The sequence below is a fragment of the Pezoporus flaviventris genome, unplaced genomic scaffold, assembly GCF_033815535.1.
Source record: "Pezoporus flaviventris isolate CSIRO_AGI_PZ_B2104156 unplaced genomic scaffold, CSIRO_AGI_Pfla_v1 ptg000025l, whole genome shotgun sequence".
Classification (NCBI taxonomy): domain Eukaryota; kingdom Metazoa; phylum Chordata; class Aves; order Psittaciformes; family Psittacidae; genus Pezoporus; species Pezoporus flaviventris.
In genome coordinates, this window is record NW_026892573.1 from 8,582,170 (window position 1) to 8,726,348 (window position 144,179).

The following is a 144,179-nucleotide window of genomic DNA, read 5'->3' on the forward strand; positions in this document are numbered from 1 at the left end:
CACTGTGTTGCCAGATCATGTAATGATCATCATTTTGCAGAGAAGTTACAATTACGCCAAAACAGAACATATTTCTGCGCTTCCTGGCCAAAGCATTTCTCCTCCTCTTGTAACAGAAGTAACTTTGCAGACAGGAATACGTAAACACAGGGCTGATAGCATAGCTCGTTATCATTCAGCTCCCTCCTCTCTGGGCCAACCTTTTCACCTGCAGGTCGGGGTTCTCTCCTGCTTGTCTCAATTGCCGCACAAGACGTGATTACCTACATTTTAGTTTGCAAAACTCAGAAGAATCTTACCCTGACATGCCTAAATAAATAAATAAGCAAATAAATAAAATCCGCAAACCAATCAACGAACAAAACAGAAGATGGAGCCAGAGAGTAGCTTTTAAAGCAAATTGCCGGAGAAGATGGGGAATTCAGTTTGCTCCAAATCTTACAGCTTCAAACAAGACTGCAAATAAGGAATTGGAGAAAGCCTTCCAAGACTCTGGGGTGCAGTACGAGGATATCGAAAGTGGCTCCATTGTGTGAATGCATCAGTTTAAACTGCTTCTTCCCAGAGGTCTGTTGTCATCCTGTATGTGAACCCATGAGCCACTGTTACGGCTCATATGCAGGCAGCCTGATTCAGCTGTATCCAAATCGAAGGAGTAAAAGTCAACCCACATCAAGAAAATAAAGGACAAAACTAACATAGGGAAGGATGTTTCATTTACCATGGCAATACGCCAAAAAGCAAAGTAAGAGAAATGACACTAAGAAACAAGATAAGGTAATATTGATATAAAGTAAGCTGAATTTTTCAGCTTGTTTTTCACTCTGCTATGGGTATACTCTTCCAAGAAAGCTCAAATAAACCAAGCATAACATCCTAGTGACCACACACACCAGTTTGGAATTTATATTAACAAGAAAAAGAACCTTTAAATGCTGTCATTTTTGTTATATCCTTCAAAAAGCACATACCAGAGGTACATAATTTAATTCTTAACCCTACAGGTATTTTAAATGCAGAAAAAGAACTGGATAGGCTTGCTTTTCTTGGCTTCAAATTCAGTTACTAAGTCATCTTACTTTCAGTCCTAACAATAGTTTTAATCCATGTGATTTGATCTGAAAGTGGCGACAGAAAAAAAAAACAACAAACAAACAAAAACCTGCTAGGAAGTATTTGTAAGATTTATTTTCTTGACTTTTCTTTTTTTCTTTTTTTTTGGTTATAAGGGAAAGCACTTTTCTAAACTAACCCTAATTTTGCATCAGAATATGTTCGTAAAACTTGATGTCTACAGCAATTCTAACTTTAAATCCTTTTGTCCATCAGTTTTGTCAATATGGGAAAACTGTTGTTTAAAAGTTTTTTGTTTAAATGTGTGTGACAATGATAGATCTTGGTGGTAATTTCAATGCCTTTTCCACCATTATGACATTATTCTTTTAGCCTGTTGGGTGGAATGCATGAGGAAGCTTCAGGTTTCTGTCTCACTTTGAAACCTGTTTCTTCTCTGCTTCCCTTCCTCCTCTCCCCAGGTTTCTGTGCAGTATTTTTTCTTCCCTCAGCCATAGCAAAACTGTTTTGGTGTGCAATAATTTCCCAATCATATTTCCCCCTCTTATAAGGGAAGACCTCAGGTTTGCACACCTGGTAAAGTGATGTACTAAACCTCAGGACACCTATCTGTTATTCAAGTGCCTTCCTGGTCATGCAGAGGAAGTCAGCAGTACAGATAAGCTCTAAAACACGCCCTTATGATTCTTATCTTGACTGGCCACTGCTGGAGTCTTGTATTGTGTTGTCTTCCACCTCCTCCCCTCAAAGGGTAACTTATTTACAAAGATCAAACCTTTATATAAAGCATATATTTCCTTTCAGCATATTGTTATTTGGCTTTGGTCCAGAATACATGCCTACCTTCCAGTGTTTTCCCTCAATGTCTTAAACCTTGAAGGATTAGTCTTGGACCTGAACCTGTTTAAAGATACAGGAAAGACAAGGTTAATGGGGAAATGTAATATGTCTGAACAGGCAACTGAAGAAAATCCAGATAATTTGGGGAATATGCAGGACCTATTTCCAGTCCTGTGAACCACACTTTTGCCTATCAAAGCCACTCATTTTCTCCATTATTTGCTTCCTTAAAGGCACATTTAGCAAAAAGTCTTCTGGGTCTCCCAAGAGCCTGCAGTCACTTGTGTCCAACATACTCTCAGTTTATCTGTCAGCAATGCACAGTGCCTAATCTTGAACAAAAACAACAAGGCCAGCAGACCTTGACAGACTTCAGTTTTATCGTTCTGAAAGCTATAAAGTATATTGATGTCTTCGGAGACTACCTCCCGTATCTCATCTCATCAAGCAGCAAGGCAAACATTTCTATCTGTAGGTCTAACCTAGGACCACAGGATCATCCATAGCAGTAAGAGGATTGGTCTCTGCCTCTTTAGCAACAATTTCCTTCTAAGAATTATAAGAAAGAGATGTTATCTTGTACAATCACACTTCCTGTGGGAAATTGTTTGAGAATGCAGATTCATTTCCTATATGCTATTATACAGCCATTATGTTGTTGACTGGACATTTCCCTCCACAGTAGACTTCTGTACCTCTAATAGTTAAGTTGAGTAAATGTCTTGCTGTGGTCCTGCAGATAATGCTTGTTTGTTTAGCATAACAGAGATTACTATACATTGTGAAAATATAGTTTCTGCCACAAAAAAAAAGAAAAAAAAAAATACTGTATCTTTTCTCTATTGCCTGTATCTACTACGTAAACAACATAAGTGCCAAGTGGGCAGCCAGGATTTGTTCTGTTGCTGACGCTGCTGTGTCACTCCCAGAGAAAAAGTAAACCCCTGATCTTTGAGGGTTTTATACCTTTTTTTTTTTCCCTGCAGAGAAATGTTGCTCATTATCTTATTGTGGGCACATGTAACATTACAACTCACATAATGCTTTCCAATCTGCTTATTACTTCTGCAACGCAAGACAACAGTTCAGACACTGAGCATGATTTTCCAGACTGAGACAGATTATGAAAGTTTGGTGTATACCTCAGGAGGAGTGCTTTTTCACTAGCTTTAGCACAGATTTGGGTATGTTATCTGACCTTCTCGGACCTCAATGAATCCATCAGGAAAAGTGAGCGTAAAGTAACACCTTCTGGAAAATGAGCTGCTGGAAATCTGTTGCATTTCCCTTAGGAATGAGCTGTTGGACAATAAATGACTACTGCCGTCACTCAAGCAGCCCTGCCGCACTACAAACCTCCTACCAACAGCCCCTGCCGGCCACAAGGCTTGCACTGACCGCCACCTCTGTCCAAACTGGCCCTGTGTCTTATGCGCCCATTTTCAACACTGAATACTGAAGTTTACATAGAAATTGTGCAACTGTGTAAACGTTGTTTGATGCAGAAAACGCTACACAAAGTTTAGTACAGCGAGATCCTATGGTCTAATGCAGCACCAGAAATCCCACCTCTACCTCACATGCCGACCTTCAGACCCCAAGATAAGCTCAGGCTGGAAAAAGCAGTGTAAACACCCCTTTCTTTCGCAAAAGGGTGCGCAGCGACTTGACTACGGGACGGACACCACACAGCCTCACCGTGCCAATCGAGGAGCATTAGGCAGTCGCCATAAGCGGGACACGTTTACCTGGCTGCCCCCTGAGGCGTGCCCGCGCCCAGCCCGGACAGCCGCTGGGAGGGCGGTCATTGAAGGAGGTGTGTGTTTAAGCCCCGTTCTGATCGGAGGGTTTCCTCAGCTAGGACACCACAACCCAACACAACGAGATGGCGGCGGGCTGCCGCCATTTTCCCCCCCCTCCGGCCACCGCGCCCCGCCCCGCCCCGCCCGCCCCAGCCCAGACCGGCTCGGGGGCGGTGCCGCCGCCGCTGCTTTGGTTCCTGCTTCCGAGGGAGCCCGCGGCGGCGCCCGGCTCAGCCAGGTCTCCTCTCCTCTTCTCTCCGGCTCGGCTAGTGCGGGCCGCCTTCCCCGGCAGCAGCCTCCTCCGGCCGTTCAGCGGCGTCTGCCCGCTGGCCCCACGAGGCCCATGGCGGCGGAGCCTCAGCCCAAGGCGCTGACTCGCAAGCCCCTCCTGCTCCATAAAGTGGAGGGCTCGCAGGAGGTGGTGAACATGGCAGCGATAGTGCCCAAGGAGGATGGGGTCATCAGCGTCTCCGAGGACAGGTACCGGGGATCGGGGGTCTGCAGGTCCTGTGGGGCTGTGGTGGTGGCTGTCGTCTCCCACCATCACTTGTCTGTGATGGTGGTGGTGATGGGCCACCACCAACACCGAGGAGTGATGGTGGGATGTGGCAGGTCCTGCGGTGATGGTCAATGACCAGTGATGATGGTGGTGACAGACCACCACTGTTGCTGATGTGGCTTTAACTCCATCAACAGACTGCAGGCAAGAGCCAGGGTCATGGTGGTCCAGCATAGGGACATGGCTTAAGACAGCCACATCGAGTCCTGCAGGAGAAGGAGCTCGGGGGTCTCACCTTGGTGTCTGTCTTCTCCTCCACTGCAGCATGGGTCAGGGCAGTGAGTGGGCTGGAGCGCTGCTGAAACTTGCAGGACTCGAGTGACTTTTCTTAACCAGGTTAAAATGGGATTTGAGATCACCTGCATTACAAAGATTTCTGGGGAGGCTGTGGAGGTCTTTGACCTTGCCTAAAGATTGTGGTGGCTTCAGCTAGAACAGTAGTTTTGGTTCCTGATTCCCCTCTCCAGACATTTCTTGGTAATTGTTTAAAAATACCATGTATCAGTGATAAGATCTTGGAGTTAAATCTCTTGTTGTAAAGCTGCCAAAGAGGAGAATGTCTTCAGGCCGTTTAACTGGGCTGTGCGAGGTCTGAGGCTGCCCAGCCGCGGCCCTGTCTCTTCTGAAAGAGCTCAAACTCAATGTAGCCCTGCAGCTGGAGCTTCAAAACTCTGTCCTGAAGGTGTTTTCCTTTAAAGTAGGAGCGTTTTTTTTTTCTTTCCAGGGACCATAAATAGTTATTCTAAGCAGTTTCTTTGCAACTCAGGTGTAACCTGTGTCCCAGCTTGAAAGACAAAGGTTGTCCACTGTGTGAATATGCTTTGATTCTTAAGGCTGGGGTTTTATTCTGGTCTGTTTCTTTTGGATGCCTGCATCCTGCAGCTGCTTTTATGTCTCCACTGGTTTTCTGGAAAACTGTCAGTATTTCTTTCATCTTGTCTTTGTCCTCACTGTGAGTTAGTTTTCAGCTAGTTGTCAAAAATGTGCAAGTTTAAGATCATTTCAGTTCATCTAAGCTGTGGACTCCAAGTGAACTTTCATGCCTTATAGAAAGAGGAACTGAGCTGCTTCAAACAAGTACACTGTCAAAAAGCAGTTTTGCATTAGTATGTGCTCATGATTTTATTGTCTTTACGTTTTTTATGTGTTTGTTGTGAAAGCTAAATAAAACTTGAGTTTGTTTTGGCTCACTGTAGCTGTTACGCTTATTCAGTCAATTCTGTTTATCTGTAAGAAAGTATTCCTGAAATTAATTTGCTCTCATATAGATTCTCTCAGTCTGTCTCTCCCCCACCATAGACAAAATACATAGCTTCTGCTGTTTTAGAACGTATGAGTTGCTGAAAACAGGTTGATGCTCCAAGTTTATAATTATACATACAGAAAGGGATTGATCAGAGGTCTTTGTTTCACTAGTAACTGTCATGTCAGGTTCAAGTAACAAGTGGTAAAGCAGAAAACGGTGTTTTAACACTTAGTGTGAAAACTGGTGATGCTCACCAGTTCATGAGCATCACCCTTTCCTTTCCTGTCCCAGAGTAAACCCTGGGTGCATGTCAGTTAGGTCCTGCTTGCTGATGAAGCTGGGTAAATAAATCTGTTTCTAGATGTGCTGCTAGATATCTAAAGTTTTGATGATGATGCAGAATAGCTCTGCAGATGTTAAAATACTGTAGTAAATCTGGAGGTTCCCAGGCTGTTTTCTGTTTGAAGGTGCTAACCAGGTAATTTGCCTGCTTGTGGGGCTGGTTTGCAGTGTTTTCATGATGCTACAAGCTATAGTCATGCCTTTTATTTCTTTAGGTATGAAGATGTTAATTGATAGCTTTTTTTTTTTTTTTTTCATTTTCTACCTACATTAGCATTTTAATTGTAATTAAAAGGTTGAGAGTATGTATCTTATTTGGAAAGAATAGCAGGTTGGAAGTCAAACTTGGAGGTTTCAGGATACCCGTGGTGGAAGCATAATTTACCAGACTTTCAATATTTGTGGCTTATGATTAGGTTTGTGCAGATCCTTGTGGTGCCTTTTCCTGCTTGGACCTGCCTTCTAATGTTAGTGTTGATGTAGTTGTTTAATAGCCTTGGAATGTGGAGGGCTTTTAGAGATTCCCGAAAACTGTAAAAGACAGTTACGGAGATGCTGTCTGCCTCTTTACTTGTTAATCGAGTGAGTTTTGGTCCTGCTTCCCAGCCTGTGACATGTACTGTTCATATGAGAGAAATGTTCTGAAATTTCTGCAGAGAACTTCAACAGGAAAAACTTGCCATCTCCAGTGCTTGCTCTTCAGGCTGGGGAAGATGGGTCTTCAGGAGATGAAGAGGAACGAGTTCTCCATTGGTTTGCTGGCTAATGGCTGAACATATATCATTGTCAAAGTTGCTAGTAGTCTTAATAGTCACAACAACTGTACCACTGTAGAGATTTTCTTTAGTGCACAATGTGGCTGTATACCTATAAGCCCTCCAAAGCAGAGGCTGTCTCTGTTCTCTATTTTGTGTGGTACAAGTGGTTTTAAAAGACACAGAAGTGGTTTCAGCTATAGCTTGCAGAGATAGTCATGCATTATATAGCCCTGAATTATTGTATTTGTAGCACATACATGCACATATTTTGAGAAAGAAAATGAGTAATAGTAGAGTGTGTGGCCATTCCTCTAATGGCTGGGGGGGGGGGGCGGGGAATGAATCTCGGAGTGGGATTTACATATTTAGCTAGTTTTTTCTAACCTTTACATAACCTGCAGGGTTGGAGTTTCTTTTCAGTGTGCATCACCCATATGTTTTACATACTTATTCTTCTAAGAAAAAGGGGTGCACCTGTCTAGGCAGGTGAGAGTTAAGTTATCCAGTAATGTATAAATCTGATGCAGGAGGGGTGTAAGAAAGAAATTACTAGCTTTCATCCATGGTCTTTCACCTGCCAGCAAACATCGGAATTAACAGGCACATATATCCAAATATGTAGCGTCTTGAGTGATCCATAGCATTTCATGGCCTGGGTGCTATATGTGAAGCTCAAGTGCGATTTTCCTTACATGTGCAGGTGGCCCTAAGCTGTCATCAGCTTCCTGTGCATTAAAAAGCATTTCAAAGTCACTGAGCATCCTTGTCTTGTGTTGCCTTCAGAGGGAGATGTGGGTGTTGGGCATATCTGAAAACTAGGTCACTGGCATGTCAAGTTCAGACATGCCTAACTCCATGCTCCAGAGAAAATTTAGTGTCACTAATCTCACCTGAACATGGGGATGCAGTGGAAGAAGAGCACTGACTCACCCAGCTTTCAGTGCAAGCAGTTCTGCGTGGTGTTGCCACACTTCTATATTTCTCAAGAGCCTGCCAGTGATGTGAGGGCTAATTCAGCTGGGTGTCTTGATGTGCTGATCATGTGTCACTGTGCAAGACTGGCAGGAGGGAGGTAGGTGTCATGTGTATTTTGACACTAGCCATCTTTTTTTCCACTAACTATGTTGTAGGTGAGGAAAACTTAGACATATGCTTGTGTAGGCAACTTTCCTGGTAGCTATGAACTCTGGTCTGTGCCACAACAGTGGCAAATGTGTATTTTGACACTAGCCATCTTTTTTTCCACTAACTATGTTGTAGGTGAGGAAAACTTAGACATACGCTTGTGTAGGCAACTTTCCTGGTAGTTATGAACTCTGGTGTATGCACTCTTATGGATGGGTTCTGTGCTCACTTAAATGCTGCAGACCTTGGAAATATAGGTGTTGAAGTCAAGAACTGTTCTTAAAGTATCCACAGAAGGTAAAAGCTTTTGTAAGCAACTGGAAATTGTCCAAGTCCTTTCTTTTTTAAAAACCAAGCATTCTTCTCTCCTGAAAGGTGACAAAATGCAGGAGAAAATATTTATGCCATAGAAATTATTTTATATATATATATTAATAATGGAAGAGAGACCTTTGTCTTCTCCATTACCTTGTACCACATATTAAGTTCCTTTTGAACTGAGATGTCTCTGCTTCTTTGTATCGATAGCTGTATAAACAGTAAGCCCAGACTGTTTGTCATTTACATTCATATTAGTGTCTTCATCTAACATAAAGAAAACTGTGCAGAGCTTGTTGCTAGGTTTGGTTTACAGTTTGAGGGCTTCAAATGCAGATGTGGTTTTTAAATGTTGATTAAGCTGTTGTCCAGGGATTGTCTGTGGGGCATGCTAACTAGCAGGATTTTTAGGGGGTGCAAAAACCGAATGACCATCTTGTGTAGGTGAAATCTCAACTTTTCTAAACTAATGGTGAACTAGGAATGGGAACGTGCATATGTGACGAGAAACGTAAGGGCTGTCTTTGGTGTCCTGCTGGCATACCTTCTAGTGTGGACAAGTGTGATCTTTCCACCCTTAAACATATCAAAAGCAATCTTTTGCTCTTTGTCGTTTTCTTGTCCACATCCAGTATGTAAAGTGTATAGGAACATAATTCATGCCTGTGAAATATCTCTAATGGAAAGATGGAATTCTTCACTCAGTGCTGCATCCAGGTAGGATGCAAGGAACGGCAGACCCTTGGGAATTTCTGGGTTTTCTTTCTCCTGTGGTGGAGTGGTAGAAAGTGACTCCTTTGCCCAGCAGTATGGTTGCAGTATAGGTCTGTAATTCTCATCTGAGCACAGGGTTATGTTACCGATGGCCACTCTGCTTTGTGTGTGGCTGCAGAACTGATTTTGTTGCTGTCTGTGCATGTTTACCAGTCTAAGCCTGCAGGTTTCACACCCAGGTTATTGGCACCATGAAGGTGTGCATGCTCTTCACAGGTGTGAAAAGACTTGTCACTGCCTGGAGGTTCTTTAAATTTTGATAAAAACATCAGTCACCAACAAGATTGTTGAAAGGAAATGAAGGAACTCTACATTAACAGCGCAAAGGCTTGTAAGAGACTTATTGCTGTAAATGCAACTTGTTTGCTCTGGATTTTTTAAAATTAATTGTGTGTGTTGCAACTTGATGACTGTGTTAGAAATAAAGCTCAGGGTGGAGGTTAGTGTTGGCTGCTTGAGTGAGAGAAGTGGATGCTGGCCAGAGGTTTGAGAGAAAACAAGAGGTCCAAAAGCTGTTGGAATCAGAAATTGTTGCAGATGTTAAAACGTAACTGTTCCTGGTTTGACTAACATGTATCCTGTTGAGATGCCAAAATCCTGGGACTAGCACATAAAATGTTTTGCTGAGTACTTGTTGAGGATCATAAGCTCTACTTAGTCACTTGTGGGAGACTTGTCATGTATTTTTTTAACCCTCTGTGGCACTTTGACCCACCAGGAGATACCAGAGCTTGTGTAACCTTTGCATTGTGATGCTCTCCCCTGAGTGCTTAGTATCATTTAAAGATTTAAAGCACAACCCTTAGTCTTGTCTTCCTGATTTGAGCCATCCATGATCTATGCTAGATCATGCAGGTCAGTGCACAAATTGGTGTAACTCCTGTAGTTGTATTAAGTTCACGTCTTAACTGCGAAAATGTGGTAGAACATGGCTTGGACCACAGCTTGTACAGATTCACTTTCAGCTGCACAGTTAGGCATCAAAGTAAAGTTGAACATAAGGTGCTTGAGTATTTAGAGTCGGAGATGCAGTGGTTTTTACTTACTTCTCTGGTTTAGGGATTATTCATTTCTATAAAGGTCTAGATGCATGTATCTTATCTTACAAGCTTTATTTGGAGTAAGAAAACCTACTTAATATGCCTTCTGTTTGCCTTATGGTAGCTTCTTTTTCTGCCAGTTGCTGAACAATGCTTGAATTGCAGTAAGTTTTGAGATGCTGAATCCATCTCCCACATTACCTAGTTCTCGTTTTATTTCTTGTTTTCCCTGACTCCATTTTAAATGCATTGGCATCTGCTTGCACAGAAACTGCATCTCTCATCAGCATGTCTCATGTCTGTCAGGCTTGGTGACCTTCCCCTGCAGTCTCTCCAGTTCTACAGCTGAACAATGCTCCTTGCCAAGAGGAGACTGCACAATGCCACCACTGTGTGTGCTCTGCAGCCCCTGGAAGAAAAACTAATGGCAGTTATGGACTACGTGCAGTGTACAGAGCTGGCATGTAACTAAAAACAAAGGTGTTGCAGGAAACTAGTAATTTTTTCTCCTCAAGCTAAAGATGGAGGATGCTGCAGCACTAAACAACTGCAATACCTTAAAATAAAAGAATTGCAACTGTTTTGAAGCTATCAAACTAGTTCAGTAAGTCTGGCCTTTCATTGTGGGTCACTTAAGCAGACTGAAGGTCTCAAATAGCATGTGACGTTGTAGCACAATAGAAATATGTCAGTAGCTTGTTTGACCTACCTTGTAGGATTTTGGTTACTGAGGCAGACTCTGTTTTTCTTCCCTCCAGCTGCACTTGTTCCTGCATGGTATCTGCTAACAGTGATCTGTGCATGGGTTTCCCAGCAACAACTTTCAGCTATGTGATAATACATGCAAGACAGCTGCTCAAAAGTGGCACACATTTTGTGAAATACTGTTTGTAACAGTCTTAAGAGAAGTTAGAAAATACTTAGTGGATCAGAGAACAAATGGGAAGGAGAGGATGGGAAGGTGTAATGAAGACATGAATGTGCTTCTGTGTTAAAGAGCTCTAAAAGCTTTGTAAATGATGCATAATGCCCTAAGGAGAGCAACTGGCATTTGCACAGGTGTCTTCTGTGCGTCATTGTTTTTTGTGCCCTGTAACCTCTCATGCATTGGAAGGCTATTCACATAAAAGCAACCCCAGAAGCCATGTTTTATTGCCTTGCCCAAGGTGCTTCTGTCAAATGCCTGTGAAATACAAGTGGGTTTATATAAAACTCTGCCAGTATTTGCATGTATTTGCCCAGGGATTTGATGAATATTGCAGTACTCCCTAGTGTGCTCTGTTGCAAAGACAGCAGCAAGGAAAACTACAGTGGTTTCCCTTCTGCATATGATGTGAGGGAGTGACGGATGCAGGCGTGGCACTGCAGGATGCAGCAGGCTGGAAGGGGCACCATGGAAGGGGACAGAAGTGGTGGAGTGCTGAGAATAGCTACATGCAGCAGGATGCAAAACTTCATTTTTTGTACTTTGTGAGGTGAAGTATGAAATGCAGTAAATGGGAAAACTATAAAACAAGCATCCACACAGAAATGGCAAGTACCCTAGTAAGCAAGTTGGCTGAGTGGCTGGAGCAAGCCTGGAGAAGGAAAAAGACAGTTTCATGAAAGGAGAAGCAAGACAAGTTTGCCAGGCAGCCCTTTAAGGAGGAAGCTTTACATAATCATGAAACCATATGTATCTCTCAGTGTTCTTCATGTGTCACAGACTCCATGCCTGATGGCTTGAAACTGCAAAAATAATGGTCAGAATGGATATTTGGCTTTCAGAAAGCAGGTAATAAATTTTGCAAGTTAGGCTGTGCTGAAATTTTAGATGGATGAAATACAGCTGTCATCCTAATGGGAGGAGAGGGAGAGCAGTTGTAGAGGCTGGGTTAAAAAAAAAAGTGGTGTTTTAATTTTTCTCTTAGTCAGGCCGCAGGAAATAGCGTTGTGTAACTAACCTTGGCCAGACATTGAACATATGGGCTTTGCTTGTCATACCATGTGTATTCACCACTAAACTGAGTTTTTCAGGGAACTCTTAAGATTTTGAGCACTGAATCGAAGGCACTGCCAAAGCACAGTTCTGGGTAGAAGAGCACTGCTGTTGTGCTGCCAAGTTTACAGAGATGTTTGATCTAACATTGTCTTTTCTTCTCCACGACCTATACTATTCCCTCTTACTTTAAAAGAGAGTAAAAGGTCAATTTTTTTTTTTATCAGGTTTTTGAAATAACTGTAGTGATCGATCAGACCCAGAAGGCAATGCTTTTGACCTTTACAAATCTGTAATCTTGTGTCGTGGTTTAAACCCAGTCAGGTAATTCGTTCACTCACCCACCCCCCCTTCTTTCCCTCCCCCTACTCCCGGAGGGACAGAGAGGAGAATCGAAAAGAATGCAGCTCCCACGGGTTGAGATAAGAACAGTTTAGTAACTAAGGTATAACACAAATCACTACTGCTACCACCAATGATAATAATGATAAAGGAAATAACAAGGGAACAGAATACAACACCTCAGCACCAGCTGACCGATAACTCGCCTCCCAAGCCCGACCAAGCTCCGACCGATACCTCCTCCAACCCTGCCGTCTCCCAGCCCTTCCGGCTAACTCCCAGTTACATCCTGGGCATGACGTGCTGTGGTATGGAATAGCTCTTTGGTCAGTTTGGGTCAGGTGTCCTGTCTCTGCTTCCTCCCGGCTTCCCCTCCTCCCTGGCAGAGCATGAGGCTCACAAAGTCCTTGGCCAAACCAAAACATCTTTATCAGCTCTGTTCTCGAGCCGAAAGTCAAAACACTGCACTGCACCAGCTACCAAGGAGGAGAAACATGACTGCTACTGCTGAACCCAGGACATCTTGGTTTCCTTAGGAGTTAAGTCCCGTGGAGAGAAACCTGAGAAACGGCTGTCCTAATGTGAATTGGCCTATTTTGCCACCAGGTTGAATTATCTGGATTAGAATTATCTGGATTCAAATGATGGAACAAATATAGTGCCCTTTTCTGAAAGGATATAGAGAGAAGATCCTTGCCTGTGTTCAGAATACCTTTGGCTTCGAATTCACTTACAATAGCAAATAAAGGCTGCATTGTATTTTTTAAGTAGGTGGTGAATATGCCTTGTGGAGTACTTTAGGGTCTTAAAGTAAATAGATCTTTTAATTTTTTTATTTAAAAAAAAAAAGCTCTACTGAGATATACTCGTAAGTTGATGCTAAAGCTTTCACTTCAGCTTAAAAGGTAATAAGGTATAGCAAAAGTGTAATTACATTCATGCCAGCTAACGCATGCTAGAAGATGGGAAATGAGAGAGTTTTGCTATTAGTTCAGAGTAGTGGTATATATTCTCCTGGTATAGTGGTTTCAAAATTTAGATATATAGGTAGTCTCTGACTGCCATGCTAGTTAGCTTATCTGTGGCTTGGAACAAAAAACATGTAGGCATATAGAACAGGAAATCCAGTAGGTTTACTGTGTTCCAAGAAAGATGAAACAGGAGAGCACTGAAAATTATCTGTTCTGATGTTTTCTTTCTTGTTGCTGTTTAGCCTTTCTGAAGTAGTACAGCAAAGTTTATCTCATAGATGCTTCATGATTTGGATGCTTCTCCGAGAAGGGGAATCCAGAAGGGATTGCCTTTTAATTTAATACAATTGCCCTTTATCTTGGAAAACCATGTGATGTAATCCCTTTTAAGAGACAGGTCCTCATTAAGTATTTTGCTCCCTTTATGTATGTTGGAAACTTTAGGAATCTGTGCTGTGAAACTGGAAATGAGGGCTTAAATTTCATTTGTAACTAGTTTGCACTCATGTTGCTTATGTGCTGAATTATCCTTACTTTACATACTTTATTCTTGATCCTTAGTGTTACTAAGCTGTATCTTCTCATTCCCCTACTCCATCTCTGATTTCCTGTTTGATACAGAGAAATTCTGTTCCTCCTTTCGGCTCTGTGTTTTGCTTGAGCAAATGTGGGCTATGGAGTCATCCAATGAGTGGTCCAAGTTGAGGTTGCAAAGGCCTCATGTTCTGCAGCACCATGTGCATGGGTTAGAATGAAAGAAAAATTTTTGAGGGGATGTTTCGCACTTTGATGATGCGGACATAGACTGTGGTCCAGCCTGGCTTCTGCTGGGTTGACTAAAGACAATTGCAACATTCTGGTGGCCCAGGAGATCCTCTACATGGTGTCTTGACTGGACTTAACCAATCATGCCTTTGCTTCACTGGTTGTTTCAGCAGCTCTGCTAGAAATAACCTGTTAAAGGCTGACTGCACTTCTGCAATTATTTCAAGTCCAGTAAGAAAGCTCATGCCCACTTATGCCTGTGCTTTCCTCCAACATCAGGCATACAGCCCTTGTACCTGCTCTTGTCCTGTTTGTCCCATTGCTTTAAAGTTCTGTGGCACAGGAGGCTTTGGTCGGCAGCAGCCTGAATGTAGCCTGTTTTCTGATGTCCAGGAGTTTGAGGGGAGGTGAAAAGGCCTTTTCTGAAAAGCCTTGCATTTGGCTTCTGGAGTTTAATGATCTCTAATGTTTTTGATATGCCATGCCATGGTAACAGTTTACTTTAGCACAGGCAGCAGCAGATACTGGTAAAAACTAGAGTGTGAAGTATGGGAATGCAGTAGTACTAACATGGGGAAGGGAGGACTACAGCTGGCTCAAAATCAACTGTTCTCTGTCAAGTCAAAATCTATACCTTTGGCTTTATTGTACCATAGGCCTGGAATAAAGTTATTTAAAGACTAGAATTAAGAGGTTGATACTTTTTTTGCTGCAGTGAAATGATGCATTTTATTCTGTACCACTGAACCCTATTATATGTCCCATTCAGTCAGAATAATTCTAATTAAGCTCCAAAAGTGTGTGTCAGATCTACCAGAGTATTGCATGGGCTGCTCTGTGTGCTGTCTTATCAGCTGAGGCTTTTAGTGCTGTCTGAAGAGCAAAAGCCTGTCTGATATTACCTCATGTTTTCTAGGTTGCGTTGCATCTGAAATCAGGAGTAATGGGAGTTTTCTGCCATTGCTAGCTAAGAGTGGACATATGCTAGATTTCTTCAGGCAGGAGAAAACAGGTAAAGCAGCTAGCATCAGAGGATCAGCTGCAATGGGTGTGCTTTGCACGGTGTGTTATGGAGCAGGGGTTTGTTACACAATGTATAGGTGCTAATCCATTTCCGAAGAAGAGCACAGTCTCTTCCCTTCAGGCAATGAATCAGACTTTGTGAACAAATCTCTTCTTGCTAACTTCTGCACTGCCAGTAAACGAGTGGGAACAGATGAATCCGTCATCATGTCTTCAAAATATGAACTGGTAAATGATCCTGCTGGACTTCCAGTAGGGACATCAGCTCAGACCTATACAAACACTGAACTTTCAGGTTCATATGCTGATGCTAGGTTTATTTGTTAGCCAAAAAGTAAAAGAACGTAAAATTCTGGAGAGCTTGATGCTGTACTTGGAGTCCCATGACAGCCAGAGCTGCACCAGCAGATGAGGAGCCCTCCTGAGTGTGATGGGCTGTTGCAGAGACATGCTCTCAGCCCTGCTTCAGGCAGGGTTTCTGGAGGCTGCACAGCTGTGGATGTGGCTGTGGGGGACATTTGGGATCTCTTGTTCAGCATCTCTTCTTCTCCTTTGTGCAAACTCTTCATGGTTGCTAGAATGGATGGGGAAAACATGACCAGCAGGAAGATAGGAAATCCTACTGTAGCTTGTACTGCTAATTCAATTCCAAAGTGTTGGGTTTGGAGTTGAAGATTAAAAGCAAAGGCAGGGGTTTTTGTTAAACAAGAAATGTTTTAAATGCTGGTGGTCATGGTCCTTAGGTTTCCAGCAGTTAATTTTTCCTCAAATACCATGGCTAGTGTGTTAGATACCAGAGAAAACAGTAGGGAAAGGGAGTCATGAACATACTGATTGTTTAAGAGAAATCTACATGGTGTAGTGCTTGGAAATGCATGAACTTTATCTGAATTCTGAAAGCTCCTTTGTGATTTAGGATGCTTTTACTCCTCCTTTCCCTCCTCCCCCATAAGCTCTTTTGTAGATGAGAGGTAAGCTTGGTGAGATTTTCCTTACATTTTCATTAACAAGAAGCCAGGCCAAGAAGTCACCATTCCCAGCTAGTTTCATCCACGGGATCCTTTTGGTCACAGCTTGTATTCATCCTTGAACGTTGTTGTCTGCTTTTTATGAGGTGTGAACACATCTAAATGAATGGCCCAAGGTCTGCAAATGTTGAGGTCACCAGGAGGAAGCTTGGATAAACCTAATAAATGGCCTGGTCTGCCTAATAAATGCCACTGGTCTCCAGTGTTGTTAGCTCTAAAACAGCTTGTTTTCATGTGGACTTTTTGACATGAACATTTTTACATGGTTTAAAGAGACAGTTTATTTTAGAAACAAGTGTAATTGTTATTCAGCTCCTAATTACAAAACCTGGACTATTACCTGTGTAGGCATGTTTCATATGCAAAGTGATAAATAACCATTTTGAAAAATATTCTGGATGTGGGAAAAGCAAATTATATGGGTGATTGCTTAGTGACCTGTTTTGAAGTGTTCTGCATGTAGATTAAAAAGTGCAAACGGTTTTAAAAAGCAGTGTGTGTGCATGTATTGACACCCCAGACTCAATGGCATTTTTCCAGAAATAAATGGTATTGCCTGTGCTTGCAAGCAGGCTCCAAATTTGCAAGCCAGCCATTGTGATACTCTGAAGCATTATCCTGGTAATGGTCGTCTTTTTGTTTTGAGTTTGATTTTCCCTTTATTGCTGTGTATGATGACCCTAAGACAGAAACTGCTGTTTATTCAGTTGCTGGACAATGCTCTTACACTGACCTCATGCTAATAAAAACAAAGGAAGGAAAGTGGAAAAAGATGGAACACCTTGAGATGTTATTGTAGTGTACAGGGTGACAAGAAAGCAGGGCACTGGTTTCATGTCTCTGCTCACCCCTTGTTCCGACTTCCCAATTCTTCTAAACAAGCCCAGAATTGCACATGGTGGTGTATGTAGGGTAGACTTCACCAGAATCAATATTGTTTCCTCTTTTCAATGACTGCATGAACCAGCTGGGAGAAACAGGCAGCTGAACCCAGAGCTGGTTGCTATGACTATTTAATAAATTAAATAGCATGAGGATATGTTTTCAAGCACAAGGATTTGGATGGCTGTACCTTATAGTTGATACCAAGCGCTGTTCTTGCAATAAGCCAGTTCACACAGCATCAGCCCTCAGTCAGGCTTTGGGAATCAGCCTGGACCAGGGATGGTTCCCAGTACACAGCTTGGATGCAGCTGCTGGTTTCTATGCCAGGTGGCCTCGCTGCCAGAGACGGATTGCAGGCTTGGGTCATTTATTAATCTAGGTGTGTTTGACATCTCTGGGGCACATAGATCATGTGCCTGTCCCTGCTGGTGTAGTGTCAGATTGCCTATGGGAAATTTGTTTCATGATTTAAAACAAAACAAGCCAGTCCCTGGTTTGAACAAGACACAGCCCTTAACAAGACACATTCTGTAAACATTTCTGCTGGTTTGAGATATGTAACAATAAGTTTTAAAAGCCTGAATTTGAGACCAAAAATATTTTGAGATTCATAAGACTAACTTCAGCCAGATGTCTGGGGGAGGGCAGGTCTCCTGAGGCTGCAACACTGAGCGCCAAGTGCACATGCTGCCAAATTCCTGTGTACAACATCAGCCAGTGACCCATGGGGCTGCAGCCAGGGCTGGAACCCAGATGGAACACTGAGTCAGTCAGACCCCTGTATTCACTTGCTGCACCACCAGAGGCCCAAGCTTTGGGCATGTAACCTGTGTGAGCATATCTTGTGTTCCTCAACAGCCACAAGATAATTTGTCTCCATGAGCCTTTGCTTCTGACATCCAGAGACGTATCTTTGGTTTGAGAAGAGCATTGCTTCATCATGTCCTATAGGACTGGGAGACGGGACATGAATTCTTCTTTACATGCCAACTCATTCCCTGCTTACACTGCCTGGCGGTGGCATCCTTGCAGTAGGTGTGGTGTCATTGCAGCTGCACTGGGGCTGCTTCACGGGCTGTTAGTAGAAGAGCCCAGGCTTCAGTTCTGAGAAGTGTGACAGCCCTTCCACTGTTTCAAGACAAGTGAAACCTCTAGTCTTGTATTTTTGAAGTCATAGAACAGTGCTAAGCTGTTTGAAATACAAGCCACTAATCATCTCCCTCTTTCAAACACAAGTACAGTTGGGTCTTACTTGCTTCATCGGGGTGATCCAAATGTAGAGCACAGCTTGGAGAAGATTAAGCAAGTCCAGAGGATTTACCTCAGCTTTACCTCAGCTTTTAATCTTTGAAAAGACCTTCAGTCATAAAAATGACATTTCTGTTCCTTTCAATCACTAAAATACTTGAAATAATTCAGGCATACTGTCACCACAGGCCTTACTCCAAGCATTGTTTTCCACCCATACATCTTTTCATGCAACCAAGGCTTCAATAGGATCTTCAGTGTTGCTGCCAAATGACTGTAGAAAACTGTAATAGGATGTGCAGCTTATTAAAACTTCAAGGTGGACAGAAGATAAGAAACTTTCATTTCCTAGTAAAACTGGTGATGCCACAAAGGAGCCCAGAAGAGGAAGTGTGCTACTTCAATAGCTTGTGATCTTTTCTGCCATAGGAAACTTAAGGTACAATAATTAATTTAATCTTCAAAGGACATTTGCAATAGAAAACACTGTACAGCTTGATATGCTTGTTCTGTAACTATTGTGTAGGTCTTTCTGCCTTGTCCAGTTTACCTGTCACTGATAAATGTAACAGAAGTTACCCGTCACTGGGGCAAAGGCTTGGAGAGAAGAGAAGGTCTCCCTTCTGTAGTCATACATAACTTACTTTGTACAGACTGTTTCCATTTGGGTATCTGATTGAGGATTCGCATGATATTTATCTCAGACTATTTTATAATTTACTCACTGATGTGGGGACACTGATGTGTCTCCCGCTAGGAAGAAGTGGTCTTTGCTTTTGCTTCAATACAGAAACACTAAAATTATAATGATTGGTTTCATCCTCCTCCAGTGTCATCTGAGAGTCTTGCAGCTGACTTCATTGTGAGCAGGATCAGATGAGCAGCTGATAACTTGCATTTACTGCAAGAGATGCTGGGGTGGGCAGAAGGATGATAGGCTTCCCTTAGCTGTCACTGCCATGGTAATTGGGGTAGGGAAATGGTGGAGTCAAAATACATGGGCATGTATTTTCTTTGGCATGTTGCTGCCCCATGACAGTTGCGTTCTCCTGCTCCTGAGCTTGGACCAAGTTGCTAAGCTGGGTTTTGTGTCTTGGAGCCAGGTTTTCCAGTGGCGAAGGGTGTCAGGATTCCCTCACCCCTCATGGTACTTTTTTGTTCCCTTCTGGATTGTGAGGGAATTTATATATTCTAGTTTGTGTTTCTGTCTGCTCATTTTCTATGAAAAGTTTCTTGTTTAGTTTTTAATATCTTTTCAACTGTTCTCAGAATGCTTCTTCTGAAATGATCATCTGGTACAGGTCCTCTAATACTGAGAAAATTGTGTCACATTTCTTTAGCCCAGCCCTATGATGTTATGTTATTATGACTGCCTTTTTAAGGTCCAAGATCAGAGGATAAAGAAAGCAAAAAAAATTGCCTTAGAACCATATATCTTGAATACCCAGGACATAAGGGTTTTACAGCATTCTTTGTTGTAAAGCATTCTTTGTTCTACAGGACAGTATTTTTCTACAAAGTCTGCTGCTTTTGCTATACCATAAAATTGCACTTTCTTACTGTGGACACAAATAGAAATTCTGCTTGGCCTCCATTGTATAATTTTGTAAGACCTTGTGGAAACAGCAATTTTAACCCAGATACTAAGAGAGAGGAGCAGATTTGGAGTCAAATAAACTTAAATTCTGAATAGCTATCAATTATGCAGAAATAACATAAAAATAAACTGAACAAGATGTTTAACTTGTTTCTATGCCAGGTGGCATAGAAACAAGTTGTTTAACTTGGCTCCCCTTCCTCCTATGTAACTACATTGATATTGTTTCCTGAAACCACAGATCAGAGTGACACTGGTGTTGCCATTTGGCAGTATGCTGTGGTTATGTATTATCTGGAAAAAAAATAAATAGGGAATTGGGGAAAAATCAGTTGCTGAAGATACAAGTTGAAACAGAAAGTTTCTTTGTAGGGGGAGAGTATGAAGAGAATGTATGATTATCCATCCTTCCTAGCAGAGGAGTTTAATTCTTGTTCAATTGGTACATATCCGGTCTTGATGCTATGTAAAAACGTAACTGCTTCATTTTTAATAAGTTTGTACAGTGATGAGTTGCGGTTGTAAGAACTTAGTAAGTGCAGCTGACTTCTGAGTCTCCTGGGGAGCAAATGGCCAGGTTAATGTTCATCCTGCCAGGGGATATAGCATCAACTGTTTATTTAATAATTTATTTTCCCCAAGAGTCATATTCAAGATGAGGTTCTGGGGATGGTGATGTCAGTCAGTCCCTGCTTCCTCAGGACATCTTATGGTCTGCCTTGTCTTCCTGGCTGAATCTTTTTACTGCTAAAAATGGGTGTCATAAGGCAAGAGTTTGGGATCCAGGTGCTTACGCAGTACAAGATAGAAGTCCAGGGCTGAGGAGGATGTGGGATTTCACACATCTTATTGGCATTTTGTGGTGGTTGTCTTGAACTGCCATGCTTAATGAGAGGCCCATTTTTCAGTACCTACCTCTTTAGTGAGAGCAGGACTCCCAGACGTGTGCACTTACCATAGACCTGCTGGTGTTTGATTTCACTGGCCTCATGTTTTCCTCTGGAGCTGGGTCATGGTGCTGCTGTCTTTAACTGTCCAGGATCAATTTAGAAACATGTCAAGCGCATGGTTTTAATTTTTTACTAATATTCATATTTTGTAAATATTTCCCAAACAGGACCAAGTTTAATTCCATGTATGTGTTTAGTCAAAAGCTAAACTGCTTTGAACAGAAAAATATTTTATTCCCAAGACCCAGTAGTAACTTGATTCAAGTTGGGGAAGAAACAAGAGGAGGAACTTGTGAAGAGCCGGTTCTAAGACTTGAAACTTACCATGGTCACTGCAGAGGAAGCCAACTGAAGTGGAGCTTTTCTCTCCCTGAAAAAATGTACAGTGAAAACGTTTTCTTTCAAGTACAAATTTTGCATTAAGAGGTGGGAAAAGATCTCTTGAAATTTAATCCGGATAGTCTGTTTTTGTCATGACTTCCTTTTTCAAACTATTGTTTGTTTTCCTCTATGCTTATTTTGCAGTGAGAGATAATAAACCTTTGTTTGTCTTAAGTGCAAAAACCTCCACAAACAACCAAAATGAAACAAACAAAGCTAAGCAAAAAGAATCCTGTCTGTTAAGACAAAACTGACACAGCTTAATGGATTTAGTCACCCAAGTAGCAGAGCGAGAACTTCATATCTGTGATGTACTGAGGTAAGTGCAAGTGCACTATCTAGAGAAGCCTTAATGTAGGACATACTTTCCATGTTACATATTTGGAGGTTACATGCAAGGAAGTGCTCAGTTGTTGAGTGTAGCTGGCAGGGTTTTCATTACCATGTCTGTCACCAGCAGGCTGCTTCGTAAATGCAAAGTTTGGAGCTGGACTTCTTCCTTCTGGTGACCTCATGCCCAAAGCCGCCTTAATACCACAGTAATAGGAGTGCAGAGAGCGTCTTGGGGTCTGAAGGGTTTGTCTTGAGCATGTTGCCTCCATTTGGATAGATCTGTTATTACCAAAACACTGTGCTTTTTCAATTTTCTTGTCTGGGGTTGCTGAACCAGATGCTTGATGCCAATCCTTACTGTAGGCTTTTTATTTTTTGTACTTTGTTACAGCTCATTCCTCCCATTCATGTTTTATCTTTTAGTACAGCTCCCCTCAGCTCACTCTCCTTTCCTCACCTTCCTGTTTATTAATTCTTTCAGTGACCCTATCTTATCAGTTTAGAATTCAAAAAAGGCAGGCTATCTCCTTCCTGTATTAACTCAGAGCAGCAGCTCATCCTTGCTAATGCTGAATGCTGTTAAATACCAATATCCAGAAGTCATCTGATATGAAAGTGAAATGGGGCAGCTTGGATCAGGAAAAACACTTGTGCCAAGAATCTGGTAAAAATCACCTGTGTGTTGGTGATGTGGAAGGCCTTTGGTGTGTTTAGTTTGTTTTGCCAACTGAAAAGCTGAAGTACCCACTGTATCCTTCTATGCTCTTGCAATAGTCCATAGTAATTCCCAATTTATTATTGGATATTTTTAAACTTGTTTAAATATTATTAAAATGCATTCAATTGTTATGAATAATTGAGGGATAGTGAATACATGATGCCTTTAAGGAAATGGGGAGTGGGCTGGGATGCCACAAGCAGTAGAGAAATGGAAATCAAATGGGAAGAGATTCTTTCCTTTGCATTGAGGTGGAGGGAATGGCAATATTTGCCTCAGCACTTTAAAGCCATGATGGACTTGGTGTGGAAGGGGACAGCAGCTACTTGAGCAGGTGTTTAGGGTATCTCTGCAGTTGCTTGAAAGTGTGCAAATGCTGACCTTTGTATTCTGGTACCCTGCTAGTTAAGAGTTGTTTCTGAAAACAGGAAGACTGCGATATGTAGGGAATATTTTCACCTTTCACGCACACACATACACATCTGAAACGTATGTTCTTGCCAATAGCATGAGTGTTTTTGAAAAGCCAAGTCTAGCAGCACTTGTAAATCGCTGTCAGCTTTTGCTGAACCAAGGTGATGGAGCCAAAACTCTGGGGAGAGGAGTAGCATGGTTGAAATGTGTATAAAAAAGAAGGGTGCCAGAGGAGCAGACAGTGTGGGATGACTTGGAGAACTGATGGGAGTACAGAAAAATGTCTGAGCTTCTAAGTTCATGATTTGGAAGTAGGCTACTGGACTGTCTTCTTTGGTTCCTGTGTCTTGAGCAGGGGTTACTGGTTGACCACAGGGAAAGCTAGTTCGTAGACCCTCAGCATTCAGTGGCTTCTAATTAGCATGTAGCTGCCGTACCATGAGCTTCTGTTTCCCTCTGCAGAAATATGTTCCTTTCAGAAATTGATGAAACAAAACCATTTCATGCTTTGGCCAAGAAAAAAATCCCACAAGTGAGTGGGAAAAACAAAGACAACCCTTGATCTTTCAGACTTACATGAGTGAAGCAAGTATTTTAAAGGTGCAGTGCCAGGAGGGTAAAGATGCGTTTGTGAAATTATTAGGTTGTTGCATTTCTAAGAGCCTTTGTTAGCTTGCATTTATTTTTGTTGTGCAGTACAGATGATGAAAATCTGTGTCTATTCCCAGAACAGCCCGTTTGGTCAGTGCAGTGTTCAAGGTCATAACTGTTCTTGGGTATTGTGAACTTGCTGTTGTATACTGGTATCACTTAGAGCAAGCTGTCCAGCTGATCTGTTTTAGGGGCCAGATCCTGTCCACAGCACTGCTCTAATCTCCCTGCTACCCTCCAACTGGAATGAAAATTATATAAATTGTTCCTTGCCATTAGCCTCTGGGTAAATTATTAAAATACTGCCCTCCATGTGGATGGCTTTCCTCTGGACGCTCAATAGCTGGGACATCTCTGAATCAAGTAAACTGCTTAATCTGCTGCAGCTTGTTAGTGACTTACATTTCTTGGTAACTGCTCACAAATTGGGTAGAACCCTCCAAAGCTCACTGCATGTGTTTGAGAAGACACAATTCACTTGTATTAGATATGACATGTGAAAGAGACTGACTGGACTCTGAGGTCATTCCACCTGGGTGTTTTCAGCATGCCTCTGATACCAGAACAGGAGAGTAGGAGGAGGAACTGCTTGACACAGCAGAACACACATGGGTTTTGAAATCGAAAGAGTAGGGTTTAGTTTGTGGGAAGCGTTTCTCCTGGCTTGAGGTAACTGGATGTAGCACCTCAGCCTTTTTGCATAGTAACTGTCTGTAAAGAAAGCTGTTCTTCACCTCCCTGCCCTCTGTGTAAGAAGCAATCCTGTCTGACCTGTGAATAGCTGAGCCGCAATTGCAAACCTGTTTTAATTTTTCAGGCAATGCTGACCCTGCATGGCAGCAGGATCAACAAGGACCCTTACCTTATTTACTGCTTTTACTCCATCTCAGCTGATAGTTTTCCTTGGCAGGTGTGGTGAGCTGATTTTATGCTTTAACTAGTAGCACAAGGATTTACTTGCCCAGTGGGTGATCTCTAGCTGTCTTCTACCTTGTGTTACCGTTTAAAATCTGGTGTCCTCTGCCAAGGTCAGTGACAGATCTAGTCTGCTTCAATCTGCTGCCACCTTTTTCTGCCAACAGCCCCCAAATAGCCCACAGTCATTACTTCAGACACCTTTCTTCACACTGTCCATGCCTATGGTAACTAATGGCCTTCTGCTGGAAGGCAACATCTTTGAATGAAGTGGTGTAAAACAAGCTGTGTTCATGTGTGTGCAGCTCCTCTAAAGGTAACTCAGGCCACTGTGAAAATATTACTTAAGTCAAGGATCTGTAATGCATAATTGTCTTGATTTACACCAAGTTACCCTTTCCTAAAAAGAAACATAAAAGTAATAGAGTCATAGAATAGTTAGTGTTGGAAAGGACCTTAAGATCATCTAGTTCCAACCCCCATCATCTAGTTCTAGTCATCCACTTCTTACTAGCTTAGTCTGTCTACATCTTTACTGTCCAAATCCTTACTACTCTTCAAAGAGGATTGCTTGATTTATTAACAGTAGTAATAGTCATGGCACAATCCTGACCATGATAGGGATGGGTGGTACAGCACTTAGAGCATGCACCGTCTCTGATGATGTAGCACAGTGGATGATTTTTAACCTGCACTGTGCTGTTGTTGTAGGCCAGTTCTGTGGTAAATATTAAAAGATATTTTGCATCTGTTGTAATCTCTGTACCTGTCAGTTGTTCGTATTCTTTTACATGAGTTCAGGAATCCTTAACTATCTGAATTTGGACAGGCTGGTGCAGGAGCTTACTGAAAAGAAGCTCCTAGTAAGAAACCTCATCTTTATTCAGGATAGGGAAAGCTAATCAGCTTTTCCCAGTGATTGTGTACAGTTGCTCAGTAGTTAAATCAGCAATGACATTGAAAATCCTTTCTTTGAAAGTACTCTGTTTGGAATCCCTGTTTCCTGTGATTATGTAAACACTGACACCTTTATGTGATCACCACATTCAATAGCATAACCTAGTAAGAACATACTAATTTGGAACTTCAGGGTGTTGCTTTTGTATTAGCTTGGAATAAAATCTAAATGTGAGATACTGCAAAACAGAAGCAGATCTTTAGAGCTGATTTTATTTCACAACCTCAAATCCGTTTCTTCCAAGGTAATACTGATACTTCCCCTATGATTGGCAGCAGTAAAGATCTGGAGAATGCAGGCTGAGAGAGCATCTGCACAGGAATTGCACACTCTTGTAAATTCTTGTAACTCTCTACAGAAAAATAAGTCAGTAAAGTAAGCTGGTAACAGGGTGCCAGCAGGGAGGTTTTAATAAGTTTGATGCTTTTGCCTTGAAGTAGAACCTATCCCTTACAGCAAAGTAGAAGTTGCCTGTGAGACAACAACTAGATAAATGAAGTGAAGCTGCTACAGGCTTTATTGGTTTGGTGGATGGGTAGCAGTCACCTAAGCAGTGGCCTCCTGTCAGTACCCATTTCTACCAGATGTCTTTACCAACTGCACTGTAACATATTGCAGCATTTTGTATATTTAAATAATGTATCTTTCCATACCTGTAGAGGGAGTTGGTCCTGTGTCCTGCGTATGCTTATGTAGAGACATTGCTTTCCTGTCCTATTTTCAAAAGGAAAAAGTGTGATGTATACTGTCAAGGTTTTTCCTGGCATGTGATTGCCTCCACCCATTGATCTCCTTCATAATTTTCTTTCCACCTCTCTTGCCAGTAACCTGTGGTTCTGTGGTTGCCCAAGGAGCTGTAGCTGATGAGTCCTTTGTTCCCTCCCCTACCAGTGCAGTCTCAGCCAGTCGTCTACCCCAAATTAGCAGATAACCTGATTGGGTCTGCAGAGATGTGAAGAGCTGCAGGAGAACTCAGCAAGTGGATAGCTATATGACAGAGAGAATCTAATATTGATAAATGTACATTTTTCCCTCATCCATAGTTTGTAGGTTTCTAAATCATGATAGTGGGAATAAAAACCGCATGCAGCTGCTGCCAAACAAGCAAAAGCTGCTAGGGTATGTATGGGGAGAAGATAGATAAAGAAAAGAATGATAATGCTCTTAAAATTTAGCAGGTGTCTGGATTGCTGTGTTTAGTACAGAAGCAGCCAGTTCAGACAGAATATTGGCTCATTAGAGGGACTGGAAGACAGGTAAGGAAAACAGGACACGGGAACAACTTTCCAAAGAGACTGGAAATATCAATTACCTTGAAAATGAAACATAAGGCATTTTAGGAGTATGCACAGCAACTAACCAGTAGAGAAAGTAGAGACAACAGAACTTCTTGTAACACAAGAGTGAGAGAGCGTTCATTGAAATTCACAGTTAAGTATATGAAAGATGATATAATAAAATTAGCATTGTATCAAGTTGAATGCTGAAGAATGGGAAAGCTGCAGTGGGGCTATATGAAAGAAGCAGCTGAATGTGAAGAGGCATTGCATGTTTGAGATGGTGGGGTGTTTAATAATAAACCCTACAGTTTCAAATGTGATGTTCAGTCTTGCAATACAGGTTTGAAGACAGCTACTATTTACTTGTGTTGATTTCCATCTCCCTGCACAGCCCCCATGAGAATGCAGAGGTGACAAACTGACTACCTTCTAAGCCTTTGAAATGCCAGATCACATTTAAAATACAGTCAGAGATTTGGGCTTTGCTGGCACCTCACAAGGCACTCCATGGTATGTGTGATAAGAAGAAATCTGAGAACCCCTGTCCGTGAACTTCAGGGCTGCAATTCCTTTGCCTCTGAAGAACAAACCTTTCAGGACAAGGTTGTGTTTGCGCTGCTTTGCCCTGCTTTCTCTGTCCCTTTTTGCTGGCACTAAAGCTGCAGAGCTTGCTGTTTTCCAGAGTACTGTGACTCCCCCAAGTTGTCCTGCTAGGTCAGAGCAACACAATGGCTTCATGCCTCCTCTAGAGGAACAAAGCAGGTAGGAGTTGGGTTTGTGTGAGGACAGTGAAGATATCTCTGAGTCAGGTGGCCCTGAGAGGAAAATAGCAATGAGCAGAAAAGCTGAGGGAACATTTTTTCAGCCATGAATCATTGTTCAAGTTCAGTGGTAGACTGGAGGAACTGGAAATGGGATTCCTCTACAGAAAGTCCTTGATGTCTCAAGGAGAGCACTTCCAGAGGCATCTTGTGGCACAGAGCATGCAAAAACATTCCAAGTAGATGTGTTTGCTGAAAAAACAGTGCTAGAATTGTTTATTAATATTTGATAAACAAAAGCCTATCTGTTCTTAGAGAGGACGTTTGAAAATGCCTTCAGCATCTGCAGCAGCATATGACCAGCTGATTGCCCTGTTTGCTGGCTAAGAAACTTACCTGTACCATACGTGTACAAGGGTTGGGGTTTGGGTTGGTTTTTTGTTGTTGTTTAGCCCCAGCTGATGCCTAAGCACCACACAGTCATTCGCTCATTCCCCCCACAGTGGAATAGGGGAGCGAATCGGAAGAATAGGAGTGAGAAAACTCATGGGTTGAGATAAAAACAGTTTAACAGGTAAAACAAAACCATGTGCACAGGCAAAGCAAAAGAAGAAATTCATTCACTACTTCCCATAGGGAGGCAGGTGTTCAGCCATCTCCAGGAAAGCAGGGCTTCATCACACATAGCAGTGACTTGGGAAAGCAAGTGTGATAACTCCGGATGTCTCCCCTTTCTTCTTCCTCCTGCTTTGTATGCCGAGCATTACATCATATGACCTGGGATATCCCTCTGGTCAGTTGGGGTCAGCTGTCCTGTCTGTCCCCCCTCCAAACTTCTTGTGCACCCTCAGCCCACTCACTGGGGGGTGAGGTGAGAGTCAGGAAAGGCCTTGACTCTGTGTAAGCACTGCTTAGCACCGACTAAAATATCCTGGAATTATCAACACTGTTTTCAGCGCACATCCAAAACGTTGCCCCATACCAGCTACTACGAAGAACATTAACTCTATCCCAGTCAAAACCAGCACAGTTCTTTTGGGGATTTTTAGAACAAACACAGAAAAACAATTAATTAAGGTTCATATAGTGACAGAAATAGATATGCAGTTTGAGAAGTAATGATTTTATGGGAACTGCGTGGATGTTAGGACTTAACAGCTGCTTACTTGGAAAGGAGTTCCTTTGCATAGGAATATAGTTGATGATCATCTCAAAATTCAAAAAACACAGGTTTTGCCCTACAACTTTGTGTTGTATGAATTAAGTGTTGGGTGCTTTCTGTCTGAATGTGATAAGTTTACTGTCAGGGGAAAATAAGATTTTTACAGGTTATGTGTGCTGTTGTCTTTTTGCAGCTAGAACCTCATTTTCCTTAAGCTAGGATTCTGAAATATCAGCACTTAGTAGTTATATGCCATTTAATACATCAAACATCCATCAAGAAGCAGTGAAGTTGTTAATGATTTAATTTAGTCTTTTGCAGTGGATGATGCAGATGACTTGCATCCAGAAATTCAAATGCTGAGAGAGGACGTCATCCTATGGATGTAGAAATGTGGATTCCTTCCCCTGCAGTAAAAGCATAATTTACTAGACACTGCACTGTATATTTAAACAAGGAAAACATTTCTACAAAAGCAAATTGAGGCCTAAGGATATGGCTATTTAGGCCTGGATCTCTCCTCTTCCTCCATATCCCTTTCTTACTTGCAAATTTTTCCTTCTTCATTCTTCTCTCGTCCCAGATGCTGTGCTGTTATCTTACTGATGCCATAGCATCATTTCAGAACAGAATGGGAAAGAAGAATAAAACTGAGGAATTTTTTTTTTCTACTCCGCATACTAGCATTTATGCTCAGTGTAAATTCTGGCTAGGGACTTAATTTAGTGTCTGGGATAAAACGTCAGTCTTTTCCCCTAAATTAGCCTATATATGAATATAATTTCTTAGAAATGCTATGCTGATGGTATGTATATTGAAAATGGATATTTCCAGGTTTCACTTCATAGATTCAAAAGCATAAGCTTTTTTATCTGTTGAGTAATTAATTCATTTTTAGGCAGAGTGAAGCATGCATAACGTAAAATTATCACTAACTTAGCTGATAGCCCATAGCAGCTTTGGAAAGAAAAAGAAAAGCATTGTGTTTTGCTGCCAGATGTTCCTACCAGGCAGCTGGAAGCAGGCTGATTACCTGGTAGGTTCTCGTTCTTCACTTTTGCTGTTGTGGACAAACTTAGAGGGGAGCTGAAGGGTTGCTTTCTTGCAAATCGTGTACCTAATAGGTATTTTTAGCATGGTTCCACTGAGTCACTTACTGCATAGCAGGCCTTTATTTTAATCAAATCAGGATCTTTCTAATAACTTCCATTACTGAAACATTTGAATGTGGGAAGGAGGTGAAAGTAATTGGATTGCAATAATTAAATCATCCAATGCGATTACCTTCAAAAGGTTGTGTGTTTATGCTTCCCTGAATGCAAACGGGAATTGCTCAGTACAAGAAGCATCTGTTCCGGGAGTGAAATCATTTGGTGGGGTGCAGATGGAGGAGGTCTGTGGGTAAGAGGGAGGGATGAAGATCATTTTGTTACCCCAAAGCTCTGTAAGGAAGACTGATGCGTAAGTCTTAGTGAAGGAGTTAATTTTGAAAATTTGCTTGGAAAAAAAATCCTGGTGTGATACAACACTCATTTAGTAATTGCCAAATCTGTAGCTCGCTGACAACTCCAGCCCTGCATTTACCTGCACTTGCAGATAAAATTAACTTCCCTACAGCATTTATGTTGGAATGTGGTATAGTCACTGCACTGCTTCACATGATGCATGATTGAGCAGTGGTTTTGTAGAGCTGTTGAAGACCTGAGGTAACTCAGCTCTCTGAACCTTGTGCTAGTAGCCTCAAGGTAACACAATATTTTTCAGTGGTTGTAACTTCTGGTTCATTTTGGGGGTCTCTCTTTACTTGCCTGATGCTTCTGCAATAGAAATTGGTCAGAATCTGATTTTGGTCCGGTACCTGAACAGCAGAGCATGCACTGCTCCCAGGCATACTTGCTTGTGTAACTGAAAACATCGCTCAACTGCATTGCTCATTGTCCAGAAAACTGAAAAAGGGGTGGAAACTGTTTCACAGCTGAATAGTAAAACTGTCATGTTGCTATCTTTATCTTTTTTTTTTTTTTTTTTTAGTCATGAAAATCCATTTCTCCTGAGATTGTTTCCCAAGAATCTTTGTTTTCTAGTCACTTCCCACAAAATACCAAGAAAGCCTTCTATGTAAACCAAAACTGTGTTAAATAAAGTGATGTTTCTTTCTCTTGGGTCGAAGTACCGCTCATGATTGTAACAGTTTTTTCCTGGCAAACCCATGCAATTGAATAGCTGCATATAACTTAGCAAAACTTTGACATTTTCCTTATTATGTACTATGCATTTGCATTTCATTTATACAGCATGAATTAAATGGGGAAATATCTTATAAAAGGTAGTTTGAGTTACGATGCTGTGTAAGCTTTGTGTAAAAATTCCTGTCTTTCAGTCAGTCTGTCTGCCTGCTTGCTTGATGTACTGTTTTATGCAGTATTTTTTTCTGAAGATAGGTGGTAAATGAGCAATACTTAGTTTGCAGTTTCTTCCCTGGTGTACCTTTGCACTGAGCTTCATTCCATGACTTTCCCACCATATTCCTCCTAAGCAGAAAGGAACTAGTAAGGTGTTCTATGAGATCATTAACCTCTGAGCTTAGTTTGCGCAACACTTGAGTAGCTGTGTCTCTTCTGAAGATGTTGGCTCAAAATCAGATTCTTCATGAATCTGTGGAAGACAATTTCCTTCTATTCTATGAGTCTGTGATCAGAAGTTTTATATAACATAAATATACTTTGATTTTTCTTGGGTCCAGGGTCTTAATTTGGTTCATGGCAACAAACTATACTAACGACTGAAAACGGATGAGGTGAGAGACATTCGCAGGGGCCAATTATGAAAGAACAAATAATACTATTTAGATTTATTAAGTAGAATCATTAAAGGTAGCCTCCAGCTGATGGTTAAAAAGTCCATGAGTGAACCCCCTTGTGCATTTCTCCCCTACCCTCTTTCCACCAGATTGTTGAGTTGCTCCTGAGTTCTCTGTTGAGCATGGGTGCTCTGTTGAGCACCCATGCTCAATTCAGGTGGGTGCCTGAATTGTAAATTCTGCATCTGGTGTCATTATGTGGCAGAAGGAGAAATTAAAAGTCTGGACTTTTACTGACCCACATCTGACAAGTGATGTGTAGATCATAATCATGGGATTGCTGTAGTGATGAACCTCACCTAAAATGTTCCCTGCTAGCCTGGTCATGTATAAAATCAAAGCGGTGGCATTTTATATCACTGGATGGGACTGACAGTGCACTTGAATGTTCAACTCATCAGATTCCTTTCCCCTACAGAGTTGGTGCCTGAGCTACTGCTGCCAGATCCAGCTGCTTGCACGTGGTTTTCAGCGTGCTTCCTGTGCAATTGACATCTAGGACTGTGTGCAGCCATTATTTGGTTCATCTCCCTTGCAGCAGTCATGTTCCTATGGTGCTTCTGAGCTTTGTGCAGGAGGTTTGCTGGTCTGGCAGCAATGGCAGCAGAGTTTTGGATACAAAAGCAGGATGTCAAAGGTGTTGGGAGGTGGCCCAGCTTCCTCTTGAAACCAAACTTACCACTCCTGTGGCTTTGTTACAAGGCTTGAGGCGTACAGAGTAAAGAATGCAATTATTGTTCAAAAGGCTTTCATTTTATAGGAGAGCTTCCTATATCATGGAGGGCTTCTTTATCACAGGTGGAGGTTACAATGAAGATACTGTGTTTTCTAGAAATGCCTTTATGTAATCACTTCAAAGAGAGAACTTCTCTAAAACAGCTCTGTTTGGGGCTGGATTTTTGGGGTAGTGGTGTGAAAGTGGGTTTTGGGTTGGTTTGGTTTTAGTTTTGTTTTTCTTTTTTCAGGAGGACATAGGTTTAGGACTTGTTATCTAAAGTCCTCTTGGTACCTGAGGTTTGGGCCGTCTGCTGTTAAATTTCTTTTTGTTTTCCCTGAAATACAGGGTGGCTCTGAAATGAGTTCTGATTTTGACTTTTGATTTCATATATTTGCAAATCAAAACTCATAGTTGCTGGTTCCAATAGAGTGGCAGTGGTTTGTGAGCTGCCAGTAAATATGGAAGATCTTTTATTCTTTCAGCAAATCTCAGTAGCAGCTGTCATTAATTGGTGGGAGCCAGACTCTCTTCACATCTCTTGCTCACAGAAGTCCCTGGAAAAGTTGGGAGGTTTATAGTACAGTAGCACCCTTAATGCAGTTGTTAAATAGTTTTCCTTATCCCACTTCTAATTAGAATCTCTCTCTGTTGAAGGCAGTAAAACTGTCAGTGCTATACTTGGACTTCAAATACTACTAGTGTCGTGTTATTTAATGACAGCAGATAAAGCTTTTGCTGTTTCTACTGTAGATATTTACATTCCAGAGAGACATGGCATTTGAATACTTCTGAATTGTCTATTACTGAATATTTAGGAACATTTTAAAAGTCTTTGTTTCAACACTAAAGAAGACTTCAGTATAGTGGGTTACATGTGTTAGTTCTCTGTCATATATGCCTGAAGCCTCACAGATTCTACTAACCATAATCTCTTTTCCTTTCTTCTGTCCATTGAATCATAGTATCGTAGAATAGTTAGGGTTGGAAAGGACTTTAAGATCATCTAGTTCCAATACCCCTGCCGTGGGCAGGGACACCTCACACTAAACCATCTCATCTCACCCAAGGCCTCGTCCACCCTGGTCTTGAACACTGCCAGGGATGGAGCATTCACAACCTCCCTGGGCAACCCATTCCAGTGCCTCACCACCCTAACAGGAAAGAATTTCCTCCTTATATCCAGTCTGAGCTTCCCCTGTTTAAGTTTGAACCCGTTACCCCTTGTCCTATCACAACAGTCCCTAAGGAAGAGTCCCTCCCCAGCATCCCTATAGGCCCCCTTCAGATACTGGAAGGCTGCTATGAGGTCTCCACGCAGCCTTCTCTTCTCCAAGCTGAACAGCCCCAACTTTCTCAGCCTGCCTTCATATGGGAGGTGCTCCAGTCTCTCTTCAGATGGTCTCGAACCAGATCTTCTCCTACAGTGGGCCCAAGGTCTTCATTCTCACAGTCCCTGTGTCTGCCTTCCAAGACTTAGGTGGTGTGGTCAGAGCCTTTGCCAGTGAAGACCGAGGCAAAGAAGTCATTCAGAACCTCAGCCTTCTCCAAATCCTATGTAACCTGTTCTCCCAAGAGCTTCCTGAGGGGGCCTACGTTCTCTCTAGTCTCTTTCTTTATTTGCTATGTAACTGTAGAATCCCTTCCAGTTATCCTTAATACGCCTAGCCAAGTTTAATTTTAACTGGGCCTTAGCCTTCCTAACCTGGTCCCTAGCTTCCTGGACAACATCCGTGTACTCTTCCCAGGCCACCTGTCCTTGCTTCCACCTTTTATAAGCCACTTTTTTCCTTTGAATTTTCCTCAGGAGCTCCTTATCCATCCAAGGAGGTCTCCTTGCCCTCCTGCTGCACTTCCTTCTAGTTGGGATGCAGCACTCCTGAGCTTGTAGCAGGTGATCCTTGAATATCAACCAAGAGTCTTGGGCCCCCCTGCCCTCTAGGGCTATATCCCATGGAACCTTACTAAGCAGGTTCCTGAAGAGGCCAAAATCTGCTCTTTTGAAGTCCAGGGCAGTGAGCTTGCTGCACGCTCTTCTCACTGTCCTGAGGATCTCAAGTTCGAGCATCTCATGATCGCTGCATCCAAGGCTGCCCTGGAGCATCACATTTCCAACCAGCCCTTCCCTGTTGGTGAGCACGAGGTCAAGCATGGCACCTCTCCTTGACAGCTCCTCTATTACTTGCAGAAGGAAGTTGTCTTCCACACAATCGAGGAACCTCCTGGGTTGCTTGTGCAGGGCCGTACCATCCTTCCAACAGATGTCATGGTGGTTGAAGTCACCCATGAGAACAAGGGCCTGCGAGCGTGAGGCTTTTCCTATCTGTCTATGGAGTGCTTCATCCGCAGGCTCTCCTTGATCAGGCGGTCTGTAACAGATCCCCACAGTAATGTCTCCCATAGCTATATTCCCTTTAACCCTGACCCACAAACTCTCTGTGGACTGCTCACCTGTCCCCAGAGTTCCATACTCTCCAGCCTATCCCTAACATAAAGGGCAACTCCCCCTCCCCGCCTGCCAGGCCTGTCTTTTCTAAAGAGCCTGTAACCTTCCATTCCAACACTCCAGTCATAGGAGCCATCCCACCATGTTTCTGCAATGCCTATTATATCATACCCCCGTAGACGTGCACACATCTCTAATTCCTCTTGTTTGTTCCCCATGCTACAGGCATTTGTATGGCGGCATCCAAGCCGAGCTCCAAATGAAGCCGGCTCATTGGCCACATAGCTAGATGAACATTTTGAAGAATTTTCCAGGATAGTTTAGTGTTTTTCTTTTCCTGTTTGGAAGCTGTTCTTTAACTGTGTTAAATCAGTTCTGTGGTTAGAACAGCTGACAGCAGGGGATGTCTTTCTTTTTAACCACGTAATGTCATTTGCAGTGGTGACCTACCTCCCTTTCCCAAGGAGCAAGTAATACACACAGGATAGGGGCTGATCTCTGGATGAATGTGATATGACTTTAGGACGTGACAAATGAAAATTCTTGTGCCAGGTGCTCACTACATATAGGAATAAAACTCATCTCACACCTTGTACTGGGTTTGATGTTTACCTCTTTTGGTCCCTCGGCAAGATAGAGATCAAGAAGACCCACAATAAGTCCAAGGTATAAACAGTAATAACAGGACAGGAGTATGTTAAAATGCCATTTAAACCAGTTTCCTGAAGCCCAAGAATACCTACAAAATGCTGTATTAAACTGTATGTGTTGAGGAATCACCTGTGCTCTGTGATACAGCTGGCGTATGCCAGGGTCATGAAGGTGATACGTTACACAGCTGCATCTCAGCAAACAGAAGTGTTTAAAAAGGCAGGAGTGAGGAAGGAAACATTCACAAACGGGAGAGAAGGGATCTGATGTGGGAAACTAATATATTGGACTTCTTCACTCACAGTGTGCAACTGGAACTGGTGAGTTTATGTCTATTCTAGAGGAGTGGGATGGAGTAACTTGTTTCTCAAGGCAGTGGTTGTGTTGGATCTCCCTACAACAGAGTTCACACCATTGCAACATGCAAACATCTTGGGGCAGTGCTTAGACATGTCTGTATGTTTGTGTATACCACCATTATTTCTCTTCTGTCTTAATTTCTATGCAAGACACCAACGAGGAAAGACAAGAACCCTGTCTATGGTTCAGTCACAGAGACTCAGCTTTCTACGTGACACTGTATTTTCCAGCAGTGAGAAGACTGCTTAGGCCAGGGATCAAGTAGAGAATCTTGCATCCAGCCCAGCAGCATTCTGCAGAATTTAATGGAGCACACTGCAAGACAGGTTGGGTAGGGCTTTGAGCAACCTGGTCTAGTGGAAGGCGTCCCTGCCTAGGGCAGGGGGTTGGAACTAGAGGGTCCTTAAGATCCTTCATAACCGTAGAATCATGAAATCAGTGGATAGTTAGGGTTGGAAAGGACCTTAAGACCATCTAGTTCCAATACCCCTGCCGTGGGCAGAGACACCTCACACTAAACCATCTCACCTCACCCAAGGCCTCGTCCAACCTGGCCTTGAACACCACCGGGGATGGAGCATTCACAACTTCCCTGGGCAACCCATTCCACATCCTCACCACCCTTACAGTAAAGAACTTCCTTATATCCAATCTAAACTTCCCCTGTTTAAGTTTTAACCCATTACCCCTTGTCCTATCACTACAGTCCCTAATGAAAAGTCCCTCCCCAGCATCCCTATAGGCCCCCTTCAGATACTGCAAGGCTGCTATGAGGTCTCCACGCAGCCTTCTCTTCTCCAGGCTGAACAGCCCCAACTTCCTCAGCCCGTCTTCATACGGGAGGTGCTCCAGTCCCCTGATCATCCTCGTGGCCCTTCTCTGGACTTGTTCCAACAGTTCCATGTCCTTTTTTTGTTGAGGACACCAGAACTGCACACAATACTCCAGGTGAGGTCTCACAAGAGCAGAGTAGAGGGGCAGGATCACCTCCTTTGGCCTGCTGGTCACGCTCCTTTTGACGCAGCCCGGGATACGGTTGGCTTTCTGGGCTGTGAGCGCACACTGAAGCCAGCTCACGTTCATTTTCTCATCAACCAGCACCCCCAAGTCTTTCTCCACAGGGCTGCTCTGAATCTCTGCTCTGCCCAACCTGTAGCTGTGCCTGGGATTGCTCCGACCCAGGTGTAGGACCTTGCACTTGGTATGGTTAAACCTCATGGGGTTGGCATCAGCCCACCTCAGAAGCGTGTCAAGGTCCCTCTGGATGGCATTCCTTCCCTCCAGCGTATCAACCGAACCACACAGCTTGGTGTCATCGGCAAACTTGCTGAGGGCGCACTCAATCCCACTGTCCTTGTCAGCGACGAAGATGTTAAACAAGACCGGTCCCAACACCGATCCCTGAGGGACACCACTCGTTACTGGTCTCCAGCTGGACATTGAGCCATTGAACACAAATCTTTGCATGCAGCCATCCAGCCAGTTCTTTATCCACCGAGTGGTCCATCCATCAAATTGATGTCTCTTCAATTTATAGACAAGGATGTCATGCAGAACAGTGTCGAACGCTTTGCACAAGTCCAGGTAGATGACATCAACTGCTCTAGCCCTGTCCATCAGTTCTGTAGCCACATCATAGAAGACCACCACATTGGTCAGGCAGTATTTCCCCTTAGTGAAGCCATGCTGGCTGTCACCAAGCACCTTGTTGTTTTTCATGTGCCTTAGCACGCCTTCCAGGAGAATCTGCTCCAAGATTTTGCCAGGCACAGAGGTGAGGCTGCCTGGTCTGTAATTCCCCGGGTCATCCATTTTCTCCTTCTTGAAAATGGGGCTTATATTTCCCTTTTTCCAGTCATCAGGAACTTCACCTGACTGCCATGATTTCTCAAATATGATGGCTAGTGGCTTAGCAACTTCATTTGCCAGCTCCTTCGGGACCCGTGGATGGATTTCATCAGGACCCATGGACCTCTGCACATTCAGGTTCCTAAGATGGTCTCGAGCCAGAACCTCTCCTACAGTGGGCCCAAGGTCTTCATTCTCACAGTCCCTATGTCTGCCTTCCAAGACTTGGGTGATGTGGTCAGAGCCTTTGCCAGTGAAGACCGAGGCAAAGAAGTCATTAAGAACCCAAACCATTCTATGATTCTCAGTGCACAAACTGGGATTTGTATGAGCAGAACATCTTTATCAGAAGATACCATGGCATATACCACTAAATGAATAAATTTCTGTAAATGGTGGAGCATAGAGCTGCCGTGCTGAGGTGACCATGCTGCTGTTGACATGGGCACCTGTGTGAGGGGTGGAGATGAATCCTACCTCCTGCACAGAGACAGAGCCTAACAGTGTGCTTCAGACCTGCTGATACCACCACAACCACCCGTACCTGAGGCACGTGCTTTTAACAGAGAGAAGCAGTTTTCTTTTAAAATACACACTTTTGCATCTTCTTTATATATGAAGATGTAGCCTGTCTTTCGCATGGCAGAATTATTTTTGTATAGCCTGTCTGATTTTTAAATAAATCATCTCCGTTATGAAAAGACTATAAGAGTATCCATTGAACTGACAGATTCTAAAAATCTTTCCAAGCCAATTCACTGGCAAGAAAATGAAGGGACAACTCATTTCCATGGTGATACTAACTGAATCACTCTGGAGCAGTTGAAGAATGGATCCTAACATGGGTGGGTGCTGTGTTTAAGTCCAGTAACCATGCAACCAGCAAGTACTCCTCGTGCTATATAACCATTAAAAATCTCATTGTCATTCATGCTTGTTGTTCTGATGTTTTTCTTCTTTGCATTCTTTAGAAGCTTCAAAAGCTCTGGGTTTCACAACTAGTGGGTAGTACTGTGTTGAGAGGTATACAAAACTGTGCAGAACTGCAGCTGAAAAAAAGATGCTCCCTTCCAAGAACATTTAGCTTCTCCAAAGTTCAGTTACTGGCACAATCTGTTTTTTAGCCTGAATCTACTTTGAGAAAAATGTTACACAGAAGAGTCTGATGAATTGAGATCCGTTTTTCTTCTTTCAAAAAAAAAATGCGTGATCTAATCCAGTGATGTTAAGTGAAGAAAATAATGAGTCATTGTTTTCTGACATAAGGAAGAATTTTTCTGCTTTTACATCAGCACATATCCAATTCTATCCAATAGATATTGGAAATACCATTATAATGCTTAACTTTTAAATGCTTGTTTTAAAGATATGCATAGTAATTGTCCTTAATTTTAAAATGAATTGTTTACAAGATCTTCTGTTTTCCTTCCTTCAGAATGATTTACTGGGGAGATAAGTATTTCTGTAATGAGTTACATGAACTGACTTGCTGGTTATGTTCCCTTTCACACACCTTTGAGGTAGATAACATCTTTTCGTAGCCCTTTTATTCTTAGAATGCTTTGTTTCTCATTTTGCATGGATTAGTCATTGAATTGAAATGTATTTGACTATGTAAAGAAATTAACACACTGTGTACTTAACAGAAGAGGCCTACACTAGTGAGGGCCTCACTCTTAACTAAACCTCCACCAGAGATTTTTGTCGTTTTGTTTGGGAGTTTTTTGGTTTATTTCTAAGCTTAAGCAGAAAATTTTTTCTTGGTTCAGTATCATTCAACTGCCTTTAGGTTCGACATAAATATCATATTAAGTAGTAAATCTGCAGTGGGTACAATTTAAAAAACAACAACAGAAACAACCCAAAGCATCCAAATTAATGCCATTTTTTGCAAATAAAATTGACTTTCATTTACTCCAGCTTTTGAAAGATCTCTTGTACATAGTCCTTTTTCAACAAGCTGAATTATCTGTAAGATATTGTACTGGATTTCTTATTTACCAGAGCCTTGAAGTGGAGAGGAGAGGCACCTTGTTGAAGCCTGGGAGTTTTGAACCCAGTGTCACTGAATATATAGATTGGGATGATCAGCAAGGACGAGTCTCTCACAGGATGTTGGCACACCTCCTCAGGGCTGTTTTGTATTGAGTTACTTCATTTCCCTGTGATTCATATCATTATTTTTTTTCTGCACTGTCATTCATTCCCATGATAACTTCACCTGTAGAAGATAAACATGTTAGTAAGAGCTCATCTGCTTGAGAAACAGAGCAGCTGATCTGCCTCCAGAATTACAGTGACCACCTTCTTACCAAAGGTGGACTCCTTTGGGTAAACCTAAAGGTTCTGGACCGTGCCCCAAACCTGGTGTACAGCCCCACAGCTGTAGACATCTTCCCGGACCTGTATGCTGAGGTCTGGAGGCAGAGCGCCACTCTAACAGCTGTGTCCCTAAGGTTCCTTCCAACCAAATCATTCTATGATTCTATGGTTTAGGAGGTAATTTTACTGGATTTTGTATGTTTTGAGTAATTTGTGAGAACTTTGTAACCATGGGACTTGTTAACCCAGTAAAATTTATTTCTTAGAGCAACATACTGTGTCATAATACCAGGAATGCAGCGTAAGTGTATGCATGTGTATACAGCTTTTATAGTTGCCCAGATATGCAGGTGTCTGAATTATTTGCTGAAAAATTAGTTTGGGTGTAGGGCAGGGTGAGCAGAAACCTGATTTTAGGTATATGCAATCCCAGAACACAGTGGTTAAGCAGGCCTTAGCTTGAAGTTTGTAAGACAGATAACTAGATCTTGAATTGCTTTATAATGTTGCATAGCATCTCTGTTCAGACTCAGTTTGTGTATCTTGGTGTGATGTAGTATCTTAGATCAGTATATATTAATGTATTGCTCTAAACTTTTACTGGCTAAGGAGGGTTCAAATCTGCTTTACTAAATTCTGTGTAGAAATGGCCATGTGGTTTTCTCCATAAGCTATACTTCCACAGGTTTCATGAATTGGAAGGGGCCATTCTTGCTTGTTTTTTTTTCCTTGATACTATCAAATGCAAGTTGTAGAAACAATAGCTTTTTAGATCCCTCTTGTATGTACTATTGCATACTAACTTTGGTGGGAAAGATTAAATAGAAGTGAGTGATGGGTTGCAACCTATTGTGCTACACTAACACAGTGCTTGCTGTCTTGATAAGTAATTTTTTGAGAAGGTTAATACATTTTGTGTAAATCGGTAAAGTGTGGAATACGGTATCATATGGCGAGCTGACTAGTTAAGATTGGAGATTATAAGGATCTGAGGAACAGAAAGGCAGGTAATAGTTGGCTTTAATTAAGATGACAGAGGGCTGTGCAGGAATAAGTGGTAGAGATTACTGGTTGCCTGCTGCTTTAACTGTTGACACAGGTACAAGGCATGTTTTGATGAAGTTAGCTGATAAAGTTAGGAGAGAGCTTCAATTTGAAAAAGGCCTCAGAGTTTGGACCAAAACGAGTAAATGACAATGAGGACTGAAATAAGAAACGTTTAATGACCCAGGTGGTACATCAGTCCAGATTCTCTGCTCATGAAACAAGCAACGAGTCTCAAGTGTGTGAAGGACATGGATTGAGTGACAAAGAGCTACCAGTATGATATCATTATGAAAAAGCAAAAGTAATCCTGAGGTACATCTTCTAGCAGAGAGGAAACCACTGATGGTGTTTGTGGGGAGTTGTGGAGCACTGCATGATCCTAGGTGCCTCTATTGAAGGATGGCAACTCCAAACCGATGAGGCAGAGGAGGACTGCTAGGCTGCCTGTCATCTTAATCATCCTTTTCAGAGAAGGGTAAGAGTTTGGATTCTTGAGCCTGATGCAAAATGGGCATTTGGCAGCAGTCTGAGTACACTGAGAAGAGGGGGAAGGTCCTGAATCTAAAAAGCTAATTTCATGCACAAATGAACATAATCTTAGTAAATGGAAGCTGAAAATCTCAGAACCATATTCATTTGCTTAGAGGTGTTCCTAAAGCAGAACAGTGAAACAACAGGCAGCAGATGAACCAAGGGCTACCCAGAGGGTAGGGAGACAGCTTCTGCGGGGGACTGGATGGGCTGATCACCTCATCACCTTACAGAGATTAATCTGAGACTGGTGTAGAAGTTTGCTGTAGGAATTTACATGTTTATTTTCCCTCTCAGCAACGTAATTTAATTTTGAAGAAGGTCTTGTGCATTCATCATCCCATGTTTTCATTTATGGTTACTTTTTTATTCTTCTTTATGCGTGTGTTATGTTTTTTCTTTTGTAGAACAGTTCGTGTCTGGCTGAAGAGAGACAGTGGGCAGTACTGGCCCAGCATATACCATGCAATGCCATGTAAGTATAAGGTGATGTTTGCTATTTACTCTGTATTTGCCAAATGGCTTTTCTGGTTTTGATGAAGTTTCATGTTTATGACCATTTGCAAATTTACTAGTCCATATTAAATTTATTCAGGAACAATCCTCTTGGTTTCTGTGAAGCTTTACGAAGTTGCATGGTAATGCTTCTGAGAGGCATCAGGGATTACAGCAGCAAAAGGATACAGATATGCGAGCAAGGGATCAGCATTTAATGCAAACATGGAATAAAAAATATGGGAGCTCAAAATGTAGGCTTGCATTCTGCCACTAATGGAGTCCATAAAGCTTTGTAAGTCTGCACTATAAATCAGCCTGCCCTTCCTACTGCACGTGCTTAGTCCATTAGAGTGCAATGGTAAATGGTTTTATTTGGTAAGAACTTCATATCCTGTGGCAGCTAATATGATAGAGAGGATACTAGATAGGGAAGGTAGCTCTTCCAGTGAAGAAGAATCATTTTATCCCTGCAATTAAATGATAGAATCATAGAATCACAGAATTGTTTGGGTTGAAAAGGACCTTAAGATCATCTGGTTCCAACCCCACTGCCATGGGCAGGGACACCTCAAACTAGGCCGTACCATCCAAGGCCCTGTCCAGCCTGGCCTTGAACATTGCCAGGGATGGAGCATTTACCACTTCTTTGGGCAACCTGTTCCAGTGCTTCACCTCCCTCACAGCAGAGAACTTCCTTATATCTAACCTGAACTTCCCCTGTTTTAACTTTTAACCCATTACCCAAATGTGGAAAACCAAATCTCCTTGATGGATCCCTCCCGTATGATCTGCTGTATGTCTTCCTACCAGAGAGTCTTCATTCTTCAAAGCAAATGGCAGATTGATGTCCAGTTTTCCAAGAGGCAGTTGGGGAAATCACAACCCTAGCTGTGTTGAGTGCAGGAGTATAATTCTGCGGGTCACCAGAAGCAGGGTTATGCTGATGCTCCTCAATCAGCTTTAGATGTGCTTGTTTAACCTGTCTTTGGAAAGCTTATGAAGCTGACTTTAAATCCACAGACTGGGTAGCATTTATCAAGTCCCACTGAAGTATTCTTACTGTCTGGAGAAAGAATTATTTTAAGCTAAGATAGCTAGATTTGGAAGAGACCTCTATCTTCACAATGCATAAAATATTTGAAGAGTTTTAGTAGCACAACAACATCAGCTTGGGACCCTAGAATGGCCACAGTGTTTGCCTGCTCTAAAAAAGCATTCCTTAGTAGAGAGGAGAAACTCTCTTCTTCCTGTGGTGATGAACTGGCTCATAAGAATATATCAAGCCTCAAAGGTACTTTGTGCTTAGGACTGTGCACAGAAAGGTATTGGAAACCGGCTAGTGATGTGGCAGTCTGTGGAGCTCAGTCACAATCACTAGCAATGGCCTGAGTTCTCTTGACCTGTCTTAAGAGGTTTGCTTCCAGTTAAACTGTTATGAAGTCAATATTCTAGCAGTTTGGCATGGATACTTCTCTTTTTCCATGTGGTGCTTTTGCATGCATTTTCATTTTAAAATCTTAGGTTCTTCTCTGGTCTTAGCAAGGCTGCCCTATTGCCAGTAACAACAGCTTCACTTGAAATGGTGGAATAGATCCAGATCCACTCAAAGGGAACTATTTTAAAGCTCCTTCATAAATTTGAACACCTGACACTGCTCCTTCATTTGAAAGTCTGATAAGCTTTTAAGCCATGAGATAATAAAATTATGTTGTGTTATTCACCAGTTTCAAGAATGCTCAGGTATAATTAATGACTGGAGCAATGCCAGTTAAGTTGTTATCAGCCATGGCTTTCAGCTGTTGGAAATTATAGGAAGGGATCTGAGTCAGCCTCTGCACAAGTCTGCACTTGACTGGAAATGATCGTTTTGTCTGTTTCTGTGTGGATCACATTTTTGATTGTCCTCTGCTTTAGGTTCATACTGGTTTTATTGTTTAGAGAATGACAACGGCACAGAGGTTCTCTGTGTAAAAATGTAGTAGGCATGATGGTGCCTTTGTGCTGCTTAGCAAGCTGTGAGTGGCAGTCCCACCTATAGATACCCTGTTAGCGTGACTCGTCGTGGTCATGCTAGTCCATGACCATGACTAGACCATGACTTGTGGTGGTCATGCTAGTCCATGACCATGACTAGATCATGACTTGTGGTGGTCATGCTAGTCCATGACTGGTCAGTGGTTACTGGTGGTACATAGCCTACACTGTTTTATGGTTTAATATCAGGTAGCCTTAATAACTGAGTTTGCACCCTGGCTATTTTGGGAGGTGATGAGGATGAGGAGTTGGGCTGGGACAGCCATGTGCTTTGGTCAAGCTCTGCACTCAGATGAGGCCATCAGTGCATTCTGAATGTGAAACCCATTAAATAGAAAAAATATCAGGATTGTAGATCACTTTTGAGGAGGGACACTGCTGTTTAGAGCTGGGATTTTCCCAATTGCGAAGTTTTATGCCTTACCTATGGGTGTTTCTGTGGTTGGAAAATTTTGGACAGGATGGCTACATTTTTTATTATCTCTAGCATAAGAAAGAAAACTGGGGGTGCTGTATGCAATGTTACATTGTCAGTAAGGCAAACTAGGTAAACTGGTAACCTGGCTAACACATTGTCTTTGTGCCAGCATTATCTTAACAGTGTTTTAACAACAGATCTCTGATGAGCATGTAAACCCTCCTCATGGTTAGGTGTGGACCCTTGGTTACGCATGCGTAACAGGTAATAGATGGGTAACCATGGTTGGATATGTGACAGGAGACACAGAAAGGAATTGTAGTCAAAAGAAGTAAGCAAAAAAAAAACAAACCAAAACAAACCAAAAAGACCCAGTCACCCAAAACCTCTCACAGATGTGAACAGAGTAAAGGATTTATTGTAGGGAGGAACAGTACTGGAGTATCCAGTCTTTAAGGCAGATAATACACAGTCTTATAATGGCTTTCATAGCTAATACTTTGTTTTGAGAAGGGGGATAAAAAACGTGCAGCACAAAGCATGCTTCTTTGGTCTTAACCTATGCCACTTAGGCACTTCAGTGTGGCAGGGGGAGGCTGAAACTGTCGGTACAAAGTTTGTATTTCTCTTCTACTTCTGTCAGCCTCTAATAGAGGTGAAACACTGCTGAGAACATGAAGTTCTTTGAAATGAAGTACTTTTCCTCAGTAATTCATTGTCCAAAGGCTAAAATCAGTGTTTGTTTGTTTGCTCTATATTTAAGACAAAGACTGCAGCCAGACTTCTGCATCAGGAATATCCTGCCTGTCCTCTGCAGTAGTTCAGATTAATCTTGTTCCAGTCTGAAATCCAAATTATAGCTAGGTGCTGAAGTAGAGGGCTGTTATTTTTCCTGGCTGTTATTTTAAAAGAATCTTAAACATCTCAGAAGCTCAGAGTTGGGGTTCTTGGGGTTATTTCAGGGGTACTTTTTCCTTTTTTCCCCCTTCTTCTTAATGAGCCTAAGTGCTTAAGTATCTGATTTTCACTGAAGTGTAAGCTGCTGCAGTCTTGTTACAACTGGCATTGGTTTAATCACATTAGTGTAGCTAGTCTGGATGTAATTTTAGTGCTGACATAATGATTCTTCTAAGAGCATGTGTTACTGAAGAATTCCCTTAGGAAGATGACTATAGCAAAATAAATATCTTTACACTGCTATGACTGTGTACACACAGGTCTGGAATTTAAAAGTGACTGTTTTTTGGTAATCAGACTGTGTCAAGGCAGCTGCTTGTACCTTTTGTGTCTGAAGTGTTTCAATCTATTTTGGAAAAGCATACTTCAGATAGCCAATTCACCTGAGAACTTCTCTGTGAGCTGTTTATTGCCTGCAGAGTTTCTAGTAACTCTTTCAGTGTATGCACAGTGTCTAGAATTTGAGAGCTGATGTGTGGAATATGGCTGTTCTGTCATTAAGTGCCTTTAAAAGGATTTGATTTTTACTCTGCTTAGATTTTTTTTTTTTTTATCTGTCTGTTTTTCCTACAACTGTCTCATTCAGCTGCAGTGAAGAAGTCTCAATATAATAGTAATGCACTATGATATGAAGGGAGAATTTGAGTTTGCCTTTTCTGAGGGAGAGTTACGGGAAGGAGCAATTTTGGTAGCCCTAACTTAGGTGTTTCCTTTCGGGCAGTTTCCTTGAACTGAAGCCTTTTCTTTGATTTAATTCTGTCAGCCCTTGCAGGAAAGAAATAAATTGAGATGCTTGCCTGTGTGTGGATCTGGTAGGCTTTGTGCTTGCAGTTGGTTGTAATTCGGGAAATATTTTAAGGGAGAGATAATACTGAAGGTAGAAAAAGTTTTGTTAACCAGTCAACATAGACTTTCTTCTTCATATAGCTTTGTTGCCAACTAAACCATTGAGGAAGATTTGCTGAGCTGTGGACTGTTTAATCCTAGGTGAGACATTACACAAATTGTGAATATACCAGATACAAAGTATTGCAAAAAAGAGGACTCCAGGCTTGTTAGTAACAAAACCACTGTGTAATCGCAGTGGAGAGTAGAAACCAAGGCGGATGGCGGGGGAAAGCAGAACTAAAAGCACATGTGACTATACTCTCTATTTATCACAAGAATATGATTTTAAAAGGTCTCTTGTCACTAACAAAGGAGCAAGAATGCCTGCCCCTGGCTGCAGTTGGCAACTGCTGCTGAAAAATAATTCCTGAAGGTTTCTGTTGGGACAGGAGGACTTGCACCCGCATGCTGCTGTGTTGGGTAGTAAAAACAATCCCTGCCTTCAGAATGCAACTTCACAATTTCTCAGTGAAACCAAGCATAGCTCTTGAATTCTTGCAAGAAAATTCTGGTTCTATCCTTGATGCGAACCCTGCCAGATCCTCTAGGGAGCTTAGTACAACTGATCTGTGTGCGATTGAAGAGCGTAGCATGGTGTTTATTACAGTAATAGTGATATAATAAAACAGTGGCTAGTTTTTGTCACAATCTTTTACTTTGGCCAGAATATGTGATACCATCATAGCATTGTCTGTGGTGAAATGGAGTAGGGGACAGTTGGTCTCAGAGTCCTTAATATTGGCTGATATGTTGATTCCTACAGGTTAACTTTCTTACTGCAGGTATAGGCTGCAATAATACAGTGACATAATACAGTGTTTTGTTGTCAATGAGCTTCAGGCAAATGTAAAAAACTAAATTATTCAGCTAAGTAATCTCTCAGATTTATACTGAAATGTCAGGTGCTTCTTATATCAAAACACCACCACTGCTCTTGTATGACATGCCTGTTCTCAGATAACTAGTAAGAAAAAAATGAAGGAGCTGGAAGCAAGAAATAGCTGTTGTTCCATGTCCTAACAAGATACGGTTAAATGAATTGCAAGAACACTTTGCTTGTCTATCAGAAGCAGAATGCTGAACAGCATCATAAAGCATGTTTGCTAGTTTTAGGCTTTCCAGAGCTTCAAGAAACTGAGAATCAGTTTTGTTAACTTCATCAACATGTTCATTTTTTTCAGCTCCATGTTCATGCATGTCTTTTAACCCGGAAACCAGAAGGCTGTCCATAGGTCTAGACAATGGTACAATCTCAGTAAGTACATCCAAAGATTTCTGGTTGAAATGCTTCCCTTTTGAGAAGTATTTGTGTGATGTTGTGGTGAGGATATTTTTGCTAGTGTTTGGGAGAGAAACTTAACTGCTAGTGGAACTGAACCTGTAGTGTAGAAAATGGCAGATTATTACAAATGTAATTCCAACTTCCACAAAGAGACTGAGTGGGGTTTACAATACTTATTAGGCAACTCAACAGACTGTCTTAATTTGCATATTCCTTTTAAAATTAACAATGCAGAAAAGCAGCTGTTGCTTTATTAAATTTGAGTGCCTTGTTAATTATTCTGTACCAGTGTTCTGAAAGCAGCAATTATGAGGGGAAAAAATCATCTTCTGAAAGGCAGAAAGTGGATTTCTGCTCCATATCTAGCTGCTTTTTCAAATTTCAGAGTTCAGACTTTGTTTTCCTCTCACTTCCTTCAGAGGAGTTGCTCCTAATGCAGTGCTGCTTCTGAGAGATTTGGTTTGTTAACATCTGAGATGTGTGTGTGGAAAGGAAATGGGATTAAAGCAAGAGTGGTTTGTAGATCTGGGGCAGAGGGTAGCAGCTGACCTTATTCATTGTATTTTTCTTGTGGGGTGATGAGTAAAGAGCTATATCACTTTGTAGAAGGGTCATGAATCAGAGAGGTATTTTTTGCCTGTGCCTTATCAATAGACTTCTCTTACTGTTTAAGATCATTTTACCATCATTTCAGATTTTTACTGCTGTTCTCTCTGCCTTACGTACTTTATAACTGAATGAGCATTGCAGGTTGATGTAAGGGCAGCTGTCTACACTAAAGACAAAGATGGTGTTTGGGAAAGGGTGTGTGACCCTATTAGCTGTTGCCTGTAAGCCGTATCAAAGATATGAAGGTTTTGACCTATAAAGCTATTAATGGCTTGTAGCAGAGATTTGTCTTTTTTTTTTTTTTTTTGTGCCTGTAGAAGATTTCTTCTTTTGTACCTAGGAAATGGGACAGCTGCAAGAGAATTCCCTGCACCTCTGAAATTCCTTCCTTCCCACTTTTTCAAATAGCTGTAATTTGCCAGTCCTACTAGGCACTTTCGTTTTCATTAGGCCTTTGAGGAATGTGAAGGCACTGTAAATTAGGTATTTAAATTCTTTGGCATGATGGAAGAGATGTGTCCTTTGTCTGGGAGCATTTTGCATTGAAGAGTCAGAGGGTGCTTGACTCTGAATGGAGTCAAATATTTTCCTATTCTGAAGCTAAAGAAGGTAAAGAGGGGGGAAGGGATTGTCTGTGTTGCTTGATTTAGTCCCTTGTAGCTGCAGGCAGTTGTGTGGTAAAGGATTGTGCAGAAGATGCACTCCACAAACTTTCACAAATGATGAAATGTTACCATCCATAGCAAACCTAAGGCTTGTAAGAGAAGCCTCAACTGTCATGTGCTACAAGAAGTAGTGGAAGTAGGAATGGAAGAATGGCACAGGTAACCCCCTATTCAAGTCCCAGCAGTATTGGGGTGTTAGAAAAAAATCCCCAGGTACTTGAAGTGGGTTACAACTACCCTCTGAAGGAAGAATTTTCCTCCTGGGCACAGCGATGATGATTAGTTTAGCACAGGAGTATACAAGCAGGGCACAGTGACCACACAATAAGAGAATTTACTTCAACAAGGTGACCTCAGGGTACTTATTGTTGATTGTGTGGCCCTTGAAGGGAAAGTACATGGAATTTACTTGAGTAACTTGAAATATTTGGGAATTAGTCAGCTATTCCATGTTAGTACTTCTGCAAATGCGCAACATCTTTTGGTATGCTGAGTGCAGGGCCCAAAAAAATTGCTGAAAATCATTCTACATCTTCACTTTGACTGTGTAGAAGGAAAGGACTGCTGGCAAGGGCTGTAAGCTGGTACAATACTCTTGAGTGGGCCACATAATCTCAAACTAACCTTTTGGTAGTGCCCAGAAGTACTGCTTTTACTTTCAGGTGTAAATGGAGATAAGGAAGCGGAGCTGCCTTTTTTGTTTTGCATGAAATTTTTGTAAACTGTGTGGAATTTAGTTACAACATCAGGAATGTGTATGGTGCATTTTAAGAAGGATGGGCAGCAATGCTATAGTCACAGACAGATAGATCTTCCAGCAAAGCCACCATGAGGTGAGCTTGTATGGCAATCTTTCCTTGTGAAACAGGTTGACAATTTTTGTTTCTACAGAGATGAAAAGATTGTTTTCGACCCTTTGCAACTTCTCAATATGAAGGCTGCACACGTTTCACCATTCTCTTAGTGAAGGGTTGTCTAACATCTTGCTTGAAAAGCAGTGGTACTTAAAGTGGAAAAAAAAAAGTGGGTTTTTTTGTTGTTGTTGTTTTGTTTATTTTGTTTTGGGGGTTTGTTTTTTTTTTTTTTGAGAAGGAATGTCATTTCTGTTGCTTTGTGTATTAGCGAGTGCCTGAAGTGCCTTTTGGAAGCCAAAAGACTTTGTCATGGTCATAAATTCCTTGCTCAGATGTGGAGAAAAACATGTTTTAAAGGTGCAAATCTCTCAAGAATACCACAACAAGAGGCAACAGAGGAAAAGTCTGTTACTTGCAATAGACAGGAAACTCCCACAGCCAAGATGAGGTTCCTCACCTAATTTTATTCATCTGAAAGTTAGCTTCCTAGATAAAGTTAATCATTAGGGTCTGCAGCCAGTAAAGAAGAGGTGAATTAGCTTTGGAGACAACCATGTTACTTATCCTAGAAACTGTTTTAAAATAGCATAAATCTCCCCATTTCTGGTTAGATTTAAATGAGGGTTATGGTTTTCAGGTAGCTGATTAAATTGATCCTTTTAGCTGACCATGCTCGTGTCTAGATGAAGGTGTTAGACACTTTGAGCAGGGTCACAAGGACCAAAGGGCACCAGAATAACCCCTTCAAAATTCTTCCTTAGGGATGGTACTTATTCGGGTAAGTCATCTTCCACATAATCTGATCTTGCAGATATCTACAGGGTTGGCCATAAACAGCATTTTGAATATCTGAGACTGAGTCAGGACCTACCTGTCAATGTGCACCCTTACCCTCCACCACTGTGGGAAGTTTTCCTTCAGGAAAACTACATGATAGTTTTTGTCCTCTCCCAGTTTTTGTACTTTCAAAAGTGGAAAAAAAAAGTAATAATTTTACAGAGCTTTCTTTGCAGTAGGTACAGTGTCTTGACAGTAGATTTAAGAGTCTTCATTCTCTTCCATTTCTGAAGCAAGCTTCTTGTTCTCTGGGAGACATGGCAGTGCTATCAGTCACTTGTGTTAATGGGATGAGGTCAAGCCTTTAAGGAGATCCATAGTGTGCTGTCAAAATGGCATCACCTATCAAGAGTTTAAATTCCCTGGGTTGGGAACTAGGCTGTGAATGTGTAACACAACTAATTTATTAAGATTATTAACTTTCAGAAATGTGTTCAGTGGTCTAAGCAGAGGTCTCTAGTGTTATTTGGGGATACATCAGTTGTCATCCACCTGCAGCTCTGGGAAGGTGTGGCTCTTCCTTAGACCCTGTGCCATGTCTAGCAGCCCCATGACCCTGAAATGGCACAGACTTGAGCATGGGTTTTGTTTGCCTTAACAAGAGTAATTTGAAATAGGATACTGATATTTCCAGGATGAGGATTTACAGAGGTCTTAGGCTCAAGAGAAGTTTGTGGTGGATGTATATGTTTCAGTGTGAGGAGGGTGTGCTCCATGAAGGTATAGTTGAGACTACACAACAGTGGGCACTACATTGGACAGTCTTTGCAGATGCTTAAGACTTCCTTCTGCTTTGTGAAGGCTTTCATGGTACCAAGTCTTATTATTGCAATAATAAGCTTACCTGAAACAGCCAAAACTGATCATTAACGGTTTCAGTACAGTAAAAAAAGATAGTAAAGTAGCTCCAAAAAAAAACTGTGAAGAGCAAAGAGTGATCTTCCCAGAAAAAAAAAAAATGTTTTTAAGCCCTACAAGGAGGGGTTTTGGTTTTACCATCCTGTGCACTCTGATAGATCTCAACCCCTCCTGCGCAAAAGGACTCACACATGACTATGACTAGGAAATCTTTCTTCCTTCTGTTAACAAGCACTGACTAAGCTGTGTGGGTCACCCCAGCCTTTCTAGCTGATTAAGAAGAGCCAAAAAGCTGCCTAATGAGAATTGAGTGTCAGCAGCTCTGAGAGGAGCAGAACATCTATGTACGGAAGGATTGAAAACCAGTTTCTGCTGCTAAAATGTTAAAGAGATGTAGTTGGTGTTTTTGTAGTGCATATGACACAATGTATGTGCAATAGGGCATGAATTTCTTGAGCAAGGTGCCCTGTGGTAAAATACCTGTCTATTGATGCAATTAATATGGTCGGCCTTGAAGGGGAGAGGGAAATGAGTGCAATCGAAGAACATATGATAATAGTGTAATGGGGAGCAGGGAGTAAAAGACCTGGAGAAAGATTAGAAAATGCAAAATAAGAAAATGCATTGCAAATTATGATATGCTTTCAAAGAAGAAAATGAGAAGCAAGAAGTCTGGGGGGGGGGGGGGGGGGGGAGAAGGAAAAAATTCTATCCAGTGTTCAGGTTAATTGGAACTGTATTTGGTTTGTACTGTATTAATTTATCACTTTGGATGGAGCTGTGTATTAATAGCGCGTAGCTGTGGTTTGTATTAAAGCATACAGAGCTAATCAATACTTGGGTAAACCTTACAAACTGCAGTTGTGTTTGATTCACTGTATTATAATGGAGACTCAAAAGCCTTTTCAGTATTCCGATTGAATTATGGGACTGCTCCGATCATGGAATAAACAGTCCACATCAGATTTATCAAGGGGAAAAATGCAAAGAAAAATGAGAATGCAGACCACGTTCTTCATCCCACCAGCATCTGTGTGCCACCACAGTCAAAGCTGAGGACAGCCAAGTTGGTAGGAAAGGTAGACATATTATCCCACCATGTGTTACAGTAGTTGAAGCCATTTCTTTTTAAGTAACAATAGTAGAAAATCGACATTGATAGCAAATGTCCTTGCTTGAAGTAGGCTTTGTAGTAAAGCATTTCATATGGTGGTTTAGTGTTCTTTAGGGAGTGGTTAGTGAAAGGCACTTCTCCTGTAAGTAGCTAAGGAGGTATAGCAGATTTTTAACATTTGGTGGTTTATAGAGTTAAGGTGACCCTGGTATAGAAATTCAGCTGACTTAATTGATTTGTTACTGCTGTTTAAATAACACTCCCTATTGTAGTCCTCAGCTGCCAGGGGGAAAGCTAATGGGAGGCAGAACAGATTAAGGAAAAGAAGATGAAGTAGAGCAAGAGAACACAGTTATAACTACTTTATAAACAGAAACCTGGAAACGGCAGAATGCATAGCTGCCTCAAATCACTCACAGTTGTTCTCCTGGAAGCTGGGACCTGTAGATGTTCTGCAGATTAGTACTGTGGCCTCTGCACCTTGGTGCCAAGCAGTAGCTGTGATGTGTTAGGGTAGTCCTAGTGCTTGAAAGCCATGCAGATTACCTACAGTGACCCCACAGAAAATGCTGAGTGACTTTTTTTTAAGTCCTGTTTGGAAACTGTGGGTAAATGCTGGCCTTTTGGAGATTGGAATGTCTTCTCATGATCTTTTGCCTTAAATGTTTGGTTTGCCATAGAGTCTGTAGGCTCGTGAAATCCAGTCTTCTCTACTGTTGCACAGTGGTTTTGGCAGTGCTTACAGCCAACATTTCACAACTGTATGCCTTAAAAATTAGCTTATTTTGTGTTTATAATGTTTCTGTCTTTTTTTACCCTGTTTCAGATTGAATTAGGTTTCACTTCTTCAGTCCCCTTGGTAAATTAGCTCAGGGAGCTTTTGTGTAGGTAGCTATAAATTATTAACGCGATGTGTTTTTACATACCTTGTTTTTTCTTGGTATTTCCCTGAGTATGTTGTGTACACATTGTAGATACCTGACAGCAGTTTGAAAGCTAATTCATGTGGTGGTGCCACAGAGCCTACCGTTTGCTTGTGTGTTTCCTCCAGAGAGATGTTGCAGGAGTTTTGTTGTGGCCACTTTTTTTCCCCAGCTTTGAGCAACTCTCCTCTTCAAAACAAGTGTCAGGGACACCCAGGTGCTCAGTCAGTTTAACCACATGGGGTTTTTCTCAGAACCAAGGCTGCCATGCAGACTCTCAGCTGCTGTTTTCATCATCTCCTTGTGCAAAGCCATACTGGTGGTTAAACAGCAGCACAAAGGCAGCAGGCTCAGAGCTAGTCCCCATAGATGTGTTCTTTCCTGGCCACAGGAATGAGCCCAGCTAGGTCACACCACCCATCTCTCCCTGGGTAGCTACATCGTGTGGAAAGCCACCCTTCATCCCATGCACATCTGTTTGTTAGCCACAGTGAACCAGTAGCAAAGTAAGAGAGTTTGGTTCTAAGGCACCAGTATAAATGCTAACCAATAGTTGAATAAAACCAAAGGGGAGAGAAAGTCTGAGTTTCTATTTATCTGAAGCACTGAGAGACTTTTGAGCAGAAACCTAAAATGTTTTCCCAGTATGCATTATAGACAGATTTTTGTTAGGTATTAGGAAGAAATTCTTCACTATGAGGGTGGTGAGACCCTTGTGCAGTTTGCTTAGGGAAGCTGTGGATGCCCCATCCCTGGAAGTGTTTAAGGCCAGGCTGGATGGGGCTTGAGCAACCTGGTCTAGTGGATGGTGTCCCTACCCATGGACGGGGGGTTGGAACTAGATTACCTTTAAAGGACCTTCCAACAAAAACCATTCCATGATTATTGGTACATAGTTTGGACTGTGTGATTTCAAGGGACTCTTACATACTTAGACTGAGTTTTCTGAGTGTTCAGGTGGGGGTGTAATGTATGCATACCCACGGGTACATGTGTATATGCACATGCAGGTTTCTGCCCAGGCAGTCCTGGAGTAATAGGTATTTGCTACAAGGCCAGACCTCAGGTCTCTCATTTCCTAGTACCTTGGCTCATAGCCAGGAATTACTGTCAGCTTTTTTGACTCCTTTTTTTAGTAGTTCATCTTTTATCTCCACCATTCTGTTCAGTAAGCACTCGTGATGTTGTTTCTCAGGCAGCTTTACAAAGTTCAGTTTTTCAGAGGGAGGTACTCAAAATAGCAAAAGTGTAGACAGCACTGTGGTTGCAAAGAAGGGAGAGTTTACCTTGGTAACGAAATTAAATTAAACCACTCTCAAACTTTCCATTTCCAAACACTGTTTCACTAGGTTTTTCTTTTCCCTCCCTCAGGAATTCATTTATCAGAAGATTACAACAAGATGACACTAGTGAAAAGTTACCAGGGTAAGAACCATGATGCATGTTAATTGGTTTGTGTTATCATTAATTTTTGTTAATTGTTCTTGTAAAGAGTGGGAATGGAGAGGTGAATTGCCGTGATTGATTTTATTTTTTTGACTAATGTAAATGCCGTTTTATCAACAGATTTATAATGTGCTTTGTTCTGAGGTTACAAGACTTTTAAAGAGCTGTTTCATGTTCTGTTTTTCCCTTTAAATGTTCCTTTGAAATATCATTCTAGACAACAAACTGGCCAAAATCCAGGCTGCATTTGGGGAAGAGGAGTATTAATTTTTAATCTTTAGTGATCCAGTGTATCTAATGAAACGCTGTAGGAAACTAAGCCATCTTTTAGGGCTGAGGCATTCAGGACTGTAGCTTTTGGGGTTAGTCTAGTTATATTCCAGTAACTGTTGGCTTCAGTAATCTCAGGATTATCAGTGAGTACCTGCCATAGTAAAAGGTCAAGGAATGCTAATCCATGCCTTTTTTAACTATATTCTGGTATTCACTAATGTGATGTTTTAAGAAACCTAGTTAGTTATGCTTGTCAAACCTCTAAAGGACACTCTTCTTGGGACAGGTATTCTTACAAAAGTAACTAAAACATGTAAGAATTTCTTTTTATCTCTCATCTGCTGTTAGACTAGGAGGTGACATGGTATTATCTGGTATCATATCACATATGCTAAGCATTATGTTTCCGTATAGAGGCATCTGATATGTTGGCTTGAGATTTCTCACATACATTTTAAAATATATATGTACTCATGTATTTGAGTCTTACACCTTGAAAGGTTGAGAGGATAATTCAAATCTCTAAATGGAGTCTCTGGAGATCACTTTGTAACATTTAGATTTTAAGGCCTGAAGAGAATCTTGATTTTTGCAGAACACAGCTAACATGCACTGGCCTTTGAGTTTTACTTCAGCTGTTTAATGAATGTCTGCTGTACTGTAAAATTGAGATAGAATGCCTTCATTTTTTTCTTAGCTTGTAAAAGCTGAAGTAGAACATCCAGTGATGATAAAATATATATGTGAATCTTAAATATGATTGCTTCAGTCTGACGGTACAAGTCTTTAGTATCCAATTTTGTGATTGCCCCACAATCACCAAAGTTTCACACACTTAGATTTTATATTTAAGGGTTGTTGCACTGCACTGAAAAGTCCTATGACTGTTCTGTCACACCCTTTGTTATTAGGTCATATGTTTGCCTGCTTGGATTCAATCTTGCAGGCTAATCACAGCTGAGGAAGAGTGAGCTGAAATCTGCTGTATATGCAGAACAGCATATGTATGAGACCAGTTTTCTTGCCAAGCTCTTGAGGGAAAAGGCTGAAAATTTTGATGGGGGGAACATACAGCATATATCTTGGCAGGATGGCAGAATGGCCATTTGACTGTGGCCACCCACCCAAGACCTGGGGAGAACCCCTCATAAAATTAAAAGAAAAGATAAAGGAAAGCGAAGGCTGTTCTGGCCTTTTGTTGCAGTGTGCCAGATCTGCTGCTGCTGCAGAATCCTTTGCATAGGAAGATACCATGGAGAACCTCCATGGGTTGTCCTGTGGAAGAGCTCCATGCGTTCATATGGCATCCCCAAATGCTGGACAACAGGGGATTAGAAGAGAGGTGAAAGAGAAGGAGATCAGAAGAGATCACAGTGTGACCACAGTCCCAACTGCAGTGGCCTCCTTCCTAGATTGCCCATCTCAGCATGGAAAAGTTTTTAATTTCTGGTCATTTTGTGTCAGGATTCTCAGATGATGTGTTATCTGAAAGTTGTTAACTTATTTTGGGGCAAGTGAAGCAATACTGAGCCCAGAATAGAAATTGAATACCATTTCAGTTGTAGCCCAAACCACAGTGACTGCTGACAGTAAACAGTGTCTGCCTTTGGGCTCTTTAAGCCAGTGTGCGTGATGCTCACTGATGATGTGTCCCTCAGGGACATGGAGCCCTGTCCCATTTTACTCCCTTGCTCCCAGAGTTTGATGTTTGGTAATTTCCTTGTTCAAGCTGATGGAAACTGTAAGATGCAGAAACTGGTTTTGGGAGTGGAAAGAGTGTGGTGATTCCAGGCTGCTGGGATCCCCAGACTGATGTGTGTGCGTATGTTCCTCACATACCTGTGAGGCTATGGGTGTTGAAGAAACCCTTCCCTCCCTTCAGCAGCCTCAGCTGAAAGCTCTTTTGGGGGAGAGAGGGTAAGCAAAGCCTTAGCATGTACATCCCTTCGACCTCTTGGAATGTACTTATTTCATTAATGTCTATTCCATACCTGCCAGAGAGCACTGTCTCACCATCCATGGGCACCACTTCTAGTAAAAGGTACAAGCCCTGCCTTTTAGAAGAAGTTTTGGGAGGAGATTGAGGAGACTTGGGTGGTGGCAGGTATCCCTACAGCCAGTTCAAACCATGAGGAGCCAACGCTAGCAGTAGCATTTGCCACGTGCTGAGAAAACGTTCCTGGACAGGCCTTGAACAGTCTGATCTCAGCCGGGTTTGCAAGTCCTGCAGAAGTGCCTAGGTCCGCCTGTAGCACTCCTGGTGTACACAAGCCCCTGGGGCCTGTAAATGAGCCCATCAGATGATTGCAAAAGCATGCGTCCCATTATGGCCCTTTCTGCAGTGTACCGCTCCACCAACTAGTGCAGGTGAAGCGACCAACGGGTAGGTAGAGACAAGCATTAGTCACCTGTGGGGTCACTGAATTTCTTCCTAGAGATACCTGGAGGGTGGAGAGGAGAGAGGATCTGTTGAAGAGCTCAAGTGGCTCCTGGGTGGTCCCATCTGTCTGCCTTGATTACAAACTTGGAGTTTAAAAGTGTGTGGAAACAAGAGCCAAAATCTGAGCTCTTCTCTGGGCAAGGGTGAAAGCATCAGGGCACCGTTCATGTGTAACGCTGTAAACTGGTCTAGCTGCCAGTCACAGTTATGGCAACTTGTATAAATGCATCTATTGACTTTTCTCCTCAGGGAGTCTGGGTCTAAAAAGCAGCGTGGATCAGGAGCAGATGTTGGCTTGTGCAAGCCTTCTGTTCTTTGCTGCAACTTGCTCCCCTTCATAGGATTTGAGCACAGCTCTCATCTGTGCTGTATATTTGTATAGTGCAGGCAGCTCATACCATCTTCTTATTCCATTCTGAAGAATTTTTCTGCATTTCAAATGGAGGTTTCAGGCTGGGTTTTAAGCTTCCAAAGATATTTAATCTTTCCAGTGTGTCAGCTTTTACAGGAACAAATACAAGCACCCTGCTTTGCGTGACACGTTGCTGGGTCTCAGAACACTAATAAACCACTAGGGCTGCAGACTGAAGAGTGTGGCATTTGCTGCTAAATTACAGCTGAGAATAACTTTGCATGTCTTTCCAGGCACTTGTTTTATTAAAAAGTCATCTCAGTCAGCACTTCACAACCAAGCCCACTGGCCATTCATAAAAAAACCCATCTGTATAAGCCTGGGTTCCCTTGTTTTAATGAAAAGCTTTTGCTGGCTTTATTTAGGTAGCAGTAAAGATTTATTCCTTCAGCTGTATTGTTCATCTTACCCAGCTGTGATGTTTTTAGGGATTTCTGTTTTTTCTTTTTACTTTATCTTATTCCAATTTCCTTTTTTGCTGGTTTACATGCAACTTGCCTTTGGTGCAGGGTTGTGCCTGTGCTGTAACTCATCATTCTGCTGTGGTACCGCAATCTGCAGCCCAGATCCACCAGACCTCAAAAGAGGTTTACGTAGAGCCCAGAGTCTTTTGCACAATGGCAGCTTTGTTGATGATGATACAATGATGGAAGGAATACTTGTGCTACTGTAGAAGACACATGGCTGCAATAGGCATAGAATGAGTTAAGTCTTCCCTCTGCTCTTTTTCATGCAAACACTGAACATGCAGAGCAGGGACCTTACAAGCTTGCATGGTAGCTCATGTCAGTGGGATTGTCAAACACCAACTTCTTCTATAGGGAAGTGTGAGTGGGTGATTACGGATTTGAGGAGTTGGGTGCATCTGGTGTTTGCTGTGGTCTTCTGCCCCCATATTCTTCTCCACAATACAATTGTACGTCTGTCTGCTTAATTTCCAGCTCATCAAAGCAGGGTCATGATGATTCTGTTTGTCCTGGAGATGGAGTGGGTGTTAAGCACTGGACAAGACAAACACTTCACATGGCACTGTTCAGAGAGCGGCCAGCGCCTGGGAGGGTACCGCACCAGCGCAGGCGCCTGTGGCCTGCAGTATCCTTTGCTGAGCTTTCAGCTTTATTTCTGCTCTTTGGCACTCAAACAGTCATTTTCTAGTTGTGCTCCAAATTCTGTGCCCTGTACAGGTTCTGTACTTTGTGAGAGAAACTGTTATTTAAAGCCAATTTTAATAACTGTTCTCCTTGCTCTGTCTCCTTAATTTGTGGTGGCATATTTAGGTCTAAGCATTTTTGAGCAAAACAATGGGCAGTCTGCAGCCTTTTGTGGTCTGCTATTGTAATAAATATGGACAGGGCTTCATTTAAACATGCTTTCTTCTAAGAATTGATGGTACCAAAGTAGGTCACTGATCAGGTCAGTGTGCCTGTGTGTGCATGGTAAAAATTAAATTGCTTTAATATAAAATAATGAGTACTTGTCCTTCACTCTGGAACAGCCCAATATGTATTGGGAATTTGGCTTAACTAAAGACTAAATGGCTCCAGAAATGGCACTCAAGTGGCTTTTGCATCTACAGCTGCCCCAGCTGCCTGACAATAAAAGAAATATTAATTCGGCTTTATTGAAAATGAAAGGGAAGTGGAAAAGTAGGAGTTCTCAGGCTGAAACCAGGGGTTAAAATAAACTGACTTTTTAGTGCCCCACAGTGTACGTGGTATAGAATAGCTAGGGCTGGAAAGGACCTTAAGATCATATAGTTCCAATCCCCTGCCTTGGGCAGGGAAAAAAAAGTAGGTATGGATGATGTGTGCTTTGCAAGCTCATGGGAAGTGAGGTTGAATCATAATTACTGTCTGAACATGGGCTTACTTTATATAATCTGGTCATTGGGCCAGTCTAAATGGCATGAAGACTGAACTTAATTTTTAATTGAATGTTAAATACTTTTGAGAGTGTGATAAAGGAATTTGTCATGTATTTCTTTAATCTCTTCAGAAAATGCACCATTCCAAGTGATTCAAATTTTTGGAGGACACTTTAATTTGGGTCATCAGATGATGCTGGTGGAGGGCAGGTGAGGAGAGAATCATTGACAAATATTACAAAAAGTTTGGCAGAGCCAGGAATGTGGGATTTTCCCCCAGTGTCCCATGTGCATAAAATCAGTGCTATAATTCCTCTGTTCATGGGGAAGGGCTACTTCAAAGGTGTTTCATAACAAACCACAAATTGTGTTCTTTGAAATAGTCTCATTTTTCTCACTCTTTGCTTTACTAAGAGAGACTACATTATTAATATAAAGAGGTATGAGCTGGATGCCTAAAAGTACGCTCTGAATACCTCCTTGAGACTGAAGTACTATTCACAAAGTTGCAGTATACTTGTATTAAAAGAATTAATGAGTCATGAAAGGAATGCAAAGCTTGTATAAGCAATATTTTTGCCTCAACATTTGTCCACCAGATTTGATGTGGAAACACGGCACGTGTTTGTAGGTGATCATTCTGGGCAAGTGACCATACTCAAACTAGAGCAAGAGTCCTGCAGCCTTGTTACAACATTTAAGGGACACACAGGTAAGGCCTCAGGAGGAGACCCAGTTTGGTTCTTCATCTGTGCTTATTAGCATCATGGTGGTTTGACACGCCTAGGAAACACTAGGATGGCTTTTGTTAGTGCATAGCATTGAAGGAAGATAGACCTTAAATTGTCGCTACAGCTCAGGGAGGTTTATTGTTAAAAAACGGAGTGATCATACCTCTGATCAGAAAACTTCTAAGGCAGAAAACATCAGAATCAGTAGCTGTTAGTTAAAGCAGAGTGAGACTAGAATTAGTTGTGTTAATCTGGGGGGGGGGGGGAGTGGGGGGAAAGGTGCTTCTCAAAGAAAAACAGTTTTGATAGACACTTGCCCAAGTGGAATACACACATCTTGGATGTTGCTTGTTTCACTGCTGCGACTGATGACAGTCCCACTTTAAAAACAGCAACCCTGGGATGTGATCCTGCCATCTAACAGAAGAAAAGGTTTTTTTCTTCAGTATTTTCTCTCCATATCTCTCTCTGATTGAAAGCTAATAGCTCAATCATGAGGTAGCACAAAGTAGTTCAATCCGTGTCCTAGGATAACGTGAAGTTGTCCATAGTATTGCACGCTTGCTTCTCTTTTGTAATCTGAAAATGATGGAGATGAAAAGCTGTAAAGTCACACTATGACCATCTTTCTGCTACACTATGCTGCTCAGTGGATTCATCCATGCAAGTGGCAGCATAGCCCTCTGCCCACAGAAGAGCGAAATGGGGCTTCAGCAGGTTTTCAGCCGGCAAGCACAGTGGCTGCATTTAGCCTTTGCTAAAGAGACCTGCATTTTAATCACTCCATGTATTTTGTTGTATCTTTATATATGTGTATATATACATACATATCTACAGTCCTGTCTTCCACTGAAATGACCGTTGTATGCATCTCCTGTTTCAGGTGGTGTCACTGCTCTTTGTTGGGACCCAATACAGCGAGTTTTGTTCTCTGGCAGTTCTGATCATTCCATTATAATGTGGGATATTGGAGGAAGAAAAGGAACAGCCATCGAACTTCAGGGACATAAGTACGTTCAAAGACCTTCCTCCTGCTTTTGTGGGAGAAAAACTAAAGGCAGAAGCAACACCTGGAAACAAACAGCCCAAAGTCCTTCACAAGCCTCAAGCTTTTATGTGTGACTCCCTGTGGTCCATATGCAACAGGAATAAGTTGCTTATAGTAAGTTTTCCAGCACTGGGCCCACAGGCTGGTTTGAGAGGCTGCAAAGGGTGGTGAAGTAAAACACAGTATCTACAGTCCTTAATGTTCTGAATGTGTTATGCCAGAGCCTGCGTCTTTGTTGTAAAGAGGGTCCTGAAAGGAGAACAGCTGCAGAGAATTCTCGGGGTTTAGGTGCTAAGGTCTTTCCTTCCTCTAGAGGGAGCATCAGGCTTGGATAATTAGTCCTTTTTTCCTCCACGCTGACTTTCTGTATGCCACTTTACCTACAGCATGACTTCTAAGTAATGTGCTTTACCCATAGGAGCCTTCACTATCTCCTCAATGCAAAGAGGCTTCATCTTTGCACTTAGAGAGCTCATACTTGCATAGGATAGCAAGATGTCTTTGAAGAATAGGCGTGTGCTGGGCATTGAGTAGAGATCAGAACGGCTCTAGTTGCAGTGATCTGCTAGCCTTTTAACACTAGCAATGCAACGGGGTTGTTTCAGTGTATAGGGAGTGCATATATTTGGGGCTTGTGTGCAGGCTTAGGTCTGGAGAGAAAAAAATCTTGTGGTTTTGGTCTAACAGTTTCTTGCATACTCATACGTTTCTTTTGAGAGATACTTCACTCTGCTGAGCGATTTCATGCCACTGGAATTTCAGAGCACTGCAGAGCCTTTGCTGAAATTTTCTGATCACCCTTGTACCCTACCAATGGTGCTTGCTAATGCACTGCTGCTAGATTTATTGCTGTGGAAATTAGTTCTCCTAATACAAGGCTAGTCTCTGGATCTTAGTCTGTGACATGGCTGTTGGCTGGCATTGTACAGCACAGAGACCTGGTTGCAAGGACAACAGGGACTAAGAAATATTACACCTGATGGTGCTGCTGCCATTGGCAGGAGGGCACTGTGAAGGCAGGCTGTACTGTACCAAACTGTTCCATAAACACATTTTCCTTTGGAGGAGCAGCCACATGCACAAGCAAATGCACTAGCATTGAAGTCCTTTGAGTAGACAATGCCAGTGGTGGTAGCAAAGAAAACAAAATGTTATGGTTATTTCCAGTCACTGTACACTCAGTTACTGTCTCTTTGTAATTGTTTTTTTCTATCATAGTGTTGTATGGTCTTTGTTTCCTAGGTTATAAATAGCTTGAGAAAAGACCTGGGTTTCTTTCTTTTAAGAAGGACTGAACCCAGCTTTGGGGGTTTAAGCTGAATTATTTCTCCCATGCTGCTTTTTCCTTAAAAGAAGAAGCAGAAGCACCTAAATCTTCTACCTTGCCTTGAGAAGGCCTAGGAACAATTTGGTCATTCCTTTATTATTTTTTTAAATACTCTTTGCTTGTTAATGCAAAAAGAAAATCTTCAGTAGCTTCTCGGTGCTTCATTCCTAGGAGTTGCAGAGATTTACAAAAACAAAGTTGTTACTGTCTGACAGAGAAGGTGCCTTACTGGGGCTGTGTTTATGCATCCAGATGTGCCTTCGGAGAGCAGTTCAGGCTTCCCAGTGCAGCTGGGACTTTCCATCTCAGGAGCAGCCAAAGCACTTATCAGGACAGTTATCTTTTTGTTTTTGTGGATGCTGCCCAGATGAGCAACACTGTGGTTTTGGTCCCAGCTAGACAGCAATGGCTGGTTTGCGTCCCATGGCTGCTGTGTACAATGGGGAGGGGGGAACATATGGACAAACAACTGGTTTGTACTGGTTTATTTACTTACTTGTGTGCTAGGCATAGATGGCTGATCAGTAACTGTCTTGTTTCTTTTTCAGTGATAAAGTTCAGTCTCTCTCCTATGCTCACCACACTCGGCAGCTCATCTCCTGTGGTGCAGATGGAGGAATTGTTGTCTGGAACATGGATGTTGAGAGGCAGGAGGTAGGTGCTTGGTTCTTGCCAATTTAGTGTGAAACAATCTTGGGAAGAAGGGGCCTTTCTAAAATGTGCAACTTTCAATCTGAAGAAAATTATTCCAGGCTTTAAAAATGTTTTTTGGACATGCTACAGTTGTTATTACAGCAATTACACTGTGCCTTTGATAATATGGTACAGGGGAAATTGTCTGGCAGAAAATGTGTGTGAAGTAGGCTGCTAAAGTGTGAAGTAGGCTGCTCTGAAAGACAACCTCTAAGGGGAGGGTATTGTGAGATGTTCTGCTTTGTTTTTCAGCACATCATGAGAAATATTATCAGTTCAGCGGTAAATGAATGGATTGATAATTATTAGGGGGGTTTAAGAAAACGTAACAAGAAAATTCTTTGTCATCTCTGCAACTCAGGCTTTTTCCTATACTTGCTAAAAAGATATTTAACTAGGACTTCAATCTCACCCACTACTTGATCTTGCTTACCTCTGGTGTAACCATGTAGAAGCAGGGTAAGCGACTTTGCTGATCCAGACAGTAGGATTTCACCCACGCCTTCCTAATTCCTTTTGTGCTGTGCAGTCAGTGAATGTAAGTGGGGGCAAATGTGCACTCCAGGTCTTCAGCACTGCTGGAGCAGCCTCTGCTTGGTGATTTCAGAGACCTGACTCAGGAAGGGGGAGAGAAGGAACACTGTGCTGAGTGAGTCAGGCGTCAGTGTGGCAAATCCTGGTGACATGAGTCACAGCAAACCTCTGCCGTGTTCCTGCAGGGGGTAGGGAGGCACCCTGAGTACCTGCAGCAGGTGGGTTTGAGCAAGGCTTTTGGCCTCATGGGTTACACCAGCTTTGCTGGTTCTCAAGAGGCCCTGAGTCATGTGTGATTCCCTTGAGCAAGAAGGAAAGCTAAGTGGAAAATTGGATTTTAAAGAAACCTGCTGAAATAGGCATAGGGAGGAACTGAGCTCCCTTTTTAATGTGAATTAGCATTCCAGTTGGCTGTCTTCAATGCTAATCTAATGGCCAATTATGTCATCAGCTCCCAAAGTGAAACGAAAGCAGTGTGGCTTCCTCTTTCCCAACAGATGTTTCCTTTTTGCTGCAACTCAAACATCCAGAAATACAAACTTTTTATTTATTTGCTGCCTTTGAAAGGCTACAGTAAGGGTAAAGGACTGGCTTGTCACAAACCAGGCAACAATGCTGTGAGAAGGCTGGTTTAAAAAGTGGAGGAAACATACCATTAGCTAAATGGGGGCTTAGCAGCAAGTGCTAATGGGTGCGCTGCTTTCTCTGACTGTGGCTATGTGGGCTTGTTCATTTTATCAGTAGCACAATAGGGTGCTCATGGTGCTGAACCATCCCCAAAACATGAACCTTCGAGATTTTAATACCGACCTTGGCTTGGGGTCCCAGAGCATTTTGTTCTGGAATTTGGCTTTTATATTTTTGCCCTTGTTTAAGGGTTTTCTCCATGTGATGCATGCCCAGTACTCACTTTGATGTTATCAGATTTTCTCATATCTCTGAGACTGCATTAGAGTGAGTGAAACCATTTTAGCCCTTGATTCTTTATTTCCTTCTCTGTTTTTAAAAAGCTGTAAGAAGACAACATCTGAAGGATGCTAGAAGCTGTGTTTCTATTTGACTACAAAGTGGTTACTTGTCACAAGCAAAATGTCTTCATCTATAATGTTATGTGTAAGAGATGAAAACTGTAACACACAATGTAAATCTGTAGGCATTAAATGGAAAGACTGCTGTGGGTAGAAAAGACAATTATTTGCCAGTAGAATGAACTGCCTTTAGAGTAAATGGCAGAAGAAGGTGATGCAGATGGTTGCTTTATGGCTGGGGGTCAAAGCTGTTCTTAGAGCTGAGGGTCTACACCAGCCTTACCTTATCTTTGTCTGGCTTTTGTATTATTTTCAATTCTTAATCTCAGCTATGTTTCTTGCCATTTTAAATTGTAGCACATGGGGAGCCAGTGGCTCTGGTAAGACAACTGCAGTTTGCTTATAGGACTTCCTCACAAAGTTTTAAACATTATTTACTGTTCATTTAATCTCCTGGGGTTGGTGGGACTGGTGGGAGTGTGTTGCAGTGGCGCTGAGACAGTGCTGGCAGGGCTGTCATGGTCTGGCTGGGGCTGCCCCACTGAGGGGACAAGATGGACACACTTGCCAGCACTGGCTTTGGGATGAGCTCATGTCGTGGCAGAGCAGAGAAAGGAGCAGAAGTCATCTGCAGGGAAGGAGTATGACTCTTGCTAGGTCAGGTTAGGACACAGACTGACAGCCCACCAGCTGCAGAGGGGTCAAGAACCAAGAATCTTCCCAAGTCTCGCATCTCCCAGAGGGTTTCCTAAACACTGTGGGGAGACACACCATGTTCCCCAAGCAGCTCAGTGCAAGACAAGTGTTGGGGGAGCCAAATGTAGGGGAGGAGATCGACTGTCCCTTCTGTGTACTCCCCTGCCACTTCAGGCATCTCCTGAGCTCTTTCAGGATCTGGTAAGACTTGCTTCCCTGCAGGGTGTCTGGTCTATACTACTCTGCACAGCAAAGCCTGGCCGCAGGAGAGAGAAGCGCCTTTAATATTTTCTTTCTTTAAATCTTCATACCCTCTTAATTCACAATGTGAGTGCAAAACTACACACTGTGTTAGAAAATGGAAAACCTCTCTTCTTCATCTTTGTGTAAAAGCGGGGAAAAGAGCTGATTTAGGGTTTAGACTTGTTCAGGTGAATCTCGTCTTTCTTACCCTTATGTGTGATTTGTATCATAGATACCTCTGACAGCAAGAATGCCTCTTACAGTATTAAAGAAAGAAATACTAAATAAAAAAACCAAACCAAATCAGCATTTCATATACCTTCCACTTCCCTCCAGATGAGCTATTGCAAATACTAATTGTCCTCAGATCCTACCAGAGGCAATAGCAGATGGTAAATGCTGTCCAGACAGGACAGAATATTTTTATATGCTTAATTCCAGATTTGGAGAGGTGAGGGAAGCTTGTCTGTTGCTGGGTTATTTTTATGGTCTTATAATCAAACCCTGCTTCATGATTCGGATGAGAAGTGTTCTTCCTGCATCCTTCACAGATCAGAGCTGAGCCAAAAAAGACATCCCAGGGAACAATTAAGATGGCATCTTGTGAGAATGGGGATTTTTAATCAAGTTTTGTTGGCCAAGTCACTGCACCCCAACATATAATTTTTGTCCTATTTCTAGGATCCATTGGAAGATTTTTTGTTTGTTGATCAATCCCATTTTGTCTTTATGTGTGTGTGTTGCAGACCCCGGAGTGGCTGGATAGTGACTCTTGTCAAAAATGTGATCAGCCTTTCTTCTGGAACTTCAAGCAAATGTGGGACAGTAAGAAAATAGGCCTCAGGCAGGTTTGTATGCATTCCTTTTTGTGTTAACAGTTAGGTTGTTCTGTCATAATAGATCGTGATAACCTTTTTCCCCTACAGCCTTGAGAACTTGCACCTTATTCTTCTGCTGATGAGGCTTGATTTATGACACTTCTTTTTTCTCCTTTTTTTTTCTTTTTCTTATCCAGTCCCTATAATAACCACATGTAATAGGCCTTGAGCTGTGCAAATTGGTTTTGGCCCTTCCATGGCTTTAGCCATGTGGGATTTTGCTTATTGTTAGTTGAATGTGTTGTAGAAAGAAATTTGCAGCTGATTTTTGGAGACTGTGCTGGAACGAAAGCTGTTTTAAGTGAGGTTGGGTAAACATCTGTAACTGCTCAGGCTGTGTTAGAAAAGGCTTATTGGTCTGCTTGGAACATGCTGCTGCGTTTTCCTGCCCAGTAGGAGACGGCTGCGGATTGCAGGCTTTTGGTAGAGGGGTGTAAAAATGCTACAAGGGATGTTCTCATGAAGCTTGGAGAAGTCAAGTGCCTGGGGCACAAGTGAGCTGCATCTTCTCTTTATGTAATGCTCATCACAGCAGATCCTGTCTATCCTTTGGCTGATGAGGCAGCCTTGTCATCCTACACAGCCAGTGCATGAGAAAACGTGAGGTGGGCAGCATCAAAATACAGAAACACAAGTGCTTCTGGGGCTGAAAATGGCCAAAGGAGTTGACCAAGGTGATTAGATGGTAGATGTTGGTACTTAGAGACTGGGATGAGACTCCAGAATGACACTGTGCTGATATATCCCTGTCCTGCCTCAACCTGGAGATGTTTTAATGTGTCACATGCTGCTGAGTGGTGTTGTCACCCCTATAATCCCCCAAAGTGGCACTTTTGGTGTCAGGGTAATTACAGCTCCCAGCCCTGTGGCAGGTGCCGAGCTGGCTGGGACACATCTGGGTGCATAGTAGGGCTCTTTGCCCTGTCCTCCTTGTCTCTAGTTGTGCTTACCAAAGGAGGACAGCTTGGACTTCCTTCTGCGTTCTACCCTGTTGAAAGCCCCCCTGTAACATTGGTCACACTCGATGTAGAAGCCCAGGTACATCCACACATGCCAAGTGGTGGAGGCAGGGATGATTTACTAGGTGGTGTATGGTATCAGCCTGGAGCTTGGGAGAGAGGTAGAGTCCACATAGCTTGTGTAGTGCTTTATCTGCCACTTCCCTGTGTCCATGCTAGTGATCAGCTGCTGTGTGCCGAACAGGAGGAGCCTGTTTTCCTTCATCTTCCCTGGAAGTCACTTTCCTGTTTGCTACAGCCTTAGCTGGGTATTGCTGGAGCAAGATGATAGAGCCAGCAGGACCTGAGGAGTAATATGGATTTGTGGCTGAAGATGGCTTTCTGTGTGTTGTCTCTTACAGCATCACTGCCGGAAGTGTGGCAAAGCTGTGTGTGGCAAATGCAGCTCCAAGCGCTCCTCCATCCCACTGATGGGGTTTGAGTTTGAAGTGAGAGTCTGTGATAGCTGTCATGAGTCCATAACGGATGAAGAGTAAGTGTGGACACTGGGCTGGCTTGCACTGGAGTAAGCCAAAACTCCTGCCTCCAGGAGGGCCCAGGCAGATGCGGTCTGAGAGGGAGCAGTGAAGCAGAGCGGTCCCTGGAGACCACCAAGCTGGGAGGGATAGAGAGCTCTCATGCCAGAAAGTTCTTAAAATGGCACTTAAGGAGAGATTGCTGAATTAATGACTTAAAGCAGCATTCAAATATTTATTTCCTCAATAGAGAACATTTTGGGGGAAAATCCTGCAGTCACAGTCTTTTCTGATTCTTTGATTCCTTTCTTCAGGCGGGCACCCACAGCTACTTTCCATGACAGTAAGCACAACATCGTTCACGTACACTTTGATGCAACCAGAGGATGGTTGTTGACTTCGGGGACAGACAAGGTTATTAAGGTAAGAGCAAGCAGGTGGCTCTAGCTCCTGTATTTCATTTCTCCTTCCTCTCCTGTGTGGCTGCAGGTATGTTCTACCCGCTTTCTTCTATCCAGACACTTCTTGCTAATGGACTTCTGCCCAATAAGGATTAACGAAGTCTTGGTCTATGAAGTTATTGTCTGAAGGAGCTGAGACAGGTGTTCATTGTAACTTTTCCTCTGGGAAGACAAACTGTGTTTCAACATGGTGAACCTCAGTTTGGGTGGCTGGATAAAGAAAGAGCTAAAATAATGCATAAGTTTATAACAAAGCTTGAATAATTAAAAACCCCTAACAATTGCATTGTGTTATGTCTACACTAATCATTCAAGTTAGCAATATAGTATGGGGGTTTTGGTTTCTCTTAAGGCCAGCTATGAATCCGGCTCATAAGGGTAAAGCATAGTGACATATAAAATGTGATTTGGTCAACCTCCACCAGTCTGACAGAGTGCTGGAAAACAAACTTCTTCAGACTTGCAGCATCCACCTCTAGTCATAGAACCTCTATCAATCAAACCAACACAAAAAGGATTACATTTATACTGTATCTTACAATGTTTTACCATTATTCACTATGTTATATTTTACTGTATTAACAGTTGTGGGATATGACACCAGTAGTGTCTTGATGGTACATCGGTGGAACTTGAGAAGTGATATTTACAGAAGAAACAGATATCCTAACCCTAATCATCCTGCAGAAGATAGATAACGCTGGGCATACACAGCAGATGAGAAGGCAACTAATGTGTTTACAAGAATTTTACGTCCTCTGCTTGATCAAGGCTGAACATTTGCACGAAGACTCTTTCCACTTACTCTCAAAATATACAAGAAAGTATTTTTTTAACTAATGGTTTGTACGATCTTATTTCTGTTGTCTTGAGTTTGTTTGGGAAATCTGTGTGCAGTGCAATTTTTAGTTTTTATATTTTACTATGTCGAGATACTTGCTGCTTTGTACAGAGGGTTCTTAGGGTGTGTCTTACCATGTGAGGGATTGCTAGCAACTTACTGTATAAGGCAACCAGCTCTCCCCACAGCAAGTACCCGTTGATTTGGGATGTGCCTGCTGACCATGCTCTCTGCAGTGGAGGACTTCGAGGCGCGGCATTGCATGCTCTCTGGGTGCATCACCAAGGAGCTGATGGACTATTGCAATTCCTAAAAGGGCTCTACCATCTACTTGTCCTAGTGGGCATCATCCGGAGAGTGTTTCATTGGTTTCTAGTAGCTAAAGTCCATCTTTCTGCCTCGTCCCTTGCTGCACAAGTTGCAAAACCAAGGGGCAGGTTGCTTAGCAACTAATTTCTACAAAAACTGAAATACTTCTCTGGCTCAGAGCATTACAGGGAGCACACAGGCCTGCTTGAGTCTGATGAGGCTGACAGGCTGATTCAAATTAAATTATTAGCAACATGAACTTTTGGGAGTATGTGCATGGAGGGGGGCAGGTCTAAAACTGGTCTAGGTCTGAAAAGTCTGGTTTACCTCTACCTCTACCTTGCACAGCAAACTTTCGGCATTTATACCTGTCTGTGTTGTTGAAGATGAATTTGATTCTTCTGATTTCCATACAGTTAGTCATATTTATTTTTTAAAATGCTGATGTTTTTTATTAATTTCCTCTATAGAGCAGAAACTGATATTGATGAACTTTGTCCTATTGTCATATTTTAAAGTTTCTTTTAAAAATAAAAAGTATTTTAAAACCTGGATTGACCAAAATTACCTTTTTTTAGAAGGATGTTGTCAAGATGAATAAACAAACAAGCTCTTTTTTACAAAGGGATCTTCTCTGAAGAGTCAACTCTCTCTTCCTTTAACCCATTTCACTTTTCAGCATGCTATTGCTGACGCGCCTTGAAGAAACTGGTGTAGAGAATACAACTGGAGACTAGACCCAGGACTTTCCTTATGTCCTATGTAAGCAGGACTCATGGTCTGTAGATGCTGAGACACAGCACATCAGTGGTGCTCAGTCTTGCCCCATTTTGGGCTTTACTTCCTCCCTATGAAGTGGGGAGTCCATGATGTTTATCACTACAGAGCACACTGCTACCTAGAGAAGACTGGTATTTTCCCTTGGTTGAAGGTGAAAGAAAATAATGCTTCTCCTTTGTTTGCCCAGCAGTAATTCACTTTTGAGGAGACAAAAATGTTAACACAATCCATGGCATTAATTGTAGACCAGTGAGCTGCTGCAGTGAAGGGTGAGTGGACTTTCTTGTGCGTGTCACAGGGCTGCTATGTATTTTAAGGGGAAATTCTCTTCTTAAACATCCTATAAACTGTGCTTAAGCATTTTGCAGTCATATTCTCTGAAATGATGTCACCTTGGCTTTTGTAGTCATACAGCTTGTTGGTATCCCTCTAGGCAGAATATTTAAAAGAATATTTTCAACTGTAATTCACACAGCACTAAAAAGATTATTTTTCCAGCTTGAATGTTAATTGTTTTCGAAGTCCTCCCAATTCCTCTCCTGGAAGCTAGGTGCTTGTTTCCCCTTGGAAGCCTTTTCATTACACCTTATGCATGTTTTCTGATGTCTGAAGTGTGGTTGGCTGATGAAGCTATGCAAGATGAGCAAGTTGCCTACCAGTATTTCATTCCAGCTGGAGAATATGTATGACACATTACTGAACTATGCTGTACAGACAGCATCTCTCATGGTGGTAGAAACATGGGAGCACTGAAGTGAATTGAAATCACTATTCAGCACTCTGTTCCTGAAGAGACACAGCAGCTGCAACACACTTGGAACTCCAGCCTGAATTGTACTTACACTGATGGAGCATGGACTCAGCAAGCTGAGGGATCTGCCCCTGGGTCAACACCTAGTCTTTCTGAACATGTAACACTTGAACAAAGCTGAGGAGCTGACTCCAAAGGAGACTGAATTTGGGAGTGAGGTATGTTTGGACAGCTCTGCAATAAACTCTTGGCCACCTCCCCCCCGTTCTCTTCCAAGGTGTCATGGTATCTGTATTACTTATGGGTGGATGTTGGGTATAAATATCCATTTTGCAAAATTCCCCTTGCTGTTCCTTCTGACTAAACTACCTACAGGGTTATCTGAGTTTAAGCTGAGCATCCCCTTATCTCAGATCAAACTGTTCTTAACTTAGAAAACTATATAAACTGAAAATGCGGCTGAGATGAAAAGGGAAATTTGTTCCTTTGCTATGACTTTAACAGCTATAATGTAGAGATACGAAGAGAAAATAGGTGTCTCTTTACTTCCCAAGTGAAACAAGAAGCATTTGACTCTGGAAGAGTTAAACCACTTTCCTTCCTGTTCTGTCGTGTTAGGATAACAGTCTCAGTTTCTTTTGTCTTCTAGAGCCACACAAAAATGGATCCCTGTTGTCTGGTCCTTTTCATTTGAGTTGCTGAATAACAAATCTCAGCTATTTTTATGAATTGCATTATTGAGGCTGGGAGGGGAGATTCTTTTGGTACAGATGTAAACTGTGCAGCACCCCATACAGACACCCACCCACACTCAAGTGAAGCAAAGTCCCCATTCTCTGGGGTTTCTGAAGTGCAGGAGCAGGCTTTCAGTGATATCTCCAGCTGTGCCAAGGGGCGTGCAAAGAAGGTTGGCCTTTGTATGCTCTTCACTTCAGAAAAAAATACTTTCTCTTCTCTCTTAGCTGGTGTTTGCTTGGGGAAAAACAGTATTCTTCAGCCATTCCTGGTTTTAAAATGAGCAGCACCTGTAGCACTTAGGCAGGTGATGGAACAGGCACTGATCACATACACAGTGCCTGAGCAGCTGACTTGAGCCACTTGTGTTCCAGGTGGCTGAAGGAAGATCAACCTGAGCCAAATTTCAGTCTTTTTAAGCTGAAAATACTTAGTAAAGGGAAAAGTATGTGGGCAGCTGCTTGGAATGACAGCACTGATGATCCTTCCATCTGCAGGAGACTTAACATCGTGGTTAGACAGGGCTGAAACAAGGTAGTGTATAGGTCTAAAAGCCAGACAGTGTAACAGAGAATAATCCTGAATGGTGGCATTATTGTGCTCAGCTGTTAGCACTCTTTACACTGCAGTCCAAGTGACCTCCCTACCTGGTCCTCTTGAACTTGAGGCCATCACCTGAATGTCAGCACATTGACTCTTGTCGCACCAGAAGTTATAACTATGCTTTGCCTGAGAGGGGTTGGCTGATAATGAGGTGGATATCTGGACACACAAGAAGGATTGTGTGTGATCCTAAAAAAGTGTAGAAGTGAGAAGTTTGTTTTATGCCAGCTGAGGAAATTGCTGTTAGAGAAGAATATGCCACTTTTTTTCCAACTGTGTCCAGTTCTGGGCTTCCCAATACAAGAGAGAGGTGAAGCTACTGGAGAGAGTCCAGCAAAGGGCCCCTAAAATGATGAAGGTACTGGAACACGTTTTTCAATATACCATCACTCTTGTCTCAAATATATATACATGTACACCCCCACACACAAAGAGAGAGAGATATCATTCCTTAGTGAATGCACCAATCCCTGTAAAGCTGCTGAGTTCATTCGGTCAATGATGTCAGGCTCCATCTCTTGTAACAGTCTTTCAGAGCACGAGAGACAATGTGCAGTGTTGGATTGTTGCCTGCTGATGACACCACGGAACTCGTCTGGTCACTGCTGAGCTCATCTGGTTTTGTCAAAGTTTATATTTTGTTGGGATGATGGTCGGAGGGAAGTCAGGGCCAGGCGCTGGTGAGCTAAAGACATCTACTTGGTGGGCTATAAAAGTGCTACATAGCAGGCTAATGGCATCCAACTAAGTTCATTGGCTGTTTTCCCCTAAAATCAAATCCCCTTGAGGTACACATCAGACTTCCCCATCTTCCTACATTACCCAGCAAGTATATCTGGGTCCCTGAGCAAAAGCAATCTCACAAGTGGGTTTACCTTTACCTGAAGCAGGAATAACCCAGACTGTTTTCCCCAGCAAATTCCTTATGTGCACCACAGGAACTTTGTCCCCCTCTACAATATGTAAAAGTTCTGACTGGGCTGGGCCAGCCCTGTTGGCAGATCCTCTGGGGTTGACCAACCAGGTGGCCTTTGCTAAGTGTGGATCTCAGTATTTGAAAGTCCCCCACCTCATTGCTCTCAGTGTAGTTTTTAACAGCCCATTGTACTGTTCGATTTTCCCAGAGGCTGGTGCATGGTAGGGGATGTGATATACCCACTCAATGCCATGCTCTTTGGCCCAAATATCTGTAAGGTTATTCCAGAAATGAGTCCCATTGTCTGGCTCAATTCTCTCTGGGGTGCCGTGTCGCCACAAAATCTGTTTCTCAAGGCCCAGGATGGTGTTCCGGGCAGTGGCATGGGGCACAGCGTATGTTTCCAGCCACCCGGTGGTTGCTTCCACCATGGCACTTGACTTTGCGGGTTGGTGGAAGTGTGGTATAATCAATTTGCCAGGCCTCCCCATATTTGTACTTTAGCCATCATCCTCCATACCAAAGAGGCTTTAACTGTTTAGCTTGCTTAATTGCAGCACGTTTCACAGTCATGAATAACCTGGGCAATAGTGTCCATTGTTAAGTCATGAGCCCATCTGTATATTGCATCTCTGCCCTGATGGCCTGAAGTGTCATGGGCCCACTGGGCCAAAAAAATTCACCCTTGTGTTGTCAGTCTAAGTTCATCTAAGACCATGAGCTGACCAGCAGCCTATTCAGGAACCAGAAGCCATGAGGAGTGTAGAATTGTTCTGGGGTTGGGGTGGTAGATTGAGTCTATGAAGATTTGACTTCAGTTTCTTGTCCTCTGGTTTAATTGCCTGATAGTATGTATCTATCTCAAGTGGTGCTGTAAGAAATGCATTAAATGCATAAACACTTTGATGTTGAAAGAATGGGGAAGAGACAAGTAGGTACTGAGATGGTGCAGAAGAGATGTCAGACCCTGTGATGACTGAGGTTTTGCCTCTCTCCAGTTACTGGCTCCCTAGACATTAAATATCTGAATTTAATGAAGGGTTTATCACTTTCATACTTTCCAGGCTACCTTACACATTTCTTTTCATCTCTGTTCACTGAATTCAGCATTTTTGCGGATGCTAATGAAATATAAACATTCTACCATGGGTGTTGTTTAAACTCAGCCATGCAGCTCGTTCACTCACTCCCCCCTTCTTGCCTTCCCCCTACTCCCGGAGGGATGGAGAGGAGAATCAAAAGAATGCAACTCCCGCAGGTTGAGATAAGAACAATTTAGTAACTAAGGTATAACACAGATCACTGCTGCTACCACCAATAATAACAATGATAAAGGAAATAACAAGGGAAGAGAATACAACACCTCAGCACCAGCCGACTGATAACTCTCCCCCCAAGCCTGACCAAGCTCTGACTGATACCTCCTCCAACCCTGCAGTCTCAGCCCTTCCGGCTAACTCCCACTTACATCCCGGGCATGACGTGCTGTGGTATGGAATAGCTCTTTGGTCAGTTTGGGTCAGGTGTCCTGTCTCTGCTTCCTCCCAGCTTCCCCTCCTCCCTGGCAGAGCATGAGGCTCACAAAGTCCTTGGCCAAACCAAAACATCGCTATCAGCTCTGTTCTCGAGCCGAAAGTCAAAACACTGCACTGCACCAGCTACCAAGAAGGAGAAAAATGACTGCTACTGCTGAACCCAGGACACATGGGCCAGGGATTCCTTCAGACGTGAAAGACCCATCATTAACTCTTCTACTTTGTCCTGTCCCAAGAAAATTCTGTGAAGTTGTCACCACCAAGTAGTCAAGAAAGTTTCAGGTAAAAATGAGTACATGATTCACCTTTTTCATTTTCACTAATTTCAGGAGTGGTTTAGTTTTCTAAGGGCTGAGCATTGTTTCTCACTCTACTTGGCAAGTTATGTGCACCATACCAACCAGTAACGAGGGGTTTGTTGTCTTTCAGAATAGAGGGTATTTACATGGAAAAAATCTTGATGGCTTTTGTTCATGTCAGTGTTTTCTAGGAATACAGCTCTGCAATTTGACCATCTTTTCTTCTAACTGTATTGTAATGCTTTCCAGTTCTGTTCCAGTGTGTAAATAAGTGTCTCCAAAGTAAATGAATAAATTGTGATATTTTAATCCTACCAAATTAATTTCTTTCAGCTGCTGGCTATTACTTTCCTTCTCTGTGTGTGTTGACTTGTAATGAGGAGCTGGGGTTACTGATTTTTGCCTGGACCCAATCACCTCCGTGTTTTGTGAGTTGTCATAAAACTGACCACTATTGTACGAGCAAATGGTGTCATTCCTTTGCCATGATGAATTCTAACTTCAACCACCCAGCAGCAGGTGAGCAGCTGAGGGAAGCAGCATGTTTGGCCAGTGAAGGAATTCCAGGATTTTCTGTATTGCTCTAAGGCTCCCTGTGGATTGCAGATTCTCAACTGGAAAGTAAAGGCAAGATGCTCAAGAAGATGATTTTTGACCGTCAAGGAAAACACCGCTTCCTGGGAGCTCCCTCTCTGAAGTTTGCAGCACTGCAGCAGGTTTTATCACTCACTCTCTGTTCTGGCAATGCTCTTAGCTGTGAAATACCACTGGTACTGCTGTCATAGCAAAGATTTGAGTTGTTCCTTGTGACGGCAGGATGAAAACCTGCTGAAGACCTGTGGCCCAGATGGCACTGTGTATCTTTGTAAGGCTTGTGCGTGAGCTTTTGCTGTGAGAGATAACAAGTTTCCTTCACAAGAACACATCATTTTTCCTAGCATTTATCTGAAGGCTTCCTCTAGAGAGAGGAAGGTAAATACTGACCTACTTCACAAATTGAAGCTCCTGGATTTGGTCACTTTTATTCCCAAAAGTGGTTCTTTTTTGTTACACTTGCTCCCTCAACAGGCTCCTTGCCTTTTCAACCTTTCTCTCACTATCTGATCCCAGGATGACTGCAGGAATACAGAGTTTTCAAGTTGTCTTATTTGCATTACAAAATTATCTCCTGTAATCAGTCACTGAATCTGGCTAAGCACACCCAGGACTGCCTCTCACAGCCAAACAAGCGATGTAAGCCTGATAGACAAAGAGGAAAACACACTGAGCTGATCCAGGGGGGATGTGAAGCTTCCTGCTGTCAGTCAGAGTGGTAACAGCTTGTTTAAAAAGGCAGTGGGTGGATGTTGACCAGCACTAATTTTAGATAACTAGGATCTGGTGTCAGGAGAAGTGGGGTTTAATTTTGCGGGCAGCATGTGAGAGCAACACGCAGCGGGAATGGAAGAAGGGCACAGGTGAAAGGAATTTAGGGATTAGAGTAGTTTATAGCTGCCCGTCTCCACTAGAGTCAATAACCACAGGGTTATTCTCTGAAAGAGTAACTCCATGTTTGCTCTCCACCCTCCGAGTTAAATATTGGTTAATGAAAACTAGCACTGCTCCTGCTGCTCCAGTTTTAAAAATATGCTCTGTCTTTCCAAAAATAGAGTTAGAGTTTGAATTGAGAATTGAAATGTCTGGCCCAGGGCTTGGTCCCAGCAAATAAATTGCTTACACTGAGTTTTCCAGCACTGACTTAAGTCTGTCTACATTGAAGTCTACTGCAAAACTCCCCTCTCTGAGCCCAGGCAGCATATGTTCAACATCCCACCCGAGTCTTGTTTAAGAGGAAAGGGTATCCCTGCTTCCATTCTGTTCCCAGTGAGGGGAACAGTGTAAGTGTGGAGAGCTGGGGTAGCACAGAAGCTGGTGGGTGTGTCAGTGCAAATGCATACAATTGGTATTTGCAGTTTACTCCAGAATAGCGACATATGTATGGGGATGTCCTCTTATTCAAAAGCAGATGACAAACAACTGTTTATGTGTTTTAATCAACTAATAAATTATGTGCTTACTCACCTACAGGTTGATTAAATGGTGAGGTTTTCTACAAAGAATAAACACGGTCCAGAAAGGAAACTTGGGAGAAGAGGAAATGCAGTTTACAAAATTGTCCGCTCTCTTTTATACTGACCTCCTAAAACTCAGTGGCCCTTGCACTACTGCAGCCAGCCCCACTGCACTGCTGCTGGGCTGAGCCCTGCCTTTTCATAGTCATAGAATGGTTTGGGTTGGAATGGGCCTTAAAGACCATTTAGTTCCAACCCCCTGCCGTGGGCAGGGACACCTTCCACTAGAGCAGGTTGATCCAAGCCCTGTTCAACCTGGCCTTGAACCCTGCCAGGGCTGAGGCAGTCACAGCTTCTCTGGGCAGCCTGTGCCTGTGTCTCACCAGCCTCACAGGGAAGAATTCCTTCCTAATACCTAATCTGAATCTCACCTCTTTCAGTTTAAAATCATTCCTTCTCATCCTATCCCTAAAGCCCTAACAAAAAGTCCCTCTCTAGATTTCTTGTGCTCCTGTAAACCAGTTGTGTATTCAAGCCCACAGTGTGCACTGCTTAGCAAGAATTCGCACCATCTTCTATTCCTGCTCATCTGTCACCGGATGCCATTTTTCTGTTTTCCCTAAAATTTTACAGGTGGCTCTAAAAGTATTTGCTTGTGTGGAGGTACGAGTTGTTCTTAATGGCATTAACACAAAGCATCTCGCTGTCTTTTCAGCCCTATGCCACATTTACTTTTCTGGAAAAGGGCTGAAATAAAGTGTCTTTGAGACCATAATATCAAAGTGTGGGAGACTCTGGATTTTGTTTCTAATTTCTGCCCTATGTTTTAATTCTTTTTAAGTCTTAAGTGCTCTTAAACCATAGTATCTGGCTATTTTACACTGTGACCAAACTTTGATTAAAGCAGTTTTGATACCTTTGGCTTCATTTTCAAACTGTGACTAAAAAGACAACTACAGGTTATTGAATTGCAGCAGTAGAGACTGTGGACTAAAATGTATGTGCTATATATATATTGTGCACTTTGGGGTCATTTTTATGAACTATTTAAATACCAGTCATTAAACTTTTATACTGCAGAGCTGAGTAGCTACTTGACTTAAATACTCAATAACACAAGTGTTTTTATTAGTCTTGCAGCTACTGGGTTGTGAACTGTAGTTACTGTACAATCTTCCAGCTATGCTCTTGTTTTCAGTAACTATATTTAGAAGTTTGAACCATATAAAATGTTAATACCAGACTTATAGGAAATAAATGTCTGTATAAGCCTTGCTGTTGTTTTTTTTTTCACTGTAGTGCAAGAAGGAGTTAAGTTTCTAAAATGAAGCAACAATTTGAATCCTGATCCAGCCTCTTTAGGAAGAGTTGTCACAGCCTGACTTGCCTCAGCAATGCTTATCATGGGAAAACTTATTTCAGGGCCTCTCTGACAGCAAAGCCTTTATTTCCAAGGAGAATGACAATAGGCTGAAAAGCAGGGTTTTTTTTCTAACGAACTGACACTTCATAGAATGTCTTTTAATAATGAGTAAATGCCAGCAGCCAGCAGAAAATCTTTTGGTTTCCCAAAAAATCCCAAAGATTTTCCTAAATTATGTAAGGCAGACATCATGCGCTCTCCTCTGCCCATCAGCATGGCCTTTAGCTACTATTCACTGCAGAGAGCCCAGGAATGCCTGTGTTATGCCTAGGACTTTTGACCCAGAACACTGGTCTGCAGCTAGGTGTGCAGCTTGGTTGGGTGCTGTATGCAGTTTGCTATCAAACACACTAATTTCAGGAGAAAACGTGTTACCACTATTGTCATTAATAGTCTTGGCTTTGTAGTGAATTCGAAATATGTAAGGCAAAATTAATCCCACTGAATGTCTTAGTCTGAGCTGATTGTCTTCACCACCAGTAGAAAGATGTAGGAATACAGGTGTTTTTCTTAGACTAGATCAAGTATATTGCTCTGAAAAAGCCTGTTTTCTCTCAACTGATTTACACTGAGAATCCCAATGAGTAATTCAAATGTTCACAGCTCAGGTAAGGCAAATCCCATCCTCTGCGTCTGGAAATACAGCCCTCTCATCAGGAGGTGGACTTCTCTAAAATCTGTGCCCCCACTGTTCCCCCTCTTAATCCATTCGTAATGATCAAGGAATTCCCTTTGAACTCTCACAGAAATAGCAAGCACGGATGGCTTAGCATGTTATTTCTTGTCATGCCTACTGTCATGCAGCCATTTCTCCACTGGATCCTGCCATGTCTGGTTGTGGTATGTGTTGAAACCTCCTGCTTCGTGGTGTCTTGACACAAACAGGATGATATTCACCCCTGACTCCATAAAGTAATGTGGAAGGCATTTGGCAGCGTTCCTAAATTCTTGCTGTTTAAACATGAGGAAGCAGGTCACTTCTGCATACCAGCATTGATTTATAGAAACTGAATGCCATGAGGAATCCTTCCCTTTAAACTAAGCAGGTGATGCAAGGGTGAGGTTCTACTCCCAGTTGCAGGTTTGATCCCAGTCACCCTCACACAATGAAAGAAGCCACCAGCCTGTCAAGTACAGTAGTCAAACATAGTTTGAAACATTTACTACTTCTTTCCTGAGGGCCACTGAGGGAATTCTCCTTCGTATTTCTCTGAATGTTTTAAATGTTTTGGGGTAACTTCCCCAAGCCTTGATTTTTACTTTAATGCCTCCCCATTTTTCTTCCAACTCAAAGAACACAAGTTTACTGTGTCTTGAGACAGCAGGTGCATAGTCACAATGGGAGAGACTCTGCACCACTCTCCCCCATGATGAGAACACCTGAACCCAATTTCTTTTTAACATTCTGATGGCATCCTTCTTCCCCTCAACAGCAAGCACACTGCAGTACTGTGCAGTTAGCAGCTTTGCAGTTACACTGTGTTGGCAATGACACTAAGTTCTTGCACGAGTGGATTTAAACTTTCTGGGAGAGCTGTTCCAGCATCTCCATTAGCTTCTCCTTGTCCTCGAGTGGACTGTGGGTGCTTGCCAGGGGTAAGTGCGTAGGGACTGGTTGCCTGGCTGGAAGACAAAAAATAAAAGCCTTTATGGATACATTTAACTACCTCTTCTATCACAAAGGAGGTGTATTCCTCAAGACACTATACCACCCAAATATACCTCACAGTGTTAAAGCTAGGAAACATACACTCTAGGGATCTGAAAATGCTGTTAGTTAAATGTATCTTCCGAAACAGAAATCAAGTTAATTTAAATTGTATTCTGGGAATAGAGTTCTTGTCCTTTAGCATGGTGTGACTTAGACTGGGGAGCAAGAGCTCAGTTGTAGCTCGGGGCAGTACAGATAAAGGAAGGCCTTACTACGAATTTATGCCTCCTGCTCTGTGTCACTAGTGTAACTCCTGCAGACCAATAACTTGAAATTATTGCTACAGGCAGAGGTTGCTTTTGCAGCATGAGACAGGATTTTTCCTTGCTTCCTGAATAATGTTTCTAGTGTTACAAAAATTCCCCAACTGGGACCTTTTAGTTTGGATTATTTTTAGTCTTATAATGCTTATTTTCATGCTTAAAAGTAATGGTTAAATTCTAAATGCTAAAGAACTTCAGCTAATTGCACAATCACCAGAAGTAACATGTATTCAACATAAAGATGTCTGACCATATTTTCTCAATTTGACGCTTTGTTTGGTTTTCCAAATCTCATACTCTTCACTCACTCTGGAAATATAGCTATATCTCCATCCATTCCAAGGGATTTTTCTCTAAGGACATGGAGTCTAGAGCCTGGGAACTTTGTGACAATGCTCTCAGATGTCTGTGCAGCTACAGTCAGAGCAGCACTGTTAGTCGGTTTAGGAAATCCAACTTCTGCAGTAACCAGCTGAGACCAGAAGAACGAGCTGTTGCAATACTGGGCAGCCTATCAGACTTCCCAGGGGAGCAGAGATGTTTGCTCTCTTAAGAGCAAATGTTGTAACTGGCTGCACACACCACATAATCTCTGCTCATGGAAAACTGAGGAGAGAGAGAAATATGAAAAGGAACAATTCCTTTTCCATCACTGAACACGAACTGCTTCCTTCCTAGCCATAGTGCTTCCAGTAGCCTGTGCTAAAGTTTGGGAATTATGTGTGAAAGCCAAGTTCAGCATCATGGAGAAGATGCTTCTCATGTTTGGAAAGCTCGATTGTGTCAAACACTTCCTATTTATGTTGGCAAATGCAGTGAATCCTCATTGTAGAAGTCTCACTTCATTTCATTTATTTAAAAATATTTATTTTAATTTTTAATTAAATTAAGTTTTTTTTTCATTTATTTTAAATTTTATTTTAAAATAAAAAAGTTGACTTTGTTGTGCACTCGAAGGGAACAAAAGGAAATGGAGGGAAGGTGTGACTGGTTCAGCAAAAGTCTGTCTAGGGCCAGATGAGCAAAGGGACTAGATGAGGGTCTGCGGCAAGTGCTCCTGTACAAAAAGCCCTTTACTGAAAGGGCCTGAAGAGGCTTCATACTAAGCTGTGGTTTCCAAAGGGAAGTAGGAGAGAGAGAAATAACTGACTTCATCACTATTTGATAAGCACAGGACACAGACACAGGATTTCTCTTGCAGCCTTAAGAGTAGTTATGCCAAGACCAAAGCTCTCAAAAGTCTTAGCTATAGCTAAAGAGCCAAGGTGTGTCCCCTGTTTACTAAAGCTGGGGGTAGACAAAGGCTAAAGGGAAGAGCCTGGTGGAATTATGGTCTTAGAGAAAGAACAACTGAGCAGAAGCATTAGGACCAGAAGGTGACAGGAGTACAAAAAATGCAAAGTCTGGTTCTACAAAGAAGACTGACGAGCTCGGATGTGGGGTTTCTGCATATCCTAGATGATAACATAAAAGAAGTCTGGTCAAATACCTGTCAACCAACCCTGTGTGACTGTCTGGGAGGGGACAGAAGGGACAAAGTCAACCCAAATCCAGAAAAGTTTGAACTTCCAGCATGTTCCACCTAGAAAATCGACGTATCAGTATTTGGAGGCCACATCCAACAAAAGTACTGGGCTTGTGTAAGCAATTACCCTGAGCTTTACCCTTCTCCTTCTGCACTGACCCTCATCGCCATTAAGACATCTATGCTTCCAGCTGCTCCTACTAAGATGCCTGTCATTTGTCTGGGAGAAAAGAAAGGCTCTGTCCTATTTTTCAATTCGCTATGCTTATAGTGCCAAAAATGCCACTGTGCACAATCTCCCAGTGTTAGAAAAAGGGGAACTGGCAGTTTTAACTATCATGGAATGGCAAGAAAAGCCTATCAAAGCAAAGCCAATCCCCAGTGCTCTGTGAGAAGGATGCTAATTTCTCAGCATCCTAAAAGATGGTATTTGACAGCTGTGATTCACCTTCTCTTGGCACAGTCCTGCTTACAGCTATTTTCATTAAAAAATGCCCAGCCCTCCCTCAAGAAAAGCTTTTAAGTCTTTATCAGCTACTTTAGAGGAAAAAAAAAAACAGGGATTTAACACAGTTGTTCTCTGGTTGCACAATGCTCACTTGAACTTTAAAGCTTGGAACGATCTTGAGAAATACTTTTGAACAACCCTTGCCTGGTCTGACCTTCATCCCCTGCCAAACCAGAGGGGGATCCTACAGTTCAGGCAACTTAGGAATCTCCACTGCTATGCAAAGTAAGACTCTGCTGCCTTACCTTGGATGAACAATCCTCTCAGTAAACTCATTGCTTCAGATGATACTGCCATCCACACAACAGCTCCCTGGGCCTCTGTGCACAGGATATTCTTCATATTCTAATAGAAATACTTGGACTGTGCAAAGATGTCAGATGTGGGAGAAACAGAAATACTCAAACTCAGGTATCCTAACAGGATTTTTAGCTCTTATTTTCTCACCATTTTTATGAAATCAGTTGCAGCACTGTATTTTAAAACTGTGCAGTCATCAGTACCTAAACCAATTACATAATTCATGTTTAAACTCTGGTTTCCCTTTATTTTGTCAAACAGGTGATGACTGAAGGCCCATCTCTCATGGCTGTTTATTTTTGAGGGTTGCAGAGTCCTTGAACTTTAAGGTGGGATAACTTCATTAGGCTTGAAATGCATAAAGTCTATGCAACAATAAATGTATTTTAAAGACAAATACATTTAGCTGGAAAGGGCAGCTTTCAAGTGTAAAGTAGATGGGGTAAATGCTTCTGGCATCAGAAGCAAATGTGGGAAACTGTATCCCTAGAAAAGACCTAGAGACTGGATTGCTAGTCTGCATCCCAAGCTTGGGTGTTAGGGGCTGGTAAGGTATTGTGGAATGCAACATGCATACTGGATAACTGATGCCTGCCTGCCAAGCCATGGTCACTGAGGAACAGCTGCAGCTCAGACAAAGGGCTCTCTGGCCAAACATGCTGCTTCCCAACGCCAGTAAACGTTTAGAGGAAGGGGAGAGGAACAGAGCTTGCACAACAGTGCGTGCTCCATTTTCCTATATGTGCTCACAAACTCCCAATGTCTGCAGGCTGGTACTTACAGAGGCAGAAGCTCTATCTGTGTGTTTAACAGTCCCTCTAAAAACGTAACTTAAAGGTTAGCTTAAAGAATTGTGGCTCTGCCGTGCATTTGATCAGGGCTGGAACCATTCATTGCCCATCATTATTCTCTGGATATACAAAAATAGCAGACACTGTGCAGAGCAGAGCTACCAAGGGGGTACAAAACTACTTTAAGCACCAATTTGGAGCCAAGAAATCACTGCATCTGTTTGAGATATCCACTTAGAAAGTTTTATTTCTCTTTGCCTTTAGACTAATCCTGAAAAGAAAGAATTATAGTCAGTGTTAAGCAGATATTATCTGGAGTGTCTGCCCAGCTGGGGTGCATAACAGAGAAACGGATGTTTCTGTGAGCTTTTCCCCATTGTTCTGTTAAGACAACTTGCTATCTCCAGGACAGAGCAAAAATAGCCAGACTAGCATCAAGCTCAACAGCCTGTCCACCAAATTAGCTCCCAGGGAGATAAACTACATCAAATGTGCTGTAAACGCCAGGGCATTTGTGCATAGCAGAAATACAGCCTTGCTCATCCTGACTGGATCTATGGGATAATTTTGTCAGAGACCGCCACGGTCCTTGCAATCCATATCCTGGCCACAAGCTTATTTTTAAAGTGGTTACAGTGCTTTTACTGACCATGTCTGCTGCTGCAGACTGTAGGGAAGAACTGAGCAGGAAGAAAAGGGTTTGTCAGCAAGGGACAGTTTTCCCCCTTGAGAGTTACCTTAAATCAAAAGAAAGCCTAGCCATGTTCTCCAGGCAAGATGGTATACATTTGTAAGTCCATGCCATCCCACTCCTGAACAGTATTGTTTGTGTGTTTCTGTATAGGTTGGGTGCAATGTGCAAGCAGCGGTGAACACCTGGCTTTTTTGCCAAGGAGATGGTATAAGCCATCTAGCAAAAGTGCTGGGATTTGTTTTAAAAGCATGAACTGTACCTTGGTTTGTGCATACATCATAGTTCCATCAGATGTCCTATTTCCTGACTACAAGTCAGGTATGTTTAGCATGGTATGTTGAACAAGCATGGCCCCAGAAGAGACAGTTATCTGTAATCAAAGGAATGAAAAGCAAATGAATGAAAAACAGAACCAGGAATTCCCCACAGTTGCACTCAGGCATGTAATGGGGTCTTCAGGCCACATTTGGAAGCACCTAGGGAGCAGGATTCTTCAGCATACTCTTTGCACCCTGCTTGTACTCATGTGTGGGGCTTACCTGGAGGTGAGGTGAAAAAAAACAGAATGTTTTTTTAGAAAGCAATTTTCATTCAAAGTGGGGTTGATTCCTTCAGGCAACTTTGTGCTTCTTCCCTTCCAAAAGTAATCGGGAGAAAGAAAACAGTAGAATTGAACTATTTGTAGTTGATAAGTTTAGCATTTATAGAAGGTAATTAGAAAATGGGAGGCTGTGCGAAACTTGGGAAATTTCATTTCAAACATATACCTGCTGTCCTATTTTACACCAAGATCTCTGAGGTTCTGTGCTCCTGTTACAGGTATTTTGCACTACACTGCAGGAGGTAACTTGCCCCAGGGAAAGTAAAAGGGGAAGTTTCCAAAGGAACTGTTCACTTTGATTTCCAATGAAGGGTTGAGAGTAGCAGGCAGGAGCTTTTGCCTTGGAGAAGGAGGTGGCCTTTCGCAAAATCCAAGAGGATTCTAGAGATTATAACTAATCCTGTATTGCCAGTGAAGTCAAAGAAATGCTGTCACAAACCAGAAGGTAAGAACAGTAAACCACCGCTTTTCAACAGCATCGCATACTCACCAGTCTGGAATCAGCTGCTTTTTCCAGGAGGGGCAGCAGAGCAGTTGTCAGAATGTAAGTACCTAAAAGACAGACAGGCACCAACACTAACTTTTGCTTTTAAAAATACTTTCTTCTCTCCTCACCCTCTGCAACAACCTAAACCCCAAAGTCTCTTTATTTCTGACACTTGATCTGAATTTGATGATGATTTTTGTCGCTGCTTTATTTGCAATATGCCAACTCAACTTGTAGGGGTCCACGTTGCTGCACATTTACCAAAAGGCACATCAGTTATTTTATAGACTTTTATGTTTATTGTACTTATGGAGCAAACTGCTCACTACATTCAGCCATGACTTTGAAGGCAAAATGCCTCAGGTACAGATGTCCTTGGGTGGAGGCGATGGCGGTGAAGAAACAGGGAATGCATTTCTCCTCCCTGTGTGACATACATACATGTGTCTATGCCAAGTCATGAACAAGAGAAGCAAATTGTGCTTCACACTTGTGTTTCTCAGGGCCTTGCATGTTCACTTAAGACTCACCCATTTTTGCCTTCTCACTGTGAAATCACTTGGAGTACGCTGACACTTTTGATTTGTGCTGCACACAAAAAATGTCTCTTAAATCCCCAGCGTGACAATTAGAGAAGGTAAAGGAGTCCTTGGCAGGGGGTGAAGGGCGGAATAATAATGTTGTGTGCCCAAGGCTGAGCTATGATTACCTGGGGAAACTTATTGGGTCCATCCCCATTATAGCGTTCATTCAGCTTAGATTTATACGTACCACACAAATATATCCCATTACAGTTGTTACCATGACCAGCAAAGTTTGTTATTCAAAACACTGCTCAACACGAGTGTATGTGAGTCAGACACACCTAATGATGTTTCGCCTGCTGAAGTGTAACACAGGGATTTTTCTTTTCTCTCTTCAGGGATATTTTTTGTTATTTTTCCCTTTAAACTGTATTTTAAAAACTGTATTTTAAAAACTGTTTAATTCCAAATGAATTTGCCCTATTTAGTCTATTGTTTCCGCTTCAAGTACAATAATCCCTCTCTTCTCTTCACAAATGGCTCCAGTTCAACAATTTATGTCAGTGATAAACATACTATTTTCCATGAGCTACCAAGGCCATGTTTTCCACTAGACATGAAGACTTCAGCATGTGTCTTTATAACCTCTTTTCTGCAGAGGCAGTGAGATCACCCAGTTAAAATGCAGCCTGTTTATAAATATGCTACCAAAATCAAATGCATTATATGCTTAGTGCACAAACTGTTCAGTTTCCCCGTCAGTCACAGTGATCTTCATTTCCTCTGTGTAATCAGAGGGACATCCATATACACACAATATATTAAGCCCCTGGCAAATGAAGCAAAGTGAATGTGCAGCAGATGAGTGAATGCAGCCTGTCTTCAGCAGAAAATGCAAGCAAAAGCAGTTGCTGGTGAATAATGAGAGCCCATACGTCTCCCCTGGTAGTGGTGGGGGACTGAAGGGTGACATCATGAGGACAAGAGCTACTGCTGACTGTTACAGGAGACTGGCGCCATGTGAAAACCCCAAATACACCAATTCCTTCAGTACAAGCTGAGAGCATGGATTAAATTCCAATTTGCTACGGATTCTTCAAGTGCGAAGTAACATCATGTCTTGGTTAAATAAGCTACATCTCCTACTGGCAGAGCTGCAATGCGCCAGCTATGACGACGCTTGGTTTTACTGTCCCACAGATCAATCTACACTTTTAAGGGGCTTTGTGTTGATTTGTTAATTCTAAAGGGATGCAAAGATGAATGCACTAACATTGCCTCATTTACAACTGAGTTCTGTTTTGTTTTCCAGCTGGATGAGTGTCCTGGGTTCAGCAGTAGCAGTCATGTTTTTCCTTTGTGTTAACTGGTGCAGTGCTGTGTTTTGACTTCCAGCTTGAGAACAGTGTTGGTGAAGCCGATGTTTTCGGTTGTTGCTAAGTGATGTTTACCCTGACCAAGGACTCTGTGAGGCTCATGCTCTGCCAGGGAGGAGGGGAAGCTGTGAGGAAGCAGAGACGGGGCGCCTGACCCGGGCTAGCCGGGGAGGTATTCCATACCACAGCATGTCATGCCCGGGGTGAGGGGTAACTGGGGTTACCCGTAAGGACAGGGGCTTCCGGGTGGAACTCGCTTTCTTGGCCGGTGGTATCGTATTCTCTTCCCTTGTTATTTTCCCTTATCATTGTTTTAGCTGATAGTAGCGGTGGTGATTTGTTGCTGGACTGTTCTTGTCTCAACCCGTAGGAGTTGCACTCTCTCGATCCTCCTCCCCGTTCCTCCGGGAGCAGGGAAGGGGAGAGCCCCGGTGCAGGGGGGGGGGGGAACGGACGGACCACAATTGTTGTCAGCTCGGCACCACTCACTGGGAGTAAGTGAACAAGTTACCTGACTGGGTTTAAACCATGACAATGAGACAAATGTTCAACGCCAAAAATCCTGCTTATAGCAACTACAGCTTGTCAGAAGTTTATGTGCTTATTTAAAACCACAAAACAACTGCAAAACTAGCATCTCCTCTCTTCCTTCAGTTTATTAACAATTCAATAAATCCCACAGAGTCAGAGCACTTCATCATTTTGCCCCACAAAACCACATGCTAATTTGCTTTGAGACAGAGGGCAAAAAGACCAGTCTTGATTTCAGCTTCATAGAATCATAGAATAGTTAGGGTTGGAAAGGACTTTAAGATCATCTAGTTCCAAACCCCCTGCCATGGTCAGGGACACCTCACACTAAACCATCTCACCCAAGGCTTCGTCCAACCTGGCTTCCTATGGTAAGTGCTAGTATCTCATAGGACACAGCTGGGACACGTCATTAGGCAGGCATTAAGACTGAAGCACTTAATTTCACCCAGTACAAAATATTTCACCAAATATTGTCCTTGTTTTAATTGTTTGAACACAAACTCCTTAGTATTTTAACCACTACACTTGGATATTGTATGTTCTTGTTTGATTGGGCTGGTTTGTCAGGTAAAACAGCTTGGACGAGAAGTTTAGTACGATACTAGTAGAATAGATGTACCTTATTAAGAAGAGTTATATTGTCAATTGGGATACATCATCAATTGAAACCTCCACATCTTTATTCATGTAAATGCTGGCACATAGTATGGCAGTTACATTCAAACCCATAGGAAGAATGCTAAGCGTAGCCAGTGCAGAGGCCTGGCACTGCCACATACCTCATGTCATGTGCTTTGCCAAACACAGCTGTACTGGAGCATGTAGTAATACAGAAATTAATTTCTAAGTGAAATGGGAAGCTACAGATGTATGCATTGCCTGACACAGTCCTGCTTATAAAAGCAGGAATTGCATTTACAGTATAAAAAATGAAAAAGGAAAAATTCCTTATTTTTGGTAAAAAAAACAATTTTGCAAGGAAAACCAAGACTGATTTGGTAGAAGAAACTTCATTTCCTTCTCCCCCCACTTAAGGAAATTAAGGTATCATACAAATTATTTATCCTTTTGCTAATAACTCAAAATTAATATCAACACACTGGACATCTGCCTTTCCAAAATGAACACTTCAGCATTCAAGTACATTTCCTTGACACAAAAATCACTTATGTCTGTCAAAGGAGAAACCTCCTCCTGCAGAGCAGAATTAAAGATGGTAAAGCATATCAAGTGTGATTAATGCTTAATTATCTCTGTGTTCAAACTGTACAGGTTTGGTTTGGTTTTGTTTTTTTTTGTTTAAAAGACCAAGAGAGAACACAAAGGTGCACATGAAGGGAAAGGTGATGACCAACAGTGATGTGCCTTGCACCGAAAACATTAAGCACTGGGATATCTTGGTGATCCTGCCCCTCTTCTGAGAGGACTTCAGGAATTCTGTCAGAAACAAAGGAAGACCTTTTCTTTTTTACCAGAAAAAAACAACTGCCACTACTCCTGAGGGTTTCTGAGGAACGCATGTCCTTGTCTCAAGCAGATACTCTGTGGATGGAGATGCTCAGCCTTGAGGCCACCACATTTCCCAGTGTCTGTTTCGCAGCAGCTGTATCTACAACAGACATGTGGCACCTGGGAGCAGGATGCTTCTGTCTGAACAGTTCTCCTGGACTATAGCCCATTTTTTGCACAGGTCTGAGTGCCTGCAGGAAAGAGCAGGCTGTTTTGAATTACTCACACTGTGGGAACTTGAGCAGCAGGCTCTCTCTGACACACATCTCAGACCCAGCAGGCAGGGAGCTATGAGTACACCTACATGGCAGTGCTGGACATACAGCTGTACTACCTGCATCTGTGACTGTGTTACAGAGGCTAGATGCTTGTACATCATTTTTTTTTGCAGCCATTGGAAGGTATATTGTCTACATGGCCTGAAAGCTTGACTCCCACTGGTGCAGTAGAGGGGAAAAAATAATTTTGCAGTGAAATGGTATAAAACATCCCTTTAAAAGCTGTTCCACAAAGGAGTCCAGCAAAATGAATCTGGGAACTTGCTCAGAAGTAGCAGGAAGGCAGAAAAGACTGGGTAACCATCCAGTCTATCACCCCCACGTACAGGATTTCATCTTGCCCTCGCTGAACTCTGCTAGGTGAGAATTTGACTAGAGAAACCTACTGGACAAGCTATAGCCCAGTTCCACGTTATGAGGTTTGACACAGAACTTCTTGGCAATGTTTTCTCCAGTTAAAGAGGCTCCTGGGACTGATGCACAATTTCTTTTAAAGGTAAACATCCTCTCAACATTTGCTTTTCTTTCGAAAAATTCCTGTAAGTTGCACATCTTGAAGCTGAGCTCACATAATAGGAAATCATATATAATAAACACGGTATAATCAAAACCTTCCTATAAGGATAGAGCAACTTCATTCAATCAGCTCTATCATACAGTAGGTTAGACACCGTGGGTTGTCAGTCTGCACGTTACACATGGTAATTCCAGTAAAAGCAAGGAGCATGGCACTTAATGAGAACACACTTTGTTCATACACACTCCTGCTCAAGTGCTGATCACATGAATGTTTCTTTAAGTTTCATGTTTACTCGCTAAAGGAATTGCACACATTCCCTTGTGGTCTGTTTTGTAATTGCTCTGCTTGCTCCAAGATCTTCTCAATTTCTTTGAGAAATGTCACATTGTGGTCCAATTAATGACTCTTGTTTCTAATGCCACACAGTGAATTCCTTTGTCAACCTATATGAGCAGTAATTCAGTGCCTTCACAATCACATAGTGAAACTTTGATGATGCAAGCATAGAAAACGAGGAGCTGTTATGGAGATAAACATTCAATTTGTGTGCAAAGTTGTTTAAAACAAAACACTTCAAAAGTCAGCTTGTCAGCTGCACAAACTCCTAAATAAAAGTATGCTCCTTTTGCATCACCTGAAGCAGAAGCTGAGGGGACTCTATGGAAAACACTGTGGTTGGGTTTTGCAGGAGGGTAGCTCTGAACATTACTCCAACAGTTACTTCTCTGTGGATCCCACCATCTCTACCACAGTACAACCAAAGTGAAAGCTATCCCCATGCAAGGTACAGAAGTCTACAGTATATTACAGACTGGTCCGTCCCACAGAGAACTACAAACCATTCTGTACTAGAACACAAAACTAAGCAAAACACAGAATAACCCTAAGAGAAAATATAAACATTGGGAAAGCAGAGTTCCAAAATGCTGGTGGTAGCAGGCTAAAGCTGAGTTACAAAACCTGGAAGACTCCTGAGGATTCATATTTCAGACTTGGAACAGGATATCATGTATAGTGATGGTATATGAATACATACTCCTCGCTGCTTTACAGGTTTAAAGTGACCCCAAAACCTGTACTTCAGAATTGATTTGTAAAGAAAATTATGGTTTCAGAAGAAGTAATTTTGTAAAGCCACTACCTGTTTATAATATCAAATTAATTGATGATGCAATTATTGCAGACCCAAGTACCTTGGTGGATTCTAGAATAATTTTTGCTTGATGTCCTATTTGGCAATTAGTAGTAAATTGTTGGTGAGGTTTTTCATCTGCTAACATTCAGATAAAGGCAGGCAGCCAGCACTACACTCAGTGAAGTTTCCCATCTGCCTGAGTTTTAGAGTATTATTAGGAACAGTGTTATTTCAACTGTGAAAAAAGTGGGAACAGAAAAAAACCCTCTCCTTTTATTATACAGATTTCAATGTCTCATTCATCTGGTAAAAATCATTTAAATTGCCTTCCTTTTCCTATGTTCAAGGCTTTTAAAAAAAGAACACACTGACAGTCCTCCTTGACCTGGTTATCTTGTCAAGCCTGCAGTTTATGCAGTTGCAAGCAAGAGACATCCCTGGATCTGCCTGCTGAGTACAAGATCAAGAATGAAGATTTTAGCTTGCTGTCTCTGAGGGCCAATTCTACCACATTAGCAATAACAGAGTGTACAGGAAGAGCTAATGAACATGAGGAACAAAACAAAGGTTTACATCTCCCTTGAATTACAAAGCTCAGCTCAGTAAGGGTTCCTCTGTGTCCTGGGAACCTAGGCTGAAGCCTAGTACAGCTAGTGGATATGCAATTACATTTAACCTTATCCTTTCATGTAGCACTTCTTATCCATAAGTCTCAAAGCTCTTTGGAAAGAAAATTGGTATCATAGTTTCCTTTTCACAGGTAAGGTTGTCTTGCCAAAGATCAGGCAGTGACCTTATGGCAGAATGACAGCTGATATCCAAGCTGCCTGATTTCCAAGTGGCTCGGAACACACAGCCCACCAGGCTGCTCTGCCTTCTGTGAAACACCAGTTAGATATGGCTTACGTGTAGGGAACAGACTGACAAATATCCATAAAGGTTAGGCAATTTGCTGTAGATGGCCTGTACTGCTACTGCTGCAAAAAAGCATTTTATTTCCTCTGGCTTATCTCTTCTTGCCCAGAGAGTAAATATATATGGCTGTATTATTAAAACACGAGAGCACATTAGACTATAGAAAAGATGCATACTGGGAGCATTACTTATGTATGTCTGAGCGTGTTTTAGCATTCCCTTGGCTGGTCAGTAGCAATAAAAATATAACATATATGCCATTTTTCCATGTCAAGCAATAAGATGTGTTGAGTAAAAGTAAAGTGAGGCAGGCTATAAAACAAGGATTGTTTCAGTTAAATGTCTAGTGCTTCAATAAGAACATGCTGAACTTGCCTACCAATGCTGACAGGTTTTTTCCAGAATGACTGAATATTGCCAGTTTGGAAAGTCTTTGTTGGGAGTTTTAATAAAACAAGGAAAATTAAATTTTACTTAAAAAAAAAGGAAGTGTTGGCTCAGAAGTCTGCAAGTCTCATCAAAAGAAATGATTGTCACTGCCCAGCTTCTGAGTACAAGGCCAGCCTGTGGGAGGAAATGTAAGGGCAACAACATGCTACCTAAAAGATACACATATAAATCCTGCTCATCATGATTGGCAGCTCCCCATGAAGTGTGCCCACATTACCCCAAGACAGTCGCTCAGTTTCATACTGATGGTGTGATTCAACCAGCAACGTGCCATTTCAGACACGTGTCTTGCTACTGCCCCCACATTACAGTGTAAGTGCTGCGCAGCTGTTGTGCTCTCTACACCTTCACTGAGCTGAAGCAATCAGAGCAACAATTCTTGGGGATTTAGCAAGGATAAAAGGTAAGACATTTTATGTGACAGCAATAACAGAACCACAACAAGTCACGTGGTGTTTGTATCTGAACCCCATTTTAAGTGTGCTAGGCACCAGCACAGGTACGGCTGCTGCTGCCTGATCGATGCAGTTTGAACTTGATTATTAGACAAACCATACAGAGCCTGAACTGTCACCATGCACTTTGCATTTTCATGACCTTCACCCACTTGCATATTCTGACAACACCAGAGAGGACTCTGCCCCTTCTATTTCAGTGAGCTGCCCTCAATTAGCTAGTCAGTGGTGCTCCACATTAAGGGAAGTTCACCTTCTAATCCAACCAGTATTGGTTTTGAACATATTCATCTTATCTACCTGAGGAATTATGCATTCACTTACCTCATATACATCCAAGAAAAGATCAGGATATAAAGTATGTTTCACAAGCCAGATAACCAGTTAGAACTGAACTCCATTATGCTTGAAAACAGAGTAACAAGTCAGCCAGGAGGAAAATATTCATAGATTTGGTTTAAAAGCTCCTCAGCATTTCAGATGTGCAGTTCTACAGCTTATATGAATATTAATCAGATACAGAATTCAAAGGCTATGCCCTGCATTTAAAGCATGTTATAGTTCAGAGTCTTATATTCTTAGATAATTACAACCTACACACTCCTTTACTTGACCAGAGCTAAGATCCAGATAGGAAAAAAACAACAGTGAAAGAAAGATGGAAGGATCACATTGCATGTGAAGATATGAAAAAGAAAATAAACATACTATTCCATCTTGTTTCTGCAGAAATCAAGCAGTCATGACTTACTGCTTCCATGCTGATGCTGAGGGGGACAACTACAGATTTTCAAACCAGGATCTTGAGCCCATGTCACCCTTCAGGCTCTAGCTTTTCTGGGGAAAAAGGCAGAGAGAGCAATTTAGTTTGTTCTCTCAGCCCACATTCTAGTTTACAGCCAACTGATATACCAGCCATATCTAATTTAGCCAAGCTTTTCTCTGGGAACCTATAACCATGGATAGTTACCAATACAGAAATAACTTCTCCAAAGTAAAGCATGCCCAAAGGTACCTAGCTCTTATGAAAATTACTTAACACAGCATCTACTCTGAGAGGCATTTTCTCCATGCAGCTTTCTCCTACTACTATCTCCAGCAGATACGATTTATTACCCTATCTCTGACTTTGAAAACTCCTGCACCATTGAGAGCATTCATGTGTCTGACCTGCATGCACAGAAGCTTTCTCTTGCACAGACAGCCTGTTCCAGCTCAATTAAGTCCCTCTTGATTCTAAAAGCTTCAAAGTTAATCCTTATTGCTGCCTAGAGAGAGCCAGTCTGAGGAAACAACCAGCCCCTGCCTGAACTCTGCAGAAGTCGGACAAGAAGATAACTTACCTGTTTCACCTTATCTGCTCAAATGTGTGATCACCACATTGACTTCTCATACAGTCATGCAATAAGTGATACACAAATGAACAAAGGAGATCTACATGTAGCATTCATAAAAGATAACACAGGAATTCCCCTAGTTCACTATAATCATTATTCAGCCTCCTCTGTGCAGCTTCATCTCCCTAGTGGGGCTGATTCATAGCTGGGAAAGAAGAACTTGATGCTTCTATTTGTGTGGTAAAATCTAATTCAAGTGATGCACCAGCACAGTTCCTCAACAATTAATTTCCTCAGTGTTTAAAACTAAACCAAAACGTTTGTTTCACTCTGCTTCTGGAAGAACTGCACCTTTGTGCATTGCTGGATTTCTGCCTGAAAGACCCATAGGAGGGTTAAACTAACTTCAAAGTGGAAGTTTTTGTACTTCTGCAGGCAGTGGAAATTTGATGGCAAAATAAAATTCACTTTAAAATCTGACAATGAGAAACAGAAGAAAGTTAGCACAAGCAAATGAATCTGCGCCTTTATATTTGAATTAATTGCCACTTCAATGCAGTCAGACTTGCAGAAAAAAGTAAGCCGTATGTACCATGTCAGCTAAGCAAAAGACGTGTCTAAGATGTTAGTTTCCAAAGTAAATAAGACTTAAGGAGGCAAGACAGAAAAAAGGTTGAGTATAAAACCTAACAACGGTAATGAGAGTCTAGCAGAAAATGTGCGCTAAGAACTTCAAAATATGCAGCTAAAAAATCTGCCTTTCTTTTTTTGTAGCATTTCTCTGTATATGAATTGAGAATGGACAAGAGTAAACAGACATGGAGACTAACGCAAACACATTTAGAGCAAATTAAGCAGAGAACTGTGGGCAAAATTGTGAAATGCAAGCTACCTGTTGGACAAATTCATAGGCTATGCACTCCGAAGACAGACACAGGATTGAAGTATGCAGACTTACCCACACATCTCATTTATGTTCAATTTTGAATATTTCAGCAAACTTTCAGATTTTCTTGGTGTCAGATATATCCAGAATATGCAAGAAAATATTCTAGAGTAGCAAAAATAATGTTAGAGCCAACAGGGACAGTGAAGGACCCTTCAGGACTCTTCACTCTTAAGACCTCTCTAGGCAAAAAGGTATTCAAACAGTATGAAAAAATTTTATCTCCAGAACATAAGTAAACAACTTAGGTTAACACGGACAACTGGGAGTTCTAATTCTAGTCCTTAAAATATGCAGTCATGTGCCTCCAGTGTTTGACCATCCTCATGATAAAACAAACAAATCCTATTATCTAGTCAGAATTTTTCCCTGTTACAACATGTGCCTGCTGCCTCTTGTCCTTTCACTGCAGACGTCCAAGAGAAGCATGAGAATGCCTTCTCTACACTGTCCCATCTCACACCTGTAGACTATAGCAAGACATATCTCAACCTTCTCTTATCACTGAGCAAAACCAGCCCTCTCAGCCTCTCCTTGCGCATCACACATCCATATCCCTAGTCACCCTGGCAGTTGGACTTGCTCCAGGACATCAATGACTTCCTCATTCTGGGTAACCCCAGACTGGGCACAGGACTCCTGCTGCGGGCTCACAAAGGCTTAACAGAGAGGAAGATGCCCTTCCCTCAGCCTGCTGGCCACAGTCATTTTCACAGAGCCTGAGGTGTGGTTGGCCTCCCCTGCCACAACTCTAGGTCCTTCTCTGCAAAGCTGCTCTCCAGCCAGCCCATCCCAGCCTGTACTGCTCTGTAGGGTTACTCCACCCCAGGGCAGGCCTGTGCATCTGCTCCTGGTGAACTTCATGAGGTTCACATCAGCTCAGTTCCTCACCTGTCAAATCCTTCTGAGCAGCAGCCTGACTCTCCAGCTTCCACCCTGATCCAAGATCATCTGCATTCTGGCAAACACTGTGCTTCACTCCATCACCCAAGTTGTTAAGAGACATTCAACAGCTTTTGATCCTGCATTGACTCATCAGGGATGACACTAAAATATTGTTAACAGATCAGCTCTGTACTGCTGATTGCCACTTTCTGAGCCGTATGTTCCACATAGTTTTCCACTCAGCTTGTCATCCACCAGTTCAAATCACATCTCTCCAAACTGGCTACAAGGATACTACAGCAGACCGTGTAAAAGCCTTGGGAAAGTGAAGAAGTGGCAAGCACTGCTCTCCTCTTGTCCATAGTCAGTCATCTCACCAATGGTGGAGACCAGGATGGTCAGGACAGGTTTGCCCTTAATAAATCTACACTTTTGTTCTCAATCACGTTCCTGTGTTCCATGGGGATTTGCTCCATAGTTTTCCTGGAGAGCAAGGTGAGGCTGACCAGCCTGTACTTCCCTAAATCCTGCTTGCCTTTTCTGGAGATGAGTGGTTTCCCTTTTTCTGGGTAACAGGAAGCACGTCCTGCTTTGAGGAGGTTTCCCTGGAAGATAACCACCTTTTTCCCAAGTCGTTTTGCTCTCCATGGCTGTCTCCTGTGGGATCCTGCCAACCAGGTCCATAAAAAAAAAAAAAAAAGGAAAAATCTGCTTTCCTAAAACCAAAGACTAAATTACTGCTCATCCTTCTTGTCTGTCTCGATCTTAAATTCCACAATCTCATGGGCACTTCCACCAGCTATTGAAGACTGCTATTTATAGCAGGCCCAGCAGAGATCATCTCTAGCTGTCTTGTTAAACACTAATAACAAAACATTGTCCTCGATGCTCTCCAGAAATCTCCTGGATTGTTTATGCCTTTCTGTTTTGCCACAGGTATTGGGGTGGTTCAAGTGTTCCTTGAGTACCAGGACCTGTGATCACAGGGTTTCCCTAGACTTCTAAAAAAGGCTCCATCTACTTCACCAGGAAGTCTGCAGTAGACACCCACTATAACATCATCCACATTGATCTGACCTCTGTGCCTTACCCATAAACTCTCAACTGGCTCATACATTTCAGAGCAAAGCTCCATGCATTAAAGCCACTCCTTTGCATTGAGCACAACTCCTCCTCCTTGTGTTCCCATCTTGCCTTTCTAAAAGGGTCTGTATAAGACCATTCCGTGGCAACCATATCTCTCTAATTGCAGTGAGATCACAGCTCTGCAACTATGCATGGATTTCCTATGCTATGCGTATTCATGTACGGCACCCGAGATGGGCTTCAGTCATGTTACTTTCACAGGAAAGCTGTGAGAGCCTTCTCCATTGTGCTGTCAAATGCTAGAAACATACTCACTTTCCCCATGATTCCACTACTCTTGTGGGTTTGGTCACCATCTGTCAGTGAAACCAGTTTAAAGCCCATCTCAAAGGCAAACTTAAGCTGGTTGCCAAAGATACTTTTGGCTCCACTTTGTCACTGCTTCTCAGGAAGAAGAACATCAAAGATATCATAAAGGCCAAAGACAAAATGACAAAGGCCAAAGTGACACCAGCATCATACTCAGGTGTTAACCTGCAGGGTGCATGTGCTCCTACCCAAGCCTTTCTCTTTCACTGGAACGATTTAGGAGAGCACTACTTGGGCTCTCAGGCCCTTCACTCTCTCTAAGAACTCTTGATGAGCTTAAGGTCACCCCTCACAATGACATGGATGCCCATGCTGGGCAAGAAGAAGTCCTAGTCTCAGGTCCAGAGAAGCCTCATCAGACTCTCCACAGTACCCTAGATCTGACTGCCCAGAAAGAGATAAGCAGCCCAAGACATCAAGCCAAGACTGTAGATGGATGCCTCCATCCCCCACGGGAGAGAGCCTCCAGCCATAATCACCCATCACTTCCTCCCAGTGCTGACAACCAGTGATTCAAGCTCATCTGTCTCCAATACCTACCCTGACAGAACTTGCTCTTCCTCATCTGTTACCATGGCACTATACCTATCTTGTAAATGCACGTCTGCAGGCAGAGAATGAACCTGCCTTCTGTTGCCAACAGTCCCAAGCTTCCATTCCTCCTCATCTTGGGAGTCTCTATCCTCCACTTACATGAGCATAGCTTCTATCTGTCCCTTCTTCCGTGCAATGTGGGGTTTGTGCTCTTCTACTCTCTGCAAAGATCCTGTCAATCTCCTATTTCTGGTCCCTATGGCTATGCAGCCTGCTCATCTCCTGCTGCCACTTCACCTGGCAGCCTCACACTTTGATGGCAGCAGAACCCAGCAGATGAGGCCATCACCATGTTCTGCCCCAGGCTCAGGAAGAAGCACCAGTCACTCCCTGCTGCCCAGCATCTACCACATAATTCCTCTGGAGCTTCGGCCAGGATTCCACATTGCCAGGGCAGTTGCTCCAACCATGGCAGGAAAAGCACACTTTCAGGTGCCCACTCCAGCTGCCTCAGAGTGTTGGGTGCCTTCTGCACACCCTTTCATGGTGCATTAACTGCTAAGTCCTTGTTAGCCACTCCATGCCACAACAGCTTTGCAGTGATTTTAACTACTTTGGAAAGGAATGTGGGTGCAATAGAATAAAAAAAAGAAATTGAAAAGCTTGACACAGAGCAAAGTTATAATTTTCTAAACCACTAAAGCTAGAAATATTTCCTCTCTCTAAACATCAAAAACCTTTTACTGTTTGTTAAGGCAATTCTCTTGCTTTTTACAGATTTGTATTCTACCCAGTAGCAGCACAGTGGTATTTATCAGCATACAAAAGGCATGTCAACTCCTACTCTTCTCTTAGATAGCACTTAGCCTCAAAGACTCTCCACAGATAGTCCTATGACGTATCCCAGGATAAGGCAGTTTTAAAATAATTATGCAGAGGATGTGTTCCCATGCAAAACAACAAATAATCATTAAAGGACCTCCTGTCTTTCCAAGTTGCTTCTTTAAATACTCATTATACAAGCAAATGAGGTAAGAGAAGAAGCTGAGAAAATTGTAAGGCATTATTCCATGCATATAATTCTGCTTGCCTGAAGAGAAAAACCACATGATTTTTTTTCTCAAGCCACTGGATTTCAGCTCCTTATTTGAGTTAGGCGAGAATTTTCTCCTTTTAATGTTCATTTCTGTCCAAAGGCTGCTCTGCTCTTTCTAATTTGAGACCTCTCCAAGAGCTTTCTAGTTTTAAAGTAACCACCATTATCTACTGGTACAGAAAAGCTGAAGTTTTCTGGGCAAATGTTCAATATTACATGTGATTTCAGAGAGTGAAAAGGATGTAAATCAGCACTTATCCGCCTAAGACCGTCACATTGGTTCAGAAAAAGGACACACAGGCCTGCCCGCTATGAAAGTCATGGTAGCAAAGCTTTTTTCAAAATGAGACCTAATCTTAATGACTACATCTACTTTAACGTATTAGGAGAACTTTCTAGTTCCCAGTGCATGCCAAATAACTCCAATACAGCACTGAACTTCAACATGTCTTTCTGTGGAAGACGGAAAAAATCTTTGGTGTATACTACAACAGGATCACTGTTCAGATGATCAGGGAGAGCAAGTTAAGTCTGGATACAGCTTGTCAAGCTGCAGATAAAGCATTTTGTTGTCACCCTGTATGGCTTCTGAATAAGCACTTATAAAGAAGGATGCTCTTGTGGACTCCTTGTACAGCTTGTCTAACTGAATGCTTCCTATAAAAATGCTCTGTCTTCAGGGTCGTGAACAAGTTCTGCAGTGCCCTCATACTCTTTCATGACTAGAGAAACTAGAGGTTTGCATCCTGATGAAAAGTGGAAATGTGGTAATTGTGCTGCTTTTAGGGAAGAAAATTATTGGCATCAAATTTTGTTTCACCAAATGACAGAAAACAGAACATGAAGGAGCCTTCAGAGGTCAGACTCACTGTCGTGGTTTAAACCCAGTCAGGTACAGTCAGGTAACTTGTTCACTCACTCCCAGTGAGTGGTGCCGAGCTGACAACAATTGAGATCCGTGTCCGCCTCCCCCCCCCCCCCCCCCCCCCCCGCCGGGGCTCTCCCCTTCCCCGCTTCCGGAGGAACGGGGAGGAGGATCGAGAGAGTGCAACTCCTACGGGTTGAGACAAGAACAGTCCAGCAACAAATCACCACCGCTACTATCAGCTAAAACAATGATAAGGGAAAATAACAAGGGAAGAAAATACGATACCACCAGCCAAGAAAGCGTGTTCCACCCGGAAGCCCCTGTCCTTCCGGGTAACCCCAGTTACCCCTCACCCCGGGCATGACGTGCTGTGGTATGGAATACCTCCCTGGCTAGCCCGGGTCAGGCGCCCCGTCTCTGCTTCCTCACAGCTTCCCCTCCTCCCTGGCAGAGCATGAGCCTCACAGAGTCCTTGGTCAGGGTAAACATCACTTAGCAACAACCGAAAACATCGGCTTCACCAACACTGTTCTCAAGCTAGAAGTCAAAACACAGCACTGCACCAGTTAACACAAAGGAAAAAACATGACTGCTACTGCTGAACCCAGGACATTATCCACCCCTTATTCCATACCATTCACGTCGTGCTCAGATCCCACATTTTCAATACACCATCGCTCTCCCACATATATACATCCATATACATACAGACCAAGAGGAAAAAATCATTTTCTTAGTGCATGGACCAATCCCTATAACGCTGCCGAGTCCATTCGGTCCATGATGTTCAAAGTTCATTCTCTGTTGGGATGATGGCTGGAGGGAAGTCAGGGCCAGTCGCTGGTGACCTGGAGACATCTAGTTGATGGGCTATAAAAGCATTACACAGCAGGCAACAGCATACAATTGAGTTCACTGGCTGTTTTCCCCTAAAATCAAAACCCCTTGAGGTATACATCGGACTTCCCCATCTTCCCGCATTACCCACCAAGTATATCCAGGTCCCTGAGCAAAAGCAATCCCACGAGTGGGTTTGCCTTTACCTGAAGCAGGAATAACCCAGACTGTTTTCCCCAGCAAATTCTTCATATGCACCACGGGAACTTTGTCCCCCTCTACAATATGTAAAAGTTCTGACTGGGCTGGGCCGGCCCTGTTGGCAGATCCTCTGGTGTTGACCAACCAGGTGGCCTTTGGTAAATGTGTATCCCAATGCTTGAAAGTTCCCCCACCCATTGCTCTCAGTGTAGTTTTTAACAGCCCATTGTACCGTTCGATTTTCCCAGAGGCTGGTGCATGGTAGGGGATGTGATATACCCACTCAATGCCATGCTCTTTGGCCCAAATATCTATAAGGTTATTTCGGAAATGAGTCCCATTGTCTGACTCAATTCTCTCTGGGGTGCCGTGTCGCCACAAAATCTGTTTCTCAAGGCCCAGGATGGTGTTCCGGGCAGTGGCATGGGGCACAGCGTATGTTTCCAGCCACCCGGTGGTTGCTTCCACCATGGTAAGCACATGGCGCTTGCCTTGGTGGGTTGGTGGCAGTGTGATATAGTCAATCTGCCAGGCCTCCCCATATTTATGCTTCAACCATCGTCCTCCATACCAAAGAGGCTTTAACCGCTTGGCTTGTTTAATTGCAGCACATGTTTCACACTCATGAATAACCTGGGCAATAGTGTCCATTGTTAAGTCCACCCCTCGGTCACGGGCCCATCTGTATGTTGCATCTCTGCCCTGATGGCCTGAAGTGTCATGGGCCCACCGGGCCAAAAATAATTCACCTTTATGTTGCCAATCTAAGTCCATCTGAGCCACTTCAATCTTAGCCGCTTTATCCACTTGTTGGTTGTTCTGGTGTTCCTCAGTGGCCCGACTCATGGGTACATGGGCATCTACATGACGTACCTTCACCACCAGGTTCTGCACCCTGGCAACAATATCTTTCCACAGTGCAGCAGCCCAGATGGGTTTACCTCTGCGTTGCCAGTTGCTCTGCTTCCATTGCTTCAACCACCCCCACAGGGCATTTGCCACCATCCATGAGTCAGTATAGAGATAAAGTACTGGCCACTTTTCTCGTTCAGCAATGTCCAGGGCCAGCTGGATGGCTTTCACCTTGGCAAACTGACTCGGTTCACCCTCTCCTTCAGCAGTTTCTGCAACTCGTCGTCCAGGACTCCATACAGCTGCCTTCCATCTCCGATGCTTTCCCACAATACGGCAAGAGCCATCAGTAAACAAGGCAAACTGCTTTTCACTTTCTGACAGTTTATTATATGGTGGGGCCTCTTCAGCGCGCACCACCTCCTCCTTTGGTGACATTCCGAAATCTTTGCCCTCTGGCCAGTCCATGATGACTTCTAGAATGCCTGGATGACTGGGATTTCCTATTCGAGTTCGTTGTGTAATTAGTGCAGCCCACTTACTCTATGTAGCATCAGTTGCATGATGTGTAGAGGAGACCCTGCCTTTGAACATCCAGCCCAGCACGGGCAGCCAGGGTGCCAGGAGGAGCTGTGCTTCAGTGCCAATCACTTCCGAAGCAGCTCGAACCCCTTCATAGGCTGCCAGTATCTCTTTCTCAGTTGGGGTATAGCTGGCCTCAGATCCTTTATATCCCCGACTCCAAAAGCCGAGGGGTCAACCTCGAGTCTCCCCTGGAGCTTTCTGCCAGAGGCTCCAGGTAGGACCGTTCACCCCAGCTGCAGTGTACAGTACATTTTTTACATCTGGTCCGGTCCGGACTGGTCCAAGGGCTACTGCATGAACTATCTCGCGTTTAATTTGCTCAAAGGCTTGTTGCTGCTCAGGGCCCCATTTAAAATCATTCTTCTTCCGGGTCACATGATAGAGAGGGCTTACAATTGAACTGTAATTTGGGATGTGCATTCTCCAGAACCCCACTGCACCCAAGAAAGCTTGCATTTCTTTCTTATTAGTTGGTGGAGACATTGCTGTTATCTTGTTGATCACATCTGTGGGGATCTGTCTACGTCCATCTTGCCATTTTATTCCCAAAAATTGAATCTCCTGTGCAGGTCCCTTGACCTTACTCCGTTTTATGGCAAAACCGGCTTTCAGCAGGATTTGGATTATTTTCCTCCCTTTCTCAAAGACTTCTTCCGCTGTATCGCCCCACACAATAATGTCATCAATGTATCGCAGGTGTTCTGGAGCTTGCCCCTGTTCCAGTGCAGTCTGGATCAGTCCATGGCAAATGGTAGGGCTGTGTTTCCACCCCTGGGGCAGTCGGTTCCAAGTGAACTGGACACCCCTCCAAGTAAAAGCAAACTGTGGCCTGCACTCTGCTGCCAAACGAATGGAGAAAAATGCATTGGCAATACCAATCGTGGCATACCACTTGGCTGCCTTTGACTCTAGTTCATACTGAAGTTCTAGCATGTCCGGTATGGCAGCACTCAATGGTGGTGTGACTTCATTCAGGCCACGATAGTCTACTGTTAGTCTCCATTCTCCATTAGACTTTCGCACTGGCCATATGGGGCTATTGAAGGGTGAGCGGGTCCTGCTGATCACCCCCTGACTCTCCAGTCTACGGATCAGCTGATGGATGGGAATCAGGGAGTCTCGGTTGGTGTGATATTGCCGCCGGTGCACTGTTGTGGTCGCGATTGGCACTTGTTGTTCTTCAACTTTCAGCAACCCCACAGCAGAGGGATCTTCTGAGAGACCAGGCAAGGTGGACAGCTGCTCAATTTCCTCAGTCTCCAAAGCAGCAATACCAAAAGCCCACCGGTACCCTCTTGGGTCTTTGAAGTACCCTCTCTTGAGGTAGTCTATGCCGAGAATGCATGGAGCCTCTCGACCAGTCACAATAGGGTGCTTTTGCCATTCCCTTCCAGTCAGGCTGATTTCAGCCTCCAGCACAGTCAACTCTTGGGATCCTCCTGTTACTCCAGAAATACAGATGGGTTCCACCCCTTGACAGCTTGATGGCATCAGGGTACACTGTGCACCGGTATCTACTAGAGCCTTATACTTCTGTGGGACTGATGTGCCAGGCCATCTGATCCACACAGTCCAGTAAATCCGATTGTCCCCTACCTCCACCTGGCTGGAGGCAGGGCCCCTCTAATGGTCGTCACAGCATTGGACACTTAAGTCGTGTTGAAAGGGATTATTCTTCATTATCACAGGAGCTGGAGTAAAATCAGCTCTTCCACTCCATCTGGGAAACTGCTCACCAGAGACTGAAGCCGTAGCTCTCATGGGACAATCAGTCTTGGCCCTTGCTCCCCTCTTCAGTTCACTCACCCGTTCCTCCAAAGCTGAAGAAGGTTTTCCATCGCACTTTGTCATGTCTTCTCCGTGATCCAGCAGGTAAAACCATAGGGTACCCCGTGGTGTATACCTCCTGTATCTCCTCTCTTGAACAATAGGACGCCTTTTGTTAATAGCTGAGACGTGTGTTGGTACACGTGAGGAGCTGGATAAATCAGATAGATCGTCCCTCAATTGTTTGAGGTCCTGGGACAGTTTTTCCACAGCTGAGATGATGGAAGGGGTGAGGTTGTCTTCGAACTCTCGGAGTTTATGAACCATTTCATCCACTGTTAGTGGTACTATGTCATTCCAGGTCACTGTTGCCAATGAATGGGCATATGATGACGGTGCATTCCGTGTAAGTTTTCGCCACATGGGTCGTGTACATTCAACTTCATCTGGATCTATAGGTGTATCCCCGTTATTCGGCTTGATGTGATAGATCATCTCTACGATGGCCGATTCCCTCAGAGACTGGATGCCTTTGTCTATAGTAGTCCACTTGGCCGAATGACTCGTAACATCGTCCTTGTATGGAAACCTTTCTTTCACAGCTGCCAAGAGCCTCCTCCAAAGGCTGAGGGACTTTTTCTCTCTTGCGATTGCTTTGTCAATTCCCCCTTCTCTAGCAAGTGATCCCAGCTGCTTGGCTTCTGTACCTTCTAGTTCGTGACCATCGGCCCCATTGTCCCAGCATCGGAGTAACCAGGTGATGATGTGCTGCCCTGGTTGACGGGTAAAATCTTTTTGCATATTCCGCAGCTCGGTTGAGGTCCGAGGTCGAGAAGTTACCTCTTCTTCTTCTTCTTCATCATGTGATGATGACTCCTGATCAGATTCTGGACCGGGTGGTGAATTCATTGGTCCTTCATCTCGCTTCACCCTTTTTGCCTCCTTTTTGCTTGTTCTCTTCCGTACAGGGGCAACTGATATTGGTACGAATTGGTCCTCTGGTTTGGCTGCAGTGATTATCACTGTGGTTTGAGTAGCGACTGTACTTGTTGCTGGGGGTGGTGTAGCTACTGTGCTTGGAGCTGGGGTAACCGCGCTGTCTGTTGCAGTTGAAGTTTGAGCAGCTGCTGTACTTGCCACTGGGGTAGCTGCGCAGTTCATTGCAGCCAAAGTTTGAGTAGCGACTGTGCTTGTCGCTGGGGTTGGTGCAGCTGCTGTGCTTGGAGCTGGGGTAACCGCGCTGTCTGTTGCAGTTGAAGTTTGAGCAGCTGCTGTACTTGCCGCTGGGATAGCTGTGCTGTTCATTGCAGCCAAAGTTTGAGTAGCGACTGTGCTTGTCGCTGGGGTTGGTGCAGCTGCTGTGCTTGGAGCTGGGGTAACCGCGCTGTCTGTTGCAGTTGAAGTTTGAGCAGCTGCTGTACTTGCCACTGGGGTAGCTGCGCAGTTCATTGCAGCCAAAGTTTGAGTAGCGACTGTCGCTTTGCCCTCAGATCCGCCGACATTCTTTTCCTTTTGAAGGTGCTGGATAGTGTTGAACAAGGCCCTGTAAGCATAGGCCAAGCCCCAGCACGTTGCCGTGATTTGTCCATCTCTGGTATGGCCAGAATGACCACACACCTCATTTAAGTGTTTTACTAATTCTTCTGGATTTTGCAGTTGTTTGGTAGTGAAATTCCAAAGTACTGGAGGGGCCCACTGACCTAGATACTTGCCCATACTATCCCACACACCCTGCCACTCATGGCTGTCCAGCCTCAGGGAAAATCTCTCGGTCCTCCTGCATCGTCGTTTGACCCCAGACAAGACCCAAACCTGAATCTGCTTAACTCTTGAAATCAGTAGTGGGCAAAACACACTCTGTATGTGTGTTAGCATGGTGATTCCCATCACCATCAGCAAACAAATCTCAACAGCATTAAAAGGCCATTCAAAAAATTCAAAACTCTCAAATGTAAATGGTCTGGGGGGACGACTGGGAGGGTAAAAGGATGTCTCATTCACAGGTTGAGCACCTGAGGAGGAGAAAAAAGATGTGTAATTGCTAAGCACCTCCATCATATACCTCCCAAAGTATAAAGGTGGTGACCACACTGGGAACATAAGCCAGATCAGTTTCATGATCAATGATTCTATTGTATTACAAGTCATTACCATAAAGTACAATGGGATAAAAACCTTAGCCCAAGCCCCACACTTGAAAAACACTAATACAGCAAATACCGGATGGACGTAAGATATGATATACTGAAACTGTGAGATCAAGAGGAACAACCTTGAGAGCCAATAAATCAGCATTGTGACGAGTGACTATCAATCCAGTCAGATCTGTCGTTATCTCAACCCTTCGTGCCCCACGTTGGGCGCCAAAAAGAACTGTCGTGGTTTAAACCCAGTCAGGTAACTTGTTCACTCACTCCCAGTGAGTGGTGCCGTCCCCCCCCCCCCCCGCACCGGGGCTCTCCCCTTCCCCGCTCCCGGAGGAACGGGGAGGAGGATCGAGAGAGTGCAAGAACAGTCCAGCAACAAATCACCACCGCCGCTACTATCAGCTAAAACAATGATAAGGGAAAATAACAAGGGAAGAGAATACGATACCACCGGCCAAGAAAGCGAGTTCCACCTGGAAGCCCCTGTCCTTCCGGGTAACCCCAGTTACCCCTCACCCCGGGCATGACGTGCTGTGGTATGGAATACCTCCCCGGCTAGCCTGGGTCAGGCGCCCCGTCTCTGCTTCCTCACAGCTTCCCGTCCTCCCTGGCAGAGCATGAGCCTCACAGAGTCCTTGGTCAGGGTAAACATCACTTAGCAACAACCGAAAACATCGGCTTCACCAACGCTGTTCTCAAGCTAGAAGTCAAAACACAGCACTGCACCAGTTAACACAAAGGAAAAACATGACTGCTACTGCTGAACCCAGGACACTCACCCCTTTTCCCAGGCTGTCCGACTGCAGCTAGAAAAAGAGGTAACACAGATAATCACCAGTCTTACTGTAGCCATGGGATTACATAGTTATAGACAGCTGGAGAGTATTTATTTCTACTTAAGGACTGATCTAATTCACCTTCATTACAGAACTGAAGTGTAATGCTGGTTGTGTCACACTAGGGAGCTGAAACCAATGAGCAGAAATTTAGTCAATATGGTATCTCTAACCATAAAAAGTCTTCAGAATTTTTGATGCACTCAAAATACTATTACTGGAATCAAAATACTGTGTTCAAGAGCCAAGTCACTACTTAAAATGATGACAGCTCTCCATGCAATTGTTGTGGGTTAACCTTAGTAGGCAGTTAAGCCCCATACAACCACTCATTCTCTCCCCTTCCAGTGAGACTGTGGAGAGAATCAGAAGGGTAAAAAAGACAAAACTTGTGGGTTGAGATAAAGACAGTTTAATAAGTGAAGCAGAGGCGTGTGTGCAAACAATGCAAAATGAGGAATTCAATTACTAATTTTCATTGTCAGGCAGGTGTTCTGCAATCCCCAGGAAAGCTGAGCTTCATCATATGCAACAGTGATTTGGAAAGCCAAACACTGCTCCCCCTTCCTCCTTCTTCCCTCAGCTGCTATTGCTAAGCACATATGGTCTGGGATAGCCCTTTGGTCAGTTGGGGTCAGCTGTCCTGTCTATGTCCCCTCCCAGCTTCTTGTCCATCCCTAATCCACTCGCTGGTCGGGTGGGGTGAGGAACAGAAAAGTTCTTGATGCTGTGCAGCCACTGTTCAAAAATAACTAAACCATGGTGTTGTGGTTTAAGCTCAGTGGGCAACTCAGCCATGCAGCCTGCTCTCTCACTCCCCACCCTTTCCTCCCCCTGCTCCCAGAGGGATGGGGAGGAGAATCAAAGGAATGTAACTCCCACGGGCTGAGATAAGAACAGCCCAGTAACTAAGGTATAACACAAACCACTGCTGCTACCACCAGTAATAATAAGGGAAATAACAAGGGAAGAGAATACCTGCCGACCGATACCCAGCCCGACCCGAGCAGTGATCTAGCCCTTCCAGGTAACTGCCCCCAGTTGCTATACTGGGCATGACGTGCTGTGGTATGGAATACCTCTTTGGCTAGTTTGGGTCAGCTGTCCTCCCAGCTGCTTCCTCCCAGCTTCCCCTCCTCTCTGGCAGAGCATGAGACTGAGAAAGTCCTTGGTCAGATTAAACATTACTGAGCAACAACTAAAAACCTTGGTGTTATCAGCGTTGTTCCCAGGCTGAAAAGTCAAAATCACAGCACTGCACCAGCTACTAAGAACGAGAAAAATGACTGCTACTGCTGAACCCAGGACACACGGGTTCTCAGCATTGCTTTGGTCACAAGTCCAAACCACAGCACCATAGGAGCTGTTATGAAGAAAATTAATTCTGTCCCAACCAAAACCAGTGCATCAAGATAGAAAGACGGCAACTGCACTTCTCCATAAGCACACCCTCCTGAATAATTAGCAAAAGCAGCAATGACAGGTATAGGGGTATAATGTACAGTGATATACATGAAAGCAAAAATATCTAAAAGAAGGGAGGAGGTAAGGAAGTGATATATAAGAAAAGGAGATGGAAAAGTACGTGGAACATGGAACTAGGATCACACACAGGACTTCACAGAGCAGCCAACCTTAGCAAATCAAGAGCATGTTATTCAGGCACATAAAACCTTCAACTCCAATGCTGTGGACTCATAAACATTGTAAGAGTGTTGCAATGCATTAACTTTAGAAAGCCTCAGCCACACAGCTAGGAATAGTAAGACATCTATTGACAGCAAAAATTAAATAAAACAGCATGCTGATGGTGATGTTATTAATGACAGAAAACATCATCCAGTGAAATTAAATCACTTCAAACCACACAGATGTTAAACTACTAGATATTTCCATGTCCATAAGAAAATACCATTATAAACAAAACAGCAAAATGATGAAACAGAACACCTCAAGGCCTCAGAAGTCTTTAATATTAATAATCTTTCTAAGAGCAAACAACAGATTGACAAACAGCTCACCTAGTTGATCGTTTCCATCACTATTTCTCCTCGAAAGACCTCAGCTCATCCCTTACTCCTGCAAACCAGCTGAACCGTGCCACCTGGTGGATTCCAGAAACACAGCTCATCATTCATTACCAACTGCTCTCATCAGCAAAGAGGGAGGGCCAGGCAGCGATGTGCAATTTGCAGCCCTTGCTTGGGGTTAGTTTTTGACACAAACCAAATAAACCAAAAAGCCTTTCATGATTGAATTCCAGATTGCGGGAAGCGTACAGCCTGCTAGCAGCAGTAGCAGTACTGGTCAGGTGATCACTGCAATGCCATGGGAGCTTCCCAGCAGCAGAACATTCCTGAGCTCTGCACAGCTAACAGTCCCATTCCTCTGCTGCCAAGAGGTGAGCAGTGGCTTTTCATCAATGCTGCTGAAGCTTAGGTCTGCGGATTTCTCAGGGCTCCCATGTCTCCTGCTGATGAACTGGAAGCAGGGAGCTGGTTAGGGCCATAGCAACCCATAGCAGTCCCGGGTCCACCAGCCTTGGGCCGCTCTCGGGAACAAACTCCCCCTAAAAAGCACTGTTCCAGCTGTACCATCGGCAGAGAAGACACATCAAAAAGACCAATGAGGTCTGTCCAGAGACTTCACATGGACAGTTTAGGACACCAGGAGTGGATATAATAGGAAAGCTGTGAGATTTCTGCTTTCTGCTGAGATGGAATTATTTCTCCCCATAGCAGCCCTCAACAGGGCTGTGCTTTTATTTTCTCCCCACCTTGTAGTGTTGGGGAGGGGAGTGATAGAGCTACTCGGTGGGCACCAGATGTCCAGCCAAGGTCAACCCACCACAGTACTTTTTGGTGCCCAGTGTGGAGCTTGAGGATTTTCAGGTTGGGATAGTGATTGGGAGAGATAACAGGCAAAATATAGAATCATAGAATAGTTAGGGTTGAAAAGGAGCTTAAGATCATCTGAGGAATTTCTGTTGTAATTGTGGTGAAGGAACGAGTGGTGGATTGCCTGTGTATGTTGCCCACTTCTGTCCAATGTTATGATGATATTTTGATTTTCGGGTGGGGAATACTTTTTCTTTGGCAGGACCTGTGGTCCCATGGAGAGAGGAACCCGCATTGGAGCAGGTTTGCTGCAGGACTTGTGGCCCTGCTGGGGACCCACCCTGGAGCAGTTTATGAAGAACTGTAGCCTGTGGGAAGGACTCATGTTGGAGTTTGTGGAGGACTGTATCCTGTGGGAGGGACTGGAGCGTGGAAGGATGTGAGGAAGAAAGAAGCAGCAGAGACAACGTATGATGAACTGACCACAACCACCACTCCCCATCCCCCTGTGCCGCTGGGGGAAGAGGTAGAGTTCAGAAACAGAGTTAAAACTGGGAATGGGGGTGGGTCTGGGTGGGTGTGCTTTTAATATTTGGGTTTATTTCTCATTATCCTACTCCGGTTTGATTGGTAATAAATTAAACCCATTTCCCCAAGTCAAGTCTGTTTTGCTGATGACGGTAATTGCTGAGTGATCTCTCCCTGTCCTTATTTCAGCCCATGACCCTTTCATTGTATTTTCTAATCCCCTGTCAGTGGAAGAGGGCAATGATAGAGTGGCTTTTGTGAGCACCTTGCCATGATTAACCCACCACAACTGGGCATGCTGCTGATACAAGCAACAAACCTCAAGGTTCTTCTGAAACTCTCCAGTTCTCCCCTGCACTGACAGAGTTGGCTGGGTTACTTAAGTGCACAACTGCAGGCAGTGGTGGGAAACTCCCAGATCTGGGATAACCATACAGATAACCCTAACAAATGTTTGTGTTACACATGCACCATACATGGAAGGGACCATGCATAGACAAGCACTGAATATATACAGATCAAAATGAAAGACAGTCTTTATCCAAGGGAAAACAGATTTCATGAGTGAGAGAAAAGACAGGTAACCAGAAGGTGCAGTGTCCAATGCTCACTTCTTTGAATGTTCTCACAGTGACTGCAAGCTTCATTGCAAAGGAGGGCTTTAATTACAGACCTTACAGCAGTTCAGGATGTGTGTTTACAGGTGTTTTAGAAATACCTCCCAAATAACAGGGCACAGCACAAGTTATGCATGCAGGTACAAATCAAACACCTGGAATCTGGCCTTCAAGCTGATCAGAAACATTCTCATAGAATCATAGAATAGTTAGGGTTGGAAAGGACCTTAAGATCATCTAGTTCCAATCCCCCTGCCATGGGCAGGGACATCTACCCTAGACCATGTCACCCAAGGCTCTGTCCAACCTGACCTTGAACACCGTCAGGGATGGAGCATTTACCACTTCTTTGGGCAACCCATTCCAGTGCCTCACCACCCTCACAGTAAAGAACTTCCTCCTTATACCTAACCTAAAATTCCCCTGTTCAAGTTTAAACCCGCTGCCCCTTGTCCTATCACTACAGTCCTTAATGAAGAGACCCTCCCCAGCATCCTTATAAGCCCCCTTCAGGTACTGGAAGGCTGCTATGATAGTCTGTTATGTATAGCCTACAGCAGAAAACATTCTGTGAGAAGAGGTGGGTTTTAAGAGCTTTGAGTATTTGAGCTTTGAGTCTTTTCTTGCTGCTAAGGAGAGAAGAGAGAAGACAGTTTTGGTGTGACCTACAGGCTAAGAAATTGATTTAAATTTATTTTCCATGGTAAAGATTGAAATTATTTGAACTTAATACACGGGAATTGTCAGAGTGGTTGGGAGAAGACTGCATCAAACTGGAAGTGCAGTTCACAGACAAACAAGAGAGCCCAAATCTGCAATACCATGAGACACCAATTCAGAGAAAAGCTGAACTAAAAAAATTGTCATCAAGACGTCATTATTTACAGAGATGAGATGACATATTACAGAGATTTACAGTGCTTGAAGGTAAAGCCAGCATAGCTTGGTCATTCTGCTGCTGAATCAGAATTCCTTGTATTCTTGTCATGATGTACTTGAAGAGATTCAATGAGAAGATAGAGACCCAAAAACTGAGGCTGAGTTTCAGAGCCACATGTTCAAGGACAGGATCAGGAACATATTGTTAAGTCATTTTAGCTTCATATGTACAGCAACACCCACAAAAGGTATCAGACAACCAATCTGTGCCCATAGATGTTCTTTGAGCTCCTGCCATGAGACATGGTGACCACAACCTATGCAGATCCAGTCAACCTGACAGCTTGCAAAACATGGCAGGCACATCCAGTCACCAGACAAAGCAATAATTACGTAAGTCTATTACATGTAATAACAGTATTGGGAACCTGAAAATCAATCACATCCTGACACTGATGGGGATCTTCAGCCCAAAGGCTCTTTGGTGCTAATAATTTTGAATTAGTTTCATTTAACTGAGTCACCACTTTCCTTCATAATATAGTTATGAAGCCTAAGCATGCAAAGAGAGCAAAAAACCACAAGCTCCTCCTTTTTATTCTACATGCCAAAACTCCTATCACTCTTTCACAACAGGAATTATTTTGTCAACTCTGAAAGAGATTAGTTTTATCCTTCAACAGTAGCTAGCTCCAGTTCATACCATCTCCTTGGTTACAGTAAGCAACAAAAAATGGTTGCATATAATCAGTTAAAGTGCACAAACTGCAGATTATCATCACGATCGAGTACAACTATGTTGTTTCTTTCAAACTCTCCAAGCTCATCTTAGCACAGCCAATTGTTTTCTTTCATCATAAGATACATTTGTAAATTCTTCAAAACAGTCCAAATTCATCCAAGCTGCTGCTTGTACCAAACCAGTCCTAAGTGGGCTTGATCCATCGCCAGCATCCTTAGATGCCACTATAACACATTTTCAGTGAACACGCACTTGAGAAACACTTTTTGTAGATCCTTTCCACTAACTTGGTTTCATTATTCTAGTTTTCATTGCACTGTTTATGCTTAAACCTCTAACCCATGCTAACAGCCCTGTAAAATAACACACCTGACCCCTCATCCCAGGGAACTGTGTCTTTGCGTTTTCACTGAAAAACCAAACCTACTTCCTTCCACCTTCTCCATTATGGCCCCTCAGGCCCCTCATTACAGCCTGGCTCACCTCCCCTCGCTGTCTCTTTGACTGTGGCCCTACCAGTGCCACTCTTTGCACCAGAAAGGACCTTCCAGCCAGATCGCCTCCACATCAGCTGGACGGAAGTGCTTGGAAGCAGACTCATAGCTGGTCCTGAATATATCAGAGTTACCTGTGAGAAACAAGAGTACTTCCAAAGAAACCCAGAGAAGAATTGAAAAGCACCTCCCCTTACACTTCAGCATATGTGAAACACCTCCCCTCTCCTTATTACCCTCCATACCCATGGGACAGATCGCGTATAGTGCCAGGGACACTAAGGAGCAATGCAGTAACAACTGAAGGTGTTTGTCTGCCGCAAGCCACAGCCCAAAGGTTGACGCTCATGAGGGCTGTGGGTTCCCACAGGTAAAGCGTTGAGATCACTCCACTCTGGTAGGGCTCGGCATGCTTTGATTAAGAGCACTTAAAACACCAAGCCACCTGGAAGCGGTTAAAAGCCCGCGGACAGACGCACAGAAACACCTGAGCCCGGGGGAGCCGCCGTCTGTACCTCGTGCACTCCCGCACCCCCGTCACGAACCACAGGGCGTTGCGGTACCGGGACATGGTGGCGGTACCAGGATGTGGTGTCGGTGCCGCCACAGAGGTGCTCGCCCCTCTTCGGCCCTTATGTAAGGCGCCCGGACGGGACCAGTCCTGCCTGCCCACCGTCACTATTGCCGCCTGGGTTTATCAGCAAGAGACAGTGTGAGGGACGGTGTTGTGTGAATGTGCAGGGAGTTGTGCCTCCTTCATCCCCCATAGCAGTTTGTGGGTTGGTGTCTCTTATCCCTTCCATTTCCCTCTTTCTTCATTCACCAGCAAAGAAAGGTGGCTGCTGTTAATCACCGAGCCTGGGTGCCTCCAGCCAGCCTGGCATTCAGCCCCTGGGTGCATTAGCCGCTACCATGCTGGAGACTGCTGTACCTGGTGAAGGTGATGGCTGAGGAAGGAAGGACGGAAGGAAAGTTTTCGAGGGCTTCTGCTGGGAGCAGATGCTGCTGCCAACCAAGCCAGGGCAGGAAATGGGGTGTCATGTTTTGGGAATGGGAGCAGTGCTACAGGACCTGAGCCTGCACCCTCTGCTCTGGAAAGCTGTCAAAGGGATACTCTTGCAGAAACATAACCAGGTGTGTTGGGCCACACCAAGTACCATTTCATGTAATAAATAAACCTGTTAAATTCCTGGCTATTGCATTAGAGGTAGTGAAATTTAAAATGTTGTTTCAATTCCTCTGGTATGTGTGTTGGAGCTACAAAGCCCAAGAGGATCACTTAGAGTTGCACAACTGGACAGCCCATATTAGCCATGAGAAATTGTCATTGTAGGTATAATTATGTTTTAAGTACGTTAAAGGACGATGCATTTAAAAAATTCAGTATGCAAGCTGGATAAATTCATGTCTTTTATGTGGTATGCAGGGCAACATGCAGAGAAGCTACTTTGGGAGCCAGGTTTCAGTAGCAGAGATAGGGCAGGATTGAGAATATTTGTCCTTTTTGACCCTGTACGTTAGCCTGATACTTCTTTTTTCTAAATCTCTTCACGCTGGCAAAGGCCTCATACTAAAGTCTTCCACTTTCTCAGCATGTTGTGTGAGTACTAGGCTCACACAAAAGGTACTTCCCACTATCAAGTTAAACCTTTTGAACTCAGCACTGCCCACTGGTACTGGGTGTTCTGTGAGAAATCAGTTTCCATAGGGCAAAGACACACATTTTCACAGTGATATTTTCTTCCATTCAGAGACCAGCTAAATGTCACCTTTGCATGAAACCTGAAAATGCTTGTTCTTATTAAAACAGTTGAAAGAATTTATTTAAAACCAGCAGCCTGAGTCACTTTAAACTGATTTTGTTCTTGGAGTTTGTGACTGAAGCATTCCTAAACAATTAATCCTGGGTCTGATGTTCGAAATGGAGACTTCTGGCCCAGAAAGGAACAGCTTGGAAATAGTATGAGTGGCAGAATGCTATATGCTATAATGGAAAATGAATGGCAGCCTGAACTACAGTACATTCTATAATGTCTGTAAGTATATAACTGTGGGCTATAGGAGCTGTATGGAAATAGTTTTGTGATCATCATCTACAACATGCAATTAGCAGCCTAAACTGTACAGCCTAGGCTGCTATAATGATGTTAGATAATCGCACTCACTGTGAACAGAGCAGATGTTCAGCTTGTGTGAGTCCTGCTTACAGGCTGAGATAATATTCCCTCTTCCCATTTTCAGTCCCTTGACCTGCTAGCCCTTCTGCTTCTCCTTTTCCCTCACAGCCTGTGCAAGTCTGTCTGGTTACTTTCCTCGAACCCTGGCTCAGGGAAAATACACAGCAGGGAAAAAACAGATAATTCTGTGGGTATGCCTGCTGCTATGAGTACCCAGGCAGAAAACTGCAGTGCTCCCTCACATTTCCATGCTAGTTAGAGAATGCCTCACCTTGGGCTTTGTAACCCTCAGTGCAAGCCCCATACAGAATAAAAACCCTGTAGAAGTTCCTGTGAATAAATGCAATAAGCCAGGTTGTGCCTTATTCCCTTGTAATGTTTACATTTACCCTTTATTACATTTCTGCATTTCTTTATCGTGGAGACTGTGGCTTAGTACAAGCAAGTTTGTCATTTCAGTCTTTTTCTCATAAACTGGGGGCACACCCCTGCAGTCTGCTGACCTCTGAAAGTAAATGAGGTGTACACAGACACAGAATTCCTTGAAGGCTAAACCATCTGGTCACTAATCAGCAAGGTGTTAGTGCATCCCTGAAGTGCTAACCAATGAGTATGCATGGCAGAAGCTGGCCATGAGTCAAACATAAAAATATGTTAGAGCAGCTCATAATATTGGGGGGTTTAAGCAGTAATGGCCAATTACACCATATTATTTTTATTAATGTTAGAGAAGATAAGATTGTTAGGAAAACATCTGAATGTAGGGTTAGGAACCAGCACCACTCTGGTAAATACACAATTTTCTCTGAGAACATTACATAAATAGGGTAGCACCACTACCATGTTGTTAGCCATACCCTTCCAACAGACGCCATTTTCATGAGATTTTGTAAACACTGAGAAATGATGCCCTTGCCAGAGTGCAACAATCCCTGAACACACTCAGCTGAGAGTTTTCTGCTTAGAAACACTTGTTTTTTCCATAATGAGGGCCTGCGCTTGACCCAGAAAGGAGTCATCACAGCACTCTCTCTGAACAGAGCCACGTCAAAAGCAAGCAGTTGCAGACTGCCCTAGACTGACAGCTAGATGTTTCTGCAACCTCTTTTCACCCCCTGTGATGTTTTGCTTTTGTATTGTTCCAGAGGCAGGAGACTGTAGAGTTTGTGTGAGTGCTCTTTGCTAACCCAGCCATAACAGGGATGAGGCAGTATGGCTTGTGTGCAGCAGGAAGGTAAGACGTAGTTTTGTGGGCCTGCCTCACAGTACTGTCAAGGGCAAAATTTCTGCCTACATCAGGAGTTTTGGCTGTACATTGCCTTTTGTACTGAATCCTCCACTGATGCACCCTGTTAGCTGGATTAGAATCCATTCTGGAGGTTTGGAAATTTGGAAACTTGCAGCTTTTGTTTTCTTTCATGATTGTTACTTGCTTAGCATCAAACTCTGATAGGACACTGCTCTGAATGGCAGGGATTCTTTTAAACAAGGAATTCTCATGGACTGGCAGCCAAAATCTCAGATAGTTACCACAGCCAGCAACTGACATGTATGTGTAGCCTGGCTTCCCTATGGAAGGAGCTGGATCAAGAGAGCCACAGTTCTGTTGAGCTCCTGGCATTTCCCTCATCTGAGCACAGAACAAAATAGCTTCGCCCTGGCTAAACACAACCAAGTGTTCACCCTTGATAAAACATACTGAAGTTAACTGTTCCCCTTGAGGACTATAACATTCCAGGTGTATCTATGCTATCAAATAACTCATAGCATATTCCCAGATTGCAATCCTCTTATCGCCTATAGTAGGTAAACAAATGTTGACGCCTAGGCACTCTTGAAGTATTAAACAGATGGTTCTGTCCAAAAGATCCTTGGGTGGATAGTTTACTCAACGAATCGTTGGTTCCCAAACACTATGGATGAGACTGCACAGCTTGACTTTGCATTGGTGATCTTGCATTCAAGTAGATGCATTTACCAGTGCAGAAATAGCCCCAAAGTCTGTTATGCAGGCTGTCCATCAATGCAGATAATGCTCAAGGCAAATCAAAAGTCTGGAGTGTTGTGACTGAGAGCTTTCAGGTATTATGATTTTTCATACAGTAAGGAATTGAGAATCTCAGTATTTTCTTAAGATACAAGAGCTGATGAAAAATCCCTCTCTGGCCCCCAGCTGGACTAACATGAAAAACACACCTTAGACTGGACCCATCTTTGTACCAGTCAAAGAGTAAGGAGTTTTAAGCAAAGTTTTAATTGCCTCCCAACACAGAAGTTGAAAATACTGATTGCTGTTCAGGGCTGTGTGTTTCAGCATGTTTTGTATTTTCTTCCCAGGAGACAGATCTAAAAAGGTAGAGTACTTGAGCTGAAAAGCAATTACATATTATACAAGATGTTTAAGAGCAGCTTCAAGGCCATCTTGGCAATCTCTTTTATTATCCTTTATTTAAGAGAGAGTAGAGACTAAGATCTCTGTCTTAAGGACAACTGTTCCCTTTGCTTGCCTCCTACCAGAGAGCTGGCAGGCTGTTGTGCATTCTCTCCTTTCCTTGCAGTTACCAATTTTCTAATTAAGTCTCTGTGCCTGCCCCCATTAAATCAATCAGAATGTCACCACTGTTTGCAGTGGGAACAGGATTTAAGGGCCAGATCTGCAGGAAAGCTCAGCGTCTATAATGGTGGCCAGGATTTCAAAGGAAGCGGCAATCACATGCAAGCCACTGTTGCGGTGAGAGCCTCTCCCGACCCTGCATTTGCCGTGCTGGCCTCAGCTTTGGGTGCAAAACACTTGAAACCTCCAGCTTTAGAAGCTAGCACTGCCCCAGTGAGCGCAGTAGCAATTAAGAGCTGTCAGCAGCCTCAGGAGAGGCAGTCGGCTCTCCTCCTTTCCCTGGCTGAAGCAGAGGGTTTGGCAAGTGGTTGAAGAGGAACATCCAGGCCCTGAGGTCCCAGGGACATGCTTGAAGTGTTTCTGCTAGGAGCAGGGTGAGAGAAGCAAAGCTGCTCATCCTGAACTCAGAGAGGGGTCAACGTTCTGGCGTGTGTGGTGTCTTTATGAACAGTAGAGTATTTTCTTTGTTGTGTGCTTTTACACCCAAGACATCACTACATCTGCCAACCACTGTCATCAGCAGTGTTGTTTCCAATGAACGGTCAGGCTTTCCCCAGACCAAATAGCTTTTTGTTCTTGAGAAACAAATGTGGCAGTGTGTCAGCAGCCCAGCTCAATCACTCCTTTTCACTAAGGGGCCAGTAAAAAGAATGGTTTACTTGGACTTAACAGAAGGCTTCCTCCATCAAATGCTGATAGCCCTGGTCTCCGAGAGCCTGCAGGGCCTCCCAGGGACAGGCATATCCTGGCAAGGAGATGAACTGCCAAGTGTCCTCCCAGAGCTAAACCTGCTATTAACCTATTTAATCTTCAATGTATCAAATAGTTTCCCTATGCTTTAGTATATAACTGTTTTCAAAAATAAAAGTTTTATAGTTGATTTTCATCTTAGACAATATTTAGTCAATAAAAGATAAATTTTATTATTCCCATGACTGAAAAATTATCTTTATGTTCTTACAGTAGGCAACATGCTTGAGTGCACATGTTTGTTGCTGGGCTGTGACAGTAATGCAGTTATCCGTACTAATATTTTCTTCAGCTGCCTGTTTCTTTTGTTACTGCGCTTCTGTTGTTTTTTACTGTTCTTACTACCAGCTGTTGGACAGGGATACTCATGGATTTATTGACTCAGGTGAGTTCTGCTATACTCCATTTTTTTATCTTATTTTGCCTATTTTTCTGCAAATCTTACAGGTTATTAGCATTGATTATTCTAGCACAATTGTCACCATATTGCAGATACAATCTTTATGTATCCGCCAAGAGATAACTACAAGGAGGGCAAGAGACACACCTCAGCTTATATGGTTGCTGTACATTGTATTCAAATGCCAAAGGAGTGGACTGACGTTTTGTGTCTGTGAACAACCAAAATGCTGTAGTAACAGAACCCACAGAGATATGTAAAACTTATTAAAGTAAGGCTATGGAGGCAAACCCTCCCCTAACCACCGGACTGGTTTATTAAGTCTTGTTTCACCTGTTGTTGGACACATTTTTTAAAAAGTCCATTAAAAGTAGTGAAGCAACTCTTTCTGATATATTCTGAAAATAAGCAGAATTTATGAACTAGTAATGTAAAATCCAGGCAGAAGTAGAGTAGAAATACAAAGAGCAAAAAATAAGCAATGATAATAGAAAAGGTGCTGTCTATAACAACCTGGGGATAAGTGTGCATGGTGGATTTTTGTTCTTCACCATTTGCACCCTATGTACTCATTTCCTATTGATACTGAAAAGCTAAATTCTTTTTTTCCAAAGGACTGAGAATCAAATCCATGAGATGTGCAGGTACCTGACTCACATGGGCATCAAGAGGACCTTGTTAAAAAACTGTGTAGGCCCACGGTCTGCATCTCAGAGCATCTCTCACATTTGAGCTGCTATTTGGCAGCAAGGAAAGGTATCCAGATTTGCTTTAGTATTAATGATTGTACAGGAGAGTCAGTATGGCTTAGATTCAGATCCATGGGTGAAATTAGCCTCTGATGTAACTATTCATCTCAGTGAAATTGCAGCAGGATTGATTATAATTAGCATGACTGGCAAATGTAAAGTACTGTAATTTTTAAAGTCCAGTCACATGGGCTCATGCACTTACAGTGGTCAGTATTTTCCTCCCTGCATTTTTATTCAAATGAGACATTTGGTTAAAATTCACTGTTACAAACATGTTTATGTAATTTCTCAGAATTTTGTACAATTTTCTTAGAAACCTGTTCTTTTTAGCAGTTTTCTTGTACTATGCAATATCAGACGGCATTTTCAGCTTTTTTTTATTTCCCTGAAACATTAAACTTTCTAAAGATGTTTTCTTTTTCTTCTTATGACTAGGACCTGTGGGACTTTCCTGTACTCCAGTAGAGAACAGGAACCTGAAGAAACATAAGCCAAGAAGCTGCAATTTCAAACTGAAGTCATGATGCGACAGTCCTTTCTATATTATATGTAGAACATACATTGGTTGTCATCGTGATGCAAAGTCCCTATCAACTAGAGTCTGGGGAGGATGACTAATCAGAGATAAGATTTGAGATAATTTACAGAAACTGAGCTGGTTTAGAATGTTGTACAATGTACCAACAGTTTAATCTTCATAGCCCTTCGCCTGTAAAGTCAAAGCATTTAGGCTCATTTACACCAACCGCTCACATTGCAGGGTCAGAGACATTCAGAACAGCTCTTGACGTAACCTAGAATAGCTCTACTTCTTGTTTTTTTTTCTTTGTGCAGTCACTTGTAGCTTTAAAGTCTAATGTCTTGGGACCTCATCAAGCTCAGAGAGAGTGCTGTGTGAGAGATCTGCAACAGTGCACTCCTGTTTCTACTCCAGAGGAGATGAGGTCTGTGATGTCTGATGCTCATCTTCTCTCACTTTGAGTCAGCAGGCAGGAGCTGTCTGTGTTCAACATTTGGAATGAAGGAAAAAAACATTCGCCTGTCTGTCTGCAGCTTTTAAAATAGCTCTGGGAAGCTGCTCCCTATTGCTTTGGAATATTTTGCCCATTGCTAAAGAAGGTGGAGTAATGGGAGGAGAAACATACTGTGGGCAATAAACTGTAATAAGTGTGATTTATTTCATGGCTGCTACCATTGCATTATGATGCATGTATGTCTAGAGTCTGTATTTGCATGCAGAAATGTCTTTGTGTCCTTACACTACTAGATTCCTGTAGTGCCCACAGCTAGCAGTGAGCAGGCTATCTAGTCCATTGAAATAATGTTGTTTTTTTTTTTTCCTTTAAAAGCTAGAAGTATACCTTTTCTTCTCAAGATGGGGAGAGGACTTAACTGGAGCAGTTACAGCTGTTTTCCTGCATGGTAGTCAACACATTTCTGAGTTCATAATATTTATCTGAAGGGTGTATTTTGTCCAGTTTTCAGAAGGCATTTATATTACTTTGGGGAAAAAATGAACATTTTCAATTTGTAATTTAGTCTACTAGCAATATATGAAACATTTTTACACCAAGGTGTAGATTGTATTTTCAGCCATTTGATTTTTGGGCTGTAATGTCATAATTCCCCCAGAGCTGTTTGCTGAGGAAATGCGCCCACTTCTCCAGGGACTGAGCATTTGTCTGGGACACCATCAGGTTGTGGCAATTTAAAAGGCTGCTGCTCACAAGTTAAAGTGCTGTGGCTCATGTACATATCCTAGATTAGCCCAAAGTGAGAGGGAGTGTCTGCAATTAAATTACTTTCATTTGGGTTTAAATTGAGTGCATTATCTAGCCATTTGAGCAACCCAAGAGAAAGTATGCTGCTGATGGCAGCACAGTAACTTAGCCAGTCACTGTGACTCAGTTGTGTTTAAACCTATGTCCAAAACCAGCTGTCCTTGCTCTACGCCTGCATGATTCTAGCCTGCTGAAGGAAGTGGTAGCAATCAAAGTGCAGAAGGCATGCTCAGACCTTGCTGGATACAGAAATGATGGCTCCAGCACTTTTGGAGGTATTGATGTTCAAGCTTGCATGTGCCGTAGCTTATTGATGTACACAAATAAATACTATCAATTCAGAATTTTCCTCTCCCAGTTCTAACAGTTTTTTGTTTACCCTTGATACCTTCAAAGTATTTCACAAATGCCTTTTGCTTTGTTAATACTTCCGCTATCATTCTGTGTTTGTGCCAAACAGGAACTGATCACTAGCCCTGTGATTTGGCAGCACTTTCATAAGATGTCAATGAACCCAGTGGGTTGTCACACCTAAAGAATTAAATCTCCATGGCAGACTGCAGAGAGTCAGTCAGTTTTAGTCTCCCATGAATGAGACACAGGCCTTGGACTTACTGTTGTGTGGCTGAAATTTGATGAATCATTACACATCTGCTGAGTTGCTGTAACTATGCTCACAGAGGCACACAGAAAACACAAGGGAATGTGACTCAGCTTATACCTCATCAGGGCTGAACTAAAATGACCTTGTGCTTGCTCAGGTAGGAGAGCACACATCATCACTTGCTGCAAGGTTACTGGATAGCAGTGACATGGGAATCAATTCAGGCTTAATCAGGAGTATCACAGTATCACAGTATGTTAGAGATTGGAAGGGACCTCGAAAGATCATCTAGTCCAATCCCCCTGCCGGAGCAGGAACACCTAGATAATGTTACACAGGAATGCGTCCAGGCGGGTTTTGAATGTCTCCAGGGAAGGAGACTCCACAACCTCCCTGGGCAGCCTGTTCCAGTGTTCCGTCACCCTCACTGAGAAGAAGTTTCTTCTCAAGTTTAAGTGGAACCTCTTGTGTTCCAGTTTGTACCCATTACCCCTTGTCCTATCATTGTTTGCCACTGAGTAGAGCCTGGCTCCGTCCTCGTGACACTCCCCCTTTATATATTTATAGACACTGATAAGGTCACCCCTCAGTCTCCTCTTCTCCAAACTATAGAGACCCAGCTCCCTCAGTCTTTCCTCATAAGGGAGATGCTCCACTCCCTTAATCATCTTAGTTGCCCTGCGCTGGACTCTCTCCAGCAGCTCCCTGTCCTTCTTGAACTGAGGGGCCCAGAACTGGACACAATACTCCAGATGCGGTCTCACCAGGGCAGAGTAGAGGGGAAGGAGGACCTCTCTCGACCTACTAACCACCGCCCTTCTAATACACCCCAGGATGCCATTGGCCTTCTTAGCCACAAGGGCACAGTGTTGGCTCATGGTCATCCTGTCGTCCACCAGGACCCCCAGGTCCCTCTCCCCTACACTGCTCTCTAACAGGTCATTCCCCAACCTATACTGGAACCTGGGGTTGTTCCTGCCCAGATGCAGGACTCTACACTTTCCCTTGTTATATTTCATCAAGTTACTCCCTGCCCAACTCTCCAGCCTATCCAGGTCTCGCTGGATGGCAGCACAGCCTTCTGGCGTATCAGCCACTCCTCCCAGCTTAGTGTCATCAGCAAACTTGCTGATAGTACACTCAATTCCCTCATCTAAATCATTGATGAATATATTAAATAATACCGGTCCCAGTACTGACCCTTGAGGCACTCCACTAGTTACAGGCCTCCAACTAGACTCAGCCCCATAGACTACAACTCTCTGGCTTCTCTCCTTCAGCCAGTTCGCAGTCCACCTCACTACCTGATCATCCAGTCCACACTTCCTCATTTTAGCCGTGAGGATGCTGTGGGAGACCGTGTCAAATGCTTTGCTGAAGTCAAGGTAGACCACATCCACCGCTCTGCCATCATCCATCCACCGTGTTATTTCCTCATAAAAGGCTAAGAGATTGGTCAAACATGATTTCCCCCTGGTGAAGCCATGTTGACTGCCCCTCATAACCTTCTTATCCTTGATATGCCTTAAGATGGTACCAAGGATAAGGTGTTCCATCACTTTCCCAGGGATGGAGGTGAGGCTGACCGGTCTGTAGTTACCCGGGTCCTCCTTCTTGCCCTTTTTGAAGACTGGAGTGACATTTGCTTTCCTCCAGTCCTCAGGCACCTCTCCCGTTTCCCAAGACTTGGTAAAGATGATGGAGAGTGGTCTAGCAATGACTTCCGCCAGTTCCCTCAGCACCCGCGGGTGCATCCCATCTGGACCCATGGATTTATGGATGTCCAGATTGCTCAACTGGTCTCTAACCCATTCCTCATCGACTAAGGCAAACCGCTCCGTCGACCTGACTTCATCTAAGGTCTCAGGGGTACAGGGCTCTTCAGGACTGCCCGCAGCAGAGTAGACAGAGACAAAGAAGGCATTCAGTAACTCTGCCATCTCTTTATCTTCTGTCACCAGGGCACCCATCCCGTTCATCAGTGGGCCTACATTGCCTCTGGTGTTAGTTTTGTCTGCCATGTATTTATTCTTTGTGATCAAGAATGATTCTTAGTGGCATTTTGCAACAACAGGGAGTTGTTGCATTAGGCAGGGAGTCCTATGGGTGGAAGTGTGTGTAGCTGCTTCCTTGTTAAATTTCTTTTGCAGTATCAACTGAGTATAAATTTCTTTCTTATGTCAGTTCCAAGCATTTGGGTAAAATTCATGTGTAGTGATAAGCAGCTGCTTTGTTGCATTTGAGTGGTGGATGGAGTTATGACTCTTGGGAAAACATAGCCTGTGATTTCTCCCAAGCACAATTTGAGGCTTATGAATAAAAGGAAATATTTCCATTGGTCATGTCTCCCTACATGCAACTGTGTGTGGCCTAAGTCAGCCAGCAGTGTTAGTAATTCCCATCCCATGGATTTCTGATCAGGGACAGCCTGACTATGACTTCTCCTGAGTGGCTGCTGCAGAGACAAATGCTACACTGATGCTGCTCTCTTGTCGGAGCATTTCACCTTTTGTCTTACCTCCATTCTAATATAAGTTTTCTGGAAATAAAATATTCTTAAAGCCAGAGCCTGAATTAAAATCCATGTGGACGAAATGCACCCTTAGTTGTCTATCCAATAGCTCCTGATTAAATGTTCATGGTTGAAGACAGGTGGTTCCCACAGGTGTTACACTGCGTTCAGCCTCAGTCCCAGGAAGGATGGTTGGGCAGAGCCTCTTCAGCTGTAGCATATTGTTGAGGTTCTTTTACAGCTCTCACCCTTCCACAGACATCCTATAACTCTTCTAAGGTTTCTCTAAAACGTAGGTTTCAGCAGTGTGGTTTTAACAGAAAAGGTACCCAAAACACTCATCCTCTTGCTGTGCTGGGGCCACCCTTGTGCTTGTATAGAGGGGACCCTCTCTGCTCTGACCATAGTAACAAAAGCGCATAAAAGCAAAAGCAGAAAGAGCACTTTTACATAGCATTCCTCAATACATGAAGAAGCAATCTTCCAGGACCAGTTACAGGCTTGCTCCATTACATGCCACAGAACAGTTGTCTCTCTGCATGCTGGTGCTTTTAAAACTGATACTGCTGTTGACTTAAAAGCTGTTTGTATTACATCTGTCTCTTAAGTATTAGTTTCCATATGGAGAGCACCAAGGTGAACAAATCAAATGTACACCCACATCACTGGAGCACTGCTTTAGTGAACACATCCACTTGAAATTCTTACATCCCTGCCCGTGTACTTTTTATTATCTTTTATATTTAAAACACCTACATAACATCATCAGTTTTTCTGTGGATGTGGTCACAATGGTTTGACAACCACCTTTGCACTGGTGTGGTACTGACAAATTACTGCTATACAAGAAATGGAGAAGAACAGTCTCCCCAGATTGGAGAATGCTGAGCATATATTGTTCTGCCAAAGATTTGTATTGTGGCCTCGGCTCAGTTTAGATGTTTTGGCTATATATAGGTATATTCAGACTATCTGTTTTAGCACCAAAGGTAGATATAAATGCTTTCAAATCCAAGTTCAGAAGATACCTGGGGGCCATATGCAGGCTGCCTTTTATACATGCTCATATTTCTCTCATAGCTACTTCCTGGCTGGTCTAACAGTAGCTCTGTAGTGAGCACCTAAGTTGCTGTCAAAGTCCATGCACCATGCAAGGTGGTCTGAATACAGCCCTTTATGTCTTTGTTTCTGCTCCCTCATTTGTAATACAGGGACAGTAACATACCACAGCAAGGCTACAGAGAAGTTCAGATCCATGTGAAAAGGACAACGTGGTTGCTTTTATAGGCAAAGATGTACTATGCTGAAACAACATTAGGGGACCTGGTTTTAGAGTTCACCATCTGCAAGAGCTTGCTCCAGATAGACTATCCAAGAGTTAAAAAAGGGATGTAGAAGTCAGCAGGAGTGCACCCTGCCATTCACAGCAGCAATTTTACATTGACTATGCTGAATTCCAGCATAGCTTTTCCCAGATGGCATGGTATTCTACAATTTCCTCTTGCAGTTGTCTGCTATTGTACATATATATAGTACAACAAAGATGTACACAAGGGTGAATTATTGCCTATTCTTTGTTATACACTCTTTCCTGAACATCTGGGGCTTTACTTGTGCGGCATTTAGTCTTCCTCAGAAAAGTGTCTTTGCCTGGAAAAACAATATATGCAGCAGCTACAAAAGATAAGGAGAAAGAGAACAGTATGGCTAATGATGAGAACACCAACAGCAAAAATGTACAGGGTTTTGTCACAGTAATCCTGAGGCTGATGGAAAGGTGGGATGAAGTTTGGCAGGTACACAGAAAAAACCCAGTAGTTCCCAAGAATGAACCAAAGAAAAAGGAAAAGGCTGAGGGTTAGATGGGTGTAGTACTTGTGAGCATTCTGCCTCCAGGGATATTCGTCATCGTCATCGTCATCAATCACAACGGACTTGGAAAGCAGCTGCCTCATCCTGGCTGAGTCGTACAGCAGGAGGGTCACCTGGAGACATTGGAAGAGAAAAGGGAGTAAGTCAATTGGCTGTGGAAAGTCTCAACACATTCTGGTCACTGCCAGCCTTTGGGCCAAATTAAAATTGGATGTGGGAAAATCATGTAGGAGAAAGCTGAGGAGCCACAAATGAGGCAGATCCTGCTGGAAAAGAATGTATTTTTCCTCTACAGTTTATTCACCAGTGAGATTTAGGCCAGACATTGGAAAAAAACCTGCCAGTGGTAAGGATGGAAAGGCATGAGAACAGATTGTGTAGGGAGATGGCAGCAGCTCCCACACTGGAGACTCTTAAGAACAGATTAGAGTAACTGCTAAATGACTTGAGTCTTTCCTGCATTGTAGTGGGTGGATTTGTCTCTCCTCATTATTTTTCATGGCTATATAGGTTAATCAGCTTAAATAAAATTATGAACAGTCTAGACTTTGACCTAAACCCCAAATAATTTGCTTCCAATACTTTGAATGATTCTGTCAAGTTTTCTTCAATTAAGCATCATTTTCCCAGATTGCTCCATTCCTGTCTTCAGTCAAAACCAGCAGAGAAACAGGTGGAATATCATGATACTGTGGGGATAGGAAAGTCTGGTCTATAGGGAAATGCAGCAGGACTCATCAGCAATGCTTAGAAGATTTCTGTTTTAGTCTCGGAACACGAAGTATGTCAGTAGGTTGACTGCAGCGTAGAGATTTGTCCCCTAAATGATTTTCTTAATTTTGGTACATTTATAGGAGAGGTATATACAGGGCTAAATGAGGATTTGGGACAAACATTGTGAAACCTGTGTTACCTTGCTACATTCGAAACACTTGGCCCAGTCCTCAAGGCACTAGCTATTGTAATTGCAGCTCCCCTTCTTAGGTACCTGTGTTCCTGTACAAGACTCCCTGCAGCGAGCTGTGTCTTTGGGAAAGGGACTTTAAGAAAGCAACTGAGCAGGAAGTTGCCTCGGCCAGCCAGGAATGAAATTCAGAGAGAAAATAAAAGATGTGGATTTATAAATGGCTGAGGGGAGGGACATATTCTCCAAATAGGGGTTCTCAGCCATGTTGTCTTTCCCAGAGTTATATTCTGTGCTCAATTTTATGCTTGAAATAAGAAAGAAGAGCACCATTTTACACCTTCTTCATTAGCCAGTGAACAATGGTGAGAATGCTGGTTAGCTCAGCACATAGGCAGATGCCTGTCGTCAAGCTTCACCAAGGTCAGCGATGGGAATGGGGTTAAATGGCAGATGAGCATCACCTTTGGGGAAGTCAGAGAAACCTCCCAGGTGGATTTATGGATCCCAACTGCATCTAACCAGTTTATGGAGAGTGTATTTCATTCTTACAGATTATTGCCTTACCAAGTTGTGATTGAAGCAAAAGTTGCTCACATTGTTAATAACTGTTGAACATACATTTATGGAGCAGCATGACATGAATTCAGCAGGCATCTCTGGATGCTGTGGAATGGATCAGTCGCCTTGGTGAATATCTGTAGGTCACCATTGCCTTGTAAAAGACGGGAGGTGGTAAAAAACTCGATGAGAAGCCTACAGATCTGGGCCAGAGTGACTTGCCATTAAACAATATCCATCACAGGACAGCATTCATTCAGACTTCATCCTATACCCATTCTCTGACCTTTTAACTCTCAGACATCAATCAAATGTACTGCTCAGTGGAGTCGGTGCAGTCTGATGAATTTAACAGAGGCAGAGTTGGAAAAGATGGAATTTGGCTACAGATAAAGCACTAGAAGGTGATACAAGAGTAGATCAATCAAATTCTTACGAAATGTATTGTCAGACTGTAAAATGGTCAGTCCTGCTGTCAACTGAAGCCAAATTCAAGCCATTACTTGATGTCAGCATGAATATTAACTGATCCACTTACCGTTTTATTTAGGGTAAGGAAAACTGACTTTAAACCAGGAGTAGCTGAGAAACAGTCAACATTTTTGATGAAGGCTTCAATTCATTAGCATGAAATTTTTCTCTCAATTCTGCTCTAATCTTTTCTAAACTATTATTAAATGAACCTTTGAGTATACAGATAAGGCCACTGGTGTGATCAAATAACTAAGCATTTGCCAGTAGAAATCATAGCACAACATACTCCTTGTAACATGATTAAGCACTTTCTTTTTTTTAATCCATTTACTTATTTACTGACCAAAGGTCCTCAGGAGGGATGATTTGTATCCCAGTGATGCACTGCATCTTGGTTACCACTGTGAAAGAGTGCAAGGGAGGCTGAGACCTGCAGAGGAATATTCTTTCCCCTGTTTTGATCCTGGCAAAGAAAAGGGTCTAGAAATATTATCACAGGGGACTGTAGCTAGCTCCTGTTTGGAGTGTCTACTGGCTGCAATATGCAGTGCTGTCAAGTGGGAGACTGGCAGGTTCCCTTTACAGGGCCAAGCTGCCTATACTGAAACATTAGGACATGACCAACCCATCGGGTCTACCCTGTCTGGTCTGTTGGTGCTGGCCTCCTGGGAACATAGGTGAGTGCTGGGTTGCTGCTGCCCCCATTAGCTATGGAGGCCAGGCAACACCACCAGTGCTGATGTTCCCTCCCGCAGTAGCACTTGCTGTTCTTAGCCCTTCATGCCCCAGCGGTGCAGTTCCAAAGCTTTTCCTTCCCTCCCACCCCTTTTCCTTTGGCAAGAACATCTTCGGGACAGCAAAAAATAGTTTTGCTTAATCCTGCTTAGAAGCCTTAAAGTAGCTCTATAATCTGTTGTGACAAGTCTCTTCATGCCCACAGACAGCCAGGTAACGCCATTTGCAAAGGAACTGTCAGAACAGGGTAATCCTTTACCCTAGAGTCAATGCAAAATCATCTTTATAATGACCAAAGTGTAACATAGACATTGGGGTATACCTACTCATCAAGCAGCCAGGCTCAGGTTCAATAAAGATGTGAGTATAGTCCACTAGAAGACAGGTAGCTGTGATTAGAAGATCCTGTGGTTAGAATATACTGTGCTTAGATTAATAAGCCCTGCTGTGATGCAGATATTTGTTTACTCTGGAAAGAAGCAATGGTGCTGCCTCTGTTGTTTCTCAGTCATTCTTTCTGGCAAGGTCAGACTGAGAATAAGTTGAGCTCTTGAAGGGCTGTGCACCAACACCTGTAGTTTTATAGTATTCCTAAAGCTAGGAGAGTAGCTTCACTTCTTGTCCATCCTGTGTCTGAGAATAAAGGAGAAAGGTCTGGCAGGCTTGGAGGACCTCTTGTGAAAATAGGACCACATTTACCACAGGCATCCATGTTATGTAGTCATTTCCCTCAGTAGGGATTGCAGCAATGGTGGATGCTGTGGTGTAGGAGAAAGTCACACCACAGTGTGTAGGACAGTGCGAAGTGCTGAACTCATTAGCATCTCACTTCACTGATGGGTGTTTTAGGTGCTGGAACAAGCACAGTTCAGTCCTGAAAGCTCTCTTCAATACTGCATGCACATAGCTGTCTGGAGCCATCATTATCTCTTAACTAGCAAGTCAAAGTCTAGTCACACAAAGTATTTTTCACACATAGAAGGCACATTACCTTTAAGCTGCCAATCACGCCACCCACCAACAGATATAATGGAATTAGTGGCTGAACTGGGCAATCTTCCAAAAACTTCATTCCTGAATAGCAAAAATTAATGTTTGTTATCTCAAGTATTTAAATAGTGCAACAAGCTGTACAGTGAAAACTAAAAATGCTGTAAGTCAAGTGCTTAAATCCAAGACTTAATCTGGTGTCTGTTGAAATGGGGAATGAATTAAAGGAGGTTTGCATCTCCCACTACAGGAGCGAGGGGCAGGAACAAGCAAAAGGCAGGAAAAGGAAGAGAGAGATCAAAGGTAATAACAAGAAAGGTTGCTCTGGCATTACTGATTAGATCTGTGCACACAGGTCATTATCTTAAGCCACTGCATCTTTGTTTAACGAATGACTGACTGAGCCAGACAGGAAATTTTCATCATCAGTAGAAAAGTAATTGAAAATCAAAACTGTTTGTGAAAAGAAGGAATTCTGGTAAGCTTTTCCCAGGCCTTTCCTCCTCATTAGCTCCCATGAGTGTGACATGTTCGCAACTCGGATGCCTTAAAGCTTGAGAGCCAGTGCCTGTGGGAGCGCCTGGAACCATTTTAGCTTCCCAGGCAGCTGGTAGGAAACCACAGAAGCTCAAGTTTCCAAGATGTTTGGGTTGCTGGAGGCTAACAGCGTTGGTTGTTATGGAGCTGGGGATCCTGGCAACCCCCAAACCTACTGCTAGAAAGCTGGGTAAGTTTTAGGGAAGGAAGAGTGTGGCAGTATAAGGATGTTGTTGGCAGTAGACGCTGAAGCTTGTGATACAGGTCTGTGGCAGTGAGACTCATCTGTCCAAATATAGATGTCTGCAATGCAGGCATGCATATCTGAACTAGTTTTCTAGACTCTATAGTCAATAGGGAGAAATAGGCACTTGTAAAATTCAATTCATCTCATCCTAAGATAGGCATTCGAAATAGGTCAGATGAGTTGGGCTCTGAAAGTGCCTCTTTCTCTCCATTGCTATACAGGGAATATAGAGAGCCAGCTGTAGATATCTAAAGTTAGCTGGGATAAATCCTCTGCCCAAATTTCTTAGCCAGTGGCATTTTTAGTCAATTTTAAACTGTTCATTACATTATAATTTTATGGTGATTGATCTTGTCTTTCAGGGCTTCAACTGATCAGTTGCAGAGAACAGAAAGGATTTTCTGTTTTCTTCTTGTATATGTCCTTTTCAAAGAGAAATTTTCACTTCTCTCTAAATAATCTGGGTTATTGCTGGTCCAGAACATTGCTGATGTCCTAAACCTCTCCTGCACTTTTTTTTATAGAAATTATGCTGTATGTATTAACAGGTGTTGTGGACTGTGGTTACTTGAGTAGTTCTTACATTAGTCATAGGGTACAGGATGATTTGCTTTGTGTAAGGGCTGTGGAGTCCAGTGCACTCTTCTACCCTAAGTGTCTGTTACCAGCTGACTCATAATTGAAAAGGGCTGGACATAGATGGATTTGGACTCTGTCCCTTTTTGTCCACTGTTGCAAGGCTGTAATTTTTTATCCCTTTTGCTGCTATGTAACAGTGAGACCTGCTCAGGCTCCCAGCTTTACAGGGGTGGGCAGCAGGGAAATCATCATGAATTATATCATGTTCAGAAAGCTGCTGCCAGGATTTCAAGAGTCCTTGGCCTTGTAATAGCCTGCCACAAAAGCAGCTGGCCAGGGATCTCAGGGAATACGTTTAAGTTTAGGAACCTCGGCAATTGCTATTTCCAGCGTGTTACTGAGATTTGGGTTTGAGGGGAAAAAAAACACAAAACAAAACATGAAAATGAATGTGCCAGTTTGGTTTGGTTGGTTTTGTGGTTTTTTTTTTCTTTTTTTTCATGCAGCTATGATTCTGTTTTCAGACAAATCTATTATGAAGTTCTTTCGTAGATGTAACATGACAGCAATCGGTCTTGGGAATGATTTAAATGATAAGCAGTGGCAATCTGTAGATTTGGGGGGAGTATTGCAGGCAGACATGGTATCAAAAGGGGAGGGGAAACAGGGTAATACAGTAGTAACTTAAAAAATACAGCACTATGGGTGAATAGGACCTACTGTTGACAGATGGGCACTGATATTTGTTAGCGTGAAATCTAGGCACATCATGTGCCAATCAGTTCACACAGAGCATGTGCCTGATTTATTTGGGAACACCAGAACTAGTAGGAGGGCATTGGTGTTAGCTTTTCCTTCCCATGAGTACCAAATATGTTTTCCTTGGACTGTTAAGGATGGGATGTATGGACTGTGAGAGATCAAAGCTCTGTTTCTAGTGCAATGCCCCCTGCAAGCCAGAGCAATCTGTGGTTTGGAGTGAAGAGCAATTGAACCTGGCCATGACATAGACCAGCATATAAATCCAAATGAACAAACCAGCAATCTTTGCAAGCTCAGACACATCAAGGATGTCCAAGAGCTTGCATGTGTCCAAAGGAGAAAAAGAGATGGGAGGCTTGAGGGAACAGAGGTACTTGCACATTTTACCCCTTTGTTATCATAGAACAACACTTCAGTGAGATCCAGGACACAAAGTCTACCCTAGTGGAACGAGCAGTTGTGAGTGATCAGTGTATGAGCGTCTCTAAGGACACCATTTTGGGCAGTGTTGTGACAACAGATCACTACTAACCAAGTGTCCTTGTGACTCATGATTATCCATGAAGTGAAGGGTCAGGATGAATGAAAGGCAATACAGCATTGGCCTCATTCTAGCTGCTTTGCTCTTCTCAGGAAGCTGAAAATGACTGAGTAAAGGTATCACTATCCCGTAGTAAAGGAGAGCTGCTGCATAGCAAGGCTAATGTGATGTCTGATGCCCACTCCCCTCCTTCTCTTTTAATAGGAGGCAGAGGACAAAACATGCCAGGCCATTTTCAGTTGTTCCTAGTGGATGACTGCAGCTGCCATCACTTAGCAGACCTTGGTCAAGCCCTGGACTATGGGCTTCACACTAGGAGCTAGGTGCTGCAGAGGACTTTTCTCAAAATAATTGTGTTTGGGCACCATTTTATCAGAAAGCACATGAGCAAATCAGAGAAAACTTACAGAAACAGTGAAAGGCTGAAATGCAATGAAAGATTATGTTAACAGCTGCTAAAGGGCAAGAGTGGCCCTCACATAAACGTAGCGAGTCTGAGAATAGACATCAGACAACTATTGGGAGCACTGGAGAGCTGAGGAATTATTTGGTGTAGATATAACCGTGAGGAATAGTACTGGGGTAAATTTGAGCAGGGGAAAATTTTGATTGCCTATTGAGAAAATGATGTCATTAGCTTTCATATGTGATTTAACTACCCTTGGGGAACACTGTGTATGAAGGAAGTCTAGACAATGTACAAGAATGAGATTTTGGGAGCAATCCTTCACTGTCCCAGAAACTAAAGCAGATTGTCAGAAGATGTCTATGAGGTCCTTCCATATCTCTGTTTTTAGAGTGTTTAGTGAAAAAAGGGGATTAGCTCTACCAGTGACAGTTAGAAAGCTGCTAAACAATCTGTGGCTTGAATGATGTCACAGGTTTGGAGCTTGGAAAAAGTCCTTTTCTTGTATCTTGATTTCTACTGTGATTTGCAGTACTACTAGATTTAAAAGTGTACAGGGTTAGCGTGTTAATGTTAATTATTACTGGGGTACCACTTATTCATCTCTGAGTTTTAACAAATATTAGTATAATTTATTTGTTAACTTTTGAAAATACTTCTCAGTTTTTCTCTGCAGAAAGCAAGAGCCAAAATGACTGGAGGCACATCAATAAGTTATTCTCTGAGATCATGGTAACAGAATGTTATCAGAAAATCAGAGGCATTTGCTTGGATAATAAATATCTGCATTTTGCTTGACATTTAATTTTCCTAGAAATGCCTCTGCAGATCTGTAGCTGCAGGAAGCGAATATCCTCTGACAACAGTATATTACAGTGACATTATCTCTTAATTTCAGTAAACTTTGAAAAAAGGGGCTCTGTATCTGATGCAGGAGATACCCAGAGCTCCAGGCTAATATCTTACCATACGCTTTCTACTTCTCACTGATCTTAAAGGTATTATGAAATATTCCAAGGAAATTATAAATGATCAGATTCCAACCCTAGATTCATTTCCAGAGGGTTGCCTGTCAATATGCATGCAAGCTGTACCACACTTTGAGTTATACCTTCCCACCTCTCTTCCACTGCTCAGGCATATTCAGCCTAGGGAAAAGCTAAAGCTAAAGTCCTCTTAAGGGATAAATAGCAATTTTAAGTCATGAATAACCATAAGAACCTAAGTGTTGAGATGGAACAGTTCAGTCCATTTCCTTACTTTCTAATAGCTCTTTAATCCCTCATTAGAACTCCCTAATTCCTAATTAGGACATCCTAATCAGAATCCTTCCACAGTCTCTCTCACTGATACTCAGAAGGCCCCAGATAAAGGGTGCAGCACTGAACACTTTAGCTGAACACTTTTTTTGTGAGTTTGGCCAACTATACCTGCTAACAGGCTAGGTGTCCTGACTCCCCTAAAGGTCATCTCAATGCAGACACCTAGAAGAGGGAATGGGACTTTCACAGTCAAATGCAAGGGCAACACATGGCACTGAGCTTGGTTACAGTCCAAATCCAGGTAGGATGCATCTTGACCATAGCATCTGCATGTAGAGTTCCTTTGTACCATCTTTCATGAATAAGGCAGAAGGTGAACAGCTTCTCAAGGACACCCATCTGGAATGACAGTAAGCACTCCTGAGGACAAGACTTAAAAATCAAAGTGCTTTGTTTACATTGGAAAAAGACATCAAAAATCCATGAGATGACAGCTGAAAAAGCTGAACACTGAATATAGGAGAGAGCACTTCAGTGTAAATAAAAAACAAGAAGTGTCTGATAAAAAGCAGCACTAACAAAACCTGTCTGGGCTTACAATGCACCATAAACTAAATTGGAGCCAATGAGTTAGTGCAGAGAGAGCATGTTTCGTTTTGAGGTATGTTTACAGGAATCCTGCATGTTAAACAGAGGAGTTGAATATTCTGCACTCTTCAGCTGCAGTCCTGTGTTCCATCTGTTTTTTTTTGATGGGAGGAAAAGATAGTTACATTGGCCAGAGGCCAAAGGAGGGAGGCAAAAATGCAAAAAAAGAGGCTACAGAAACAGTGACCCGTGAGGTCAGGATGAAAAAAGCAGGTTTTGAGATCTCTGGAAAAAAAAAGAGAAGATGGAGTGGGGTTATAATAGCAGCCTTCAAACAGTTCAAAGGTTCTCTTCACAAGGATGGTGACCAATCTGTCTTTGTGACCACATAGGTAAGACAGGCTGTAATCTGTTTAATTTGCCATAGGGAAGATTTAGGTTGGATATGGGGAAAAATATTTTGTCTGTGAGAGCAATAAAATGCTGAAATAGGCTTTTGGGGAAGCTGTGGAATTTCCTTCAGCAAGGGCAAGTCAGACATCTGTCAGGGATGCTGTGAGCATGTGACCGTATCTGAAAGCAGAAGCGGGCTGGTGTCTCTACCTATGTTCCTCAAGAGGGTTACAACCCTGTGGAGGATGTGAAAGGACCAAAGGGAGCAATGAAGTGTAAGAAATTGCTCAGTTAATAAATAAATGAATAAATAAATAAATAAAATCTATGCTAATGGCAAGGAAAAGGTGATGCTTAAGAAAAGAAGAGCCTTGTGCAGTTTAAAAATGTATAAAATTCTGCCGTTCAAAGGATTTTCTTTTCCTTCCTTAAATATTTGATCTCGAGATGCTACTCACAAATCCAGCCTTTGGGGGGTTAGACAGAGACAGCAGCTGAAAACCAGTATCGCTTACAAAAAGGTGGAGAAATAGCAGCCTAGATCATCTCTTCTTCCCTTCCAGCCCTACACTTCTAAGGTTTTGCAGTGCAGTTAATACAGAGGGATCCTGATTAATGAAATATTCTGATGTGGCAGATTCTGAGCTTCCTCCCACAGACAGATCCCTGTACTGAGGTAAGACACTCTGGGGAGGGGGGGGTGGTATTTAAGACAAATAGGGTCAGAATTCAAGCACATTCATTGTGGGCTGAGATTCTGTCTGAATCTGAAGTGTCAACACACAAGTTCAACTAAGTTTCCCGACTCCCTTCTCCCTCTGGATGTGTTAACCTGCCACACAGTCCTCGGAAGCTCCTGTTTTTAAATTGCTTTAGTAGGCAACTTACCTATAAAAGTCATGGACAGTGGTAAGGCAAGGAAAGCAAGGAGCCCAAATATAAAGCATGCTGTGGATGAGAAAAGAAAGACAGTGTTATTGGGACTGGTTGAATTTCAGAGACCAGCAATTCCATCCAGTGCTTTGTAGATGCTGTTCATGAGGTTGTGTAGCAAGAAATGCAGTGCACTTGGTGGGGTGGGAATATCGTTTGTGGTGCAGTGTTTGATATGATGGGACCAGCAAGTGGCTTGTCACTCTCCCAGACCTCAAGCTTCTATTTTTTAACTCATACATTATTAGTCCTTGTATCAGTGGAAAAGCAATGAGGGGCACAAACTGCTTTCGTTGCTGCTGCTCCTAGCAAGGGCAAAGTCTCAGCCATCACTACTACCTTAGCCACCCTCAGCTTCAGAGGCACTGCCAGGTGACTGTGCAGTAACAAGTAACTTTGCATCAGCTAATCCATGGCAACTAATGAGCCATATCTGTTTGCTAAGCAAATAGCAGCTTTAATGTCATTTCACTTAGTTTTCGCTGATAGCTAAATAAACTGTCTTTATTGCAGATGTGAACAGTTTCTGGCTGCGTTAACTCCCTGAGCCAGCTCAGCTCATGAAAACAGAGGCAGCAGCTCCACTGCAAGGAGTGGGACTTGTCATTGTGATAGATCAGCTTAAGCTGCATGGAAGGATGCTCTTAGGGGTGCACATAGACTGTTCTAGCAGATGAGTGGATCTGAGGTGCTTAGTTACTCCCCAGAGGACTGCTGATGTATCTGAGCTCTGATACTTTCCCAGCACAGCCCGATGCTGCAGAGGATGAATGCTTACCTTTGCAGAAAGACAGAAACAATACCATCAAGAAGAGTGAGCAGCCTGTCTTACAAGAGCTGTCACCTCTGTGCCTAATCATGAACACTTGGCAATATTAAAGTGAAACGCTGCCCTGCAAAATGAGAGTAAAACATAACGAGGACATTCTGCAGCCAAGCATCCCTGCAGAGCGCTTCTGCAAATGGCTTAATCTGCAAGTAGATGCCTAAGGTGGCAAAAGGGCAGTAAGCAGAGGTGGGCATAGATTGCAGAGGGGCCAAGAAGGGCATGGATAAGAAAAGGAGTGTGATATCTCCTCAGAGGATTATGAAAAAAAATCTTTGAGCAAGCATTTGGGGTTGGTTTGGGACAAGCTCTTCCCCAGGCAAACTGTGTCACACACTTCCTTGTGCCAAAGAACTGCAACCTCTGCAAGGCAAATGGCATCCTCCTCGCTGCGCAGGAGCGGGGACACTGCCAGCACCTTGTGTACAGTACCACTCTGGGAAACTGCAGCAGTGCCAAAGCATCACCCTCAGAGTGCCTTGGAGAAAAAGGGAAACATCATTGCCTCCATTTTATAGAAGGAGAAACTGAGATGGGGGACAGAGGAGCAGCATCAAAATTCAGGGCAGATCCACCAGGCTTTCTGACTCGCAGACACTTTTCATGGGAATACCCCATCCCCCACATGCTGCTTTCTCTGTCTGCACAGAACGAGGATCCTGCACTTGAGCATTTGGGAGACATCCTTCTTTCTCAGAACTAACGTGTTTGTTATTGCTATGAATTGGTAGAGACTGAAGATATTTTGAGTTAAAAAAGCATTTCTGTTCCTTTGTGCCACCCTCCTCCTATCCCCATCGGCCTGCCTCTGTCTCTCTCACAGTTTTTTCTCAGGCTCTCCTATCTCTTACAGGCAGTACAGTACAGGAATTCTTCCTCTGCTTGAATAGTGTCCTACACTTGACTAAGCTCTTTCAAACAACTCAGCCTAGAGCCTCCCTTTTCATCACATCACATCTCATGCTAAGTCTTCTTGCTTTGACATTATCTAGACTATTATTTTCATATTCAGAAGCAATGCTGTTGTAGCTGACTTGGGCTACCAACACACCCATGAACATCACCTGCACATAATGCCCTCAGCCTGGGCAACTCATTTGTCTGGTACCCAGATGACTGCAGTTCAGGTCTACAGGAGTTGCATCAACTGCCTGCTGTTGCCAGAAGCTCTCTCATCACGGTGCAGCTCTCAGCAGTGTCACATCTCTGTCTGTGGTTTAATAGCCACCTTCTGCTCCTGCCCTTGCTGCACAGGCAAGTACTCAGGACCCTGTCAGGAGGAGGCATCATGTAGTTTCTTAGTCATGCAGTGCTTGGTCTGTCTGACCCCTGGGGAGAGATGGGTAGCTTACTGGGTAAGCTCAGTAAAAGGCTTGGTGAGGCCCATGTATGTGTGAGGCTGCACATCTGGCACACAGGTGTCAGTGTTTGCCTGTGTCTAGCATCTACCCTATAGCTTTATTTCAGAGGGGAGAAATGGGAGATAGGGACCATTTGGAGCTCAAGAGAAAGAGATAATGGTTCATTAATTCCCCTCCCAAAGCAGTTGCTGGGAATGTATTTACTCATTATCTCCCCATTCAGCTACAGCCTCTTAGGTCTCGAATTGGAGGGGCAGATGTGTAGTCTGGGAAGGCTTCCAGATCCATATTTAACAAAGTGAGACTCTCAACAATTGACTACACAACTGGCAGGGCCCCACAGCCACTCTCGGTGCCGCTAGCAGCACTGAAGAGCGTTATCCCCGAAGCGTTTGGGGTTTTCACAAAGCTGCTGCTCAGCCAGGAAGCAGCCACTCTCTGCCTGGATTTGTCTGGGTTTTGCTGCCCCGTTGTGGCCCACAGACAAATTGCTTAAGAAAACGGCGTTTGCCTTAGGGCATCACAGCACAGCAGATAGAACCCTGCTGTCTGTGCAGCTTCACATGTGGGGCTCATGATATTTTTAACTTGGTGATATCGTCTCACAGAGATGCCCCTGAATCTATTCCTAGAAAAAGTAGCAAAAAGGGACTGTTAGTCTCTAAAAACAGAACAGGGTGAAGGAAGTGTCTCTAAGAATGACTTAGGAGAACATTCTGCTCCACAAAGCTGGTGTCAGGGCACCAGACAGGAAAGGCCCCTGCTCTGTACCACCAAGGCAATGCATGGTGGGGCACTGGTGAAGTCCTCCTCAGGGAGGCATTAGTCAGTGAGTCCTAACGTGCCAGGAAATGGGTGAAGGGAAGAGCTCATGTCTGGGATCACAACAGAGGAAGAGGAGAGCAAGTGGCTCTGTATCTTGCACTTTCCTTGACATCTGTGGGCACAGTGGGTGCAGATTTTGTCTCCTTCCCAGCAGAGATGTTTAGCTGTTACAAATCTGCTATTTAGCTGAGTTACTCCTGTCAGGGTCTTCCCAAAGAAGTAAATCAATTTCAAATCACCATTATAGTCTCTTTTCTATGTTATCTTATGGTTCCTCTTCTGCCTGGCACCTGACTCATTACAACTTTCATAACCATGCTTGTGCAGTGCAGCTCTCCCCCTCTCCTCCTCCTACTCCCTTGTTTTCTGTCCCCAGTTCTGTGCCTGGCCTCAGGGCACATAGCAGATTAGCTGTCTCCAGCATGTGGGACAGATCCAGAGGCAGTACTGGAGGTGGCACTAATTCACCTGTGGGCCCTCAGACTTTCTTTTGCTGCCATGATTTTTCAAAGCATTTGGAAGCTGCATAACATCCCAGGCTGTCCCTGTTTACTTTGAATATAGAGAAAAGTTTCTGTCTTTTCAGGTAAGAAGAGCTCTCACGGGATTTTCAGGAGTGATTTATGAGTACAGATCTCAACCTACCCACTCTTCTTAGGGTAGTATGCTAATACAGCTGTAGTGCAACCTGCTCAGTAGAGTGTGTGACAAGCTCTCTGATAATAAACACAGTAATAAATGAAGTGTTGTGTACATTACCATCACTCCCAAATGCTGTTTGGTCTATAGCTTGTCAGGCTCCTGACAAAAAAAGGAATATATATATATATATATATATTTATATGAGATATATATATATTTTATATGAGATAAACATATATATTTTAATATATATATTTTATATATTTTAAATGAGATGCTACCCACTTCCAAAAAAAATCTGCAGTTACCCCAGGATTTATCTGCATGAGCAAGCTGAGGAGCAAAACTCTGTGTGTAAACTCACATTACCCCCTTCAGACTCCCCATAGGAATGCTGCTGTGAAGGAGGCTGACTCTCAGCAGTGTGGATGTGAGAAAATTAGGGTCAACTGGCCCAGCCCCAGGAATGATCATGCCCCAAGGCAGATGCAGACGGTAGTTAGTAGCTTAGTAGCAATGGCACTTGTCACACAAGTGTGCTGTGCAGCAGCATGGGCTGAAGTGCAGGCAGGTAGCAGATATTTTCATCCACATCTTATTCCTCCACAGTATCTTCAGGCATCCCCTGCAGTATTGATAGGGACTTGAAGAAAAGAAAGGATGCAGTATGTGTGGGTGCTGCAGTTGCAAAGTGAATCTCAATGGAACTCCCTGGGGATCCAGCTCCAGCAAGGCCATATGTTTTACAAACCAGAGAGGAGTCTGCCCAAGGGTTTGGTAGCTGTGGATACTGCATGTCTTTCAGGGATTTTGGGTGACAGGAAATGTCACTACATCAGGTGGGATATGCAGAAAAGACTTGATTGAACTAACTTTGAAGGAAAACAATTAAATCTGTTCAGCCTGGCTAGCCAAAGACCAAATGAGAGAAAATAACCACAAGGTTTGAACACTCAAAAAGGACCTGTAAGTGATGCACAGAGCTAAGAAAGCAGAGATATGAAATGAACTTGGGCAGAAACAAAGATTGCTTCGTCCATGAGTCTAAGTGCCATAGCAAGGAGACATATTGATAGAATAGTCTCTTGGGACAAATGGCAGTAATCCCACGTGGGGTGGTTTCATCTCTGAACAAACTGAATACTCAGCAGCTGGAGGATTCAGTGTAAGGAACAGTTATTCCCATGGAGGTCTCTACTCCCAGTGCAAAGCCACTGTAGGGAGCAAGGAAAGTGTGATAAAACTTACTTGAGACACAATCCAAGCTTGGGGTTTGCTATCTGCCATCTCTGTTTGCTTAGACAGGGTTGTGTTGCTGTGAAATACTTTGGTACCCAGGTAAGCTATGCCAGCGTCACACCACCTAAAACTGGAGGTTCCATCAGTGACACCAACAATGCTTCTCTCATCAGAAATGGTGTGTAGTAAGGAGGTGCCAGTAATCTGGGAACCTTCAGGACAGGGAGGATGTAGACAGAGAGGCAGATGTAGGTGATTTGGGGTTAAGCAATGTTGCAGAGTGGGTTGTCTGGATTTTATGCCATGCCTCTAGCTACTGAACTGCAATCATGGTCTAGGTCTAGGTTCTGGATTCAGCCCCTTGTGGTTAATTTGGAGATGTACTTTTAAAACAAGATTTTAAAGAGCCACATAGTTTGCTTTGCAATACCCAGGGTAGTCAATTAGATATCTTTATTTTTGGTCAGTTAATTAAAGACTGCCCTAATGTTCTGAACTTAAATTGCTATACCAAGAATGGAAAGAATTCAAAAGATGCTGCACAGGTAGGTTGACTCTTTGGAGTCATTTAAATATCAGAAGACCACAGGGACAAATGTGGGGCTGTGCTGAAACGCTCTTTGAAAAATACACACAAGATGGTGAGAAAAAGTGAACTCCAGTGTCACCGTGCTTCAGGAGGGTTTGCATCCTAATGAACAGAAAATCAATATTGGGTGCTTTAGCTGATCCATAGCTAAATCTGAGCTGATTCCGAACTTAAATGTAATGAAAAACTAAAGCTAGTGATTTTCCTGGAGCAGTATTTCTGGGTTGCCTTATTCATGGGCATCTTTGTTGGTAACTGAGAGAGTGCTTCCATGTAAGAAAGCATACATGAGATCAGAACTAATCCCTTTCTTTAAAAAAAAATGTCAGAAAGATCATTTATTTTCTCTGTCATCATTAAAGTCTCAGTGGCAATTTAATACCAGCAGGGAATGGTGACATTTTGCTTGTAACAGGTAGGAACAAAAATCAGACAAAATACCACTTTTGCCTTTTTTCATTGTGATAGTCATCAACATGCCCAGATCCCTGCTGCACGCCCTTTCTGTGGCTTGTGAGGGAGCCCACATCAACCCAATCCTACTCCCAAGGGCTTCTTGGAGTGCAGAGAGAGCACTGAAAGCTTTGCACCCCTCAGTGTTTGTCTCTCCCCATCCCTCCTTTCCCCTGGGGCAATGATGAGCAGGAGCAAGTGGGACAGAAAATACCCTCTCTTTCCCTGCCTGTGCTGGCTTCCTGAGGATGAGCCTGGTTTGAAAGCAGGCCAGGGCTGTCTCTCCCCCGCCAGCTTGTTTTTCTCTGAAGGGTTGTAAGGCAGCAAGGAGTTTAAGGGGCTGAACCATTCTGAACTTTGAGAGATTTTCAATTGAAGCCAAAAGCAGGACTATAAAAGACCCCAAGGTAACAGCCCTACACTGGTAAATGCAGCAATTAGTGTGGGTGAAGTATCAGTTCCAGTGAGTGCTCAGGGGGTTTTCTTCTTCTCATGTTTGAGTGGAATTAGAAATTGCTACTGCCTACAAGCAAAAGCAAAATGCACTTGCAACTCGGAGTTAAAAGGAGGTGCAGTCAGTGAGAGTAAGCTGCTTTAAAACCCTTGGATTTTAACCTTAGGCCAATGACACTTCTTTGGTCTTATAAAACCCCACCTCTGAAGCATAAGACTCCTGTGCCTCAGCCACCAGCCTAGGTCAGCTTTCTGTTGCGCTGCCTCTCAGAGAGCAAGAACCAGCTTCTTCTCCCAGTCCGGGAGCTGTTGGTTTGTTACATATCTCTGCATCCTCCACTATGTGAAGATGAACCTGTTGCTTTAAAACCTGGATGAGCCTAGGCTGTCCTGTGAAAAACCTGCATTCAGATAACTGATACTTCCTACCCAGAGCATGTGGCCACTTCTGAGGGCTACCCATGCCTGTGTGCCAGGGACTGGGCAAATGAAGGGAACAAGACCCTGCTCCAAATGTCTCTGGGTGAAAGGGGGGGGCTATTCCTGACCATACTCTATTGCCAGCCTTGTGTTCCTATGTCAACACACAGGCTGGCAGCAGTTTTGCTTTCTGGGAATTGGTTGTGGGGGACTTTGTTCCCAAGCTGACCAC

General features: G+C 43.0%; 3 protein-coding genes across 4 annotated transcripts in view; 1 reads left to right on the top strand and 2 right to left on the bottom strand.

Annotated features, from left to right (window-relative positions):
• Nucleotides 1–3,978: 3,978 nt before the first annotated feature.
• WDFY2 (WD repeat and FYVE domain containing 2) lies at nt 3,979–70,201 on the top strand. Its single transcript, XM_061457416.1, has 12 exons — nt 3,979–4,196; nt 41,426–41,493; nt 46,995–47,068; nt 54,305–54,380; nt 58,468–58,618; nt 59,990–60,102; nt 61,005–61,131; nt 63,045–63,150; nt 66,437–66,538; nt 67,929–68,059; nt 68,357–68,465; nt 69,089–70,201. The coding sequence occupies exons 1-12, from the start codon at nt 4,060–4,062 to the stop codon at nt 69,116–69,118; spliced, it is 1,224 nt and encodes a 407-aa protein (XP_061313400.1). The 5' UTR covers nt 3,979–4,059; the 3' UTR covers nt 69,119–70,201.
• A 9,817-nt stretch (nt 70,202–80,018) lies between these two features.
• On the bottom strand, nt 80,019–114,336 carry DHRS12 (dehydrogenase/reductase 12). Its single transcript, XM_061458166.1, is given in 13 exon segments — nt 80,019–80,369; nt 82,999–83,098; nt 83,201–83,225; nt 84,111–84,245; nt 84,793–84,908; nt 85,630–85,691; nt 94,989–95,034; nt 95,618–95,710; nt 109,690–109,772; nt 113,755–113,808; nt 113,811–113,831; nt 113,834–113,880; nt 114,281–114,336. Coding segments are annotated over 13 exon segments (945 nt in total). The 3' UTR covers nt 80,019–80,262.
• Nucleotides 114,337–126,029: 11,693 nt separating this feature from the next.
• The window catches only part of TMEM272 (transmembrane protein 272), a 22,525-nt gene continuing 4,375 nt past the window's right edge, over nt 126,030–144,179 (bottom strand). The window contains exons 3-5 of one of the 2 annotated variants that reach the window (XM_061457418.1): nt 137,095–137,154; nt 130,893–130,975; nt 126,030–127,340 (exon numbers count right to left, since the gene is read on the bottom strand). In XM_061457418.1, the coding sequence (XP_061313402.1) occupies nt 126,978–127,340; nt 130,893–130,975; nt 137,095–137,154 (506 nt within the window). In that variant the 3' untranslated portion in view covers nt 126,030–126,977. The remainder of the gene's footprint in view (nt 127,341–130,892; nt 130,976–137,094; nt 137,155–144,179) is intronic. The other variant, XM_061457419.1, reaches the window with a different exon arrangement.

What these genes read in the sequence shown, in the direction of transcription:
- WDFY2 (XM_061457416.1), top strand. Translation starts at nt 4,060, where the DNA reads ATGGCGGCGGAGCCTCAGCCCAAGGCGCTGACTCGCAAGCCCCTCCTG. An exon ending in AACATTTAAGGGACACACAG is followed by an intron (nt 60,103 to 61,004) that starts GTAAGGCCTCAG and finishes CTCCTGTTTCAG; the next exon opens with GTGGTGTCACTGCTCTTTGT. An exon ending in ATCGAACTTCAGGGACATAA is followed by an intron (nt 61,132 to 63,044) that starts GTACGTTCAAAG and finishes TTTCTTTTTCAG; the next exon opens with TGATAAAGTTCAGTCTCTCT.